Source organism: Vigna unguiculata, chromosome 8 (genome assembly GCF_037176805.1).
Source record: "Vigna unguiculata cultivar grain cowpea cultivar isolate G323 ecotype 2 chromosome 8, ASM3717680v1, whole genome shotgun sequence".
Lineage (NCBI taxonomy): Eukaryota > Viridiplantae > Streptophyta > Magnoliopsida > Fabales > Fabaceae > Vigna > Vigna unguiculata.
The window spans coordinates 4,658,585-4,802,763 of record NC_140799.1 but is presented as its reverse complement, the minus strand read 5'-3'; the positions used below and the strand labels follow the sequence as shown (position 1 = coordinate 4,802,763).

The window sequence follows — 144,179 nt, the reverse complement described above, 5'->3', positions numbered from 1 at the left end:
AAGAATTAAAAAATAAATAAAATGAAATTGAAAATAGTATAAACTCACAGGTGACATGTAAAAAACAACATTTATACCAAAAATAATTACCTAATAACATTTTTTAACAATATTAAAACTTCATTGAAAAAAAAAGTAAAAAGTAAAAATACCGAATTGAATAATTGAAATCAAAATCATAACCAAATAAGAATTTTAACAAAAAAATATTAATATATCTACTAAAAAACCTAAAACATAGATCACCATTTTAATGAAGCCTATATTCTTAATATTTTTGTATAAATAAGTTTCAAACTTAAAAAGGTGAATATTTAATTTCTCTAAAAAAATGCTGAACTACTGATAAAAGCTACATACAATAAATAATATGATATTTATGCTATTATTTTTAAAAAATAGTATTTCTATGTTAATTTCAGTAAATTTATTAGTTAAAATGTTTTCATTTTTATTCAATTAAAATATTTTTATTATTGAATAAAATATGTAATACATCAATCTTACAAACAAAACGATATAACTCATTAACTATTATTCTTAAAATTATTAATATTTATAATTTTTTTAAGTTATATTACCTATAACATTAATAAAAGGATTGTCTTTTTGCGTATACAGTTTTATTTTCTTTAATTTAAGTTTACTATTTAAATAATTATTTAATTAAAATTACAAGATTAAATATGTTTTTTTTCACCTTTTCGTAAAAATTAAAAGTAAATTTTTTCTTTTATTTTTAAAACTTTGATTCAATTTAATTTTCTAATTTAAAAAACATAAATTTTAAACTTAACAAAATTTAAATTTAGAATTGCATGAATTTTAAATTTAACAAAATTTAAATTAAAGATTCATTAAAAAAATAAAAAAATTAAATTAATCTAAAATTTCGAATACATACTCATTTTAATTTTTACTTTAAGAGATAAAACCAAATTTAACCTAAAATATAAGCATAATTTAAAAAGTAAGACACTTGAACAAATTGAAAATTATCTAAACTAGAAGCACTTACAAATGAAATTAATTAAATATCTATCAAGCATGAACACGACACAAAAAAATTAAGACATAATATATATATATATATATATATATATATATATATATATATATATATATATATATATATATATATATATATATATATATTAAAATGTGAGAGGCTGAGAAAAGAAATTCAACTAGAATAAACCCAAATTGAAAAGTGTAGTGGTGCGAGTTAATAAAGTGCAGGTGTACAAACAGTAAAACCAAAAACAAAATGAAAAACAAATTCAGCATAAAATGGTCCAACGAAAAACAAATAAAAACAAGAAAAAGCAAAAGTATCAGGAAGTCCAGTGATGCTCCATTTCCTGCAGCTGCACTCCATCTTGTCAATATTAACCACAAACTGTTCTCCTAGATTTGAAGCATGCCTCACTTCAAACAACTTCTCTATTGACCATCTGCATGTAATACAACAAAAACATAATTACTACATCTGAAATTTGTTAAGCTTGCTGACATAAATATAGTTAAGTTCTTACCTTGGTATCCAGTGTCTTGTTAAGCTTGATTCCTTCTTAAGCCTGTCAAGAATTCTGGGACACACTGAACCTTTAAAAGACTGCACCTTAGATCTGTTTTTGGCCCATCTCTTCATGATATAAACACGAATGTCCTCCAGCATACTTATTATTGGCTTTGTTCGAGTCTTCACTAGCACACTGTTGAATGCCTCGCACATATTATTAACCAAGGTGTCACACTGAGCTCTTACAGTGAATCTAGATCTGGACCAATACCTAGTATCATATAAACAGATCAGTATGTATTAATGATGCAGTAAATATGGTGTAACAATTCATGGTGGCATACCTTGGAGGAATACCAATCAAGTGTTTGAATGCCTCTTCATTGACCTCTTTAATGTCCCTCATTATCTTCTCCCAAGCATGTGGATGTGTTGCTCCTACAGCCTTCCACATGAGACGTTTAAGATTTTCTCCGGAGAATTGCTTTCTGAAATTAGCATACAAATGCCTAACACAAAATCTCTGGTCCACTCCAGGAAGAAGTTCTTGCATAACTGGGAGAAGACCCTGTGTGTATATGTGAAAAATAGTGATGTCAAAATTTGCAAACTGCATGTTGTTAAAATATAAATCAATTCAAATAATAAAGGTAATGTTTAAGGAATAACCTTTTGTTGGTCTGATATAAAAGTGCATGTTGCACAAACTGAATCCCCACCAAGATCATTAATCAGAAGCTCCAAAAACCATCTCCACGAATCCTTATTTTCTACTTCTACAACAGCATATGCAAGAGGAAGAATCTGCTCATTACCATCTCTTCCAATTGCTATTAGTAACTCGTCACCATACCTTCCTTTGAGAAAGCAGCCATCCAATCCAATGAAAGGTCTACAGCACGTGAAACTGTCTTTGCATGCCTTCAAGCATGCATAGAATCTCTTAAATATAACTTCACCTTCTGTGTTCTCAACATTAAGCTTTACAGTAGAACCTGGATTGGTTCTCAGCAGTTCGTGTGCATAATCATATATTCTCCTAAACTGTTCTGAAAAAGACCCATCCACGTGATCTCTAGCAATAGCTCTAGCCCGAAAAGCCATATTTCTAGATATACCTACATTCCATTTCCTACTGACCTTGTCACGAATGTCCATGACCTTCATACTAGGGTTTTCTCTAACTGTCTTTTCCATCTTCTTGCTTAGCCACTTTGCATTCATTAATTTTACGTTGAAATCTCTAGAACACGTATGCTGATCTATTATTTTTCTAAGTTGCCATGACTTCACTGCACCCATATAACCACAATAAGCATACCAATTGCATTCTCCATTTGCTCCCAAACATTTAACTGAAACCCTCTGATTGTCATTTTTTACAAATTTTAAACTTTTTCCATTTGCAGGTGCATAGGTTCTAATTGCTTCAGTGAATTCATGTTTCTCTGTGAAATAAGTTCATATTTCCCATTTATAGTCGTCCATGTTTTTTGGCATTGTAAATGTAGGAAATGACCCATAACCTTCAAAATCATCTTTCACCTCATCAATGTCTGAACCACTAACCAATTCATCTGATTGCCACTCGAAATCTAACCCTCCACCCTCAGTCCTTACTTCATCAGAATCTGAATCAGTCGACTCTTGTGCTGTGTACCAACCTTCTCCATCAGATGCACTTTCAACAGCACATGGCACATTACCATCCCAATCTGAATCACTATGTCCATCACTGTTAATATTTACATCAACCAAACCTTCCTCATTGAATGATTCAGGCTCACCGAAACAAAAGTCACGAGGTTCCAACTCCTCGTGACACAGCAACACCAGCACCAGGAGCCGCCGCCGCTCCCCCTCCGTCCAGCCAGAGTCGTCGCCGGCGACACCGGAGGCTTGTTCACCGCCGCCAATATGATCTTCCTCAACATTTTTCCTCTTTCTATCTTCCAATACACAGATAAGAAATCACCACGATCCCCACCACCAGCGCCATTGCGCAATCAGGAGACGCCACCTCGACGATGACGTGGTTATCGAGGGAATTTTATTACGACAAGCGTTTTCAGTTAGCTCCGAAATGCGTCCAACACGTGCACGCACTCGCTACATGTTCATGTCCATAGCACGTCAGAAGAGGGAAAACGCAACACCGTGGCGTGTCAGAACTTCATAGTTAGATAATTACTAAAAACTTGATACTAAAATTGCAATCTATTTTCTAACACTCGTCCAATTGAGAAAAAAAGCTTGAAAAGAAACTTTCTCCGTTAACCAAAAGTACATTTTGCTTACGAATTCACAGAAAATTCTAACTTTTCTATATTCTTTTGTTTAGTCTTCAGAATTGTGAAGAAAAACATTTAATTATGCTGCTAGAAGTGTGGAGAAGTTTCTCAAAACATTTTTAAGACAGTGTAAATAAGGATATGATTTCATACAAACAAAAAGGCCCCACAAAACTAGTGACAGATTTCGAAGAATTTAAGACAATACACTAGCCAGAATAATGATACAGGGACTTAAGACACAACTATAACGTCATTACATTTTTTTGCAACTTAGAGAGACCTTTTTCCTGATTCTGTGCATGCATATGAATAAAACAAGAGAATTTAACATCCTAACACTTTACACTTCACAGCAATTTCACTCTCTTTCCCTAAGAGATAGAATGCCTCCTGTGTCTCAACGATGAACCAGATGATTTGGTGTCTCCAGGGACTACAGAAGTTGGACTATTAGAACTCCCTGAAGTCTCTGAACTCCTATTCTCTCCTTGCCCTTTTCCAACAATCCATAACTTATCAAAGATTCTCCTTGATCTTGATGGCAGCAACTGCATGCCACTTCTGCTGTTTTTGCTACTCTTCTTGTTCAGCTTCCCATTCTTCTGAAACTCCTCCTCTCTCATCTTCAACTCACACATCTGGGTGTTCAGGGAATGGCAGCTCTCTCCCCCAGTTTTCACACACTCCTCATCACCATTCACGAGAGTGCTCGATGGACTGTTGCCACGTGTCCGGCCGTTGGAGGCGGTGGCGCCTCTGATCTGCTCGAAATAGAGAACCTGCACAACCACTCTAAGGGGAAGCCGCTCATTCTGTGCAGCATGCATTGATGCATCCACTGACAACTTCTTCACATCCATTAGACCACATATCTTCTTCCTCTCAGCTTTTGTCAAACCTGGGTGCTCCTGGAGATGAAAAACTCAACTCAATATTTCAATGTCATTAATTAGCTTAGCTCAGCTAAAGCTTACCAATTTCAAGATACACTTTGTTAAGCGTCAGCAATTAGAGTAACAGTAGAAAGCAGCTAGTAGTTTAGATATGTAACTAGCTAAGCATTGGTTTAGCATAACTTAATCATACAATTCATCTCTAAGGATAGAAAGGATGCAAAATCTTACCTTCAAGTAGATGTCTATAGATCTGTATAGACCATCATGATTTGGTCTAGCAAAATCTGGAATTGACTGAGACAAATCAACAAAATTAGTAGGACTGAGATTTGGATCATGTGCAACTTCTCCAAGATAGCCATCTACCAACTTGCCAACATTCAATAAAGATCTCTGTCCTAACATAGACTCGTTCACCTTATCTTTCTTCTCCTCGATCTCAGTATCACGGCTTCCCCTTACGTTAGTCATGTATAGGTTCAAAAGATCTTGCACCAGGTCAAGATCAAATTTGGTGATCTGGGGAAGCCTTGCTGGAATCAGTAAATCTTTGACAGAAGCTTCATGCAATTTTAGGCCAATGTTTTTCATCAAGTGTCCCCTTGAAGACTCATCAGCTTCTACTAATATGGCCACTTTCAATAGCTTCAGCAAGAAACTACATGAACAACCCATGCCATTATCACATGGCAATAGACAGACAATTGTTTCTACGAGAGATTTGTTCCTCCGGGCATGAGCATCGGAAACCAATGCATCAACAGAATCAGGCAACCATCTCACAGCATAGACTTTTAGTGCCTCACCAATCACAACTCCATCCATTCTTCCCTTGGATTTGATTGTAATCATAACCCGTTTATATAGATCAATGTCAAGCTCACATATATCTTCAACCCACCAATCCCTGGGAACAGGCTCAATTTTCTCATGTGGTGCTGTCTTGTCCTCAACAATTTTATCAAGTTCTGATAATTTCCGGTTGTAAGTATAAGACCAAGTAATGTTTGCTGGGTCCACAGAAGTTTTAGAGGCTATGGAATCTATGCATCTGCCAACTATCTTTAGGTCTTCAGACCATGGAAGAAGAGATTTAGTAGTTTGGAGAACAATTATAGAATCCTTCCAGCTCCGAAATATACTGGAGGTAAGAAACACCTCAATTTTAAAAACTAAGTTCCCTTTCTCAATAGCCTCAGTCATTTCAAGGTACTCAGCTGCACAACGAGCAGCCACAACATTGTAAGCATTGAGAGTAACAGTCATTCCATAGCAGAACTTTGCACATATTTCAAAGGCCTTGGAACCACCAGGAAAATCATCCAATTGAATTTCATCAGAACACTCTTCATTAGCCATTGTCAGCAACTTTTGTAACCGATTACTCTTGGACAGTAGAGGGAACTAAAATTCAAGAGAAGCCATCATTAGTAAACAAAGGGAGAAGAAGCTAAAAGTAGTGGATAAAAACCTGAAGTTATAAAAGCAAATGAAAAATTGTGCATTAACTAATGTGCAAACTTGTTTGAAATTTGAAAAATCACTTACTTCCTTACTGAATGTACAGTTCTCTCGACATTCTTTCTTATTAAAGAGTTACACATACCTACCCATTCATATGTAGGGACCATACACAAACTCCCTTGAAAATAACACAAGGGAGGTTTGTGTAATTTTCCAAACCATACAGGGTGTCAGTGCTATTATCACTAATAACAGGGGTGGTCACTCTTAATAAAATGATTGAATCAGGTTTTCTTTTTTCTTTTTACAAAAAGGTTTTCTTATTTAAGAGGGCTATAAAACAAATATACTGAGAAAAATGCATACCTTGTGCAGGTGAAACTTCACTTCACCAACAGTTATGATAATATCGGTAGCCAATTCAGATGAGATATACCTGCAAAAAATGGAAATGAATTGCTTTAGCTCAGGTGGTGAAAAACATGACTAGGAGGGCATCACTAAAGTTCAATGGGGCATGCAAGATCATATATCACATCATCACAAATTATGGCAGAAGAAAATCAGTTCAGTCAAAAACTTGCAGCCACGAGTACTAAACAAAGATGAATGATGTTCAGCACAATGTGACAAAAAAGTAGTTGTGTTTTACATCTTGAAAGCAATCAAATCGGTCCAAAACCCAGAAAGGTGTATCACATCCCCTACAGAATATCTTATACATTCATTATGATGCCAGAATTTTAAATATCTGAAATCTCTGATCTTGAGGGATTGGGAAGCATTCAATTTCATTTGTCGAACATACAAGGACAATTCCATTCACACAGCAGAAAAATCAACCACATTAAAGTCCACAGCAAAATAACTACCTGGAGACACATCAAAATTAATATCAACTGTCGAAACGTGTTTCTCACTTTTCAGTTAAATACATACATACATATACCACATGCATGACAGATGACACTTTGTTGTCGCATACGGTTCACAAACAGGCTGAAAATCCACACAGAATCCATCCACAAGTGAAGTTCTCAAACCTTATCTTCCATACACCAGGTGTTAAGAAAAGTATAAGCACAACACTGAAACCACATGCATAATAATAAATATATTAATTAAATAGTTTATGCATTATACTATGATTGAACATGCTGGGAACTCCATAAAACACTTTACCAATATTTGGACCACAAACTAATAAAAAAATTTCACAACTCGAATTCAGGACCACCTCCGATTCAATAACTTTTACTCGCTCTTCTTTATCATGCCACCAATACAGCGTGCTAACATTACTTCAGGGCGGTTATGCAGACAAAAAAATAATGGCTTTCTTTAAAGGAGAGCCATTCGGCAATGAAACTCTAACTACAAGTACACTCGAACGCTTCAATGACCAACAAAATCATCTTGGTTCATATTCAGTGCCAGAAAACAGTAACACACATTAACTTCATTCCTGACGCAAAAAAGTAAAAAAAAAAAAAAAAAACATAACAAAGAACAGAAGAACATAAAAAACACAACGAAACATAAAACCTTAAAATCGAGAAGATCATATACCAGGAAAGAAGCCAAAAAGAAGAAGAACCAACCTGATAGATTTTCCGTCAGCTTGAAGAGCATCAGGCTTCGAACCCAACTTCATGAACTTCATTTTTTCACCTTTCTAACTACTCTCCTTCAAACCCACCGCAAGAAAACACTGTATAGTATATTATAAAACAAAAAAAACACAACTTTTTTTTTCAGTTTGAGACAAAACGACAAGGCAGACCACCGTTTGGTTCGTTTCCTGCCATGCCAACAAACCCACCAAGAAGCCCGCCTGCGTGTGAAGAGTGGTACTACTACGCGATGGTGAGTGAAGGTTGTTGAGGAAGGGGAAGTTAACTAGAGTGAGTGAAGAAGGGAGAAGAAGTTGAAGTGGAAGAATGGAAGAGAAGAAGGTTGTGGAAGCGTGTTAGGGAATGGAATGAATTGAATGCGGTAATTGTTTATTGAATTTTTGTTAATTATGGTGAGAAGAGTGTGCACGGAGAAAAATGGCGTCAGAGATGGGGGGTTGTAATGGAAGAAATAAATGGTCGCCGCCTTTGGTTTAAATGAAAGCGATTCTGTGAAGATCTTGGTTGGGGCGCGAATCTCAAGAGAAGAAGAAGAAGAAGAGAAGGGTTTGTTTTTTTTTTTTTTTTGTGTTGGAACGTGAAAGAAGAGAGCGTTTTGCAGAGTGTAAGTGAGGTGCTTGGGAAGGAGGGAAAGTTAGAGAGAGAAGAAGGTTGTGTTGTGTTTGGTTGGTTTGGGTTTGAGGGTAATGTGATATAGTGTTGTTATGTAGGGAGTAGGGGACTATGGTGACAGGGTGGCTCAGAAGTACTTTATGAGGCTTTATGTTTATGTTTATGTCTATGCCCAGAAAGCACGCCATCTTTTTCTTTTTACCCTTTTCTCCCTTCTCTTTTCTTCTATTCCCTGCACTCTCCTTTCTGCTTTTTCATCCTCTTTCCCTTTCCCTCCACACACGTGCCATTCTTCCTTTCTCTCATTTCTCATCTCTCATTTTTTTTCCCTTCACTTTCCCACTCCACTCTCAATGTCTTTTATGTCTAAAAATCCTGTTTGAATCAGATGAATACATATATAATAAAGGTGAAGCTTCTGGTCCCCTTCCTTGGATCTTCTTCTGTATTTAAGTTCCTTCGCGTAAAATTATAGTTAGTACACTCAGGATTAACTTTACTTTTGTTCATACCAAGTAACTCCGCATCTCTTCTGTTGTAAAGATTAAGGTTAGTGTGTGTACTATGTAATAGCAGTGGTTAACGTTGTTGGAGTTTAAGAATATAAGTACTCTTTTAAAAAACAAAAATTGGTAGAATTTTTTCTAAATGAAATAAAATGGATAAAAATAAGATAAATTTATAATATATAAATGTGTATAAATTTTATTAAACAAATCAATTTTATAATATTATATTAGATTTAAAGTTTATTTTTTAAATAATATATAGATTATTCTTGTCGGGAGTAAACGAATTTAAGTCCTAGGTTGAACATTAGGTAAAAATGAACAAGTTGAGCACTTTATAAGAATAAAAATTTATAAACTCATTATTTTAAAGTTTTGAATTGAGAGTGATGTCAATATCTTATGAGTGGATTGAATTCATGTTTCATTGATATTGTATTTCTCATTGATCCTCTTTTGAAAGATTTATTATTGTTATCAAGTTTTACCGACAATGAATTAGGTAAATTTGTGTCCGGTTAAGAGTGGTGAAAATTTTATAAACTTGATATTACAAATAAACTGATTTTATAATATTGTGGTTGATTTAACATTCATTTCTTAAGAAAAAACATGAAGAAACTTAAATGAATTATTGTAAGTGGATTGTGGTAATAAGATTGATGAATTTATTGAGAGAATAAAGAGGGGAAAAGGTGTAGCATAGGATGCAGGAATGGATTTGTTTTGATGTGTTTATGATTATGAGTTTTCTCCCTTACCAACGAAAAAGCGTGGCACTTTTGGCATGGATGCCTTATGTACTTTCCCTTTCGTCATTCATTGAGATGCCACAAAATTCACAATACATTAGATGCCACTGCCACAAATCGTCACGGTTTCGTTTGGTTGTTAAAAGGAGTGTAATAATCCACTCTTCTCGTGCATTTCCGATTGGTTCCTCTGGGTGGTTCCTCTGCCTCAACCTACAACCATGTTTCGGATCTTATGTCACACCTCCACCTTTTCAAATCAACCCTTTTCTTTATTTCAAAATCATGAAATGCAAATTTTTAAAACTTCGTACTTTTCAGCTTACGTTTTCACATTGTTTTTATAAGATATACCTTCACAAGATGTAAATATAAATATTTGATAATAAGTTTTATAAACATTAAGATTGAACCACATTCATAAAAATTATATCAAGAGCAAAATTTGAAATTTATATATCTATTTCACATGTTGCAAAAAACGGAATGAAGATTTTAATTATTGAACATTTTCTAATAACTGATATTTGCTAACATTATCTACACATTGATTTTAATTCGTCTAAATTCCCTAGATTTGTTAATTATCAACGTATAAATGAGACGTCATTGTTTTATAAGTTTTGTTAAAAAAATAAATAAACATGATTTTATTATTTAAATTTTGACGTAAGATTAAAATTTGTTTATATTCTAAATTTTAATACAGGATGACATTGAGTTGTTTATATCGTTCTGTTAAGTTTAACCTTAAATATTAATTTGAACACCGTTTAATAAAATTAAAAAAAATTAACATCATAAGTTTGAAATGATTATACTTATTTATTTTTTAAATTTAGAGAAAAAAATATATTAAAGCTTAAATCAATAACAAATTACAAGTTAAGCTTAAATATATATTTGGTTCATATTTTTGTTTTTTTATTTAACTTAGTCATCATTTTCGTTTTGTGTTCAATTAGGTCCTCATTTTCGTCAAATTTTGGTTAATTTGGTCTTTTTTACTAACAGTATTTAAATATTTAACGTTTTTGAACAGTACATATCACGTGTCAACTCTTATTTTTTTTTAAAAATTTAAATTATTTATTTCAAAAAAATTATCCACTTGTCAAGTCACCATTGTGCCACGTGTCAATGTCAATGGCACATGTCACACTGGTTGTATTATTTATTTTTGTTCAATTTAGTTCCGATATTCGTTATTTTTGTTCAATTCAGTCCTTACATTCATTATTTTTGTTTAATTTAATCCAAATTTTTATAAAATGAAACAACTTTTTCCCTTTCAATTTGCTATCAAATTTATTTTTTTTATAAATATTATATATATATATATATATATATATATATATATTTAAAATTGAAATTATTATTAGTTATTTTTGAAATTCAATTATAAATTGAATATAATTCATATATTCAATTGTTAAATTAAATGTGACATTTTTAATTATTTTATTTTATTTAACAATTAAATATAAGAATTTAATTTAATTTATAACTAAATTTAATAACTTATAACTGAATTTCAAAAATAATTAATAAAAATGACAATTTTAGAACAAATATTAGTATAACTTTAATAAAAGATATTAAATTTGCTGTCAATTTGAAAGAAACAAAATTGATTCATTTTAACCAAAATTGGAACGAAAATGAATAAAAATAACGAATATAATGACTAAATTGAACAAAAATAATAACACAACCACAAATTGACACATGGCATTGACATTGACAAGTGACACAATTATAACTTGACACGTGGACAATTTTTTTAAAATTAAAAAATAAAATAAAAAAACATAGGAGCTAACACGTGGCATGTACTATTTGAAAACGTTAACTATTTAAACACTGTTAGTAAAAAAAACCAAATTGACCAAAATTTTACGAAAATGATAACCTAATTGAACGCAAAATGAATATGAGGACCAAATTGAATAAAAGCAACAAAAATAATGACCAAATGTATATTTAAGCCTACAATTTAATATCGAAGTTTACGGATTAAAAACATATTTAACCCTAAAAAAATAATTTAGGACTTTATCACTAAAATGTCTTTCATACTTTAAAGTATTTTTTTATTAATGTCACTACATATATTTTATATAATTCAATAAGTGTTGTTACAATAATATTTTGTCGTTAACTTTTAGTTAAAATTGAAATTAGTCTCTTTTTGACACTTTAATATAATTTAGTCCTTAAACTTTAAAATAACCTGTATTTAATCTTTGTAACCAAATTTTATTGAGTTTATTTGATGTTTCAAGATAATATTTAAGTTTGTTTATATCACTCATATATTTCAACTTAATAATAAATTCTTTCTTACTATATTTCACCGCACTAAAATTATAAGGTTACATAAATATTAATGCGATATGGATTCTAAATATGTTTAAGAATAATTATGTCTTAAATGAGCCAAACTGATAGAAAAATATTTGAAATATTAATATGAGATAAATTATAAAATGCAAGGAAGTTAAATTAAGTACTAACTTTTGAAATCTTAATACTAGAGTGAATTTATGTGTGAGAAATTAAAACTTACCAAATTCAGATAAATAATTTGTTTAAATATTTATTTATTTGAATGTTGCTTCGAATATTTTTCACTAGTCGAAGTTTAGTAAGGCAGAGAAACTAACTCACATTACAGATAAAAGAAAAACGAAATTTAATTCAAAGCGTCTCTTTAAACCAGTCTTATAAGTGACAAGGATTTCTAAAACTAGAAGAAAAAAAAGCATAACTTTTTTTTTAAATTTATAGATTTGAAAATAATTAATCAAGTGTTTTAACCTGGGGATAAAAGTACTTTTGATTATTTTTATCAACTATCATAAAACTTAAATAAACGCGATTAAGCCATTTACAAATAGATTTTGTAAATGGAAAAAAAATGTACAATATTTATCAATAAAAAAAAATATATCCTTAATGGTACAATTTTAAGGATAGGAATTATAAAACTAACTTACTTAGTTCATATATTGATTTGTGATTTGATGTGCATGTATATGAAAAGAATGCAAGTAGCAAAAATGGTGATAGAATAAAGTGTTATTATGCTTGTGATGTGGTTTTACTTAGGTTTAGGTATATATCATAATCTCATTGTCTTTTTCTTATTTAATTTATTCGTACATGCATCTCGCTATCTTTACAACTCGTATACACTGCAATTCGAAAAGGGAAGAATGAAGTGATGGAACACATTTATCCAAACAAATTTAGAAAAAACTCATTTTTTTTTTCCATTCACACACACGATACCAATGCCTCTATTAATTCCATCATATTCATCCAGCTAAAAATTATTGTTCACAATCAAATAAAGAAATTTTCACCACTATAGCACCTTTAATAAAATCCCCAAATAACATTAAATGCCATTTAGTTACACAAACAATACATATTATTATATAAAATCTAAATTAGATTGTTGGAAAGTCGAATTCTAAACTAGAATTAGGAGGAGATTGAATAAAAAACCAACCAAGATTTAATTGTTGGGAAATCGAATTATGAACTAGATTTCTATTTTTTTGGTTAAAAAAAGAAGAAGGAAGAGAGTTTTGGATGAAAAAAACTATTTGTAAAAGATAATATAATTTTGATTTTGATTTATTAGAATCATCTTAAAGAGTGAATTCTAGACTATAAAACCCGATTGTGATTTAAAATTTTCATTCACCTATGCACAATTATTTCGTCGTATCCATAATTGACGTAAGATTTTCGATCAATTGAATTATAAATATAAACTATAAATCTTATTATCATATGAAGAGAATATTAGTTATATATAAAAGAAAAAAGATTGCAATTCGGATGAAAAAAATCTCAAATAAAATAAAATTTAACACATGGTTGCATTTTTTTAAATTTTTTTTAGTTATTAATTTAGTCTATATATTTAATCACATTATTCACTTTCATTCTTATATTTTTTTTACTGAGTTTTATTATGTTTTAAATAGATGTTATTGTTATGTGTCAAAATTTAAGTTATCTTTTATTTTAGAAGTCTCTAATTTAACATGTAACACCTCTTATATTTTAACACAGAACACATCAAATTTTATAATATAAAACATTCTAAACAGAGTTAAAAAGCTAATTTAATATTTAATATAAAATAGTATGTCTAATTAAAAAAAATATTGAAATCTAATTGACTAAACAAAATATATATAAGGATCCTCAGTTATTTTTTTATTCCAAACTTTATTTTCTGCACAAAAAGAATAGCGAAAATACATATGAGGGTATAGGATTTTTTTTCTTTTTTTTTAAAACTTAATTAACTCATTTCCCAAATTTTCCATCTCTCTAGAAAGAAAACAGGGGGGAGAATGAATGTAACGTTGGAAATGGTTATCTTTGGTGACTTCGAAACTATGATACTTTTGTTTGAATCGAACAGAGGAAAGAAGAGGTTGAATTGAGGTTTCAATCAGCACATTCTCTCTTCTTCCCTTTTTGTTGTCATGGTCACAATCCTGAAATGTCATATCTCAATCACAAACCCAAGATTGATGATGCACATCGTGGGCAGCTTCAGAACAACTTGCATTCCAAGTACACAACCATCAATAAGGATTCCAATAAATTCAAATTACAAAAAACTTCTTTATCTTCCCCAAACAATGCTCATCTATTTTATTTTATTCTCAATCTACTTTTCAAATTTCACGATTAAGGATCAAGAAAAAAAATTCGTATTTACAAATATTTATGGATAAATTTTTTTTTATGTATGTCAAACAAATACTATTAATAAATACATTTGTGTAATGAGTACAAATGTTTAATTATGGATTAAATATGTTTTTCTCCTTTAACTCTTAATTATAACTCGAATTAGTCTCTCTTTAAAATTTTGATCTAAATTAGTCTATCAACTCTAAAATTGTATAAATTTAATTTTTTTAACCAAATTTTATTAAGTTTATTTGACGTTTGAAAAGTGTTCCATGATAGGTTTTTTAGTTAATGTTAAAGTTTGGATCAAATTTTCAAAAATGAACTAATTCTAATTTTCACTAAAAGTTATAACATCAAAACTATATTTAATTTTTTAATTATTCTTGTGTTAATGAGATGTATACGAATATCATAGTATAAAATTCATGTGATCAAATAAAATTAGTGAAAAATATTAAACATGGAAGAATTGTTTAAGATCTGAATTTATATATTTATATTGTTTTATTTAAATCTATGAGATTCAAGTTATTTTGTAAAAAGGTTAATTCTTTAAAGTTTATATTTCGGTATAACTCTTTTAAACTTACTTTTAGAACAATCAAATTTGTTTGCATTAATACTTTATCGATCAATTTGATTTGAATTGTACTTAAAATTAATTTTTCTATTTAAGTTTATATTTTAAAGGTTTATTTTTAAATAGTTTTATTTAAAGTTTTACAAATATAAAATATAAAAATATTTATGGATATTAACAACTATAAGTAAAATTCACGGTTAATTTTCCGCATATACATGACAAATAACAGAACATGCAACCAAAAACATTGGGTAGAGATTATCAATAGTACTCAAAATATGAACTTATCTTGTACGGATGGAATATAATTAGAGCAATATTAACATCGCTTACAAGACATGTATAATTAATGATTATTGATTTCATTATATTTATATTAAAATTTGGAATAATTAATTACATTAATTCAAATAATATAAATTCATAAATGTTATATCGTTGTTGATAATTAAATAATTTAAACTTGTTGATAGTTGGTATACTATTACTTGATTGTTTTAGACGTGTAAAATTATTTTAATCTTTTGTTTTTGCATCAAGTAAATTATTTATTACAATAAATTATCTATTACGACTGTATAATTTATAAACTTTTTTTATCTCAAAATAAAATAAAATTATATTAATAACTATTGAGATCAAAACTCATATTTAATGTCATAGTTAACTATTAAATTTTACAAAATATAATTTTTTATGAAATTTTACAGGATCCTAACATTTTACTACTTTTTTATACTAAGTTGCCCTACATTTTTTTACTGTTTAATATTATACTAATATATCTTTCAATTTAAAAATTATATGTACGATTTATTGTTTTGAAAAAATAATGCATTATAATTCACTTTATCTTTTAAATTTTAAAACAAATTACGTTTACAATTTTAATAAAATAATTTTTTATAATGTTGAAAATCTATTGTAGGGCCTCTTTGGGAGCATAGGGGAAGATAATTTTGTTAGGATTACAGAGGGAGTTTAGGCACTGATACCACTCTCCACCCAAAACCTTAAAACAATGGGTCTTTATTTTTATATAATGCTCCACTTTTTCATTTATAGCCAATGTGAGACTTAGAATCACACTTGGAACCCTTAAGGTATTCTTATATAGTGCTTCACTTTCTCATTTATAGCCAATGTGGGACTTAGAATCACACTTGGATTCCTATCCCTTCAACCACATGCTTACCTGAAACCCTTGTCAGGAAGATTTTCGATACAAGGACCATACTGCACTCGTCTGAGCCTACAGAGGGGGTTTCACTGAGGAGAACAACACCAATGAGATCTGAGCCTAACCACATAAGACACTGACACCACTCTCAACCCAAAACCTTAAGGCAAAGGGTTTATGAGTCTTTATTCTTATATAGTGTTCCACTTTCTCATTTTTAGCCAATGTGAGACTTAGACTCACACTTGAATTTCTAACAAGTTTAAAGTTACTGAATGATCATAGTTGTTTTGTAGTGTAGATATTATAAGATAGAAAGTTTTAAATGTTTTTATTATTCATTTCTCTAAAATTATAGTTTTCCTAAAAATTTAAAACCACTTACTTTTTTTTTAATTTCTGTCTAGATTTACACAATGATTATATATATATATATATATATATATATATATATATATATATGATTTTTTTAATTTATAAGGTGAACACTATAAGACAATACTTCATTAACAATCAATTTTAGTGATCAAAAGTTGTTAGTCACTATAGTGATTAACTTAGATATCAATTTGCAAAATAAAAAATTATTGATACTAAAATAATTAAAATCATGAATAAAAAATTATAATTGGTTTCTAAATACCAAGGTTTTAGTTTTAAAAGGAAATTGGTCTCTAACAATTAGTTACTATTGTTTTTGCTACCAAAAGAATTGATTTCTAAATTTTCTGTAATTAATTACTTACCAATTTAACGAACAATTATAATTTTTTATTCATAGCAATGATTATTTTAGTAACTATTTTTTTATTTTATTTTGTAAATTGATATCTAAATTGGTTACTGTAGTGATTAACAATTTTTAGTCACTAAAATTGATTGTTAAAGAGACATTTTCTTATAATAGAAGATAATGAGAATAGGTTTAACTCCACTAAAGATAACCTTGATTAGGATAACTTTTTTATTATATATAATTTTAAGTTATTATTTCTCTAATTTGCTTTCACGTGGTCGTAAAACTAGTTACATGTATGATCAATTAAGGAAAATATAAGTCTATGTAGTATGAGTTCATTACATTGTGTTTATTTATTACATTTGACTTCTAAAAAACAACCAAAAAGATTATAAATATCAACTCATTATCTTTTTCCAGAAATTGATTGATTGGAAAGTATGATATTCTCATATTAGGAAAATTAACTATGTTAGCTTTGAGAAAATTAAGTTTTTTTTTGGAATTTAATTGTTAATGGTGTAGTTATTATAGACAATGGTAGAATTGAACGAGACATTGGTTAGATTATATAGTAATTTGTTTTAGTGAATTGGATTTAAATGCGCTAGGTAAGTTTAAGAAATTTGGTACCAATTGGACAAGTTTGTTTTGTATAAAAACCCATATGAAAATGTATGAAAATTGATTTTTTTTAACATTTATCAAACTGATGATATCTATATAAATAGTTCTATAGAAAGACAAGGGATATTACAAGTAATTAAGAGATGAAGATATTTATTTGGAAAAACACATACCAAAAGAACATTTAATCAAAGATATCACTAAGGAAAGAGTGGGAGAAGAATTTCTTTGAAGACTTTATTATATTAATGACCTTCTGACATTGGAAAATTTTCATGAATATTTATGTTGAAAAGGTTTTCCTGCAAAGTTTGTTCCAGGTTTCACTAGAAGCATTGCTCTAGAATATGAAACTGACACCTTGCTGCTAATGAACCTTTCCCATGAAAAAATAAATGCTTTTGGAAAAGTCACCTTCACATGCAATTAGATTTCTAAACTTTGACACATTCAGAAAAATCTCATTTCTTTCTTTTTCTTAAAGCTGAATTCTTTTCATTTGTAGTGATTTAAAATATTTTATACAAATCACAATTTTTTTTTACAAATAGTGGAAAAATTACAGGAATAAAAATATTTTTGTAATGTCCCTGTCTGACCAAAAAGATATTAAATTAATCATCTTGTTTTTAGTGCTTATGAATGCTTCACCTAAAAAGCAGACTATATAGCAAATAACAATTAATAAGATAAGATGAGGTTATAAGGACCACGATGAAAGAAAAATGGTCCTCGCATCACATGCATTTGATAGAGACTAACTAAATGCACCATCGTTTTAACCTAAGATCACCATGTACCAAAAAGACTTAAAAGGATAAGATAAGATAAATACAATATATTTTGAATTTTTATTTTTATTATTGTGAATTAAAACACAAACCTTCTTTCCGAAGAATAGTATTGAGTGTTTCTTTATCTATTTTAACATATTGTAGAATTGACTTTAAATGGACATGTACTTCAAATATTATTCTTTACCATCACTTATTCTGTGTTCATAAACTTAAGCCGACTGCATGAGATTATTATGACCAGTCACCATCACAACTTTGACCAAGTATATTTAAAAGGGTTAAATATGTTTTTTTCTTTAATTTTTTTTTGTGAATTTTTGAATTGGAAAATGATCTTTTGACTACTAAATTTTGATAACTTTTTTTTACAACCTTAGGTGTCATCTTTTAAGTGATTTTTCATTTTTCATTTTTCTCATCCTTAATTTTCCAAAATCACTTCAAAGATGACACATCATGTTGTAAGAGAAAGTTGTCAAAATTTAGTAGTCAAAATATCATCGTCCGAATTGAAATTAGTCCAATTCAAAACTTTAGACCAATTTAGTCTTTCATATTTCGAAATACGTGGATTTAATCCTTGTAATCAAATTTTATTGACTTGATTTGACATTTCAAACACGTTTGATAATAGTATTTGACTTAACATTAAAGCAAAAATGTGTCAAACAGTATAAACTCAAATACAATCTTGAAATGCGTACGTAACATTAAATAAATCTAACAAAATTTGATTAAAATGACTAAATCCACATATTTCGAAAGATAAAGGACTAAATTGGTCCAAAGTTTCAAAATGGACTAATTCTAAAATTCACTGAAAATTAAGGGACCAAAAACATATTTAACCCTATTTAAAAATACGCGAAGATAAAAATTTTATTGTTTATTATAGCCTTGGTCACACCGACCAGAATATCTCGTTAATAATTAATTTTAGTAACAAAAAATTATTAATTATTAAAAATAATTATAAATCAATTTTTAATGATTTAATTTACGTTCATTTTAGATTTATTCAATTTAAATTTATTTTTTCAGTAGAACTAGTTTTTGATTTCTTTTTAAATTCAAATCCAAATATATTTAGATCTAAGATTTAAATTTAGATTCAAATATTTAATCATAAGACAATTAATAACTTTTATTTATTAAAATTAATTTTTAATTAAATATTATTTTTAGTGTAAAATCAAACAAAATTATGTCTATTGTAAATTTTACTAAAATAAACTATTAAAAGTTGAAACTAGTCAATTTGATTATTTCGAAAAATATAATAGTTTAAACACAAGCGTATCGTAACATCTCGTTTTAATAATTTTTATGCTATCAAACAAAACATTAAAATTCTGATAATTCAAGGGCAGATGATAGTAATAGGCCAGTATAAGGTACCAATACAGTCATCTTCAACATAACTATAAATGTACTGCCTATACACACAACTTACACTAAGAGAGGGTTACAAAACACCCATCATCCAAGCAAAACTAAGGGTGGAAGTTACTTTTTGGAAACGCTCAAACATTACGCACTCCTATCCAGGAGGGGTGTATCTTCACCTGCACTCTTAGCTGCTCACGCCAAGCGATAAGGGCGATCATTGCAAAGAGAAAGACACACAAAACAAACATATGCAAGAAGGGTAAGCTAACTTAAATAAGAAGAAATCATGCAATTTAATAGTTAAGCATCAATCAGGGTCGATCACACAATTATCAGAATTGTTCAAGTCACCACAACCATGACACACCATCACCATTCTAGACTCGATATCCGGATTATGTAAGTGACATTGGAGCTATTTGTGGCTTGCACTTGTGACGGTTCCCAAACTCTGCAGAGTTTTAGGCACAAGGGGTATTCACCCAACCACTCCCAAGGTAAGTCCCCTTCACGTCTATGACAGATCGGGTCCATAGACTAGGACCTCCTACTACTCCTCCTGACATAATCCATTATACTCTATATGAGTCTTAATGGTTATTAGGAGCGTCAGGATACCACCAATATGAGTCCTCATGTCCTTACATTCACTAAAACCATCTTCCTTAGAATTTCCCTTGAAATCCTAACTCCAACACATTCTCATACAGACCATTTTCACACAATTATCATCACACTGACTATCATGCATAAAAATCACATACAAGATAAGCCATTATCACACCAATCCACTTAACACAACTTCATTTAATCAAAAACAGGGAAACAACTCAAATTCTGTAGTGAATCTCGCTCAAGCTAGAGAATCTCGCCTGAGTTAGAGAGTTGTCTCGCTTAGGCGAATCACTTTCGCCTGGGCGAGACTCCAAACAGAGAGTAACCCCTAAATCTGAGCGAATTCTCGCTCAGGCTAAGTTGTCTCGCCTAGACGAGATTGACTCTTGCTCAGGTAAAACCAGCTCGCCTAGGCGAGACCTCGCGCAGCATCAGCGGTGAGTTTCTGGTATTTTCGCTTAGGCAAGAGCTGCTCGCCTGGGCAAAATCATCAGAATTTCAATCTGTTTTCACATGCAAACCGCACAGTTCATGCCACACTCGAAATTCATCACACACAAGTGTTCATACTCATCAAAAAACACACAATTCATGCAATTCTACCCCTAATCAACGATTCCTTGGCAAAATTAAAGTGAGAGGTTAGCTTCCCTTACCTATTTTGGTGAATGCTTTGAGTGAAAGCAACTTTAGAGAGGAGAAGCATAATTCCTTAGTTTAACTTAGCGAATTCATCATCCAGACACAGGGAAGTGAGGAATACTTGATTAAACTCAGAACAAAAACATAATTCGAGTTGAAATCTGAAATTGAACTCCAAAACGAAAATGGAGACTTACTTAGAGGGAGGGAGGCTAAGAGTGGAGGCAGCAGAAGTCTCTGTTGTGGTTACTTTCCCAGAATCTGTTTCAGGAGCAAGGAGAGATTTAATTATGGAGGAGTGAAGGTGACTGTGTAGAGAGTGATGATGAAGCAAGGAGAGAAAAAGCAAGAGTGATGTATGGCATTCAGTGCTCGAATGAGGGGAGAAGAAGTAATTAAAAGGGTTATCACATATCATCTATGCTATCTATCAATGAGGGATTATTATTTTTTTTCGTATACAATTTTATTCTCTGTAACTACTTTTCTTAATTTAAATAATTATTCAAAACAATTGTTTACTTTTATCTTTTAAATAACTACTTTTTAAAAAATTTAAATAATTACTTACAATAGAAAAAACTATTTACACAATGAAAAATATTTATAATAAAGTTATAAAAAATTATTTGTTTTTATAAAAATATAATAGGTTGGTATTAACTTTCTACTATACATGCGACTTTCAATGATTTGGATATATACTTTTAATGCATGTGAGTTATGGAAGGAGGTAGTGCAGATGCAGAAATAGAAAGTTGTGTGTTTGATGAGGCGATGTAGAAGCTGTGACATGTTTGGTCGAGATTCGTAATGATTCAAGTTTTGTGCATGTTGTTGTGTGGAGAAGCAGGATTTGTGACGTAACGGTTTGGACAATTGTTTGATAGAGAATTGAGCAAAGAAAAAAACTGGTTGAGTGGTTATAGTGGAAATGGGTTGTAGATGGTTCAGACGACCATTTCCAGTGTATGATGAAGCATGCGAAGTGATGAGCCCTTAGGTGGTGACACTTTTTTCTCAACCACTAACCATGCATGGTCCCGCAGTTATATTTCCCATTTCTTCTCTCATTCTATACCTATCCACAAACTTTATTATAAGTACTACTGTTTTTTGTCTATTAATCAGGTAATTAGGGTTTCAGTTTTATGGTGCTACTTTCACTATATAGACTATGTTATCTGCATAATATTTTTATTTAAAACATATAATTTAAAAACTTTACTATATACATGGTTACATTAATCAATCGAAATATGTATTATGTTAAAATATTATTTTTCATTAAAAAATGTCAATATAATGATTATATAAATAATAACTTTGGTCTTAATTTGGATAGGTATAATATTACTCTATTTAAAAAAAAAAAGTTGGGACTAAATTGAATCAAAGAGACTTATATAAAAACTAATCTGAATCAATGAGACATAAGTAGGAATGAAATTGAATTAAAGAGACATATGTAGAGACTAAATTAAATCAAAAAGACATATACAAAGACTAAATTGAAATCAAGAAAATAACATTTGATATTAACGTTAATAAGTGGCAATATCCTACCACTGGCCAAGTAGAGTGTCACGTGTCACACTAGGGACACGTGACAACAAAAAATTCTTGATTTTGTTTAGATTATAAGAAAAAAAAAACACATATTGACATGTGGCATGATGTTAACATAATTAGTATTTTTTTTAAAAGAACTTAATTGAGACATTTTTTAAAAGTTATGATGCAGAAATTTTTTTAAAAGTTAAAAGTGGGAACCAAATTGGCACACTCTCACCAAAGAGATAACCATATGAGTAATTAACTCAATATTAAAATACATATAAACTAATTTATTTGTGTTATAAATTTAAATCTGAATCTAAACCTCATATTATAAATGAGAAGACCGAACATCTTATAAATGTTGATTAATTTCTTATATTAGTTAGACTTTTATATATATATATATATATATATATATATATATATATATATATATATATATATATAGTCTTATTCACATGACCTAGGGTAAAAAAATTTCATAGGACTAAAATACCCATATAAGAAAATGTTCATAAGACCAAAATAGTTCCAAATATCCCACGTGTGAGGACCAACCCATGGATCAACATATGTGAGTTGGACTAAATAAAGATAGACATAGTTGAATCAAACCAAGGTTGACTTAGTGGTATCCTCGATGCAAGCTGACTTTACTCCACTTTTCAAGTATAATTGACTCTGCTGTACCTTTCGGGTCAGGATGACTCAGATCGACTCAGACCCAAGCTAATTCAGATCAATCTTCAGCTCAAGTGACTAGGTTTGACCTTTGAATTATGTCGACTTGGGTCAAACTTTGACCAGGGTTATCTCGTCTTAACCTTCGAACATGGTCTGCCCTTTTCGACCTTCAAATAAGGTTGACTCGTCTCCACCTTTGACTTGAGTCAGCTTGTCTTGATCTTTAGTTTGGGTTCAACAAAAAGTCTTAAACTTCAACCAAGATTGATCCATCTTGACCTTCATATTAAGTGATCTGTCTCGACCTTTAGCTTGTGTTGGCCTATATCCACCTTATGTTTAAGCCAACCCATCTCGATTTTCAGCCTGTGCCATCTTATTTATACCTTTAGTCCGTGCCAATCTTTCTAGACCTTTGTCTTAGGTTAGCCCAACTTGGCGTTTGGTAACCCGTCTCCACCTACGGCTTGAGTCAGCTTGTCTCGACCTTTGGGTAGGGCCGACTTGTATTCCTACTTTACTACTACTCATTTATTTCTCCACTCAATGCCTAAAACCAACATATAAGGTCTTTATTTATAAACAATTTCACCCACTCTCAGTTGCAAAGGTTTTCTTGTATGTAGGGTTTTATTATTTCTTTGTCTCCTTAAGTGCTCGATACCATTTTCTTGCAATTTAAGTTGTGCACGGTCTTGGAGTTGTTTTTTATCCGTCTTTGATTTTTCTTCTTAACCTCCTTTAATGTTTAACATCAAATTTTGGGAATCAAATACATCATCTTTTAAGTACCAAAATTATATGTCTAAATTACATAATTTAGACACTTGTCAACCATTGTATATAAATTTGTTTGTATGTATAACAAATTTACATACGAATCATAATCCATAAGTAATTTTCATAAATAAATCATAATTTTTCTACAAATCCAAATTTCTGTGTAAATATCAGTAGGTAACTAACAGATTTTTTACATAGAATCTCAATCATCTTAAGAGTATTTTAACAAAACAATGTAATTTAATAAATTTAATATTCCTCTAAATTAATCACAAGGGACTTAAGTATGCAAAGACAAAATTATGTTAATATCTTAAAAAGTAGTTTCTCCGAATGATACAATAGTTTAGGGGTTATTTGACTTAAATATCATGTATGTGTTCACTACGTGACAATTAAATTCTAAAACTCTCGCCGATATAAGAGGAAAAGTTACCATTATAATATAATTTAAAAAAAAAAATCAAAATGGACGTACTTAAAAATCAATTACGAGATTGGGTAAGTCCTACTCCGTAAACACAATTTTAACCTTTTGTTTTCTTACAACCAAAAAAGTCATATTTAGCATACAAAACTTCATTTCATACATACTTTTATTAATTTATTGAAATTGTATTTAACAAACATAACTTATGCAATATGAAATCGTTGTTTTCCTAAAACAACCTATCTAGTTTTCTATTTAATCTCAAATTTGTTTCATTCTAATAATTTCTTTTAGAAATTACAATAGAGTTGTTATAGTTTACGAGTGTAAGAAAGCATTACAACTCTTAAATTTGTAAGTGTTTATTGTCTTCACTATGAGAAATTACAATTGTAAAATTTGTAGTATAAGAAGTTATTAAAAAAGACATATATTTGTACTTGTATATATATATATTCCTTTGTCCATGATGATGATGATCCAATATTTTATTTGGCTTGAAGCATTTAAATATGAGATGACATGTATCCACAATGTGAAGCTACTACGTGGTGTTGGTGTGGTAGCATGTGTGATGAGAGTGGCTTCCACATGGGTCCACAAAATCCTCTAATCATAAGTTAGGCAAATGCTGATACTAAACCATTCACCCAACTCCAATTCCATGCTGATACTTCCCCATGCCAAAACCACACACACCTTTCTTCAACCCTAATTTAGTGTAACAACCCCTAAACTGTCGTTAATAGCTACCATAATTGCGGACAATGCTCGTTAATTATGTCCAAACCTCAGCTAAAAACTTCCAACAAAGGTGTTAAAACCACTTTCTCTTTTATTTCTTTAAGCTTTCACTCCATACTTTTTTTATTTTAATCTTTCCCTCTTAAACATCTCAAATGAATTATTAAAGCAAATGTTTTAAATCTTATATTAATTTTACAAGTTATCAATGTTAAGAACCGATCTTTAAGCTTAAAATTTAATTTTATAAAATTAGCTTATAAGGTGAAGTTTTACGTCTACTGATATATTATGTCGAGGTACATATATACATATTGAATGTGGACTAGATATTTATGAGTAATACAATAGTGGTGGTACAATAGATCTAGCAAATAACAAATTTTGTCAGAATAAACTTGTAAATGATTATGATATTATTTTAAGAAGTGAACTTTAAACTTAAATCAATCTTATAAAATTGAATTATAAAATGAATTTTACACTTGTTAATATATTTTAAATTTATTTTTATCTCTGATTGATATAAGATGTTTGAAAACTAGGTATCGATTATAATTGAATGTTTAGAGAAGGTGATTAAGTATCTAAAATAGTGTATGGTATTGACATAACCTAAGGGGTTTTTGTCTAATCATATGCGCATGTGTGGGTAAGGAGAAATGATGGGGTGAGATTAGGCGTGGGCAAAAGGCTATCACATATAAATAATGGTGGGTTTGATGGAGGGTCCCAATTTTTGATAATGGTTGGGGTGTGGAGGGCCTTTTAGTTGGCAAATTGACCCTTTTAGGGGACCATGTGCCTCCCTTTATGCCCCACTCTTCTCTCCCTTCATATTTCCTCATTTTTGGGTCAAGGTCCTGTTTGCCTTCTCTCAATCTCTTCTTCAAAACCCTATCACTTCTACTATTACAACTTCAACACCAATTAGGGTTACACAAATGCCATGTTTTTCTATCACATGCTTCCCATCATACACAAAATTATGTTACAATAACAATAATAATCATATTAATACCATTTCGTGCTTCTTCTTTTTCTTTTTCTGTTGGAGAGGACGAGAACCCATGATGATCATGGCAAGTCCTATGCATCATGATGCAAAGGCGTAAAAGCGAGCATCATTGCATTTTTGTAAATAGAAAAATATCATCATTACTTAATTACTGATTTCATATTTTTCGTTAATAGAGTAATCATTAAATAGCCCAAGAACATGATTTTTTTTTTTTTCTTTCAAAAGTTATGTTGATTCTATTTCTAAGGTCTTTTGCATTATATATTTGTTGGGGATAAAACTTAATTAATAAAGTAAGACCTTTGGTGTTGATGAATCAGTTAGAATGAGGACATTTTTACTAAAATTGAGTTTTAAGAAAAAGAGTGAGAAAAAGGCTATTTTTTTTTTATTAATACTGTGTCTTTCTATTATTTGTTTTCAACAAAATAACCTCTTAAATTGAGTTTCCATAGATTTAGAGATTTATCATTATCTTTCTTCATTTCTTCAATTTTTCTTAATAAAACTCACGTGTAAGGCTGTGTGCAAAGATTTTACTAGTGTGAAGAATCAATTTACAATATTAAGATGTAATAAAGAATCAAACTTTGAGATTTAGTCTAGAGAATTTCTTCTTGCACCGCATATTTGCTTCCTGCACCCTGTAATTTTTAAAATTTCAATTATACCCTTGTTCTAATTATAGTTTCAAATTATATAATTTGTAGAAATTTCGGATTGCACGATCTCTAATGAAAAATTATATTCTAAATTTAACAATTTGTAATACAAATTGAAAAGACAATCCAAAATGTAAATTATATTCCGAATTATACGATCTTTTAATGTAATTATCACTTTTCACATTTAGAAAAAGTGGGAAATGATAGTTGAAATTAAATTTCTTCAAATTTTGTTTGCAATTATGAGTGTTGCATTTAGGGAGGTAGGGAATGGGAGGTGGAAGAAACTATGGAGATGCGGTGGTTTAGAAGGAAGGAGCGGAAAGAATATGAGGACAAATTTGTCCTTTCAATATGTTAATGGAGGTGCAGGAAGGAAGTATGAAGGGGCAGGAAGAAATACCCTTTAGTCTATTTTTGGTAAACGTGCACGACCCAACCCACTTAAATGTTTTCAGAGAAAAATGACAATTTCTTTTAGCACCACCATATTTGTTTTCTTGAACTCTGATAGAGATTCATTTTAGATTGTGTAATTTAAAATTAAAAAAAAATTCAAATTATATAATTTATCAGAACCTATCTTTAAATTCAGGAATATATTTCATATTTTATAATCTAATTTATCAATCCAAAAAATATAAAGCAGGAACAATTTAAGTAGGAAAACAATTTAGGCTTTCTTAATGTTCCATTAGACTAGAAATCACTAATCAAGGAACAATAATAAAGGAAAAATATAGAGCCCACATTTTCGTTTTGTCCATATTGTGTTAAAGCATTAGGCTCATATGCAATTGATATCCTGTTTTTTCTTACTACACTTCTTCTTCTTTTTCCCTGCACCTCCACGATTTCTATAATTTCAATCTCGCCTTTCCTTTTTTTTTTTTTTTGCAACATATCCAAAATAGTAAAATTATAATTTCAAATTATGACTTCCAAATATTTTGAATGTAATTCCTCGTTTACAGCTATGTCAATATTGGTTATTTTTTCATAATTTCAATATATATTTATATATATAATGCAAATAAAAAAAAGGTGAGCCATTTGAAATTATTAAGTTGTTGATTACGATCATTGGGAATTATCAATGTTTACAGCCATAAATATAATATATTAAACATTTTTTTAATTATAAAATAAATAAAATATATCTATCACAAAGTTATAAAAAATATGTATATTTAATTTCATACTTATAATAATAAAAATATTTATTATCATGAAAAAATGAAGAAATATGCTTCGATGTCTTTTCTCTATATATAATGAGAATTTATAGAAATTAAATTAGATAGATTTTTAATCTTTTTATAAACTATTTCATTCAATGTTAATAAATAGTAAAATATAAAATAAAATATAATAAATATAAAATGTTAATTAATATATATTTTTAAATTTTTTCTCTTTTTACCTCTTGATTTACTTTTTTTATTTCTTTTTGCTATTTCACATATTCTATATTATTTCTAATAAAAATAAATAATTGTTCTCATTTTTTACCAGTTTTATTTCATTTTTAAGAAAAAAAAATAACAATTTTTTCTTGTCTCACTTAATACTAAAATACTATTTTCATTTTTTTATTTTACGAATCTTTTTGTATAATATTTTTTTTCATAAACACAAGAAAAAAAATCAATTATTATATATATTTTTATAACTTGATTTTTTAATTGTGACTTAATTATAATATATTTTTCTATTGATAATTTTGTCATTTAATATTTAATTATATTTTGATAGTATACTTGAGTTTTGAACTTTTTTCAAATAGATATGTTTATAAAAATAAAAGAATAAATTTAATTTTTAAAAGTGATATAAAAGATATGCTACGTGGTAAGTTAAAAACAACACAAATTTAATTTTTTTTAATTTATTCTAAAGCATGATGTTAAAGATCAATTATTTGTTTTTTTAGTGATCGATAATGAATGAATATATAAATTTTAAATGCATTATTTTGATTCCCCAAAATTATTGGTCAACATTTGTTATTGTCGTTGTTCCATCATTTCGTTAATGTTTGGTTTCAGGCTCCATATGTATATGTCTAAGTATGAGCATGAAGTCTAGATAATTAATTTAATCATGGAATGTAAATTAATTAAAAAATGATAATAATTAAAAAATTTAAATAATAAAATAATATTTTTAATTTTAAAAATAAATAAATTTAAATTAATGTTTATTAATAGTAAAAATGAAAAAATAATTATTTTAGTTTAAAATAATGGTTAAGAAAACTCCATACATAAATATACATATAAATAGTTAAATTAAATAGTAATAATGATAGTAGCTACTATGTACCTTAATGTACATATTTTTGTGATAATAACTTTTTTATGTATTACGGCATTAAGACGATAGTCATTAACTTTGAGTTTTCCTTCAAACAATACGTTCATGTCTTTTCTATTCTTTAGATAATAAAATAGTTCCCCTTATAAGATCTTTGTTTCTTTGTTGATTACATTTTTCTACTTTAAATTTAAGAATACAAAAATATTCTTCATTAATAACCAATTTTAGTGACAAAAAATTATTACGTGCTATAATAACCAATCTACAAAATAAAAAATTATTAGTTACTAAAATGATCACGATTATGTATAAAATATTATAATTGGTTTATAAAATATAATTATCAAAGTTTTGACTGTCAAAGAAATTAATTTATAAATTGGTCTCTAAAAATTAGCTACCAAGATTTTGGTTACTAAAAAATAATTTTTAAATTAGTCTATAATTAATTAGTGGTCAATTTAAAAACTAATTATAATTTTTAATTTATAATAACAAGTATTTTAATAATCAATAATTTATTATTTTTTAAATTGAATCTAATTTAGTCACTATACTAACTAACCATTTTTAGTCAATAAAATAAATTATTATTTAAAAGTTTTTGTAATATAATAATACATCTTACACACTACTATTAATAGTTACTACGGCAAAATAATTGTCAAATTAATAATATTGAAATAATGGATGTCATAACACTAGGTTTTTTCCGTAAGTCAATCATCTTGACTTAATTGTGTGTCTATTTGTCTATCAAAATTAATTTCATTTGAGGAGTTTAATGTAACGCTCTATCTCTATATAAATAATTATTATTTGAATAAAAAAATTGACTTACTTTTTTTATTGTAACAATAACGTAACTTATATATATATATATATATATATATATATGCCAATAGTTTGTATTTTTGTAATTATTTAAAAAATATTACAAAAATATGTATTTTGTATAATGTTAAAAGTTCTATATTTAAATAAAATATTATTTATATTCTTACTATCTCTTAAAGATAGAAGATCCCCAATAATTTTGGAATAACTCTTTTTGACTATGTTCTTCTACTTCTATTTATAGAACAAGTATATATGAAAGAAAAAATATGAAAAGAGTGAGGTCCTTATAAGTCTTAAATACAGGGATGTATATAGACTTGTTCCTGACCCACGTGGGCTGGGCCAAAAAAGTCCATAGAATCAAAAAAGCTCCCCACTAAAAAGCCCACATGGCCAAAAGGCCCATAAAAGCCATGTGGCCCAGGGCTAGCCCATGGGCATTTTTCTAAATATGAAAAAATTATTTATATGAAAAAAATTCAACACTTCTAGACCCTAATTAATTGTATCAGCCATGGTAAGAGAAATAAAAACACCACTCACCGAAAATTGTACATAAATCAAATAAAACTCATTCCAAAAAGAGATGTGATTTCATACAGCACATTCACAACCCTATATCATTCATTCATTCCCAATCAAGATTCACCTTATATCAATAAATGAAGGGACCACTGCCACAAAATAAAATAAAATACACTTACTCATCCTGCACCCAAAGTCCAACAAGAGCAATACCACATTTCATAAATTAAGTATTGAATTAACTTCTTTGATGTACACAAGTTCTTGAGAAGTAATCAAGTCCCAAAATGCATTCCAACTATGACTAACCTAAAATTGCATTAAAAGTTTAAAGTTTAAAGTTTAAACCTATAAAATCAGGTACTGGAACCGATGTTTCCCATTCTGAATTTTGATTTGTCCTGGAACAACAAAAGAAGATAAACTTCAGTTTGAGTATATAAGCAAGCTCGACCAAAGCAAATTATTTGAAAGGATCCGGCAAAATTTCATTGTTTGAGAGCACATGGCTCAAAAACTTTACTTTTTTCATCCAAAACTTTCATTTTTTTAAGATTTCATGTACAACTTTTTAGTGATTCCTTCATGGCTCAAATAGAAGCTAAAAGCATGTTCATGTGAACATTGGCGGACCAATGAAGGGATAGGGGGAGCCGTGGCCCCCCCAAACTTTTTTTGAAATTTTTTTAATGTTATATGAAAATTGTTTTATTTTTTATTTTTTTAATTATGTATAAGAAATTTGATTTTTTGGAATTTTTTAAATAATAAAAGTATATATTGAGAATTGATAAAAATTAAAATAGGTATCTTTTTATTTATTTTATAAAATATAACATTTAATGTTAATAAATAATAAAGCATAAAATTAAATTTAATAAAAAATAAACAAATTTATTAAGATATTTTTTATTTTTTCTCTCACTGTTTTTTGAGTTTCTCACATATTGTACCCACTTTAGACTTTTACTTGTTTTGTTTTCTTTTGTTTATGAAGAAAAAAAAAGAAACTTGAACACAAATTCATTATTTTGTGCTCTCATTTTTGTATGCTTTATTCTATTAATGAAGAAAAAAGTAATTCTTTTTTTCTCAATTGATAGTGAAATATTAGTTTAATAATTAATATTATTTTTTTTTCTTACGAGCATTTGGTATATTCAATTTTATAAATATAGAAGAAAAAGCAATGCACTAAGTGTTTTTAATAACTGATTTTTAATTGTGACTTGATTATCATATATTTTTCTTTTATTAATTACGTATCACAATTTTTATTTAGATTATGATAAATTATCTTTTAGTATTTTTTTTAAAACATAAGTATATCGATGAAGAAATAAAAGAATAAATTAATTATTTAAAAATGATAAAATGGAAGCTACCGTGAGGAAGAAAATAGACAAAATCAATCTTTGACAAAAATAGGAAGTCAATTATATCTACTTGATTGATTTTTTAATCTGTCTCGTCTTATTTTAACTCTTCTTGTTTCTACAACTATATCAGAAAGATAATTTTCTACAGTGAAAATTATCAAAATAAGATTGCAAAATAAAACGGAAGATGAATTTTTTTGCTGACGATATGATTATTTATATTAAAAACAAAATATAACTAAAAATTTTAGTATTGATTCAATTATTATTGAGTTCAATAATCTTATGGATCCATAATTAAATATATAAATTTTAAGTGTATTTTGGCACCCCCATAAATATTGAGCAAGTTTCGCCACTGCATGTGAAGTAATAATTGAACCTGTCGATCTTCAACATCTTCAAGAACTTTAGACTTATTAGTGATTCCCTCATGTCCAAAAATATCATGCACAACTTCATCCATCTCAAAAATAATTGTCAGACAATCAAATTATTAGTCTATATTTAATTATTTAATGTAAAGTAATTTTTTAAAGATTCTCAGTAAGAGATCCAAATTTGACTCTAAGGTACTAATCCCATATGCTTTATCATTGGACCACTCAATTCAAATCTATTTCCTACTTCATTTTTAGCATGCTTGGAATCCTTTTTTATATTATTCTCCTAAAAAGTCTCTTAACATGAACAAAACAAGTGTTGCCCATAAAAGAATAGGAAAAATGAGTTATCAATTGAAGGGAAAGTTTTGGATGATTGCGCCAATTTTAAGAAAGGAGAAATGACATATCAAGTTCAAGTTCAAGTTCAGTATACAAAGAATCAACATTAATTAGTTCTTAATATATACTTTTAAGCATTTACTTAAAACGTAATATCCATACCAGAAAATATAATATTCATAAGATCTATCAAAGATGAAAAACTTGTTTACCTCAAAGAGTTCAAAGAGATTGTAGTGCTCTGAATGTAATAAGTAAAACTGCAGTGCTTCCCAGAGTCACAAATATAAAGCAATAATTTGGTACATGAACTGACCCTATTGCCTTTATAGCTTTTCCTATCTGCCAAGATGATCAACAAAAGGATAATGGTACCTGTTTTGTATAAGACAATTAACTATAGTTTTACGATCACCTGTAAAAATCTTTAATTATAGACTTATAGTTTTACTTCTTCAAATGAAAGAACTATAATTATCTATGGCAGTACTGATTCAACTCAAAACACCACCAAAAAAAAAAAAAAGAATTGTTATAGTAGTAAAAGAATCTTAAAAAAACCCAATCATTTCAATGTGTTACTCTCATTCAACTATTTAAATCCATTCCGCAAAAAACTCAGAAATCCTAAAGGGTTTATATCACTCTTAAGAAACAAGAAATTCAAATATATATATATATATATATATATATATATATATATATATATATATATATATATATATATATAACAAAACTCCAATCAGAAAACAAAGAACCAGTGATGTTTATTGATAAATAGAAGGCAAAATCACAATCAAACACTAACCTCGTCGATGATTCTACTACTCAATCATCTCGTTATCACTGTTGCCTTGTACCACCATATGCGGTTCTTGAACTCTACTGGAGACGATGGTAGTTAGGGAAAATGAGGTTTAGTTTGAATTTAGGTGAAGAAAATTTAGCGAGAATAAGAACTTTTGAATTTAGGTGAAGAAAATTCAGTGAGAAGAAGAACCTTTAAACAAAGAAGAAGACACGAGCTAAAACATGTAAGTGAAAGATAACATTTAGATTCTGATGGAAGGAGAAGGGAGTTAACTCGACCCTAACCTTGTCCCACCCTTTTACCTGGGGGCTTTTGGGGTTGAGGGCTTCCAAAGCCCCCTAATGTGTGGGCCAACAAAATGGAGCCTATCTCTGTGTGGGGTCGGGGTCGGCCCTAGGGCTGATAATAAAGTTGACAACTCTAGATATGGACAGATGGGCCATGATCCCAAATTTCCAAATTTTTGTATATTTATATAATTTGAACATTTCTTTAAAAAATTTAATATATTTAATATATTTGATATTTTTGAAATATTTCAAATATCTACATTTATATATAAAAAAATTCTCTATTTTTGTCTACATATTTTTTTCTATTTTGCTTTTTAAATAATTTTCTTAAAATTAAAATAAATCTTTTAAGTTAGCATTTGTTAATTTTTTTAATTTGACTTGTTTTTTACACATAATCATAATAAGTAAAAATTAATTACATTAAAATTATAAAATTTATTTTATTTAATTTTAAAATTATAAGAATGACAATAATAAAAAAATTATCATAAAAAAATTAAATATAATGTTTTTACTTGTTTACGTAAAAATTATTTTGGGTTTAATTATTTTGAGTTTAATTACTATTTTTTGTTTCTATTTTCGTTCAAAAATATAAAGTTTCTCTTCCATTTTCTTTTTTAGTTTTAATTTGATCTTGATTTTTGAAAATGTGATACAATTTGATTAGTTTTGTTAAATTTCTTGAAATGGAATAAGGTTTTTTCATCAAAATTGAAATTATGAATAAGAATGGTTTGCTTTGTTTGTGTACTTAACATAATCTTAGTGCCAATTTTGATGAAAAATTCTTGATCTGCTTTACAATGAATATAACTAAATTGCATCAATTTTAAAAAAATTGTGACCAAATTAAGACTACAAAAACTAGAGGACCAACTTGACATTTTTAGATGAAAACAAGGACAACAAAATAATTCAACCAAAATTTTGACACCCCAAAATATTGGTTGAAGATCCATCACTGCTTAAATATCAGTTTTAATCAACTCAACAAACAATACAAACACCGGGAGCTTAAAATTGGACCTACAACCACAAGACTCAATTTCATTTTTATCATACATATGGATCCATATTCCATTTTCATGATCCATTATGAATATCAAAAAGTTACTTTTGGGGAGTGATTAGGTAGTAGAGTATTTCTCATCAAAACATTGGTATAATAATATTATTTCTTTATCGAGAATATTGGTCATTTATCGATCCATAAAAGATATATATACTCATTACTAACTTTATTGATACTGAGCATGTATTGGAAGTTTGACCTATAAATATCTGAGTTCAGGACGTTATTTTAAACTATCCAAGTATTCATCTACTCAGTAAAACTTTCTTAGATCCCACCATGATCCTTATCTTTCATCCCACAGTGTACAAAATTGTGACTTCTCAAACACAAAAACTTTGACATTATTGATTTGATCTCAACTCATTGAAACCCAACTCAACTCTTTCTTATATGACATATTCTTAGGACATTTTCAAAGATCATAAAATATGATGACTATCAAGATATGTTATTCTTGACCAATAATACATAGGTCATCTAGATAAACACAAAGAGTATACAATAACAATAAAACATATAAGTGACTTTCATTTGTTTAGTTCGCTAAATAAACAATATTTAATTTTTAAAAAAGTGATATTTATAGTAAAAAAATAAAAAATAAAATAAGAATCAAAACAAAAACATTAAATAATTAATTAAATATAAATTAGAGTGTTATAAAAAATAAATAACTAAAATATAAATTAATATAAAAAATGAAATAAAAATAAATAAGAGTAACACTAGAGATAAATTAAATTAAAATAGTATTTAATTTAATTTGTCTGCTACTCCTCTTAATTTAGAAGAAAAGGAATGGTAAAATAAGTTATATTAATTTCTATTATATTTCATCGACAGAGAAAAATAATACATATTTTATTATTACTTATCTAGATGTAACATGGTTTGGAGTGCGAGTCCAGCAATAGATGCGGCCCACAAAAAGGTAGAATATTGACAAAATTACATATACATATTTTTTTTGTCATCAACAAAAATTACATATATAATAATTAACGAGTAAATAATGCAATTAATAGCAATGTGTTCTCACAATCATTTACTAATCCACATTTCTTCGTTTGCATATATTAATTTATTCTAATAAGTATATACAGGTAAATTTTCCAACAAATCTTCATGAACACATTCAGGAGAAAAAGAAAAAAAAAGAAAAAGTGAAATACAATTTTCTACAAGTGAAAATTAACTTATATACATTAATCTATTGAAAACCTTTCACTTACGATATGTCTGAGAAAATAAAAATCTCCACAAAAGCTATTATGAGAGAAAAACAAAACAATTTTTTTTTTCTATAAACTGAACTTTGTTTAAAAGTAAATTAAAGAATGAATTTAAAAAAGTATAAAATAGCTTTTATATATTAATTTACAAACTTACTCTTAACTTCTTAATTTTTTAATTTATATATAAACTAAATTTTGTGCATAGATAATAGACTTATTTTATTTTTTTATTCTTTTTCTTAAAGTTGTTGATAGAGAAACTTTTTTTTAAAGTACAAACCGTAACCACTACGTTGTATCCAAGTTGCAACTCAGTAACTGAGCTGGAACTTTGTCGGTGGCAACCTAAGTACTTTTCTTCTTCTTACACATGCTAAACACAATTTTTTTTTTCAAGTTTAAGACAAAAATTAAGATTAATAAAAAGCTATTTTCGTTAACTAAACAAACCAATTATAACTTTTTTTGGTTATGTTTCTTTCCTCATGACTTGCTTTAACAGGAATAATGGGTAAGTTATGCATAAATGCTCATCATTTTTTGTATACGAAACTTTGTTTTCATGAGAAATGACAACCCAACCTAACATACATCTTGAGAGATTTCAAGATCTGACCACAAGTATTTAGTATAATGTAATGTATTATTTTAATTATATGATGTTTTTGTTTTTGTTCAGGGAGTGCATGAATGAACACATCGCTATTGTTTTGCCGACAGCATTGGTTTAACTTAAGGTTTTAATAATCCCATCGTTCTAATCAAACTACACTAGTTAGAATCGTTACCAAACTTCCTTCCTCATCAAGCTCTATTTTAATCAAATTATCGTCTTCAACATTTGCTTTAAGAAACTTTCAGATCTCACATTTTAATTTTGAATTTTAAAAACATTTTTTTTCTCTAATAAAATAAAAAAAAAACAAAATTTGGTTGTATATTTTATTTTCTGTGAAGTAGTGTTTACCATTCCTACAGATCTGGGTTGAAGAAGCATTGACAAGTTAATAATAATAAGTGACTTCCTAATTTTCCCTCCAATCAACAATCTCATAAAATACGAAATTCCGATCTTGCCCTCGCTTCTAGCCAAAGCAGTGACGTGGCGACATCAGTGAGGAGAATGAAGTAATAACCGTACCCATGAGTAACCGGAGAAAAAGCTTCACCTCGTTCTTCACCCCTTATTATATCACTCTCTGCTCTCAACGAACATAACAATACGAATTCGAAAGACCTCACACAGATCTATCGTTCTCTCTCTTTTTCTTTTCTCTGTCGTTTCGATCTCAAACGCCATGGCGTTTTGGAGGTCCCTGGCGTTCTCCGCGATTCTTCTTCCACTCTTCATCCATGGCGCACTCTGCTTCTACCTCCCTGGCGTTGCACCACAGGACTTCCAGAAGGTTTACTCCATTTCCATCTCCATTTCAATTTCACATTACACGCAATGTTTTATTTTTCGAAATTTATCGTCTATTCGCTTCATAACCGCTCGATCTGCGTTTGAATCTGAGATCTGAGATGAATATGACCGATGTTATATTCGTATTACATTGTTTCTTATTTTTCTTTTTAGTTAGGCTGTGATGTCTGCATTTTCTTAGTGATAGTTTGGCGACATTGCGGTGTTAGTGTATCAACGCCTTTTGTGTGTGGAAGTGTTGTTGTTGATATTGTGTTTGTTAATTTAACTTCGATCTGGTGTCGGTGAAAAGGTATAGTTGCTTCGGTGCGGTGTGTGTGACGCATTTTGATGATTTGATCAGTTATAGTCTCTGTGATGATGATAGACTCTGTTGTAGAAATGTGTTGTCGGTTGATGGAATATAAGCTCAGCTTGTAATGTAAGAAGCACGGAGACTTCTAAATGCTAGCTGTGTTGGATACGTGCTCATGTTAATTGTTAGATACTCAATGGAAGCTTCAATAACTAAATGAGTTCTAGCATTCTATTATATTATGTCTATAGTGACCTTTACTCATTTTTGAAACATGAATTCTTTACTGTGATTTAAAATTTTAATTTTATTTTAGTTTAAAGATTAAATTTACGAGTGTGTTATTTCATGGTTTTTAGAATTTGTCTTATCTCTAGCCCGTGCCCCAATTTTGTTTTTCAATTTTCCTATGTCGTATGCATGTTCCCTAACGTGTATCTAGAAGTAGCCTGTTTGAAGTGGAGTGTGTGAAGGTTTTTAAATGTGTGAAGGTTTTTAAATGTGTTCTTAGAAGATTTTTGATATAGGTCTGGTAACTTGTGTGTTTACTCTTTATGTTGTTTCACCGGTGAGTTTTACTGTCTTCTCTACTTTCATGTATTGATTAAAGAAGTAAAGATTCGAGTGGGACTTTGAAAAGAGCATAATATTGGTTTACTTGAAACAAATTTTGACTGATATCGTAAGATTAACTCCTCACATTCTCACCACACACACACGCACACTCTGTGGTACTGGTTTTGTGTTGTTTTGATAAGGAGAATATAATCAAATTTTGTCTTTTCTGAATATTGTTTCACGAATTCATGAAAATATATTCTTCTTATAGCCCGGCTAATGGCTCTACATGTTGTCCAAGGCTGATAGGTAGCTGTGTCTTGGGAATCTAAATGTGGCCTTTTGTTCTCTAGCAGATAAATATTTAGATTGTCTTATGCCTATACTCAACAACCATTTGTGGCCTACTACTATGAATGTGCTAATGATGTACTTTGTTCTTTCACTTTATTGTTTCTGGTTATTTTTCTCTTCTATTCGTTTCTTTATGGACAATTGCACATTTAAACTTAATAATTATTCTTCTTTGGGTGGTTTTTGTTGCCCCGTGTTTTCTTTTAACATATAACAACCCATCAGATGCATTGGGTGCACACAAGTATTATGTAATTAAGCTTTCGGTCTTCCTCATTTATCTTGTTAGCATTGTTTTCTACCCTTGTATTCTTGATGTCCAGTTTTACCTTTCAAATTAATAATAACGGAGATCCAGGAATGCATGGGTAGATATATTTCTATACTGACTATCTATTTATATGGTCCAGGGAGATTCATTGCAAGTAAAAGTAAACAAATTAACGTCAACAAAGACCCAGCTTCCATATACATATTATTCTCTTCCGTACTGTGCACCAGAGAAAATAGTGGATAGCGCTGAAAATCTTGGAGAAGTGCTTCGTGGTGATCGCATTGAAAATTCTCGATATGTGGTATGTTTCATATGGCATTTTTAATTCTTTCCTGGCTAATCATGTTATGGTTATCAACTTATTTACTGAGTGACATATTTGCAGTTTAAGATGCGTGAACCACAAATGTGCAATATTGTTTGTAAGCTTAAACTTGATGCCAAAACTGCAAAAGAATTCAAAGAGAAGATTGATGATGAGTATCGAGTGAACATGTATGGCGTTTAATAATTTTCATACGTTTTCATTCCACTTCTCTGCCACAATGTTGACATCTTGTAACCTGCCTTTTACTTGCAGGATCCTAGATAACCTTCCTCTAGTTGTTCCCATAAAACGGGTGGAACCGGACTCTACTGTTTATCAACTTGGTTTCCATGTTGGACTCAAAGGGCAGTATACTGGGGTATGCTCTGCATCTTTTAGAACAATGTATATTGTTGTGAGTGCCCTGTTTTTTCTTGTGCTTACTTTGTTGAAATACACAGAGCAAGGAGGAAAAGCATTTTATTCACAACCATTTGGCCTTTACTGTCAAGTATCATAGAGATACACTTACTGAATCTGCTAGAATTGTGGGCTTTGAGGTTAAGCCTTTCAGGTCAGTATTTTTGCGCTTGTTTTGTTTGGTTAAGTTATTCCATTTAGCAGTCGTGGTTTGTATGCAATATTGATTTTCCGATACGAATGTTTCTGTGCAGTGTTAAACACGAATTTGAAGGGAAGTGGGATGAACAGGCCACCCGTTTGACAACCTGTGACCCTCATGCCAAACACACAGTTGTGAATTCCAACACTCCTCAAGAGGTCGAAGAGAACAAGGAAATTATCTTCACTTATGATGTTGAATTCCAGGTGAGGTTATTTTAATTTAAACATAGTACATGCATACTTTCTTTGGTACTCAATGATGGGTATTGGTGGATTAAGCCAAGTAGTTCAAAATATTCATTTATGAAGTATGTCCTAGTAGATATTGTTCATGGCGTTAATGGGTCGTTGTCTAGTTTAATATAGCTTTTCTTTTTTCTTTTTCCTTGTCGTAGCTTAATTTCTTCATGCTTTCTTCTAACCAAGGGAAGTCATCTTACTCCCACTATTGTCATCTTTTGTCATCTTCTTAGATTGCTTTTACCTTTTTCTGCATTTAGGAGAGTGATGTGAAGTGGGCTTCAAGATGGGATGCCTATTTGCTGATGAGTGATGACCAAATTCACTGGTTCTCAATTGTGAATTCATTGATGATTGTTCTCTTTCTCTCGGGTATGGTAGCAATGATAATGCTTCGTACGCTTTACCGTGATATTTCAAAGTACAATGAGTTAGAAACCCAAGAAGAAGCACAGGAAGAGACGGGTTGGAAGCTTGTCCATGGTGATGTTTTTAGGCCACCAAACAACCCAGATTTGCTATGTGTTTATGTTGGAACTGGTGTTCAGTTTTTTGGAATGATAGTAGTAACAATGATGTTTGCTGTCCTGGGGTTTCTTTCTCCTTCAAACCGCGGTGGGCTAATGACGGTCATGCTCTTGCTTTGGGTTTTCATGGGAATTTTCGCTGGTTTTGCCTCGGCTCGCTTATATAAAATGTTCAAAGGAGCAGAGTGGAAGAAAATTGCCCTCAAAACTGCAATCATGTTCCCTGGAATCGTTTCTGCCATTTTCTTTGTATTAAATGCTCTGATATGGGGACAAAAATCGTCTGGAGCAGTGCCATTTGGAACAATGTTTGCCCTGATCTTTTTATGGTTTGGGATATCGGTTCCACTTGTTTTTGTTGGTGCCTATGTTGGATTTAAGAGGCCTGCAACTGAAAATCCTGTGAAGACAAACAAAATCCCGAGGCAGATCCCTGAGCAGGCATGGTACATGAACCCAGTCTTCTCAATTCTGATCGGAGGAATACTTCCATTTGGAGCTGTTTTCATTGAGCTTTTCTTTATCCTCACTTCAATATGGTTGAATCAGTTCTACTACATCTTCGGCTTCCTCTTCTTGGTCTTTGCCATCCTCATTGTCACTTGTGCTGAGATAACCATTGTGCTCTGCTACTTCCAGTTGTGCAGTGAGGATTACTTGTGGTGGTGGCGGTCTTACCTCACATCTGGCTCATCTGCTTTTTATCTATTTCTTTATGCAACATTCTACTTCTTCACCAAGCTTGAAATCACAAAGTTGGTATCTGGGTTATTGTACTTCGGTTACATGCTTATAGCTTCCTATGCCTTCTTCGTTGTAACTGGATCCATCGGATTTTATGCATGCTTTTGGTTCACAAGGCTCATCTATTCCTCGGTCAAGATTGATTAGTAATAGCAATCAGTGGGTTGGATTAATCTACTATACTTCTTGAAGGACGAAGACCATTTGTGTAAGGATTTTCAAATTCAGGTACCGCTGTCAAATTCAGAATCAGATGTAACCTATTCTATGCAGTTTTGAATTGTGACAACACCGTTATTCTTTTGTTTCAATATCTTTTACTTGCCTGAGTTGTCGAAGTGTAGATTTTAAGGTGTACGCTGCAGTCTTAACTTGGCTGTTTTCTGTGTTACTTTCGGAGAAGTACAAGTTGGCTCCTTGTCAGATGATTTTTTATTATTAGCGGTGTAATAAAAATGATATCCCAACAACGTAGTTCGCACTTATGAGCATCTGTTGAATTGACATTTTTTTTCACGTTTGATAAATGATTGAATGTTGCCTGTTTTAGATTGTTTGTTCTAATCGAAAATTTGCCAGGCAATAGGTGCTACCATTATATTTTTGGTATTTACATGAGCTCATTGGCCGATGATACGACAAGTCAAATGCTTTCGAGGTTTTGCATTCATACTTCCCTTCGCAAGCAATATAATAGGTTGTTGACAAGTACAGCAGGCTTGAAGAAAAGTTTATGCATTTCAAAGCAACTATTTGAGTGTCACTAAAGTGTCACGAAATTTGCTTAGCTTGCGTTCTAAGCATCAAAGGTGAAAAATAGAAAGTAAAGGAGTATCAAGTTCTAAACAACTAGTGTCAAAATAGTTGCTTAATGTTACCAAAAGAAATGCTTAGACAGCAAATAAAGTACAAAGCAAGGTAATAAAGTTCCCCGTTATCTTTAATTATACATCATACTAACAAATTCTCTGAAAAAAGTACAGGATAAAAAACGGAACTAACCTTCAAGATTTGTCGATATTTTTTTCATTTTTAAGCTTCTATACTTGGTAGCTTAACTTTGCTCTGCATTTAACTCCATTGTTAAAATTTATTTTTAATCATTGTATGACGGTCTAATATTTAGTACTCGTTTTTACAGAATTTGTAGGCATGACAATGGCAGGCAGGACTGAAAGGTAACTGAAACCCAAATGAAACATATCACGAATTGAATGTTATATTTGACAATTTCAAAGATAAAAAAGGAAAAGCGTATATACTAAATATTTTAATTTAAGATGGAAGCAAGAAATAAATCCTCTCTTACAATTGTAATCGTAAGTAATTAACAATTTATTACTATCACAAAGAAAGAACATTATGAAATGAAAAAGCCGTGTCATTAGAACTTGATATTAAGAGTTTGACAGAAGTGGTATACTAGATGGAATGTGATAAAAGTAGATGTTAACTATTTGTGAGGGTGAGTATCCTCTGGTTGTGCAACTCCAGCAGAAACCTTTGCCACATCCCTAGCACTAGCCTCAGGCTTCTTCTTCGCATATAAGACAGTGTACCCCACTGCAGCTGTAATTAGCAAACCAGCTATAGCCATTTTGGTGTAGCTGTAAGGAAGTGATTTCCTCTGATGAAGTACTTCAGTAGCACCATGACCTGGGGGTCTCTTTGAGGCCTCTGCTTGAGCTTTTTCTGGATCCATTTCTTCTTCCTCTCTCTCTTCCTCTACCAATACTCTTCTCTATTTATCTCAAATATCTCCTTATTATTACCTCTTCACCCATGTAACACTCCAACTTTGATGATGTCTCAAATAAACCATGAAATGTTCTGAAGCCACGTTAGACCCCAACTTTTATGTCTTCCCAACACGTAGCCACTACGTGTCCTTGAAGTGGCCCTCTGGAGTTCAGCAGATTTAGCATGCATGCTGCTTGACCAACACATCATGCTACCACTTTTCAATTATCTATCCACAAAAGCCTAACTTCTCCTTAAGTAGTAATGTGCTTGACATGAAGCTAACCCATGTTTCTCTCACCCTAGCCAAACACAACCTTCTGTCATGGATTCCATTTCCTTTTCTTTTTTGTGATGACAACACACACACAATTCTTCACTTCTGATAGTCTCAACCAGAAGATTTTTAAAAGATTACAAATATCATGAGTGCTTTCCATTTTATAAATTATTCCTACGCTTTCAAAGAATTTATATAATCAAATATATTTTAAAATAATGTTTATATGTTGATATTTTAATACTTAAATTTAAAAACTTTCGATTGAATCTCTCTTAATATTTCTATTAAACTTTTGCGATAAAAATATTATAATTTTCAATTCTTAACGTATATCTATTTTGTTAATCAGATGATGTGATGGTTAATTGAATGATGGACTAATTGTAATGTTCCCCTTTAGTGAAATCACATGTAATTTTATAATCTTTTAATTTTATAACATTATAATTTTATAATTCCACAATTTTAAATAGTTTATAATTTTATAATAAACCGTGATATTTTGACAATTATTTTTTTTTATAATTTAAGGTGATATTTTTTAAATGATTTTAAAATATAAAAATATGAAAAATAAAAAAAATAAAAAATCATTTAAAAGATGTTACTTCAAGAAAATTATTAAAATTTAGTTGTTAAAAAATTATTTTCTTTTTATAATTTAATTATCACTTATGTAGTATTTTTATCAAACTCAACAATTTACGATGTCTTTACATTTTTTCACGTATTTATAACAATATATAAAGATAATTCTCTCTTTTTTATTTATATTTTACATTTATTTTCTTATATATTTCACTTTATTTTCAATAAATATAATTTTATTTTATATATTAATTTAATTACATTATATTATCATTGTCTACTAATAATATCATATATATATATATATATATATATATATATATATATATATATATATAATTAAAAAATGTGTATATACAAGTATGACAAAGCTTGTATGTACGCTAGTAACATTAATAATCTTGAATTCCGCCCACAATTTCTTCATTGAAAAAAATTCCAACCACCTCTTTGTCCATGTCATCTTTGTTTGGTTCAATTATGTATAAATATATACGAATTTGAGAGGGCCAAAATACACAAAATTTAATAAAATTAAAAAATTCTTTTATTTATATATTAATTTTTCTTTGAATACAAAAAAATTGGAAGAGTCAAATCTCTCCTAATGCTTAAAGAAGTTTTTCCTTTGCTGGGATCGAACTAGAAAGCTGTTTCTCATGGTGGAAAGAAGAAATCCAAAACGTACATTCGAGAGAAACAATTCTAGATAATAAAGATAGGGTTCGACCAATGCACTTGGAGTCTAGTAATTCCAATTCTAATTCTAATTCTTATGGGCAGAAAATGAAGTGGTAATTTATGAGAAACAGTGGTATTCGTGTTTTAATAGAAGGAAATAAATTACGGGTGATGATTTATAAGATTATGCTCATTTTGGATCCATTGTGAGGAGATTTGGGAGAAAAGTTTATCATTTTATAACTCTACCCTTCTTTATTATATTAGAAAATCTCTACTACTATTGATCCTCCTTCATGGAAATACATGTCTATTATGAAGAAATAATAGAAGAGATCACTCAATTTGTATTTGATGTGCTTCTCTCCATTTACTCAGTTACATTTGTTATTAGGTTTCGATGTGCTTGAATCTTTTACCCACATCCGTCTTTGCTTTAATAATTTTTTAATATTTTATTTTTCACTTCAAATATATTATAATATTTATTTTTTTCAATTAATAAATATTATTAATATTTTTATTTATGAAGAACAAAATTCAAAATTAATTATATTATTTAATTATCATTTTATTAATTATATCACTTAAATTTTACACAAAATTTACTCTTAAGTTCAGTCTACTCTAACCTTCAAATTTCTTAAAAATAATAATTCAAATTTCACCATAAAATTCACTCAAATCAATCATTTCCTTCGAATCTTTTCACTTATAAGAATATTAAAATATATTCCTCTGATAAAAATACTGGTATTGAAAATTTATTAAGATGTGTTCTGAAACAGAATCCACCGTTTCAATCCTCCATCTTTTGTATTCAATTTCAGAAGAAGAGTGATTCGTATTCCCTTCCTCACAATTTTAGCACTCAGAAACCCTGCACCACTACCTTCCAAAATTTCAATTAATTTTGTCATATTAAACGTTTTTGACCGTTACTATTCAGAGGGCACCCAAACACGTCACAACATAAAACAAAACTCAGTGGACCCCACGCCATGCTCCACTCTGTCATCTTTACATTTTCCTGTTCCCAATGTCACTAAACGGCTAGTTTCTGCTCTCCGCACCCATAAATACGACACACTCAAAGGTTGTTCTTCTTCACTTCAACTCTCATTCCATATTCACCATCTTTCTTGTTCTCTTCCTTTCTTTCTCTCTAACTCTGAGACTCAAAGGGAATAGTAATAAGAAATTATGGCTGATTTTTCTTCAGTTTCTTCTTCTCTTTTGCTCACCTTCTTCATCCTCTTCGGCCTCTCTGTAGCTAAGGAAATACTAGTTGGAGGTAAGACTGATGCTTGGAGAATTCCAGCCTCTGAATCAGACTCACTTAACCAATGGGCAGAAAGGTCTCGTTTCCAAGTTGGCGACTTTCTTGGTAACTATTTTCTAGCTTTCGTTTCTCAAACTCTTTGCTTTTTTAGTTTTTAATGATCTTGATGCTTTTTTTTTACCTTGATATGTTTTCAGCTCATAACTTAAATTGTAAACATTTGCTGTTTGCATGTTCTTTATTCAGATCAATGATAAGGTTCCAAATATCGCAGTTTTCAATAAAAATGACCGTTTGTTTTCTTTCTTGCATTTAAAGAACGAAGAGTTTCATATTTTGAATCAAAACAGGGTATGCTTTTAGGGTTCTCATGATGAAATACAATTTAATCCGATAACTTTTGGACATGCTTGGTAATGTGGGGAATTCCTAATCTTCTGACACGTTCTTAAAAATTTGAAATTTCTGTGTTCATCAGTTTGGAAATATGATGGTGGAAAAGACTCAGTTTTGCAAGTGAGCAGAGAAGAGTATGTAAACTGCAGCACCTCAAACCCTATAAAGGTGCACAGTGATGGAACAACGAAGGTGAAGCTTGACCGTCCTGGGCCATTCTACTTCATCAGTGGGGCACAGGGTCACTGTGAGAAGGGTCAGAAGCTTGTGGTGGTGGTTTTGACTCCAAGGGGAAGATCCAGTGGCATTGTTTCTTCACCAGCACCTGCTCCTGCACCTTTTCTTGCTGAGTTTGAAGGTCCTGCTGTTGCTCCTACTAGCAGTGCCAATGCTTTGCATGGGGGCATTCTCGTGGTGGCTCTGGGTGCTATGTTGGGACTTTTTATGTGAAATGGGTTGAGTTCTTTATTTGCACGTTCTTTGGTGTTACTAAGTGCAGTGTGGGTGTATGGGATGAGACAGTCACAGTGAGGTGATTGTCAGGTGTTGTTTTTTTTTTTTTTTTAGGAAATATTATATGATTAATTTTTTAAATTTAGATTATGCGCATCCAAAATGACGTGGCTCGTACAAAATGACGTGGCACAAAAAGAGAATAGAAGTTGAAAACAAGTGAACTTTGTTAGAAAATGTTTATTTCAAAATCTGTGACAACAACAACGTGTGAAACAGCAGCACATTGGAACTGCCATGCACTAACGAAAGGTGCTTGTGATAGTCGAAATTTGAAATTTAGCATTCGTCGTCACTTGCGACTTCAGAGATTATGTTTGTGTCACCAATGAAGTCATCCAAGAGTCTCCCTCCTCCATAAACACAGCTCCTTTATTCACATAAACTGCAGAAACAAGGCAAAGTTATAAGTCATGAAAATATGCAAGTTTGAATTATTCTTATATTTTAATTTTTAATGTTTAAGCAAACTTTGTTTACAAGTTGAATTCACAGGTCATACAAGGCTAAAAAGTTTGACAACTTTGAACATAAGTGAATTTCAGTCATGCAACTTCATAATGTATTAATAACATATTCATAATGTATTAATAACATAGACCCTTAATATAATAACAACTTCATAATAAAAATGAAGAACAAAATCATGGAATGCGAGACTGTTTATAATTGCTTAAAACATTCATCATTTTCACACTTTCTAGTTTTGGTACAGATTGTTCAAATTGAGTAGAATTATGAGCAACCAAGGAGAACCTATAAAATGAAATAACCACCAATAAGCATATTTTTTTCCATGCATTTATTATTTTACTCTCATTACACGAGGATTCCATCCCCTAAAATTAACGATTTATTGATATTCTAAAAAAAACCAAGGGCCTAAAAGATGCACCTTACTAATATAAGAATGTAGAAAATGAAATACTCAAATTTCACCCCTAATGAACCATTACTTGTCATCAAAGAAATGGCTTCTATGAATTCATAAATATTTGTATTTTTACCGGAACAAGTTCACATATTTCATTTGTTGCAGTTCACTGGTATATGAATACTTGGATGACTAATGAATAAAAAAAAATACTTTCTTTTCTTCATATGCATAGACAAATAAACTATACTTAAATGTGACACACATACTAATTTGCTTCAGAATCAGCTAGGGAATGGCCTTCATATATACGTACCAGGAATCATCTTTCCATCAGTCACATTAATTACTCTAAGTTGTCAGTCACAGAATGAAATTCTAGTCGCAATTACTGAGGAAACTATTTTACCAAATCTTGCTATAAACATATGACTGGTTTGTTTCATTTAAAAATGTTGAACTTTTAGTCTGCTTCCACATTCAAATATCATACAATCTCTGATTTTGAATCCGTTGCTCTACTTCAAAAGTACAACATTATGAAATGAATCCACCTTGGACGTTGTTAATGGTTTGAGAAAATAGACGCTTTTATGTATAAATGACTCACTAACTAAAAGTTTACAATGACTCACTAACTAAAAGTTTATGATCCACTACCCTGCAACGTTGTCATGTTGGAGCCATTGAGGAAGTAAAAGGAGAAAAAAAAAACTTACCATTTGCATTTTACATTATCAGCATCAACAGTTTAACAACTATTAGATACTTTCTTATTTAGTAACATGTGTCCCACTTTGATAAAATGCCAGTCCAAGCCTACCCTTGTTCATCCAATGTCAATAACTATGACTACTAAACCTAAATATTAGCTCGGTTAGTACTATTCTGCATAAAACTTCCAATAACGTTTAAAAGTTGAACCCTACAATGCAACTTGAGAAAAAATAGACACATGTTGCATTAGTTACACTACTAACAGTTCAGACAAGATTAACATGTATTCCAACTTACCCCGTGTTTCTATGAACTGGTACGTTTTAAAATTGATATGACCAATTTTTAACTTGCAAAAAGTTTACTTATGAGAATGATCTACTCATATGAAGACATTTGAAAAACTAAATATCGAACTTCAACTATTAAATATCAGTAAAAGTATAAGGTCACTCCAATAATTAACAGCAACAAACAAATATTTCAAACTGTTGGTTAAAATAGTGTATCTAGCAGTACATCTGTGAACATCCAAAAACCCCCTAATATGTGTGTTGGATCAAAATTCCTTATTCTACTGACGGAGTAAATTCTTAACAGCCATTACAAATCACAATGCAGTTACTCCATTTAAATATATAAAATTTGGGAGACAACAAAGTTGCATAGTAAACAAGGACATCATAGAAACTACAAGAATTTGGGAAAACTAAGGTTGAAGTACCTCATCATCATCATCATCTGAAATGTCAATTACCATTGTTCCCTTAACATTTCCACTATTATAACCAAGATTTTCCTCCTTTACTTTCACCAGGGACTCCATATCATCAATTTGAATAGATGGCTCTTCAGAAGATGGATACTTCCTCTTTTGACCAGCCCGCTCCTCATAGTTCATCTCTAATTCCTCCCCTTCATTTATGTTCCTAATTTGCTCCTGTGCTGCAAGAAACAGCCAGTTCTTCACAGACAGACATGAGATTCAAAATGAAAGACACACACGCAAGGCCACATAAGGAGTGTTAAAAAAAGAGACAAAGGAAAAGTCTCCAGACTCAGAATACTAGCAAGAGTCAAATCTACATTGTCAAATGTGCAACCCTGTTTGTTTAAGTCAATTATCCCCTTGAAGTTAATACAACAAAATTCTAAAATCAGAGAACTGGAACAAAGAAAATAACCAACCTTGCTAACAAAACCTTAAAACCCCAAAAATGAAAGACAATTCTCAAATCAATGCAGCATGGACACTCATTCTCAACATGAAAACTCAACAAATGGCTAAAAACCAGTGATGTACCTTCACTCAACCGCGTAAGCCGCTCCAGTTTCTTCTGCAACACGTTTAACTTGTCCTGGAGGAAAAAAGAAAAAAGCAAAATCATAAGCCAAGCAAGACAACAGAACACAAATCAGGCCGAAACTTCAACAACAAAAGTAGCATGCAAGACAGTATAAAACATGCCCAGAAAACCAATTACAGAAAAAAAAAAAAAAAAAAAAACTCACAAGTTCGGATTTCACAGGATGATCATTTGGGTTAACCCCTCTGCACCTCAACTTCACTGAACACAAAAGAAAAAAGAGAAAAACACTGAATTGAAGAGGAATAACTAGATTAACAAAAGGGGTGCGCGATTATTGTTGAGGGAGAAAAGAGCAGACATGAGAAGAGGGTGGAAGTGAGTTTGGCGAGTGAGAAGAGTGAGTGAGCGCGTTCGAGAAATGGCAGTTGAGCGAGAAGGTCAGGGTCAGAGAGAGCGAGGAATTGGGGTAACTCAGTCTCCAGCTGTTGAAGGCTTCCAAGAGTGCGGTTCAGATTCTCCATCACTGCTTCTGGTACTTCTATGCCATCAATTTCGCTTCCTTTCATCATTTTTTTCTTTTCCTCTTCAACAATTCATCTACTGATGTAACCACAGAAGAAAAGAAAATGAGATACAAAGGTTAATCTAGTGTAGTTAACTCGTGCATATATAAAATTACTTTTTTTTTTCAAATTTGAATTTGTTTTTTCTAAGGTATAGGATAATTGCTTTCAAATACAGGGATTAGATAAGAAGACTAAGATTCGATTTAAACGTTTCAACTAAAATGTTAGTATAATAATATTAATTAATTTTTGAGGAATTCTACAAAATTAAATTTGAATTAACCAATCCGTTGTCTTGTTAGTAAAGTGAGACTTCTCAAAACAACAAGAACAGGTATTTTCTTTCTTTCTCAGAGATTACCAAACTTTTTTTTTTTAATTAAATTGTGTCCAATTGCAAATCTGAATGAATTTTTAAATCAAAAATGAAAAAAATAAAAATAGAAGAGACATAAAATAAAATTATGCATTGTTGGGCTAGATAAAAAAACTATAAAGTCCTGCTCTTCAAATGAAAAAGATAACTGAGAGCAGAATAAATGATGAAATATTATAAAGTGTTGCATTAATTTAATTTTTAAGTTATATGTTTATTAATGTTTAATATCTATTATTTTTATTTTTTATATCATAAAAAGATTTTAAAATTATAAAAGAGTAATTCTTGTTAATGTTCAGTTAAATAAAATTCAATATAGATAAGGGTTATAGTAGTCTTTCGATAAAACACAAATTGAAATCTTAATTCTAATAGTAATCAACTAAGAATTACTTCTTTAAAATGTGACAATATAAAATTATAAAATATAAGAATAAATTTGATGTTCGGTTAATCTTAAAATACTGCAAGTTTAATTATTTGACATACCTTTTTAATTAGCTCCATTACTTGCTAAGAAAGTACTGAATCTCGATTTATTACTAAATTCGCTCAAATTTTATACTTTTAAAGAAATATTTTTCAATGTCTTGATATTTGGGGAGAGAATATTATTAGAAATGGTAGTGTACGTTAAGATATTATTTTGTAATTTTGTTTCTCTTAGTTTATCATTTGGACTTATGCACTGTCAAAAACTTCGATCAGTCCAATCCCGATAAGTTAAAGATATATTTACAGAAATATAAACCATGTTTTGAACACAATTGCAGTCAGCTTTATAAATTTAATGCTTATGCTGTGAGAAACCAAAATTTAATCTTGATTTGAGTATATACGAAAGTAAATTACAACATTCCCAGTTTCAAAGCTAAAGTTGAAGTGTTTTCAAAGGATAATAAGATTCACGATTTAGTGGAGAGAGATGGATGGACTTCATAAAACTGGGCCAATTCAATACACAATGACAGTTACATCATCTCAAAACATTTTATCATGATAAAATTAAATATCAGCTCCAAAACTGCGAACTTAATGTTTCAGGATTAAACATAAAAAAGAAACTGAAAGACTGAATGCTTGAACAACTAACTGTTGGGACATAACATTATCATGGTGCAATCCTAAGTGGGTCACGAGGGAAAAGCGATGTTTTGCGAATGTTGTTCAAGCCACAGAACAGCATCACAACACGTTCCAACCCCACTCCGAAGCCGCCATGTGGCGGTGCGCCATATCTGGAAAATTATCAAAATCAAGCAATGAGTTTTTGATAAACATTTTTTTTTACATAAACTCGTAGTATGAGAAAAGAGTAAGATGAGAAAAATAATACCTGAAAGAATCAATGTATGTAGATATTGTCTTGACATCAATGCCGCAAGCTGCTGCACGTTGTTCCAAAAACTCTGGCACATGAACACGCTGAGCTCCTGAAATTATCTCCTCACCTAAGGAACAGGTAACCCATATTAATTCAAATCAGAGCAGGAACAGAAACCACAGCCATATATATAAAGAAGCATGACAATTAAACCAGACATGATATGTCTGTTGGACAAGATTGTCATGCAAATGCAATTTTTGACAAAAATAACTTCTTGCCTACCTCGAATAAAGACATCAAAGGAGTTGCTGTATGATGGATTGTCGTAGCAAGGCATTGTATAAAATGGTCTTACAGCCAAAGGATATCGATGAAGGATATAGAACTCTGTGCCATACCTACATACAGTAGCAGCAAACTAGCTTAAATAATAGGTCACATTAAAAGATAATATTTGGTTGTAAAAAAAGGCAAGAAAAGGACTTACTTCTCCAAGACTAGTTGACCCAATTTCCTTTCCGCTTCAGTATTCAAGTCACCAAAAGGTTCAATTTCTACTCCAACATCCTGCACATAGCAAAACATGCATACTGAAAACTCCTACTATTCTACAGCTTAATTCAAGTTTGGGTTGAAGTTACGTTCAACGTCACTGAAATCTAACCACCACAAATACTTTTTGGTGGATCGCACTTCTAAATCAACAGGAGTCATTAAATGGGAAGTAGGAACCGTCCAAACTAGTAATTTTCAACCAATTTTGGCAACTAGTAGATAGTGATAGAGAGGGTGTTCCTAGCAATTATCTTGAACTAAATAGAATTTCAACTAGTAATGAAAGAGTGAAAGGATGAGCTAGAACGAAAAATAGCTTAATTAGTTAGGCTTACATTACCATGGTCTCCCTGTGACATTTATTTATAATATAATTTTAGAATTTGGGTTAAACATTATTTTAATTTTCAAATATTGAATTGCATGACTTTTGAGAATTGTTTGTGTACTAATATACAGATTAAAATGTGCGAGACATACTCAGATTAGCAGTTTAAACACCCCTTCCCTTTTTCTCTAGGTGTTATGAAATAAAGATGTAAGATTCAGGCATCACCATCATCCTATCCACTTCTTTTATATACCACTTGCTAGTAAATTAATTTAGAAATTTTAAACATACCTTGAGCATCTGAATCCCTTCTTCATATGTTAGGCGTAGTGTATTCCGAAGATACTGCACATTCGCAGGGCTATTGTCAGATCAGAAACAAGTAGCACAATATCTATTTACATCTGACATTCCACACTACATAACAATCGACTACAAAAGATATTTATGATAATACAAAATAACCACCTTTAAAGGTTCAAACGGGTACTGAGACCCCACAGCTTCCAGATCTTTCTTGCAATGTTGGTTCAAACTGTCAAACATTGCAACAAATAATCTATCAACTACATCCATAACCTGCCAAGAAACTCAAATCATCAGCATATCATTCATGTCCCTCAATGATTCATCAAATGCAAGCACATAACATTTGCCAACAAGCCAAATATACCTCAAAATAATGCTTCTTAATCTCCATTTCAACATCAAGACCTGTAAACTCACACAGATGCCTGTGAGTGTAGGAATCTTCTGCTCTAAATACAGGACCAATCTCAAAAACACGGCCAAAATCTCCACATATACACATTTGCTTGTGAAGCTGAGGTGACTGGGCCAGGCATGCGGGTTGGCCTTTGTAGTCAAGTCTGAAAACAGAAGCTCCACCCTCACTAGATCCAGCAATCAACTTTGGAGTGTGGATTTCACAGAAACCTTCAGATAATAAGAACTGTCTAAATGCCTGCACAATTAAGCAATTAAAAGTTAATCAAACCATTCAGCTCAGAGTCCAACTACAATTGCATAGCTTAAGTAAGAGTCTCAGTAATCAGCATGCAATTTTTATTTTAATAAACATAAAATTGAAGTAAGCCCAATAATAGGTAAAATATAAAGTCTCCAGAATATCATCGGAGATACAAAAAATAAATTAATACATTGGCAACGTGAGACTGAACACGGAAAATTCCTTGATTAGCTGGTGTTCGCACGTCAAGCACTCTGAAGTTCAATCGCGTGTCCTGATTAACCCGAACAAGTTGCTCACCAGCCTGCAGCCATTAACAAAAGCAAGATTGTAACAATGACAGCACATTCCTCAGACAAATGCAGAGACAAATAAACAAGAAACATCTTTACTAAAGAGAACCTGAAGAGCCTTCTCAATTTCAACCTCACTCCGAGCAGCATCCTCAAGATTAATCGGCAGAGTAGGCACAGCCCTACTGACACAATACAACTTCCTCACTTGAATTTCCACCTGCACGAACAAACCAAGCCATAAACACCACAAACTCCAAATTCAACCACTAATTCTATACCTACAAAAAAAGCAAACATGAAAATACGTATCTTCAAGTAAACCATACAATATCCTTTATATAGAACACAATTCAATACTTATAGTTTTTACAGTATTCTGATTTCCAATGCATTAAAAAAAACGTTTCATAAAAGTCAGCGCGACTCCATTCCATGGAAGAGACAGCATACTAACAATATATTCAATTGGCAATCACAATCTTCAAATCTAACCACTAATCTTTAATCTACCAAATCTTCAATTAAACAAAATTATAACATTATACACCGAAAAACACTATTCAATATTTTTCATACTAAAAAAGAGCATGTCATCAGAGACTCTGCACAACTGCCACTACAGAGAGCATTGAATCGAAGAGGAACCAACCATAACCTACAGACTTCACAAACCCTAATAACTGAAAACATACAAACCTGCTGCGTGGCGCCTTTGATGGGAGCGGCGGGGATCGAAACAACGCCTTCGACATCGACAATGGATTCGCGGTTGAGCGCGGCGGCGAACTTCACCATCTGCGGGCTCACCGTATCGGGCTGCGCCTGCACCAGACATTGAACCGTGTAGCCGTGCTCTCTTATGACCAAGAACGCCATCTTCTTCCCGACCGGTCGAATCGTCTGCGCCCTCCCTCGGATCAGTACCGTCTTGTTCTCGAGCGAAGAGCCGAGCGCCTCCACGCGGGTCCACTCACTAACATCGGTGGGCGTCTTGGACTGCAGGTCGATGAGCGGCACATCGCCGTAGTTGGCTGCGAGGGGGTCAGCCTCGTCGACGGAGAGATTTGCAGTGGCGGCGGACGCGGCGGCGATTTCCTGGCGGCGACGGAGCTTGTCCTGCTTGGCGGCCTCCTTCTTGGCTGCCTTTTTGCTAATCTGGGCCTCCGATGCAGCGGCCGGGTCTTGGGACTCAGAAGACGACATCGTCTTGGTGTGCGATATTCGGGTTTTGGGTTTACTAAAAACTTAGAAGATTAAAATGTTGAGGCACTGAAATAAAATTGATAGGGTTGTGTATTTTTTAACTGAGGAAGAGAATATATATATATATATATATATATATATATATATATATATATATATATATATATATATATATATATATATACTACGAAAGAGGTTATCCAATTTGAAAATGGAAATGCAAATCCATGGTATTGGCTTTGGCACGCAGGGTTCATACTTTACTTCGTCTTTCTAACAGTTTATAAAACAATGTCTCGCTCAATTATTATTTTTTTTAAATTAAGTTTTTAGTCAATCCCTGTTGGCTATGTTTTTCTTTTACCAAAATCTAATTAATAAAACCTAACCACAACCTGAAAATTTGAATGAAAGTTAAAACTTTGTAGTCAGTGTAAAAAAATTATGTTAAGTCGATTTTTTTTAACCCAACTACTAGTACGAATTATTTGTTTCCTTTCTAAGGATTATGTAAACAAAAAAAAAAATGTTGAAAAACTATCAATTTAATTCTTTTAAGTACTTTATTTTATTTTTTATTTTTGTTATAATAACTGAATTGTAAAGTTATAATTGATATTGAGATGAATTAAGTACAGGGAAATATAAGGAATAAAAAATAATTAAATAATAGAGTATTGTTTTTTAAGGAATTTTTCACATTACATGTAATAACAATTAGTCTGTATATTTTATTGATAAAATAAAATAAAGATAAAATAAAAACAAACTTGATGGACTGTTAGTTTATAAAAAGGATTAGGGTTTCTCTTACCATAAAGTTCTTTCACAATAAGTTATCAAGAACGTATGAAAGGAGAAAGAAAAACAAAAAGATAAATTGAAAAACAACGGTGATAGTTGGATAATAGACAAATTGAAGAACACATTCTCGTAGGATCTTTTATTGATCAAGATTAATGGTGTATTGTGTTTTTATTGTATAAGAATCTTAAATCTTAAAATTCTAAAGTAGATTTCTATAATGAATATGATCTTATGAAAACTACAAATATTTTTACAACCAAACCCAATACTTTTAAAAGTATAAGGATCAAACAACTTCAAAGTTTCAAACACGGACTATTTCTAATTTTCCGTAATACGTTTGTTTTTTGTCCATCATTTTTTAGTGAAAAATGAAATTAGTCTGGCTTCAAGATAGTTTATTAGCTAACATTGAAACAAAAATGTATCAAAATGTATAAACAACTCAAATGCCATCATGAAACACGTTTGAGATTTTAAATAAAATTAACAAAATTTGGTTAAAATGACTAAATCCACATATTTCTAGAATTAAAAGAATAAATTATATCAAAATTTCAAAAATGAACTAATTTCAATTTTTACAAAAAATAAAATATCAAAAACATATTTAACATAAAAAAAATATTTATTTATTTATTTTTCATTTTCTTAAATTTATCACCTAATCCACACATACATAATTATACACAATCACCGTTTCATCCCATGACACTTTCTTTTTACTCTTTTTTTCATTGATCGAGAAGTTCATAGGGAGTGATTTTTCCACCGCTTCCTCCTCCCTATCATTGCTTTCTTGCTGCAAGTCGGTCTGCATCAAAGAGTTCAAAATCAATTGATTTTATTTTTTTCATTCAAATAAACTAACCACAATTATATTATTTGTTGAAGATGAATATTAGTTTGTTACATAGAAAAATATTAATAATACACATTGAATAAAAAATTATTAGAAAGTATAAATTAAATTTTCCCACTGTCATTTTTCATTGTATAACATTTTCCACTTAATACTTGTTCATAAAGTTTAATCAAAAGTAAAAAACATTTTATATTGTAATGTACACATGTCCAATCAATATATGTCTAAATATTCAATAATAACAAAACATAGTGAAATCCATATAAAAAAATTAGTATCACCTTTACTAAAAAAAACTAATAAATTTATAGATATTACCTTTTATAAAACCTTTAACTTTCTCGTTTATAAATAATATAAGAGTTAAAATAATTTTTTAGTTTTAAACTTAAACATAAATTTGAAATTTGTCTTTGATCCAAATTTTGTTGTTTTTTGATTTTTTAAGCTTGAAAAATAATGAGTTTTTTTTAATCTAATAACATCAACCTTTTTTTTTTCTACATGTTACAAAATGTTCCAGAATACAATACAATTAAGTTTGAACAGGTTAATTATGTAAATACTGTTGGTTAGTTTAGAAGATATTTTATTTTATGCAGTTACTGTTCTGTTTCTGTGATCAAATAAATTTATTTTAATATGCTATTTATTAGGGATAGTGGTTTGAAGTCTAAGTCAGCACGCACCCATGAATTTAGCATGAAATTGTGGGAGTGGAGTTAAAATCTGTAACTGCTGTGTATGGCTTTAAAAGCCAATCTTTCCCGATTAATAAGATGTGAGTTGACAGTACATACAAATATATTTCTCTATTCTGCTGTGTTTAACAATTGGTATCAGAGCTCCTACCTAGGGGCCTGATCCAATATTTCCTTGAGTGTGTGAGAGAAACAATCGGTGAGGAAGTGTGTAGAAAGAGTGTTGTGAGTATATTGAAGAGAGTGAGATACAGAATGACAGACAACAACACCGACAAGTATGTGCAACCTGCGATTCCAAAATATGATGGTCATTATGACCATTGGGCGAAATTAATGGAAAATTTTTTACGTTCCAAACAATATTGGAATTTGGTGGAACAAGGGATCACTAAAGTAGCGGATGGAGCTGTATTTTCTGCAGAAGACGCTAAAGTGCTAGAGGAGCAGAAACTGAAAGATTTGAAGATAAAAAATTATCTTTATCAGGCGATTGATTGTGAGATTCTGGATACTATTCTTAATGACGAGACCTCTAAGGATATTTGGGATTCAATGAAACAAAAATTCGAAGGTTCTACAAGGGTTAAAAGAGCACAACTGCAAGCATTACGCAGAGAATTTGAAATGTTGCAGATGAAGGAAGGAGAAACCGTCAACTCCTATTTTGCTCACACTCTCAAGATCGCTAAAAGTATGAAGGCGTGTGGTGAGAATATAGGTGAAAACAGTATTACTGCAAAAATCTTAAGGTCCATGATCTCTAAATTTAATTATGTAGTTTGCTCAATTGAGGAGTCCAACAATTTAGAGATTATGACAATAGATGAGTTACAAAGCAGTCTTCTTGTTCATGAGCAACGAATGAACAGTCAAGAAGAAGAAGAAAATGTGTTACAAGTTACCAATGAAGATAAAGGATGGAGAGGAAGAGGAAGGGGACGTGGAAGAAATTCCAGCAGAAGTGGTCAAGGGAGAGGAAGAGGCAGACAATTCTTCAACAAAGCTGAAATTCAATGCTTTAAATGTCACAAGATGGGACACTTTCAATATGAATGTCCCACTTGGCAAAAGAAAGTCAATTATGCTGAAGTACATGATGAAGATGAAAAGGAAACGGAAGATGAGATCTTATTAATGGCCTATGTTGATCTGAAACAAGGCACGAAAGAAGAATGGTTTCTTGACTCTGGATGCAGTAATCACATGAGTGGAAATAAGGATTGGTTTGCTGACATAGATGAAAGCTTTAGACACACGGTAAAGCTCGGTAATAATACCAGAATGCCTGTGATGGGGAAAGGGAATGTTCGGCTGAATGTTAATGGCATTACAAATGTGATCTCAAATGTCTACTATGTTCTTGATCTTAAGAACAATCTCTTAAGTTTAGGGCAACTTCAAGAGAAAGGACTCACCATTTTAATTGAGAATGGGAGGTGTAGAGTTCATCATCCTGAACGTGGTCAAATTATGGAAATCAAGATGAGTAGCAATAGGATGTTCTCAGTGATTGCTACTTTGATGCCTAGAAATTCTACATGTCTTCAAGTAGAATCAACAGATGAATCCCACCTTTGGCATCACCGATTTGGTCATTTCAACTATAATGGCTTGAAACTACTCTCCTCCAAAAAGATGGTCAATGGGCTACCTTCTATATCAACTCCAAAGGAACTTTGTGTACAATGCTTAGAAGGAAAGCAACATCGAAACTCTATTCCAAAGAAAAGTAGGTGGCGCGCATCAAGCAAACTTCAACTTGTGCATGCAGATATATGTGGGCCTATCAAACCCACTTCAATCAGTAACAAAAGGTACATTTTAAGCTTTATTGATGATTTCTCTCGTAAGACTTGGATTTATCTCTTACATGAAAAGTCAGAAGCATTCTCTATGTTTAAAAATTTCAAAGTTTGTGTTGAAAAAGAAACTGGAATGTATATCACTTGTTTAAGGACAGATAGAGGTGGTGAATTCACCTCCAATGAATTTAGAGAATTCTGCAGGATTCATGGCATAAAACGGCAGTTGACAGCAGCTTACACCCCTCAGCAAAATGGAGTGGCTGAGAGAAAAAACAGAACAATAATGAATATGGTGAGATCCATATTGATTGAGAAACAACTTCCAAAGATATTTTGGGCAGAGGCTGCCAGGTGGTGTGTACATGTTCTCAACCGGTGTCCTACTGCAGCAGTACCAGATAAAACCCCTGAGGAGACATGGAGTGGAGTCAAACCTACAGTGGAATATTTTCGAGTCTTTGGATGCGTAGCACATGTTCACATACCAGATCAACACAGAATCAAATTAGACAACAAAAGCAAAAGGTGTGTCCTGTTGGGAGTAAGTGATGAATCCAAAGCCTATCGCTTGTTTGATCCAATCTCCAAAAAAATCATCATCAACACAGATGTAATTTTTGAAGAACAAAAGCATTGGAATTGGGAGAAAAACGAAGAGGCTACAACACAAGATGCTTTAGATGTGGAGGCTGAAACTGAGGAAGAAGCTGCTGAAAATAATGATATTGATGACACCATGCAGGCTGTTACACATCCTGGTGATTCCAACAGAGTTGATACAAGTATTGATGAACCACAAGCCCATGACAATCCAATTGAAGGGAGGGTTGGAAGAAATAGACGAGAACCCAACTGGATGCTTGATTATGAAAGTGGTGAAGGCTTGTCTGATGAAGATACTTTAAATGTTATGATGACAGTAACTGATACTGATCCACTGTCATTTGAAGAAGCCGCTAGAAGCAAGAAATGGCGAAATGCAATGATGAAAGAAATGGAATCAATAGAAAAAAATAAAACCTGGGAATTGGTTGATGCACCAAATGGAGTAAAGCCCATTGGAGTTAAATGGATTTTCAAGACAAAGTTCAAAGAAAATGGTGAAGTAGATAAATTTAAAGCAAGATTAGTGGCGAAAGGATATGCTCAAGAATATGGAGTTGACTACACAGAGGTATTTGCCCCTGTGGCCAGACTTGATACCATTCGCATTATACTTGCTATGGCAGCCCACTATAATTGGTAAGTTTATCAGTTAGATGTGAAGAGTGTCTTCCTTCATGGAGAACTTAAAGAAGATATTTATGTACAACAACCCACTGGTTTTTTGAAGAAAGGGAAAGAAGACAAAGTTTATAAATTAAAAAAGGCGTTGTATGGCCTTAAACAGGCTCCAAGAGCATGGTACAGCATGATAGAGAGCTATTTCTCTCGTAAAGGTTTTGAAAGGTGTGTATGTGAGCACACTCTCTTCACAAAATCAAAGGAAGGAGGTAAAATTTTAATTGTAAGTCTTTATGTTGATGACTTGATTTATACTGGAAATGATTGGAGCATGTGTGATGAATTTAAAGAATCAATGATGTTAGAATTTGACATGACCGATTTAGGCAGAATGAGATATTTTCTTGGAATAGAAGTTATGCAGAATTCAGATGGTATTTTCATTTGTCAAAGAAAATATATTCGTGAGATTCTAACAAGGTTTGGCATGGAGAATAGTAATGCAGTAAAAAATCCTATTGTCACGGGTACAAAACTATCAAAGAATGATGGAGGAGCCACAATTGATTCAACTGTGTTCAAGCAACTCGTTGGAAGTCTTTTGTACTTGACTGCAACCCGTCCAGATATTATGTATGCAGTTAGTTTAATTAGTAGATTCATGTCTTGTCCTTATGAATCTCATTGGCTGGCAGCAAAACGCATATTAAGATACCTAAAAGGTACTACTGAAATAGGCATCTTCTACAAGAAAGGTGGTGGAAGCACTGATGTTGTAGCTTATTCTGACAGTGACTTTGCTGGAGACTTAGATGATCGAAGAAGTACTTCTGGATATGTGTTTTTCTTTGGTTTTGGAGCAGTTTCATGGGCCTCGAAAAAACAGCCTATAGTTGCATTATCTACAACTGAGGCTGAGTATATAGCAGCTGCGTTTTGTGCTTGTCAATGTGTGTGGATTAAAAGAGTATTGGAGAAACTTGATCCTAAGGAACAGAAGAGCACGTTAATCTTGTGTGACAACAACTCAACCATACAATTATCCAAAAATCCTGTTTTTCATGGAAAAAGCAAACATATTGATATAAGGTTCCATTTTTTAAGAGACTTGGTGAAGGATGGAGTTGTCAAATTGAGTTACTGCAAATCAGAAGTTCAAATTGCAGACATTATGACTAAGCCCCTGAAGCTGGATCAATTCGAAAGGCTTCAATGTATGCTAGGCATGACTGACGCTTCAAATATAAACTATATATCATAACGTGTATAGTTTAAGGGAGGGAATGTTGGTTAGTTTAGAAGATATTTTATTTTATGCAGTTACTGTTCTGTTTAGGGTTTAGGGTTTAGGGATAGTGGTTTGAAGTCTAAGTCAGCACGCACCCATGAATTTAGCATGAAATTGTGGGAGTGGAGTTAAAATCTGTAACTGCTGTGTATGGCTTTAAAAGCCAATCTTTCCCGATTAATAAGATGTGAGTTGACAGTACATACAAATATATTTCTCTATTCTGCTGTGTTTAACAAATACTTCAAAAATATATATGAAATATTTTTAACATATTAAAAAAGTTTCACACAATTATATTAAAAATAATATATTTATTCTTTTTTAAAGTTTAAAAAATTAAATTACATATCAAAATTTAGGGTAATAACAAATTCTAAATTTTTCTTAAGAAATTACAAATATATTTAATCACGATATAAATAATATAAAATTTAAACTTAAACTTAAATTTTCGAACTCATTAAAAACAATAAATTAATATTTTAAGCAAAGACCATACCCCGATAGCAACACAATTCATCTTCTTCTCGATGAGCACATCATGAATATATTCTTCTTCGTTTTGGGTATTCCTAGCTGTTGGTGTTTCGGTAAAATGCTTGTACTTTTGTCTCAAAAATCTGAAATCAGAAAACATAACATTATTCGATAAAATATAAGAGATAACAACAACAAAAGATGCTATCTTCGAATGATTCATACCGAACTTCTTGCACAAGTTTATCTCTCTTACGCTTTTCTGCTTGCAGTTTCCTTTTCTTAGAAACATACTCCTGTAATATTTTCATAACTTTATTAGCAAAAACATGATTTGAATTTAATATTTTCTAATTGTATAAGAGAAAAATATTCAATGCCATTCAAACATGACTTATGTATTCATATTTTCCATGTAAACAAGTTAGCTTTTTTTTTAATTAAAATGTTAAACTTTTAACTTCGCACATAAGTCAAAGATAAATTTTAAACAAAGTCCACAAAACTCATTTGAATAGTGTTGAATGACAGTTTACAAAAAAAAATTAAAATCAATTGATAAAAAAATAACTCATTCAAAATCAATATGTTAATATTTTAATCATTTTTTTTATAATTTAAATTATAGTATAGCAGGTACGAGTATCCACGGGTACGGATACTATAATACCCGTACCCGCCCCATTAGCATGCAGATATTAAAAATGCATGTACCCGTTACCCGCAGGTATCCATTTACAATATTCATTTTCTACCCATTGCAGGTTTTATCCGTGGATACTCACGGATATGAATTTTTTTGACATCCCTATATGATAATAGTTAAATTAATAGGAATGAAAAAACAATTCTAACCTTTTGTATCTGTAAATAATCTTCCAATAGAAAATTGTATTTAAGATTTTTCTTCTCATCTTCAATGGAGTCACTAGCTTGACGACCCTTTTTCATATTTGCACCTTCAATTGTGAGTTTTCAATTCAAGAGGAATGAACTTTCTATGAAAAAAAAATCACAACCTTCTGCACTTCCTTTTTGCTGAAAATGATCTGCATTGATAAGGTTTGAAACACAATAATTAAAATTTGAATTGAGAAAAAGAAGGGATTAAAAAAAAAAAAAAACATGAACAGTACAATGATCATAACCCTAGACGAAGAAGAAGAGAGTCCTTCTGTGCTACTTACTTAAAATGAAGAACAATTTTGTGTTGTTTTTGATGAGAGTAAAAGACTTAAATCGATACTTGAAATCATTTTGAAGATAAGAGATAAAAAAAAGATAACGAGAAAAAGTAATTGAAGGAAGTAAAAAACTAAATTATCATCACATCTTCTATCTTCTACTATGTATTTAATATATATGATTCTTGTGTTTCTTTCAATTAATAAAATAAGTTTAGTGTAATTTTGAAAGTTTGTAATTAATTGTAGAGAGCGAATGCAAAAAAGGAAAGGGAAAAAGAGGTATATCTATATCATGTCATATCTTCTAATAAATTCTTTTTTATAGATATATTTCAATAACCTTGATTGAAAATTACATTATTGAGAGGAAAATTAAGGTCATAAACGGTTAAAAATGTTGATGGTGGTGAGCTTTTTTAATTTTAATGAAGTTTTTATTTAAATTTTAAACATGTGCTACATATTCGGAAATATTTTTTTATTTTATTGTGTGATATCTATGTAACTAAATTTACATAAGATTGTTCGGTGTTAATATATACAGGAGATTTTCATAAAAATAAACGTTTTTTAAATTTAAATGTTTCATTTATTTAATTTTTATTTTAAATTAATTATTAAATTAAAATAAATATTTTTAATAAAGAAAATTATTTATAATATTTACAGTAAAATTTTAAAAATTATTTATATTTAATTTTAAAATTAAAAAAAGTGAAGTGCATAACGCATATATTTTCTTTAGTATTTATTAATATACATATATGATGTAAATTATGTAAATTTTTCATATCTTTTTGTTCACTTGTTTTTCCTTAATGTTGTTATTATATACACAATAAAATAATAACTGTAATTTTAAGATGAAGGTAATCGTGTTAGATTAAATGTATCCATTAGAAAGCGTCGTCGATTTTAAGTAAAAATAATTATTTTCTTAACCACAATATTGGGTAGAAATTGGAAATAATAACTTACATGATGAAGAAGTAGACGTACGTGACTTGATATTTTTTTTCCTGTATATAACTAAAATTGATTTTCTACCAATATTTAAAATGACCTTTTGCTTTTTCTAAAATTTAATTTATATATATATATATATATATATATATATATATATATATATATATATATATATATACCAAACCTAATTAATAAACAAATTACATTTCTTTCTCGGCGATTCAGAAACATTAGTCATAGGTATAAAGAAGAAATAATCTTTTGAGAATTGTTTAACACCATATGCAAAGAAAGTAAATTATTTTGTATTAGATTTAACCAATGATTTATAAAAGTTGAAGAAAGAAAAATACTAATTTTATAAGAAAGACAAATATTTTTAGTTTAATAAATTAATACGTACATAAGCTGGACAATGGGTGTAAGGCCCAATTATTTCTGCCACTTTAATTTTAAGGGCTGCCCTGCAGCAGTGGGTCTAAAGGCTGGTCCATGATATAAGAACCCTTCGTGTTGCTCTAATTCCACATTTTCGTTCACTTTCAGAAAACTAGCCGTCTTTTCCCCTTGCACTGACATGATGCTCTGCTAAGGTTCCTCCCCAAGCCTTCTCGAACTAGCTCCGAATCAGTTTCTACTCCACGTAAGTGCCCTCTCTAGATCGTCTGAGTTCCATTTGCTTTTCCTTTGCATTTCACAGCTAGGGTTTAGTATTAATCCGCCCTTTGTCTTGTGTACCTTCTGTTTTCAGCTCTTTAGTGCGTTCTAGAGCTGCTGTGCTCCTTGGTTGTGCGTCGAACGTCCTGTACGAACCCATTCCAGGTAGGGAAGCTATGGCTTAAACTTATATTCCGCTCCCTTCCATGTTGTTGACTGTCATTTTGAGTTTATGTTGATTGGTGTGAGATTTTGTTAATTGTGGACGCATGGTATGTTGGGTTGAGTAAGTGTGAGTGGCTGTTACAGGAGAACAGTGGCGAGGCCTGATAATCTCGCCCAAGCGAGCCAGTCTCGCCTAGGCGGGACAAACAGGGACTCGCCCAAACCCTTTTGCACGAAAGGTCGCCTAGGCGACCTGCTTAACTTTTGAGCGAGCGAACATCTCGCCCAGGCGAGAAGGGACTCGCCTAAGCGAGATCTTGTGTTGGCTCCTGGTTCCTCCTTCGAGCCCTCGCCTAGGCGAAGGGGTCCCGCCTGAGCGAGAACGTCTCGCCTGAGCGAGGGGTTGGGCGAGACAGGGCGCTGTTTGGTTGTTTGATTGCTCTTGGATGATTGGAATTTGTTTGGGTATGATTGTTGTGATGAGATACACGTCCGTATGTATGTATATATGCACAATGGATTGCTAAGTATGTATGATATGATTCATGAATGGTGAATGACGGATATTGTGGAACCTTGGCATGTGAAATGAATGAGTGGACTGGAATTAAAGTAACATGGTATTGATATGAGAAGAGGTCCTAGACTCATGGGATGGTGATGATCAGTAGCATGGATCCAAAATGTGATAAGTATGAGGAATTGACCTCAGGGGTTGGTATGAAATTTCAAACGTGATTTAACGTTCTAATATTGTTAATTTATGATTGATTGGTCCGCGTCAGCATATAATTCCTTGGGGTCTCTAGGTGAGACCTTCGGGGTTGCGCTTCAGTGGTCGGGACATAATTCCATGGCCCCTGTTAGTGGGTGTCCATGGTGGTGCCCCATCTGTATAACTAGGTAAGGATTCAAGGTAAGGATTGCATTCTGACACTCTAAGGGGTCAGTTAGTCTCACTTAGAGCGGACTAACCCCTGTGGTGAGAGTAACAGGAGGCCTGAAACTCATTAAGGGCTAACCTTGTGGTGAGGGAAATCGATTCATTGCAACACTTGTAACACTTAGCTCGGGGGTGAGCAGCTCGGGGGTGAGCAGAGGTATCCACCACAAGTGCAAGCATCCACTGAATTCGACCAAGTTATATGTATCCGGATGAGTCGAGTCGAGTTGTAATGTATTGTTTGAAAGGTCGTAACATGCTTGTGTGACGTACGTATGATGGACTGCGAATATGTATCTGACTTCATTGATGATGTGATTTTATGCACGAGCTTACACTACTTTTGTTGTTGTGTGTTCCTGTTGTGTGGTACTCTTATTTGCGATGATCATCAACTTGTTGGTGTGAACAGAGACGAGGAACACCCGTGGACAACAGGGAGGTGGTAATTCCGCTGCATAGTCCGCGTGGATTGGGCTTTAGTTTCCTTTGGACTTTTATTTAGGGCTATGGCCACTGTATTCTTCGTTATTGGAATTGTAAACTTTGAGTCAAACCGTTATCCTGTTTTTGGTGGCATCGTGGTGTGTCTTAGTTGTAAGGTCTTATGTTTAAATTCCTGAACTGCGCTATTATATTATAATCATGTGACGTTTTTTTTTTTAATTACGCTCATTAATTAATTGGGACTTTACGATGTGAATCTCACTATTAATATTATTTTCTCATTTTCTTTGAAAGTGTATTTTCCACCATTATAATAATTACTAAGAATATATTATTTGAAAATTTTCAAACTATCTTTCTTTATTCTTTTCTTTTTATATATTTTCTTTATTCTTTTCTTTTTATATATGCATATTTTTTTTAACTGGTTATATTTTTCATTCTACCATCTTTCTATATTTAACTCTAAACTGAATATCAATACTTTTTAATAAATAACCATTTAAACTGTTTACTATAAATCCAAAATATAATTGACATGTTTGAAGATATTTTCCTGTTATAAATTGTAGTTACAGCATAATTTAAATATTAAAATAACTTCAAATATTTTAATGTGTACAAATAAATAATTGTCCGATACAATGTACAAACTAAATCACCGGTTTAAAATAAAATAGATTGATAGAAACTTTTTCTTAACATTTTCTTGCCTTCTTCAATAATTTATTTATATAAATTAGAATAACCATCTTGAATAGATAACCTTTTCGAGCAGTTCTTCACCGAAAACTATTTTAGAAAATTTTCTTCAATCACATTCTCAATGTTTTTTCTTAGTCTCTACTCTTTCTTTCTATTAATTTTAGTTCTAAATTTAATTTAATATTTCTTAAAAAATAAAAGAAAAAAATAGGTTAGATTATTATTTTTTATTTCTAATGTTTATTTACAAAACTCACTTCGATCTTTCGTTTTACAAAAAAATAAAGACAAATTAATAAAAATAATGCATATGTATACATATTTCTGTTAGGTAATCAAAAATAGTTATCAAAACAAAATAACGGTTAAAAAGCATTATCTTAACTCAAAAGATAACATTGTAAAAAGAAATACATATAAAAAATAGTTATCAAATTGTTATCTTTTTATATATTAGTATAGTTAAAAAAAATGACATATCCTTATACAATTAACAACGATATTAACAAACTTTTTTAATTTAATTATTAAAACATTCAGAATAAAAGGTATAAAAATAAAAAAGTACATTAGATAGGAGTATTTTACCATAAATATGTAATAGTTAATTTTTTTTAATAGGTTCACACTAAACTAAAAATGCTATAATTTTGAAACAGAAAGTAAGTTTTAATTATGTAAAATAAATATTTATTTTATATCGTAATTAGTGATTTAAAAAAATGAGTAAATACCAGCAATTATTTTTGAAACTAAAGGGGTTATGATCCCTCCTTAAGCCCGAACATATTCCTGTTTTTCTTCCCTTCATCCCATCAGGAGAACTCTACGGTTGGAAGATCATATATTTAATAAACCCTATTTTCAATGATCAATCCAGGTGCGTTTTTGTATAATGCATTTTCATAGGATATTGGAATTGCTCCATTAATTAAGAGGATTAATTGTTCATTTATTAATATGTATTTGGGTATTGAGTTTTGTTCCCAAATTAGCACGAAGCCTATATTTGTTTTTTCCCCCAATTTGTAAACCCTATTGTGAGATTTAAGTATTTCTCTATAATATTTATAAACCCTAATTTTTTAGATTTAGGTTTTTTTTGTTCGTTTATGCTACCTATGACGAAATTGAATGTTTAATCCAATGCATTGTCGTTTTCCGCTGTCATCGTTATGTTTAATTTCAATTGAAATTGGATTGAAAACAATTAGTATGATTGGAAAGACATTTTATCCTGTTTTGCGAATGGTTTCAATTGAGAATTGAAATGTTGCGTGGCTTTGTTTTGAATGGATTGAATTGAATCGTTGGATTTCAACACTGCATGTCCCAGTATTTTGTCATATTGTGTACACAATACGTTTCACCGGATGCAAAGCAAGTATGATGAATTCAATGTATATATAAATTATGATTTCAAATTACATTAGTTTGAATTTCATTTTCAAGTCGAATTCAATTAGGGGAATGCGTTTTGAATGTTAATGTTGATATTGATGTATATTAAGTGTCGAGTGGTCAATTGAGTGGTTTGATTGAAAAATCAAAACCCACTTTTACGAGAATGTAAATTGAATAAGAAATCCATTTTATTATTATAAATGTATTTTAGTTTTGGTATAAATTAATATTCAAATTTTATTCATTGTTTATAATTTTAAACGAGCTATTTAAATTAAGAAATCATCAGAATTAATCTTCTTTGTTCACGTAGTTCATAGGAAAATTTAAATGTTTATTTTTATGTATATTCACGTGAGTATTGATCGATCCAAAAGAATATTAATATTTAGTCGAATTGCATTCATATATTTAATGTAGACGTGTGATAGTTTTAAGGTTTTGTTTATCAAAGATAAATCAATCAAAAGTTAGATTTATTGTTGGACTTTACTTTCAGTGTTTGATCATCATAACAAGATGCCTATAGTAATTAATATTATTGTCTAAAAACTTGATACTGATGGTGCATTAGGTGTTTTGAGATAGGTTAGACATTATTTGAATATATTTATAATTATTAATTTTATTATGTGAGCTTAATTCATTTATTTCTCTTTATCTAAATACAATTACAGTTGCTTCTATATTTCCTAATCTAAATTCGGTTTCAGTCTTCAATGGAACAAATTTTAAGGATTGGAAAGAGAACATGGAGATAGTTCTTGGCTGCATGGATCTTGACCTTGCATTAAGGATTGAGAAACCCCCTTCTCCTACGGATTCAAGTACCTCTGAAGAGAGGAAAGATTATGAGAAATGGGACCGCTCAAATCGCATTAGTCTGATGATCATTAAACGCGACATTCCAGAGGTCTTTATGGGTGCTAGATCTGAGGAAATAATAAGTGCTAAAGATTTTCTTGTTGAGATTGAAAAGCATTTTGCGAGAAGTGATAAGACAGAAACAAGTGCACTTCTCCAGAGCTTGATTTCTATGAAGTACGATGGCAAAGGAAATGTGAGAGAATACATCATGAGCATGTTAAACATTGCTTCAAAACTTAAGGCATTGAAACTTGAGATGTCAGAAGACTTACTCATACACTTAATTTTGATTTCTCTTCCCTTACAGTTCGAACAATTTAAGGTATCTTATAACCGTAAAAAAGAGAAATGGTCTCTTTATGAGCTCATTTCATATTGTGCACAAGAAGAGGAGAGACTGAAGCAAGAAAAGATTGAAAGTGCTCACTCAGCAAGTACCTCTAAAGACAAGGGCAAAAGGAAGAAAACTGACAATTTCAAGAATGAAATTGGTAAGGGCCCACTACAAAAGAAACAAAAACAAGATGATAAATGTTTCTTTTGTAATAAGGTTGGACATGTAAAGAAGAACTGTACAAAGTATCACGCTTGGTGTGCAAAGAAAGGTACAATGATTGTTTTGGTATGTTCTAAGGTCAATTTATCTTAAATACCAAGAAACACTGGTGGTTAGATTCAGGTGCCACTACTAACATCAGTGTTTCCATGCAGGGTTGTCTTAAGCTACTGGAAGCCAATTGATTATGAAAGATGAATATATGTTGGAGATGACAAATCAGTGGAGGTGAAAGTTATAGAGCCTTTTGAATTATTATTGTGTACCGATTTTTATTTGGATTTGAATAACACTTTTGTTATTGTACCATCTTTTAGGCATAATTTGATTTTAGTTTCTTATTTGGACAAATTAGAAATCTGTGTTTGTTTGTTTGGAAACAATGAATTTAGATTGTCTTTTAATTCAAATGTTGTTGGAATTAGTTTACTTTTGGTTCATTAATGTATGTCATTTTACTCTTTATTTATTGATCTAACATTATTTTCTAAACTAATTATTATATTTATAAATCAAGCATTTAGAATATTTTAATAAAAACATAGCATAATTCAATTTTACTAAATTTATTGCATTTTTCATGATTTTAGCAATGCATATATTTTTTTTTAGGAGAAAGGTAATCTAAGATTATTTAACATGAGCCAAATTGATGAAAATCAATGCCCAATCTTGTACAGTCCGTTGTTGGAGATGTGGATGACCAACAATTCAATGAGTCAACTTATGAAAATTATGATTCAATCAAATTAATCGGAAGTAAATTGAGCTAAATTAAAGATTGCGGCCAGAAAAATTTAATAATTAAATGCAATATATTTAGGGAATCATTCAAAATAGGAAAAAGTTAAATTGCTCCAATAAATTTTATTTCATTATAATTAATTCTATATTTGTTTCTGTAATAATGTTCTTAATCCGTCTCTATAAATAAAAATTTGGAAATAAAGCACAAGACACATTGGATCAGTGCAAAAAAATCTTCCTTCTTTCTCCCTTATTTTATTAGAATTGAGTTGTATTGTTGCTTTGAGTCAAATAACAAAGAGTCCCTGTAACTTTTTTCCGGTAAGTTCTCATATTAAATCCTTTTTTTTTTTCTTGTGAGAGTGATTTTTGAGATTTTCTTGAAATGAGATTAACTATTCTAAAATTTAGCTCAATTAGAGATATAACCAAATTACAATATCATATTTATTAAAAATATTATTGCTTCAATTTTTTCGTTTATTTTACATGATTTTAAATATTTCCATTTTATCTTTCCAACAGTTTCATGGATGGATAAAGCATAATTAGATCAAGTTTGTATTTAACACTTTTGTGATAAACAGAGGTAAAATAAATAATATAGGAGAAATTTGAATTTATATCAGGCAATGATACTACAAATGTATGAGAAATTAAGTTAAAATTAATTTTCTTAAGTAATAGGAAGAATTCATGAAAAAGTGAAAGTGGCAGATGCAAGTGCTATTTGATTTTGTTCCCTTGAAAAGGAGAAAGAAAATGCAGTGGAGAAAGGAAACAGTGAAACAATGAAGCTCTCACAATAGGAATCAGATTCTACCAACAATTTTGAAAAGCCAATGAATAAATCTCTGCAGCTACCTCCTTAGAGCCAACATATTCCCAATTGGTACCAAATATTTTAAATCTTGAAAGTAACTGAAAAATCTCTACAAAGGATAACTCATATTCACAATTAATCCTAAAAATTCATAACAAAAATTACAGTATAACTCAAAGGAGATCAAAGAGACATTTAGTTCGTGCAGCTATTGTCCTTCAACACCAGATTTCAAGCAAGTAATGAGTTATTCATTTGGTTTTATTATTTGAGTCAATTTTTCTTTTATCCTAAGTTATATTTGTTGTTTTTAAAATTGTCTTTAAATGGTATTTGATAATTCATTTTTGTTTACATCTATCGATGTCATTTAAAGACAATCTTGAAAGCAATAAATAAAACTCAAGATAAAAAGAATGAAAATAGACTCAAATGAATAACACATTACTTATTTGAAATCTAATAATCCATTATTGAAATTATAAGAAAATCAACCCCAAAGTTTTAGTATTTCATGAAGACGTTACAAAATATGATGTAAAATGAAAATAGCATACATATAGAAGAAACGAGTGAATGAGGTGTTAGAGGATGGTGGCTACATGAACTACATGAGAAAATGAACCACCTAAATGCTCCCTTAGGACTCCTTTTATAGACAGTGGCGGATCTTAACCAAAAGCGTCGAAGGGGTCAAAATAATATAATTTTGAGATCATTAGATTCAATCATTAGTATAATGCTTCAAAAAATGACTTCTTTAATTGAACATTTTTTATCATTAGTATAATGCTTCAAAATATGTGAAGAAGTAGAATCTATCTTGTTTTAGTCAATAATTTCATTTTCATCACTCTTAAACGATTAATTTATTTTTTCATTATTTATCAATATACCTTTTTTGTAAATAATACTAAAAAATAATTGATCATAATCTAATAAGAAATTAAGACATGTAAAAATATATTCATTATTATTAATACATAATACACTATTTTTTTCTATATTCATAAAAAAAATATACAAAAAACTCATGAAATAAAAAAAAAATAATGTTTTCATTATCAAGTAAGACAAGAGACGGGAAAGGAAGCGGATAAATGAGAAATATAATGAGTTTATGTCTAACTTTTTTTCTTTAAAAACAAAAAGAAGACATATGAGAGTGAGAGATTATTACAATATGTGAAAAACTAAAAAGACATTTAAAAGGAAAATAAAAATTATGTTAATAAATATTTGGTTTAATTACTCTTTTGATTCATGTTTTGGTTTAAAAATGTTAAGTTGGTCCTCCAATTTTTTTAGTCTCAATTTGATTCCGATTTTTGAAAAAATTGATGTAATTCGATCTTTTATGATAAATTTTGTTAAATTCTTCGAAATAGATCAATGATCTTTTCATTAAATTTGAGACTCTTAATATGGATAATTTACTTTGTTGGTGTAATTAACCTAATCCTAGTGTCAATTTTTAAATAAAAACAGGGACCAAAAGAAAAATTAAACCTAAATATTTTTATCTTTTATTATATTTAATTTTATATTTTATTTTGTATTTACATTAAATGTTATGTTTAAATAAAAGAAATAAAAAATAAAAAATATAATTTTTATTAATTTCTAATATATATTGCCTACAATTTTAAAAATTTAATATATTTTAAATATATTTTTTATATTTTATATATATATATATATATATATATATATATATATATATATATATATATATATATATATATATATATATATATATATAAAATCAAAATTTTGGGGGCCAAGGCCCCTCCCTGCCCCCAAAAAGCTTCGCCCCTGTTTATAGAGTTGGGTTAGGAACTTGTTTGGAAAGCACCATCTTTACTTCTAAGAATCCTATTAATAGAGAAATAAATAAGCATGAGAATACACAACCAATATAATGTGGAAATTCTACATCTGGAGAAAAATCACAATCGTTTTCTAAAGATAACAAAAAAATAGCATTATTAGAAAACTTGTATAACACATGGACAACACTATCAAACCTTTTGACACCAAGTACATCCACACTGTCCAGAGAAGGAATTTACTATACCTCACAACACTTTACTACAAAAGTATAAGAAAAATTAAATACTAACTCAAAATGTCTTAAACTTGGGGCGACTAAAATCATGAACCTAAAGTTCATTATATAGTCACCAACACACTCATTCTCTTGCTTATGCTCTTATCCTATGTGATATGAGACTTTACAAGATATATAATTTTCAATCTTATTGAACAACATCTATTTGCAGTTTTTATTATTTAAAATTTTTAAGCTTAGTTTTTAATTTGAGTTTTGTAAATGAAATATTTGAAGATAACCTCTAAATATTTAGAATATATTCAAATATTTTTTCGTTACTTTGAATATTTGCCTAAATTTAAAAAATTTGATAAATTGTGTCTGTTTATATATATTTTTTGAAATAAATAAATATTTTATATATTATTTTTAACACTTTTTATATTTTTAATCTCAATTAACTATCGTAGAATAAATTCCGTTAAAAAGAACATTTGAAAGGATAAAATTCAAATAAAAAAATTAAATTTAAAAGTTAAATGAGAGAATAAATATGCACCTAACATGATTTTAAGCAAACTCATCTTTGAGCTACCTTACTTAACAAGCAGATAATAGATTATTTAATGAAACTATATCTTCAAATACTAATGTTACAAGGAAAAAAACATTTTATAGAAAATTTAAAAAAATTGAAATTACCTTTTTATATAACTGAATGGACGATTTACTATATCTTTCAAATTTTAAATAACATGCCTAAAACGATAAATGCTAGGTAAAAAAATAAAATAACTTTTATAATAATAATAATAATAGATTTAATATTCTTTCAAATTCTTAAAGATGCATGTTATTTTTTAGTGTATCCTTTAAAACGTCAAAATTAAAAGTTATAAATATCCTATAGAACTGATCTTTCGCATTTGTCATTTGTAAGAAATTTAATTTATACCAACTTTAAATTTTTAAAGTCATCTCTAATACAATGGTCTTCCTATCATATTTTATTTTACTTTAAGAAAATGATGGTTTAACAACTTTTTTTCGACGTACACCCAATCGACAGCATTTCGTAATAATTTAACAGTAGGATCATTTAAATTAATCAGTAATAAAGTAATTAAATAAATAATTGTCAAGTTGTTATATAAATAATTCTGGTTGTCAATACATTATCAGTCTCTACTTTATGTCATTTTATTACATTAAATACTTTTAATATTTTATTGCAACTTTTGTTTTGATCCAATAATCTTATTAGACTTAAGCTTTAATTTTTTTTCAAGACTTTTACTTTTCAAAACTTTAAAAGTAAGATTATTTTTATAATAAAATTTTTATATGTCTTAAATTTCACTGAGTATAATATAAGTCGCTTTCATATTGTATCTTGATTAATTTCTCTCGGCTCTTTCATATAAAAATGATTCTGCTTTTTAATTGAAAAATTTGAAAATATTTTTGAAAGTGAAAAAAAGAACTTTTAATGTAATCCAAAAATTAAAAATAATCTCTTTTTAAAAACGAACTTTTAAATTATATAAATTTTTGGAGTATCTAATTCAATGCACTTAGATTGATTTGAGAAAAGGGTAAAAAATATATTTCAATGAATTAGAGGATGAAGTTTCTATGGTTTATATTAAGGAATGTAGAAGTGAAAGTAACTGAATTTAGAAGTAGAATTTCTAAAAGTTTATGGTGATAGATTAAAAATTAAGTTTAATTGAAATAAAAATAAAAATATTAAATTATCCTTAATGAAAGTAATTTAAAATTATATTTATGAGTTATATTTGTTCTATAAAAAAAATTTAACGAATAAATTAAAAAAAATAATTATTTTAATGAAAATATAATAAAATACAATATATTCACGTATTGAGATTGTTTTTGGTGAATAATTTAGAAATTTTGATTATTAATTATTATTGTAAGCATAATTTTAAAAGTCATTTTTTAACATTATTATTATAATTATGCAATATTATTAATGATTATTTGTGTCATTAATTTACATAAATTAAGAAAACATGCACGGGAATCAACTTAAATTAAGAAGAAAACAATGAAAAGCATTACGATAATCTTATACAGATCACTTTCAAATCTTTACATATAAAAAAGAATGGAAAAATTATGAAATCCCTCAATTCTTTCATTTTTCTTTCTTTTAAATTCTTACAAATAAACACCTCAATCATTTTCAAATCATTCCAAATCATTCGTGTCTCATTCTTCCAAATAGTAAATATCCTCGATTAACATAGTATAAATAAATTACAAATTGTGCAATTTGAAACCTATTTTTTATTAACTCTTTTCAACTTTTGAAAGTCAACTTTTTACTTTCCAACTGTACACACTTTACAAATCATTTTTGACTTTGGATTCACACAATTTAAAGTACTAGAAATGAAAAGGCCAGTTCTAATGAGAAGTTTTTAATGAAGTCTTACTCTTTTACTTCTGCATTAAAAATGCTATCTTTATCTCAATTTGTTTATATTCCTAAATACAAATGCATTTTAATGATATTTTGTAAATTTTAAAAAAGGAGCGATGCAACCCCTCTTTCTTTAATGGTAAAACAAATCCATAAGTCAATTTCAGAATCAGTAGCAAAACATTCTCATAAGATCATTTAGTGAGATATATAACATTTGGAGCCGCTTATTGAAGAAGCAAAACAAACTCTAGGAGTAAGCAAAGTAAACACAAAAAATTGAAAATGAATGCTACTTAAAGTGAGCAGAAAGGAGTAGTCCACACTATATATACAGTACAAGTGTGTAGTGTTGGTTTTTTGTCCAAAACCTACTAAATTTCAGTGCTCTCAATTCTTAGTTCATTTGAAGATCATTGTTCTTATGTTGGTGCACTGGACTGGTTCAGTTTTTTGAACTGCACTAAAATCATGGTCATGTTATCACATCCATCACCAATAGCTATTGTTGGTGCCAAACATCGATCCAGCACTCTTTCACAAACTGCAGAAAGTTTTGTTTCCTGTGCACAGAAATGGTGTAATGTCAATATTATGATTAAAACACCAGAACAATAGGTGTCAATGAAGGGTCCATAGCTCAGTGGTAGAGCATTTGACTGCAGATCAAGAGGTCACCGGTTCGAACCCGGTTGGGCCCTTTATTTCTTTTCTAAATTTTTGTTTAATAACAGGTATAAACAACAATTAATATCCATGACAGGAAACTCACAATGAGAAGTTGTTGGCGTACGAAATCAACCAATTGTTGGCTTGACAAGCAATCCCTGAAGCAACAGGAGCCAAAAATTATTACATGGTTCGGACCACCATATGTTTATTATTGTCTTGGCTAATCTTAACGTCACACATAATTGAGTTTTTGAATTATAAACTCGATTTAAGTGTGATGTAGAGATTGATCAAGAACTATAAATTCTGAAGAACATATAATTTTCCCCCATATAAATAATAGAGAACATTCAGAACTGAAACGGGGACAGAGACAGAAAAGGATAATAGAATAAGAAGCATACCATATGCCATCACAGGCAAGCACTATAAATTCATCTTCATCACAAAGTTCAATCTGTGATAAAATGTAAAAAATGATTAATACTGAGTCAAAAGTTGAAAACTTAAGATGGTAGTAAATACTTGGAATCTTAAGTTTTATCCAAGCATTTCATTTTTGGTTCTTCCATGTTGCAATCATGAAACTGTGGTAGAGTTAATCGATTTAATGTATCACACATGAACAAACTTACAGTATTTATGTCTGGATTGGCTGTCACCATTTGTTTTTCAGCAGGAAGGAATCTATTCTGCTTAAACTCCATGTCACCTGCAGAATATTGAAGCATAATGAATGGGAACCATATAAACCATGACTAATATACACCATTACCAAAAACCCTGTCGTAATCCTACATTCACTAGAGATAAGACTAATTTGTAGTATAAAACAGGTGCAAACCTCATCTTACAAGCAGGTTTGTAAGGTTGAGTTAGACTTAAAGTCCAGTTCTTAGTATGATATCAAAGCCATGTGTTAAAGTCTATCCTAACGAAATTTGTTATTTGTTAGGTTTTTGTTGAGTGTGTTAGAATCTAACATTGATTAGAGATAAGACAAATTTACAATATAAAGTGGGTGCAAATCTATCCTTACAAACTAAAATTGGAAGAAACTTAAATAAACATTTATAAGAGTTCACTTGGTAGTAGGTAAAGTACCTATAGCTCTTGCAAGGCTTAAACTCCCATTAACTCTTCCTGCATGAATAAAACCACCAGCTTTTATGATTCTATCCTTCTCAGAATCAAGATCAGGTTTATGATCTATTGACAAATCATACGCCTGCACATAAACCGAACAATAGTCAGAAAATTTTTGTAATAATTGTAGACGAAATCTGTGTTATTTTGAAGATGAGAATTTCCATCTTGATGTTACCTGACCCTTCCTACATATTACACAACGTGAATCACCAGCATTTGCTACAAAAAGTTGGTTGTTTCTTATAACTGCAACACACGCAGTGCTTCCTGAAGTTGGTCCACCAAAATTAGAATGAGGACCCTGCTCACAATACATAAGACATATTACTGAATGCAACAAAAAGAGACACCACAAAAGAAAAATGGAGGTGCAGAGAAATTATAATTTAGCACACACACAAAACCAACACACTTGGAGAAACAACACTCAAAGGACCTTCAAAATGTCATACCTACCTCCTCAAAGGCCCAACTATCCTCTTGAGCCTTCTTATATTCTCTGCTTCTTGGAGACCAAATCAATCCTTCTATCTTACCATTGAACTTGTTTATCTTATCACCCAAACTTGCCAATTCCCTCCAGCCCCTTTGACCTCGCATCATCTCATCCATCCTGCAATTATTACAAAAATGCTATTTCATTACTCATTTTGTTTAATTTCATTTTATTTTGGTGTTTTTGTTGCAGGATTAGAAGAAAACAATGAATGCACATGGAACCACTGAACACATCTTTTTTGCCTATATAGGGCTTTAGTCCCTGAACTTGGATCTGAAATTAGAATCTGTTATGTTATATTTTGGTCCCCAAACTTTAAAAATGAATGGATATAATTTTTTAACCTAGTGACATTAATTTTGTGGACTTGTTAAAATGGTGTTTTCAGGCTAACATTTGAGTTGTAACCTATCAAAAGGGTATAAACAACTCAAAAAGGTCATCCTAAAACGTATTTGACACGTCAAAAAAATTTAAAACAGTTGGGTAACAGGATTATATCCATTCATTTTTAATGTTTGGGAACCAAAATGTATCAAATTTTAGGACATGGACGAAATTGGGATTAAAAACATATTTAATCCCAAATTTTAATGCATACTTCATATGTGATCTTCACTTCTATAATTTTAATGAAATGCAGTAAATTGAACGTATGTTATACTATACAGTGAAAATATAAAACCAGCATCAGTCTCTATATTCAGAAGAATCACTTTCAGTAATTAGAAATGAAGTTCACTCTTTTTCCTCTAACCTGAAAAATGATTCCCGAAGAGAGGTTCCTATATCTCCAGCTGTGTATGCTTCACTCTTGACCACCTGTTGGTGAAGATACTTAGCACAAAACTTGGCAACCACTTTACCTGGAAAATTTTGGGCTTAATTCAGCATCCATAACATATTTCTGATTCCAAAATAAGACATTTTGTTCAAGTCTTTACCTCCATGACCATCATAAACTCCAAAAAAGGAAGTGGATTCATCCAGATCAAGATGTGCAGCATGCTAGCAGAAGAAAAGAGAATGAAGAAACTTAAACAGCTGAGTAATGTTCAACTAAAGCAATCTATGCAACAAAGATAAATCAAAGCAAGTTGCAAACTACAATATTAAAAGCATAATTAATGGTATATACATTCATTCCAGAAAACATAATTGACCAGACCAAAATCTCATTGTCCTTAAAACATGAGACAGAAGATAAAATTGCATCTTTTCTAATCCCCAACAACCTCAAATTTGTTGAAAACTGAACATTCTAATGAAGATCTTTTTTTGTGCAGACAAAATTCAGTATTTCTCACTGACAAGATTATCAATTTAACAAACTAAGTATCAACTTTTCCAGCGAAAACTCACTGCATCTTCCATTGATGCACGCCAGCCTTGCATTGATGATAAACCATATCTAAGATGATCATTTTCTCCATCATCGGAAGACTTTTCAGTTTTGGGAGTGCTGAGATTTGTCCCCATTCTTTCTGATCAAAACAAATAAGCATTAGTTTTATTTCTTCAAGCATGAAAAATTAAAGAAAACAACACCAAAATAAAACATTGAAAACAAATTTGGATATCATTCTACAATAACTCTTACATTAAAAATCTAATGTCTACATTAAAAATTAAGAATGAGCTGTTTCCAAAGAGGAAAGTAGAAAGAGTGAAAGAAAATTTCAACTGAAAGACACTTCAGTGGGGAGAACAGTGTGAAGCATAACTTTTGCAATTCTAGTACATGGCAGAAGAAAGATAATGATGAAGGAATGATTTTCAAGCATGGAAGAGGAACTAAGAAGAAGACTCCAGTCAACGAAAGGGTCATAAAAACTGCTTTTTTCTTTTTACCCTTTTCTCAGTCGCAGGGTTAGAAAAAGAAAACTGACACTGAATACAGAATACAGAATGATCTAAAACTAAAGCCATCCAACACAAGAAGGAACAGAAAATTTCAACCCAAAATAAAATATATGGAGACAGAGCAAACAGAATTCAAGCTATAAGTAATGAAAGCTGAATAGACAAGAACTAGTGCTTAATATGGAAAGATGATCACAAGAAAAATTGGAAATTCTTGAAGTCTTAGTTGTGTTGAGAAAATGTACAAAAAGTAATGAAGATCAAGATTAATCAACAGTTAAGAGAAAAGCAAAGAAGCAATAATCAGAGAGCAATAGAGGGTAGAATCCATAATCAAGGAATACCCAGATGATAATATGAACAATAAATTAACAGTAACAGTTCACAACTCATAATTCTGTCTTTTCTAACTTGAAAGTTAAAAAAATATATATCTATATATCTAATGAGCAACAGTTCATAAGACTTTACTTTTAATTCTTTCTTCCTTTTTCTGAGAAGTATGAACAAAGTAATAATGGGAAGATTGAAGAGTGCTACTAACAGGTCAGAAGTATATGAAGAGAGTGAAGTGTTGAGTTTGGAGTTTAGACAGAAAGGTAAAGGAAAGAGAGTGAAGAAGAGAACACAGAAACAAGAACAATTACTACCGCTACTATTATAAAGAAAGAAAAGAAAAAGAAAAAGAAAAAAGACTTTGTGGCAAAGATCGATATTTGTTTATTCTGGTTTAGAGCCTCTGAATTTGTCAGACACTGTTCATCCACCGAACAATTTTTACACAATTTCAATGTATTCTTACAGGCTAAACATATGTTCGAAGAAAAATATTTCATCATGCATGCTTTTAGAAAATGTCTCAACCAATTTACTCAAATCTCTTGGTTAATATTTTATGCAGATAATAGAATGTGACTGAAACAGAAATTTCACCGAAAAAAAAAGAGTTGATTGATATATTATAAATTAAAGACATATATTAAAAAGTAAAATTGTAAGTAAAAGAGTTTTGGTGTCTCTGTTGTTTTGGTCTTATTTTGTTTTCCTTAAAAACAGACTCACACAGTCAAGATCAGACAAAGTAACCTTCATTTCAATGAAATTAATAATTGCTGCAGAATTTAGAAAGAAGTTTTTGACGAGGAAAAAAAATCTGCACAAGACAGTGACACGTAACAATATGTAAATATATTTATTATGCAGAGAGAAAGATAATAGATATTTTAATGGGTGGAGAAAGATAGAGATAATGCAGAAGTGAAGAATAGAATTTGAAATAAACATAAGAAAATTGAAAATTGAAAATTGTGGGTAGCATAGTAAAGGATGTGTGGTATGAGTAGTTGATATGGTGTCATTGTTGTTAATGAAGGACAAAGACTTCTCTAAGTCAAAGTCTTCACCATAACATCCATCACAATTTTTAATCATTTTCCGAGTAAAAATCATTTCTTTTCTTTGCTAGTATTGAATAAATGCATGACCACCATGCTGACTCAAATTTAATAGATTTATGTATAATACTTTTTAATGGGGTTATAATTTTTAAAATTGGTTTTTGGATTGAGAAACAATTTTCATCTAAATTAATGTTTCGGAAATAATTTCACGTTACCTAAAAGTCGTATATATTTCTCAAAATGTACTAAAGATAAATGACTTCACGATCTTATTGTTGTTGTTCAGTTTTAATACAAATTAATATGAATAATTGTAACGTCATGTTTTCGGTGTGTTAACTGTGTGAGATAATTTAAAGATGGTAATTAAATTTGTATTATGTTTAATCTTTGATTTGTTTAATGTAGCGTAAATGGGTGGTGTAACTAGTATATGGTTTAATGAATGGTGGGGTTTGGTATAGGTTTTGATTGGTTTGAAAATAAGAAAAGTTAATAAATAAAAGAAAGTAAAAGTTGAATTGCATAATGAATAGAATGAGTGTTTGAATGAAATAACTGCATAATGGTTAATGTGAACTTTTTTTTTTCTTTCATGGTTAATGAAGACAAGGACTTGTAGAATTGAATTTTCGGTGATATTAGTTTTTTTTTTTAAGTTGTAAAAACAATTTACTCTTTTGGTTTAAAACGTGAGGATTAGAGAAATTTGATTTGATTGGATGAAGTATTACCTGTTAAAACTTTGGTTTTTTAGAAGTTGTTGTATTGTATTTTATTTATTTGTTTGGAAGTTAAAAAAATGAGTAATTTTATGTTTTATTTGTTATTTGTGTACTAATAATGTTGAATGTTTATCACATGTTTTCTTTCATTGTTTTATTGCTACATGGTTAAGGAAAGCTTTTTAGGATTTGTAGTTTTCTTATTTGAATTTGGTTGTTCAGTTTATAAAATTTTATTGAGTTAGTACGTATGATTATAAATAAATCTAAAAATCATATGAGTAATATTGTCTATGACTTTTAGGTGTTGAAATGTGTCAATATTCAAACTAGAGAAGGTATGGTGATTTCATTTATGGACATAATATGACTAGTTTCATTTAAAAATTGGCTTAAGATGAATATGTGGGTAGTTTTTAAACTTTTTATAGGAGTACATACTTCTATTTATACTGAGTTTATGGGGTCATTTATGCTTGAATTGAGGACTTTCAAAGATTTTGATTAGAGAATAATTATTTTTTTAGCCTCTCATGATTTTTTGGATCAATGAATGATTTTTTAAAGTTTTAGAGAAAAATAATGTGTTGCTTGATTTTTGTAAGTACATGCAATTCAAAACATATATTTTTTAAGTTTAATGTTTTACTTAAAGGTACTAAAATATAAATTTAAAAAATTCATCAACGAACAACAATCCAAAACAAGATGTCCAAGTTATTACATCAATGAGAAACTACGCAACATTCACTAAAGCAACATCTTCATTATATCCTCCAACTTCATTTTGCTCATTTCAAAGCTTATCCATAAACTAAATCAAAAATTTATCAGTTTTATAGTTTTGAAAAGAAAAATTTAACTTGTTGTTATAAACATTTTATTTTATAATGATAATTTTTATTATAAAATATTTTAGAATAAATAAACAGTCAAAAATTAACTTTAGATTTTACATTCTGAATGTATTTTGAAATCCTCGTTTCAAAAAATATTTCTATTGGGAATGTTATTCCGGATAATAAATTTTTGAAAAATATAAAAATTTCAAAGATGAATGTCTATTGATTATCCTTATTACCGAAAGAGGGTGGAAGAAACAAATATAAAGTGTAAAAAGTAAAAACTCATTGAATGTCTCTGCAAAACAATAAACATGCTAATTGGGTTCAATGATTGTGACAAACCTTCATGAAAAGGGGCTTCTCCCTGCACCTCCAAACTTTCTCCTGTATGTTCAATAATTACCTTTTTGACCTTAATTAAAAGTATGATTTCGTTTCATAAATTTTCATGTTTTTTTATGAAACGGATTTTAGAATCTATTTCAGAAAAGTATGAAACGGATTTCAAAATTCGTTTTTAGAAAAAACGAATTTTGAAAAAACCTTTTTGACCTTAATCAAAAGTATGATTTCGTTTCATAAATTTTCATGTTTTTTTATGAAACGGATTTTAGAATCCATTTCAGAAAAGTATGAAACGGATTTCAAAATTCGTTTTTAGAAAAAAAAATTAAAATTTATGAAACGGATTTCGGAATCCGTTTCAGAAAAGTATGAAACGGATTCCGAAATCCGTTTCTAGAAAATAAAATAAAATTTGTGAAACGGATTTCGGAATCCATTTCAGAAATGTATGAAACGGATTTCGAAATCCGTTTCACAAAAACAAAATTAAAATTTGTGAAACGGATTTTAGAATCTGTTTCATACTTTTCTGAAACGGATTCTGAATTTCGTTTCACAAAAAAATTAAAATTTGTGAAACGGATATCAGAATCCGGTTCAGAAAAGTATGAAACGAATTCCGAAATTCGTTTCTAGAAAAAAAATTAAAATTAAAAACGTGGTTGTCGTTAATGTCGCTGAGGGAGGGGTCAAAGGTAGTGTCGAACTCGACGGCGAAGGAGGTTGAGCTGGGGGAGGGTTGGGGGAGGCCCATGGAGAGGGCAGAGAAGTGGGTGGAGGAGGCGATGAGAAAGGCGAGACCTTCGTCGAAGGGGCAGGAGGGAGAGGAGAGGATAGAGAAGGAGAAGCGGGAGGAGAAGGAGGCGGTGGAGTTGGTTTGGGAGTCAAGAAAACAGAGGGTCAAAAAAGTAATTATTGGGGATACAAGAGAAGGTTTGGGGGTGCAGGGAGAAGCCCCTCATGAAAAACAATGAGCTTGCATAGGCCCACATTTACATGGGATAACTTTCACTAAGTAGTGGTCCATAAAATAGAAACCACAAACTACATTTTTAGGTTTTTGTCACATTGTGTTTTTATTAACTCGTATGGAAGATAATGCACTATACTACTGTTATGGTGGAACAAAAAAGTTGGATGTGGTGTACAAGGTTGAGATTTTGGATTGTTGTTTATGTGTGAGTAGTGACTTTTTGTCACATAGTAAAAGAATGGAGTTCTAACTTTAAATTGTTACTTATTGAATTTTTTTTATTCTTTTAATCTCTTAAGAGTTTATTATTAAAATGGTGTAGACTTGATTGCATTTTACACACACACACATATATATATATATATATTACAAAAATAGGTAAGTTGTATAGCCTATGACGACTTTGATATCAAAATCGTCAACTCACATGAATTGTTCATTTTTAAATATTTTTCAAATCAATTTGTTTATATAAAATACAATAAATCTGTACGATTTTTGTAAATAGTTATTTTAACCTTTTTCAATGCTATTTATTAAATTTGTAAATTCATTTTTTGTTATTTTGTCCTTCTAATAATATATTTAATTTTTATTTTATTTATTTTATTACTTATTTAACATGTGACTAACATGACACATTAAAAATATAAGCATGCTAAATAAATTGTTGATATGATAATGTTAACTTGTCCTGAAATTCATACTTTTCCAAACATACGTTAATGTGAGTAAGTCAATTTATGCAAATTTATGTTTGGACATATTACACGTTTTTACATAATATTTTTGGGGTTAATGTGACTATAATTAGTAATTAAAGATTACCATAAAATCACAATTAATTGCATCGGATTAAAGTCCTCTTAAACTACACTTTAAGGTGCATTTTTTTTTTCCTTATAAACACGTAGAGTAGTATATTGTTTTTACGTAGGCATTACCAAAGATCATGGAAGAATCCATAGAGATGGTGTCTTATAAATCACGTGTTAGAAAAAGGAAAAAGGAAAAAGAAAAGAAAAAGGGAAATTTTTTTATGTATAATAAAATTATACGATTTTAGAATAATAGTGGAAAACCTATGATATAGTAGGTGCACCTTAGCCTCCTTGAGTTATTAAATATGTTCAGTGTTTATATTTAATTATACTATTCAAAATTTTCAAACATTTAATAGTTAATTAATTCTAACCTTAGGTCTCTTTCCATTAACTATTAAGATCTCTGCGTTCATATTCTTGTGAACGTTAAATTTAAAATCATAATATGTATTATTTAATAAAACTAAAAATGAAAATGTGTCATTTGGCTAAATTTATTAAAATATTATATTTGCAAGGAAAGCTACCACTCATAATATATGAATATTTATCTTATTTTTAACTACGAAAATATGAGATAATTTGCGATGGATGAAAAGAGTTTGAAAACTCATACCATATTTTACCTCAGGTTTTTCTTCTTGCAGCCCATAATTTCTATTTATATTTTTATAGTTTTCAAAACGATTATTTTTCAATTTGTAAAATTGACTTCTATTATATTATACAAATATTTTGAAACAATTTTTATTATTTTTTGAAATACGATTCTTGAACAATATTTTTGAAATAGAATTTCCAGAACATATAATATATTCTGGAACAATTTTTTTTAAAATATATAATATTTTTTTGAAATTAAATTTTCAGAATATATATAATCTTTTTCAAAATTGATTTTTTTTTTCAAAATTAGCTCTCTCTATCCTTCCTAAATACGCAATAATAACGATAAAGCAGCAACAACGCGGTGATGATGAAATGATGGAGTAAAAGAGGATATTTTAGGTTTTTTAATCTTACCGTAGGGGTACAATTAGTAATAGTAGGGTACACAAATAAATAAGCCCAATAAAAATTTATTAAAGTTCTTTAAAAATTGCTATAAACACATAAATATAAACATGATCGTTGATTTTTTTTAGTAAGAAAGCCAGATGTCTTTATTTTATTTTTAAATGGGGAGAGTAAACTTGTAAAAAGAATAAAAATAGAAAAAATGTGTTTAGACAAGAAGAAAAATGATTTTTTGACTACTAAATTTTGACAACTTTTTCTTATAACTTAGGTGTCATTTTTTAATTGATTTTTATTTTTTTATTTTCTATTTCTCAATATTTTAAAATCACTTAAGAGATGATATTTCATATTTGTAAGAGAAAGTTGTTAAAATTTAGTATTTAAAATATTATTGTCCTTAAAATAATAGTAAGTTGAAGATAGGTAAGAAAATAATATTTGTTTATAAGAGTGAAGGATAAGGACTTAAGAGAAGAAATGAAGAGAAAGAAGAGTGTGTGGTGAGTGATGAAAACAAGTGTTCCAAATCTAGACTTGAGGTTCCAAATCTTCCACCTGCATTACACCTCACACATAATAACAACTTCATTATCCTAACGTTTTCACATTTAGATAAAGAGAAAAGTAGGACATACAAAAGAAAAAAGACGAAAAGAGGTGTGTAGAGGCCATAAAAAAACAGAATTAGGTTGAATTTCATGTTTTATCAATTCAAAATTACTATTCAATTGTTTGTTTGTGAAAATTAAATAGTATTTTGATAAAATCATATGTCATTATATTTTTTTGTAACGAATGTTAAGTGTATTACTTGATTAAAAAATAAATTATAAGTGGCCACTGTTTCGATATAGATCCAATTTAATGGAAGAAAAGGTTATGATATGCTGATTTTTATTATAATAATTTAATATTTAAGATATAAAAAATAAATTACAAGCTCTATTTTTTTTTATAAGCAGATGTATATAACATGTCTAATATTTAAGCCAATATCTATCTCTTTTTAGTATTTAATAACCACAAACGATATTCATGTTTATTTAACTAATTGATTTGATAATTTTTTTATTATGAATTAAAACTTATTATCTGCTAAGTAAAACAATTATATATATATATATATATATATATATATATTAATTTTAGATGATTAATGTTAAATTGTAAAACTGTCAACAGTGTTAATTATTGTTTTCAATGATAAATAATCATTTAGTTTAACTTAATTTTATTTTTATCTTTATATTTTTTTTTCTCAAAATATACTAATTTAAAACCATTAGTCAATTAAATTTATTTCCTCTTTAAGTTCCAATTTAGACTTGTTTATTATTTACATGCTGAGAATCTAGCTCTTCCGAAAGGTGGATAGTATCACAAAATTATATCTTTTTTTAAAATTTTCAAAATTAAATTGAAAATATCAGAATAGAATTTAGTTCTCCAAGATGTATGTTTTTCACATAAATGTATGAATGACTTTAGAATTTGTACAATTATAACATTTAAGATGTGTTTCTAGAACTGCAAAAGTTTCCCTTAGTAGTAATTCTTAATATAATGACATAAAAATATACTTTCGAAAATAAAATAAAATCTAAATTAAGAAATTCAAATAGTTATCATGTGTGTTTCAATTTTAGAACATACTGTTATTTTTTTTTTTCCTTTGAGAATGTTTATGTGTAACTTCCCAATCTACAGAAATCTCGATTCTCTGAAACACAAGATATTTCCCATATTCCAATTAAAGAAAGGACCAAACTTGAGAAATCTCTTGAGTTCCCAACCACCAAAAATGTCATCCATGGCTTTCTCCACCACCTTCTTCACACCCATCCATGATTTCAACCATGCCAGAACACCCTCTTTTCCTTTCATCAAATCCTCCTTTGCTTCCTCCAACTCAACCTTTTTTCATCCTTCCCTTTCCCTACAAACCTCATCAACTTTTCCCAGGCTCTTCATAAAGCCTAGGTCTTTCTCAGTTCATGCAAGAGCTGCCACAGAAAAGACCATTTATGATTTTACTGTCAAGGTACCGTGTTTAATTTCAATTTCCGCAACCCTTTTTCTTGAAAAGAATTGGGTCGAACTTGGAAATTGAATTTGAGAAGTGGGGTGCTCATAATTTTTTTTTTTTTTTTAATTTTTATGGATAGTTTTACTGGATGGGGATACCTTTCTGAGATTTAGATAAGAGAGGTTTTATATTTTATTATTTTTACTTGTTATGTGCTCAGGGTATATATATTATATTTATACTATATTTTATGATGCAGGATATTGACAGAAAGGATGTCCCTCTCAACAAATTTAAGGGGAAGGTTCTATTGATTGTCAATGTTGCTTCACGATGGTATGAGTTATGCATTCTTCAAGGAAGATATGTTGCTCAATATGTCTGATGAAGCCTTAGTTTTCCTCATTAGTTTTTCTTACAATTTCCTATAACCAAATTGGTTATAGCCACAGTTGTGTCAAACTTTGTTGTCTCTTATGATATCGTTTAATAAATTCCCTTCCTATGGCAGTGGTTTGACGTCATCGAATTACTCGGAGCTGTCTCGTTTGTATGAAAAGTATAAGGATCAAGGTATGTTTCGACAAGATGATTGTTATTTGTTATATTTCTGAGAATGACAGTTGGTCATGTTTTACTTGGTGTTTGCTAATGTATCTTCTTGGGTATGAATCTATCTACTTGTGCAAATCATTCTATTTTTGTTGGGTACTGTATAAAACTAGGAGAGAAGTGTGTCCCTCCTTTGTGACTTCGGGCACAATTTTTTGGTACCTTTAATTTGAATACTGATGTAAATGAAGTTTACTAGCTAGGGTCTGTTTATCACATGTTAACTCTATTCTCCTACGCAGTTCTATTGATATGGTCATTAAAATTTGATTATGGTTTTACAATGCATATTGACTTCCCTGTGTGATACATTATGCAAAGTCTGCTGACAAACTATCTTGCTGTTTTTCCCTGTTTAATGGATTGTTTATGATAGAAAATACTGCAGAACCTGTTAACTCGTGCCGCAGTTTGTTCCACTTTGATTGTTATTTTGGATTTAATGAAGTATGAGAACCATCTATGGCTGACAAAGAAAAAGATACTTGTTTTAATGAATTACTTATTCGACAATATGTTTTGAAAGTAATGACAAACATTATGTAGAATTTTAAGCATTATTTTTCTTCTTCTTCATATGATGAAGATCAAAGTATCTCTTGCAGTAGAAGGGTAGAATCCAGAAATAAAGACTCCATTCTTTGTAGCTAAATTAAGGGTACCTTGTGTGCATGTCAGGAAAGATGGAAATTTGAAGAGTTGGGTAGGGAATTGAAAATGAATAAGTTCTCATTTTCCTATGTTTTGTTTGGACTATATATTGCATTTCATTCTAAATTGGGGTGAATGATTAGGTATGGGGGTGAAAGTGACTTTTTTTTTCTCTTTTCTTTGTTTTGTTTGGACTGTATGTTGTATTTCATTCCAAGTTGATGTGGAAAAAAAATTACAAAATGCTAGAATGCCTAATGTAGCTGCTCCATTTTTGTTTCGATCTGTCATTCTTTTATCTCTGTCTACTAAGCACACCTTAAGTTTCTTACTAAAATGGGTAGAATGACAATGTTGATCTATGGTGGAACATCAGTCAGCGTTGGCCTTGTAATTTCTGGTCTCTTCATACTTGGAAGAACTTTGCTGATTTGTTTTTGGAAAATTAAAATACTTCCAATGGGTAGATTCAAAAAGTGATTTTTATTCAATTTTATATTTTATTGTTTTTATGAATATGATTCTAAGCTTTTCAATTTTAAATTAATATTTTTCTCAGCTACATACATCTATAGTGTCCTTAAGCTGCTCCTTTTCAGGTTTGGAGGTTCTGGCTTTCCCCTGCAATCAATTTGGTATGCAGGAACCTGGATCGAATGAAGAAATTAAGCAGTTTGCTTGCACTCGATACAAAGCAGAATTTCCGATTTTTGACAAGGTTTGATAATTTTTCTTCAGTCAGGAGTTCATAACAGTTTAGAGTACAAGTAAACAAAGTAATTAAGTTCTATAAAACAGGTGGATGTCAATGGACCATTTACGGCTCCAGTGTATCAGTTTCTGAAATCTAGTGCTGGAGGCTTTCTGGGGGATCTTATAAAGTGGAATTTTGAGAAATTCTTGGTTGATAAAAATGGTAAAGTTATTGAAAGATACCCACCAACAACGTCACCTTTCCAAATTGAGGTATGTTAAGCTTCCACCTAAAAGGAACTGTCTAGGTTCTAATTGTTACTATAGCAGTGAAGCTTCTATTCATTGTTGTTAGAATTGCTCAATTTGATGAGATTTGTTAGGCCAATGATTCATTTGATGTGATGAATCACATATGGCTTTGAGTTGTGTTATACATCTTGAATCGGCATGATTCTGTATCACTAAAAATGCTACAAGGCTTTCAAGAGCAGCAGAAAAGAGTTTTTTACTTGGTGGCTATAACTGTTAGTTTTAGTATTAGATTTTCTTATAGCTTCTTCTAATTGCTAAACAATGGGCTGCATCCGTTGAAGATATTATGAATTACAGTTAAAAGAAAACTATATATTTGTTTTTACGTGTATATATAAGAAGTTGCACTTGTATGTTTGAGAATGGATACTGAAGCTATATAAAAGATTGTATCATTAAACTTTTTCCTGATTTACTTTTTCAGAAGGATATTCAGAGGTTACTTGCTGCATGAGGTTTGCATTTCGGAACACAAACAAGAACTGTATGTAGGAGCATAAAGCGAGCGATCTTGCACAAGGAGTTAATACTTAAGACTGATGATGAGCTATAAATATAGCCATGTTAATTACTTTGGTGTCCATACTAAAGAAATTACCAGTTTAGTGAAGAGAAATTATACTTCGTTTGCCCAAAATGATTCATATCAGTATCTGTTCGTTCTGTTTTTTGTGGGAAAATTCTCTGGCCATTTATATTATCCGAGTAATATGCTGTCATTATAACTTGAAAGAAGGTTAAATATAAATTATTTGTCAACTCTATTTCTTTTCGTTAAAAAAATTATTGAAGAGCGACAGGGGGATGCAGGTGATACATTGTCATCTGGTGTCATCGGAGAGAAAAATGCAAATTATTGTTCCCAGGTCAAGTTCAAAGTCAATTACTAAGTTGTTAAATGGTTCACATCACATGTGAGGTTTTTGCGGTTGAAACATTTGACAGTAGCTTCATGAGAGGACAAAACATTTAGAAGTTGATTGTGACTGCTTTAGATAAAAATTCTCTTCAGGGCCAACAAAGTTTTCTCTATTGCAAGGATCAACATGTCGATATCTTCTCTATTATAAGGTCTTTAAATATCTTAAATATGCAATAAGTTAGAATCTTGTAAAATTGGCATACTCCAAATAGAATGAAAGTATTCAGGTGTTACAGATGTTGTATTATTTGCAATAAATTTTCCCAATTTCCGATAATTTTGGCAGATTCTTTTCCCTGATATCTGGGGATTGGTTTTGTTAATCTGGTATACAATACAAATATTGTATACACCATTCCCTTTTCACACACTCGAATTTCTGATGAATAAAAGAAGAATAAACTGAAAGGGGCATATACCATGAAAAAGAAAACCACACCATAAAGTGGGACAGAAAAAATATATGGATGAATGAACAAGTTAAAAATTAACAATGAAGAAGTTCCTATATAAAAATGATCACATAAATAGGACTAATCCATACACCAAATATTTTGGAATCATTGCAATGAATTAGTTCACAGATCTTTCCATTATTCTACCATTCTTACGTTTCCCTATAGTATAGTAACGGAATGCATACGAATTTTCTTTTTTTTTTTCTTCTATATTTTGATCTTTCTCAGTCAAGAACAGCTGTTTCAACTTGCAGTATTTTAATAGTAAACTAGTTTGAGACGGGTCGTTGCGTTTGTTTTCATATTTTTTATTATTATAATATTGAATGTAATAATTATTATATTGGTTTGAAATATTTTTTTTATATAGTAATATTTTGATTAAAATTTGAATAAAATATTAAAAGGAATTTATAATATCAAAATACAGATAGGATCTTAGTAATGTTAATATGTTGAATTTTGAATATAAGTAAATTCAATAAAATATAATAATATATATAATGAAATGGATATATTTATTGAAATTTTCATATTCAGAGTATAGAACTTATACATACATATATATATATATATATATATATATATATATATATATATATATATATATATAGAAATTGAATTAATATAATAAATGTAGGCTAATAAATGTAGTTAATAATAGTGTAATAAATATATACAGTTTGACATATTACCTTTAATACATTTCAGAAATAATTAGACAGTTAACATGGTTAGTAATGGTTGGAATATGAAGTTTTGTTTGATATATTAGGGGTGGTAACAGTAATAGCTGGGGTGCATACAGAAAAGTCCATATATTTATATTTTAGGTTGCAGGTAATTAAAATTTATTGCAGAGTATCAAAATACCATTGACTGATAGTTATGGATGCTGGAAGAGGAAGGTTGTGGAGGATGCACGAGGAGAAGTTACTACTGGATGGTAAATCCAACAGAAAGAGGTTCGTTTCTGTTTTGAAAGTTTTATGTCTCTATGCCAGTTTAACTATATAATAAAGTGAATGGTGGAATTTGTTGGTGGTGCTGTTAACTATATATTATGTTAATTTTCAAAGTTGATCTGTAACTGAATGTTAACCCATTCAACATAGTAATAGAAGTAGATTAATAGAAGTAAGATATGTTTGATATAGTTTGCTGGAATTGAAAAATACATAACATTGGTCGGTACAGATTATCAGATCTATTTGCATACTTGTTACAGAGGAAAACTTCTTTGAACATCACGCGTTGATTGTAGAAGTCAAAGGTTTCTTTTTACTGTCATGAATTAGAATCTTTAATCTACCTTTACTTTAAACTCTAGAAACCACGACATATAGCTACTCGTAGCTGAAAATTAGGGTTGGAAAATGTAATCCTACTCATGCTAGGAATTGACCTTAAGATTTATTTATTATCATTGCATAAGATAACCTGGAAATTACCTTCTAATAAACTTAAAAGGCCATGGTGTTTGTGAAGGTAACATAGACATTCAACTTGCAGTATTTTAATAGTAAACACCCATCTCAATCTTTCTTGGTCAATGGCATGTTGTCGAAAAGAGTCTGAACACATCACATTAATTGTATAAACAAAATTCAATTAAATTGTTATTTTAGTTTAATTTTTTTTAAAAATGATCTCGTCCAGTGTATTGAATATTGAAATATGTCCTAATCTTTATTAGTTTTTCCAATCATATATTTCACCAAATTATTATTAAAATGAGAATATGCTGCATAATTTGACCCAACCTTCACGTCATTTAATTTAACGCTCCGTTCCACACTGAATCACATCACAGATCCTCTTCTTCTTCTGCTTCTTCTTCTTGTTGACGTTGTTGCAGTGTTGAAGTCAAACCAAATCCAAATCTCGCATCTCATCAATCCATGAAACACAAACCCAACGCATTTGAACCCACCCAACAACCACGCAATGGGTGAGAACACTGACGTTACCGTCACCACCAAAGCCAAAACCAAAACCCTTCTCTCTCTTCTAACAGAACCAATCCAATGGCTGCAAATGCTCTCCTCAAAGCTAAACCCTACCTTCGTGATCGGCGTCTTCCTCATCTACGGTGTAGGGCAAGGGCTCTCGGGCTCACTCTTCAAGGTAGTGGCAGACTACTACTGGAAAGACGTGCAGAAGCTTCAACCCTCCACCGTTCAACTCTTCGTAGGTGTTTACTTCATCCCCTGGGTTCTCAAACCTCTTTGGGGAATCCTCACCGACGCCTTCCCCATCAGAGGATACCGCCGCCGACCCTACTTCATCATCTCCGGTGTCATCGGCACCATCTCCGCCGCCACTGTCGCGTTCACCGGGAACCTCGCCGCCACCGCCGCGCTCATGTGCTTCCTCGGCGTGTCGGCGTCGCTCGCGATCGCGGATGTCACAATTGATGCGTGTATTGCGAGGAACAGCATCGAGGTCAGGGAGCTGGCGCCGGACTTGCAGAGCCTCTGCGGGTTCTGCTCCGGCACCGGCGCCCTCGTCGGATACCTCGCGAGCGGGTTCTTCGTGCACCGCCTCGGACCACAGGTACGAACACAGAACCTCGAGATTTCATGAACTCTGTGAACAGTTCCCCAGATTTCAACGGTGCCATGGTTTTTCGTTTGAACTTAATAGGTTAACAATTACTTACAAATTATACTTATATTTAACAAAATAATATGTAGTAAAATAACTTTTAAATTCTTTTTGTATTTGAAATGTTGTATTTTTTTCTTTTAATTTCTGAAATTTGAAGTGTTCTGACTTTGGCCTTTTAGATTCAATTATTATAGTTTTTGAAAATTTTAAAAAATATGCAATTTCAGTTTTTCAAATGTACTGTTCAACAATTAAAAACAATTTGAAAACTTTATTGTTTCAAATGTAATGTTTACGTATTTAGTGCAATTCGAGACACTTTTTTTAGCAATTTAAAAGATTAAAAGTGGATTTGTTTTAACCCTGTATGAACTAGAATAGAAACATAACATAATTAATTTAGTATAAATATAACTTTTTTTCATATTAAACCAATTAAAAATTATTATTATTAATATATTTTAAAAATAATTATTATAAAAGTTGACTCATTGATGATTGATTGACACTGTTAATTGGATTTTGTAGGAGTCGCTTGGTCTCTTGGCGCTTTCTCCTGCTTTGACGATTGTGCTGGGTTTTGTGATTTATGAACACAGAACTTCGCATATTGAAAAGAAACAGGTTTCATTACTTTTTGCCTTACACTGCTTTTTCTTAGAAGGAACTTACACTACTTCAATATATCTTGATCCTTAACTCTTAAAATTGTCATTCTGTGTTCCTTATTCATCTTTCATGCCCCTTTTCTTACTTTGATTGCTTTATCTTCTCTTTCACACGTCCCATCTTAGTCTGCTATGTATTTCAAGATACACTGTTTTAGAAACGATAGACCAAAAACTACTAATTTTCCTATTTTGGAATATCTACGTTTGTATGTTTGTCACCTACATTATCTAACAAGACACATAAGATTTCACAGGCAGTGATGGAGAGTGTAGGAAGCACTATCAGAAGCATGTTGAAGACAATTAGGTATCCTCAAGTGTGGAAGCCTTCTCTGTTCATGTTCCTTTCCCTGGCTTTGAATGTAACCACCCACGAAGGCCATTTTTATTGGTATACGGATCCAAAACTTGGCCCTGCGTTCTCTCAGGTACCCCTCATGTTAATAAATTTGTATTTTAACGTACTTATACCAATTACTACTTAAAAAATCATACTTGTAATAAATAACTTATACCATAACTTAATTCTGTCCCCCCTGTGTTGCATTCATTGCAGGAGTTTGTAGGGGTGATCTATGCAATCGGTGCAGTGGCATCATTGGTAGGGGTTTTAATTTACCACAAACGTCTCAAAGACTACGCATTCAGAGACCTGGTATTCTATGCACAACTCCTATATGGGGTATCTGGTGTGCTGGATCTGATCTTCATCCTCCGTTGGAACTTGATCATCGGAATCCCAGACTACTTCTTTGTTGTGATTGAAGAAAGTGCTACAAGAATTACTGGGAAAATCAGATGGATGCCCATGATGGTGCTGAGTACCCAGTTGTGCCCTTTAGGCATTGAGGGCACATTTTTTGCTCTGTTAATGTGCATTGATAGCATGGGTGCTCTCTTATCCAGGTGGGGTGGAGGGTTGCTGCTTCGTCTTCTCCACGTTACCAGAACTGACTTCACAAACCTCTGGTTGGCTGTTCTCATAAGGGACATTCTCAGGTTTTCAATACTTGCTTTGGTTTTTCTTGTCCCTAGAACAGGTCAATATGACCAACTGCTTCCTTCTGTTGTTTCAGAAAATAACACAACTCATGAGCTAGATGAAGAGAATTTGGAACTTGTCCCTATCAATGGAAAGACTGAACTTTAGATCAAATTTGTTGCAATTATACACACATTTTAACCACTGCAATTCCTTAATCACAGATTCTTAGATGCATATATATATATATATATATATATATATATATATATATATATATATATATATATATAGAGAGAGAGAGAGAGAGAGAGAGAGAGAGAGAGAGAGAGATTCTTCTTAGGTACACTGATATTAGCACCAACAATGTAAGCATTCAAATGGAGGATTGAAGGCATCTTTACAAATTATTGAATACATGTTACAGTCTTTTCAAAAACAGTTACGCAAAGTTGACCCATCAGATAAAATGAATACAAAATACTAACAAACTGAAAAAAAAAAGTATTTTTATTAAATTTTTGTAGCATCTGAAACGAAAAAAAAATACCAACCCAGTAGGTCAACCCAACCTGTCTGATGTCAGGTTTTACAAGGTTCGATAGTATGGATTGAAAATTTGAATCCCCCAATATTTTTGCACACATTTTAGTGGTTAACTGGGGGTGATCTATTGGATTCAAATTATTTTAACACTTAAGCACATGTATCCAACATTATTTTAGCATCAGGAAAATTCATTCACAAATAAAAATAGAGAACTTGTTTATTTTGCTTCAAGTAAACGTTAAGGGCAAATCTTTTTATCACTAACAAAGTTGGTGCATATTTCTTAACAACTTTTATTTACTTTATTTAACTATGAAAATTATGGTGGTGTATATTTCATAACAACATCTGCTTACTTTATTTAACCATGGAAATTATCTACTACGACAACAACATTAATAAATTATTTACTTTGATTTTTCATTGTTAGAAAAAATAGAATTGCAGCTGGACTTCCAACAAGGAGTTTGAGAATGTAACGTCCTAGGTGGATATTATTATATAAAGCATGTATCATATAGTTTTTTTTGGAATTTAAAATAATATATAAAGTTTCCAAGCACGGGAAAATTTAATACTTCTCTCGCTGCACTTCAATTACACTACTCCATCTTTATAATAAGTTCATAGTAGAGAAAACATCATAAAGTTTATTACAAAATGCCTTAATTAAAACATTGTGAAAAATCCTCCATAGCCTGCCCTGCTTTGTCTCTATGCATCAGCATGCTCACCTGAGTTCACATTTGCTCCCACGTGATAAGTCACGCGATCATCGTCAAACACAAACAGAAGGGGTAAGCTGAGAAAGAAAATAACACAATAAATAAATAATAGATTTAACCCTCACCCAATCCCTCTCATTCATTTTTAATTCATCAATTACTTCCCACATTCTACCCCAATCTCATAACCCATATGAAAAAGATCCATTGGCCACCTTGGTCTTTAGGGATTATCATGCTCCCACGAACCTACCCACTCGTGGTCCAACTCTACGGACCTTCTCGCCGGTAGTCCAACTCTACGAACCTGTCCGCCCGTAGTCCAACATGCGTGAACACCTACTATGAACCTCCCCGCTCATAGTAGCCTTAAGTGTGAGCACGAAACATACGAACATCCCCGCTCGTATCCTCACACAAGAGTACAATGGATACTGTGACACCCCGACTACTATACTAAATAATTATTATTGGATAAAAAGATATGGAATTAATTTTTTTTCCATACGATTATCCTTCAGAGAACATTAATGATAACATAACTTCATATTCATATATATAGTTTGCATCTCTGTAATTGTTCATGAAATATTACAAAAATATATATTTGTAAAATATTAAGAGTTCTACATTAGAAAAGAAGATTTATCTATATTTTTAATATCTCCTAAAGATATTAATAGAAATTATCCATGAGTTAATCTTCAGAAGATCCACCAACAATATCCCGAATAACTCTCACTGAGTAGGTTCATCTTCTGTTCATGCAACAGGTACATATGAAAGAAAAATATGAAAGGAGTGAGGTCTTTATAAGCCTTAAATATCAATCTTAATAAACTCAACAAACAATACAGACACCGAGGACCTAGATTTGGACCTACAACCACAAAACTTGATCTTGTTTTACCAGACATATGGATCCATATTCCACTTTTGTTGATCCAATATGAACATCAAAAGTTACTTTGGGAAGTGATTAGGTAGTTGAGTATTTCTCATAAAATATTGGTACAATCATAATTATTTCTTTCTCCAGAATATTAGCCATTCATCGGCTCACAAAAGAGATATATACTCACTATCTAACCTTGGCGATGCCGAGCAGGTATCGGATAGTCCCAAGTTTGGCCTATGAATATCCTAGTCCAGGGCGCTATTTTGAACTATCCAGATATTCACCTACTTTGTAAAACTTTCTTAGACCCCACCATGGTCCCTGCCTTTCATCCCGCAGTGTACCAAACTGTGACTTCCCAAATACAAACACTTTGACACTAGTTTAATCTCGACTTATTGAAACCAGACTTAACTCTTACTCATTTGACATACTCTTGAATATTTTCAAAGGTCATAAAATGTGATGACTATCAAATCATGTCATTGTATAAACTATACACAAAGAACATAAAATAAAATAAAATGTACATGTAATTTTCTTATATTCAAGCTCACTGAATAAAATAATATTTACTTTCACTTCACATTTTTTTTATCATAAAATAATGATAAAATAAGAATCAAAGCAAGAACTTTAAATAAATAATTAGATAAGGATTATAACATTATAAATAAATAAAATAACAAAAATATAAATTAAACGGGACCAATGCGTAACTGGAGATATATTAATTGAAATAAATAAATGGGACCAGTGCATAACTGGAGATAAATAAAATAAAATAAAATAAATAGGACCAGTGCGTAACTGGAGATAAATAAAATAAAATAAATAAATAGGACCAGTGCGTAACTGGAGATAAATTAAATAAAATAAATAAATAGGACCAGTGCATAACTGGAGATAAATAAAATAAAATAAAATAAATAAGACCAGTGCGTAACTAAAGATTAAATAAAATAAATAAAGAGGATCAATACATATTTGGAGATTAAATAAAATAAATAAATAAACAGGATCAGTGTATAATTGGAGATTAAATAAAATAAATATAAGAGGATAATAAATGAAAATAAGTTAAATGAAAGTAAATAGAACAATATATGAGTCAAAATAAATAAAAGATTAATATAAAACCATGAGCTTATCAAGATTAATATATAAAAGCTTAACCTCACTCCCCCTTACCTTATTGAATGAAGAACACACTAATAATAATTGTAGAATACTAAGATCTCTTTGAATCTTTGCTCTAAACTTTCTTTCCTATTTTTCTCTTTCCTTTTCTTCTTTCTCTTTCTCTTTCTCTCTCTTCTTTCTCCTTTCTTTCTCTTTATCCTTTTCTTTCTCCTTTCTTTCTCTCTCTCCTTCCTTTCTTTCTTTCTTTCTCACTTTCTCACCTCCCGTAACCTTCATCTCTCTCTCTCTCTCTCTCTCTATATATATATATATATATATATATATATATATATATATATATATATATATATATAAAAGCAAGCTACACATGCTTATCCTTTTCCAAATTATCATTACCATCATTACCTACATGAAGAGATAATCTTTATCTTTTCATCTTATCTTCTTCTTTTTTTTTTCTTTTTTTTTATCTTTTCGTCCTATCTTCTTATCCTTTCTTCTTTTCTTCTTATCTTTTCTTTTTCTTTTCTATATATATATATATATATATATATATATATATATATATATATATATATATATATATATATATATATATTTATCTCTTTTAGAAAATTCTTCATATTTTTTTTTCACACACCTATTTAATTAAAATATATTTTTTTCCTAATATATATATATATTATTTGTTTTGTTTTGTTCTTATTGTTATTTTCAATAAGTAAAAATTACATCATGATAAAATATATTTTTAATGTTTAAACTACATCATAATAAAATACAAAACATTAGTAAAAAGAAATAGAATTTTTCTAAATGTTTTGTTTAAAATAAATAATACAGTTTATTAAAAAAAAGGGATGTTACATATACGAACCTCCCCGCCCGCATCAATCACACATATCAAATCTTCGTTACGAACTTCCCCGCTCGTAACTAATCCACATATCCCTGACCAAGCAATTAAGCCCATCCATGCTAATATGGACCCCCGCCCGGACACTATCGCCTGACGTTGCCTAAACGTCATCAAACAAAATTGAGCTACAGACCGCCTAGTCCACAGTACCTAAATCACCTTCGCCTCACTCTAATAGCGCCCACGTGATTAATCAATAATAATTTTAATAGCAGCAACTTATAGCATAAAAAAATGAAGTTCCATAATAAACACCTCTTCCGATGTGTACACAATACCACCAGAAATTTAATCTATATATGCATATGAATATTCTCATTAATGAGTTCCAAATAGGCCCCACAATTCAATTCCATACACAGGATTTTTATATGAAGCCGCGGGTCCATGCATACACCTTTCAACCATATTTCCAAAACCAATATTATATTATAACCCTTCTAGTAGTTTAAACAAAAGAACAACAAAAGAATCTTATATGAATGTGGTCTCACGTATTCAAACTAATAAAATAAAAAAAAATAAAGAAACCCAACAAATAAAGAAGAAAATAAAGTGATATGTGTCGAATGAAATAAAATCACTTACTGCACCAAAATCATGAACAAAAGAATACAACCTATGCATGCACGAAAAACATGAATAAAAGAATACACCTATGCATGCACCACAAACATGAATCTGCACCAAAAGTTTTAAAGAATGGAAGCAAAATACATGTGATAGTAATTTACATGAATGCGGCCCCCACCTATCCAAAATAGAAAAGCATTAAGTTATGTAACCATGCATAGTCACGTCCCATCAAAACCACCTATTTGTGATACATATTAGATGTCTAACCAAACACTTTTGACATGTACTATATTTGATTGGGGAATACTGTGAATCTCCACCACTACACCACCAACGAACTAAAAGAAGCCAAGCATATGAATTTTTCTTAAATGCCATGTTAAAAGCTGTAGGAATGAGTACATGCGTGGTCGTCCCAAGAGACAAATGTTGTTTTAAATACAATAAAAGAAACCACTCAAGAGTATCCTAGATTTGCACCCTAACAAGGTATAAAATTTCCAATGGAAGAAAAAAAAAATAACACATCGATCGACCGTGGCTTCCTTGCCAAAACAACATCACAGATATATAAAATAATATACTAATAAAACATGCACTGCACCACACATAATTCAAAATAAATGGTATAGCATAATGAAAACCAAAACTACAGTATAAGATTTCGAACACGAATAACAATGATGGTAATCAACATCCATCGATTGGCTCACAAATTAGAGAATGACACTCAACATAACCACATGCGAAAGTGCATCATGAACCGATGCCCAACCTCAAAATTTCATACATAATTCAACCAAAAAAACAAAAAAAAAACAATCAAGATTCAGCTTCATTCCTCAAGAAACAATAAAATAAGAAAAGGCTTCCCCTATCTGGTTTCCTTATTCCTAGTGTACTCACAGTGATCTTTCCTCGTCCCCAACACTTTAACCTTTGTTCTTACTATGAAAATTCCTTTCCAGCACTCCTTTTTCTCTCCCACAATTATAATTTCGTTTCTCTCTCTTGCTGGCACACTCACGCACCTCTGTATTCCCACTCAACCTCTCCTTTTCCCAAAATTTTCCAATCCAAATTAATAAAAAACTCATTAAACGAAATTAATTAACACTATAAGCATCAATGACCATTTAAATGGTGTCTTTACTGTCTTGAATGGATTCCAAGTTACCCTTCTGGTTTCTCCAGAGAATATCTAGAGTTTCTATATTTTCCTTTTATACATATAAAAAAATACCAAAACAAAAAAAGCAACTCTCATATATATAATTCACGTTTAATTCACACATACATATCATGTTAAGTATTACTTCCGCATTCAAAATATATTTGTAAAAGAAAACATAATTAAATAGACATATTTTTCACAACACACATAAGACTTGAACCTAAGTTCTTTCCACATAATTAAGTATTCTCAACCACTTGAACTAGCACTATTGCTTACCTAAAGATTATCAAGGAACTCTTTTAAGATATTTCCAACTCGCCATTACTTTTACTTTATTAATTATTATTTATATGAATTTTCTAGGTCTTAAAGAATAAGACACCAAAATATATATATATATATATATATATATATATATATATATATATATATATATATATATATAAAAGTGACTTTACATCATACATTGGCTAAAAAGATATCGATTTAAAATTTGAAAATTTTATAAATTTTGTATACACTTTTAACATTGACTTCTAAAATAATGTAAAAATAGATAATACCTTAGGTTGTAGTAGAGAAAATGATGTTAAAGTTATACTATCCGATCATGAGGTAATCTTGTATTAACGATTTCTGTTACAATAATTTAGGTAATTTTTAATTTTTATCACATTCAATTTTAGTAAACTAGCATATTTGTTTCTAAATCATGTTTATGAGAACGTGTTAAAACTAAACAATTTGATTGTGAGATAATACGGTCTATGTTATCTTAAACATTTATGTAATGGAAGTATAGATAATGATTATAACGAATAATCTTTAGTTTTAGCTAAACTTATATATTTGTTTTTAAAGTAAGTTGATTAAGAAAATCTAAAAGGTTTATATTATCGTTCTCCTAAAATTCATACAAGAGAATCTATAACGATATATAAAGATGATTCCTTCTTTTATATCCACATTTCAAAATTTTAATTTTATCTTTTAAAATATAATTATTTATTAAATTTTTGAAAATTGACTGTTATTTTTACAAACTTTTTATCAAATCGTCTATATATGTTTCTTCTTTTTTTTCCTATTTATCAATCATTATTTTCTCTTTTTTATGATATATTTCACTTTATTTTTACTAAATATAATTTTATGTTATATATTAACTTAATAACATGACAATATCATTACTTACTAATAATATAATATCACGCATGTTTAAAAATACATATATATATATATATATATATATATATATATATATATATATATATGTGCACGATAGTGCATGTGTTTACGCTAACATATAGAAAACAATATTATTTCATAATATACGGTTATGGAAATTTAGTTACAATATTAATTATAGAAAACAAAATTTACTAAGGTAGAACTTGTATGAATTTAGTTACATTGTCCAAGGATGCCATGCCATCTAATTATAATCAAAAGTGGTTGAAAAAAAAGTAAACAAACTTTATTTTAAAAACACATTCCACCAATTCCGTTTATCATCACTGATGTAAAAAATATCATCATACATAAGATATCAACCATTAATTTATAGATCTAACTTATACAAAATTAACTTTGTACTATCCTTTTAAATAATATATATTATTACGTTGATCGATTAGACACTTCACACAATAGTTGTGTTTTTGTTCAGAATTCATATTGAAAATTATTACATTTTACATAAGTAATATCTTTACTAGTCCTACAAGTAAAATAAACAAAAATAAATCATATAGAAACATTTTACCCTAATAGTAAAAAAAAAAAATCATTAACTATATAGTTTAATATTTATTAAATTTATATTATCAATAGGAAACTCAATATTGACAACTCACTTGTCAAGTGATTTAACGACATGATCACTTCTATTATCAACAAGTATTATTGTATTTATGATATTTTTACTTTTGTAGTTTTTACATTATAATATATAAATTATATAAATCAGATTGTTTCAGGTGTAGGGACCAAGCACCTATTGTTAACACTCAAATTATTCCTCTTTCTCCTCTATGCGGTCTTCTCAAGTAATCTACTGTATCCTCCGCTCTACACAATCTTCCTTCTTCCTCGGTCGGTCGGACGGGCGATCGGTGTACCTGTCTAAAAGGCTCCGATGCTTAAGTCAGTTTTAAGGTCGATTGGTTGATAATTATAACTGCTGTAATAAATGCGAATTAAAGATCCCCACCAACCTACCTTGAGACCCTATTTATAGTTTCCGGTGTGGGCCTGTGATTAGGGCTCCTTAATCGCGGCCCAATGGCATTTTAATTATGATTACTGACTTGCTTTATTTTAATTAATTTGGCTGATTGGTCCAGTTTTCCATTTGGCCGGCCGACCGAAGGTCGCGTGGCCTGGCGGGTTATCTTTGAAAGGTGAGAAGTAGTTTTAAACGGAGATTAAAGTAGGTGTTTAACTTGTCTGACTGATGGCCCGGTCGCCCCGGGGTCTGCTACAAGGTACATCCGTAGCGGGCAACATGTGACCGCTTGAGTTTGGTCTGTTAGGCCGATCCACCGATAGGCCGTACAATACACATATGATTAAAAATATCAACTTTTGTTATTACCGAATCAAGATTCATTCTTTGATATTTGGTAAATTATTTTTTGGTCCTTATATTTTAAAAAAGTATCAAATTGGTCTTTCAGATTATTTTTCTCTCAATTTGGTCATGATTTTTTTAAAAGTGATTCAATTTGGTCATTGTCGTTAGTTTTTCATAAACGGTGTTAAATTCAAAAAATCCACAAATTGACACATGACACTGACTTTAACACTGTTTGTGAAAAACTAACTATAGATACCAAATTAAATCAATTTTAAAGAATCAAGACCAAATTGAAACAAAAAAAACTCGAGACTTGACAAAAATAAGGACAAAAAGAATAATTTAGCCTTGATTTTTTTATGAATACTAACACTACATTCATTTACATTAAATGGTTAAGTATGTTTTTTTCCATATACTTACATGCCAAATTGGAAATCATCCCTCTCTCAAAGTTCATATAAAAATGATTCCTAAACTTTCGAAATGATAGGAAAAATCCTCCATTTAACACGACGTTAAATTTGTGCTGAGTTTGGAAAACAAATATATGACATGGCCTATATTTTATTTCATAGTTGTGATTATTTAGATTTTAAAAAACATGTATTTTTAATTTGTTTTTTTAAACTACAATATTGAAGCTAAGAAGAAATAGTAAAGATGGTGTGCGATTGTGAGGGTGGTGTGCGACTGTGAGGGTGGTATGCATATTTGATTTTGATCTCTTCTTCTTTTGTTCATACACACCAGCTAGTGTGATGGTGGTGTGCCGTTGTGAATGTGACTGCGAGAATGGAGGCAATGATATATATAGGATTTTCATTTGTGGAATTAAATATGTTTTTTATGGTTCTTTGATTTTTTGAAGAATAAATTGGGGATTAATTGATGTTATTGGAGTTAGTCAGAATTGGTTTTCATATTTGAGTCACATGAATGAAATTGTTTGAAACCTATTTGAATCAATTTTTGACATTGTAGGAAATGGGGTTCTTTGTAATAATTCACCATATGGGTAAATTTGTGAGGGCCAAGAAGTTGCGTTACATGGTGAGGAGAAACATAGGATACATAATGTTGATCCAAATATTGTGGTCCTATTTTAAAGTTTTAGCTATTGTAAGGGAGTTTAAACATGTTCGTGATTTCAAGTTATGGTGGAAGCCTAATAAGGGAAGCATGGACAACAATTTGAAACTCCTTATTTTGAAAGGATGTCATGGAGTTAGTCAATTATGTAGAGCAAAGAAGAGATGAAGTAGATATTTATGTTGAAAATATAATTAATGAAACATTAAACATTGAGTTTGTAGAGTTCATTGAAGGTGGTACAAGTAATGGGGTTGAAGGTGAGGGTGTTGAGATTGAAGAGGAAGGTGAGGTTGGTGTGGAAGGTGAAGGCGTTGAGATTGATGAGGGTGATGCTGGTGTGGAAGGTAAGAGTGTTGAGTTTCATAAAGAGGTTGGTGTTGATGTGGAAAGTGAGGATGATCTTGGTGAGCGTGGGGAGCATGGAGAGGTTGGTGAGGGTGCTAATATTGATTATCAAGGGTAGTTGAAGATATGGGTTTGGATGGTAGTGATGCAAAACTATGCCAAGATAGAGATGATGATTTTGGGATGGCTGATAGACCTCGTAGAAAGATTGATGAAGTTCTAAGCAAATAAAAGCTTTAGGGAGCATGGAATAGATGAGGAATACAACAATGAAGATTTGGGTAGTGATATTGAATGGAATGACAACTTCTCAAAGTACAAAAGTGATGATATGTGTAAAAACTTTAAGTTTAAATTTGAAATGAAATTTTGTTCATTAAAAGAGGCTAAATAAGCAATTAAAGAGCATGCCGTTTTAAATGATAAACAAGTTGAATTTGTGAAAAAATGATAGAGTTTGAATGAGTTGTTTGAAAAACAAAAGATGTGGGTTTATCATTTTGGTTAGTAAAGTTGGTTCATGTCATAATTTTAGTTAAAATATTGGTTGATGTACATCAATGTGCAAGAGTTGTTAACAACAAGAATGGCAACATAAAGACTGTATCCAAAGTGATGATGGATAAATTTAGAAATGTGGGAAATATGTTAGCAAACCAGATAATGGATGACATTAAGAAGTCTCACAACACTGGAATCAGTCCATGGACAGCTTTGCAAGCCAAGCACAAAGAATTGGAAAAAAAGGAGATGGAGCTAAACAATATTCATCGCCATTTGATTACATGGCAAAATTGAAGAAAGTTGGGAGTGGAACATCTTGTAAGACTAAATTAAGTGAACCTATTCCCAACTTTCAACCAAAATTTAAAAGCGTTTACATGTGCCTTGATGGTTGCAAGAAGGGCTTCTTGGGTGGTTGTAGGCCTTTTATTTCTGTTGATGAGTGTTAATCATTGGTTGTTGTAGGACGAGATCATAATGACCAATACTTTTCCCTTGCTTTTGTGGTGGTTGAAAATGAGGGTAAAGAAACATTGGGGTGGTTCCTAACTCTCCTATTGGATGATATTAGTGTTATGCAGACAAATAAATGGGTTTTCATTCTTGATCAACAAAAGGTATAAGTTTTATGTCTAATGAAACTTAATGATTTTTGTTGTATGAGTTATAACTAATTTGACTTGACTAATTGGCAGGGTTTGATGCCTATTTTTTATCAAATATTAGAAGGTGTTGAGCCTAAATTTTGTCTGCATCTCTCTACAATAACTACAAAAAAAAGTTTGAAGGAATGGTTTTTGATGATGGCAACTGCAAAAGCTACCTATTACCAAGCACGAGAGGCTAAAATGGAAAAGTCGAAAAAGATTAATCCAGATGCACATAACTGGTTAGTAAGTATTTCCACAAAATGTTGGCGCAAGAATGCATTTAGCTCACATCCTAAGTGTGATGTACTTATGAATAATCTTCCAGAATCATTTAATAACATTATATTGTTAGCTAGAGATAAACCTATTTTAACAATGATGAAGTGGATAAGAACTTATTTAATGAGCAAAAGAACCATGAGTGAGACTGATGAAACCGTGAGTCATTCCAAAATCAGCAAGTATCGGATAGTCATTCATCGGCTCACAAAAGAGATATATACTCACTACCTAACCTTGGCGATGCCGAGCAGGTATCGGATAGTCCCAAGTTTGGCCTATGAATATCCTAGTCTAGTGCGCTATTCTGAACTATCCAGATATTCACCTACTTGGTAAAACTTCCTTAGACCCCACCAAGGTCCCTACCTTTCATCCCGTAGTGTACCAAACTGTGACTTCCCAAATACAACCACTCTGACACTGGTTTAATCCAAACTTATTGAAACCAGACTTAACTCTTACTTAACTGACATACTCTTGGATATTTTTGAAGTTCATAAAATGTGATGACTATCAATTCATGTCATTGTATAAACTATACACAAAGAATATAAAACAACGATAAAATGTACATGCAATTTTCTTCTATCCAAGCTCACCGAATAAAATAATATTTACTTTCACTTCACATTTATTTATTTTTAATTATAAAATAATGATAAAATAATAATCAAAGCAAGAACTTTAAATAAATAATTAGATAAGGATTAGAACGTTATAAATAAATATAATAACAAAATATAAATTAAACAGGACCAGTGCATAACTGGAGATAAAAATAAAATAAAATAAATAAATAGGACCAGTGCGTAACTGGAGATAAATAAAAAATAAAATAAATAAATAGGACCAGTGCGTAATTGGAGATAAAAATAAAATAAAATAAATAAATAGGACCAATGCGTAACTGGAGATAAAAATAAAATAAAATAAATAAATAGGACCAGTGCGTAACTGGAGATAAATAAAAATAAAATAAACAAATAGGACCAGTGCGTAACTGGAGATAAATAAAAAATAAAATAAAAACATAGGATCAGTGCGTAACTGGAGATAAATAAAAAATAAAATAAAATAAAATAAAATAAATAAATAGGACTAGTGCGCAACTGGGGATAAATTAAATAAATAAATAGGACCAATGCGTAACTGAAGATAAATTAAATAAACTAAATAAATAGGACCAGTGCATAACTGGAGATAAATTAAATAAATTAAATAAACAGGATCAATACATAATTGGAGATTAAATTAAATAAATAAATAAACATGATCAGTGCATAATTGAAGATTAAATAAAATAAATATAAAAGGATAATAAATGAAAATAAGTTAAATGAGAGTAAATAGAATAATATATAAGTCAAAATAAATAAAAGTTTAATATAAAACCCATGAGTTTATCAAGATTAATATAAAAAGAGTTTAACCTCACTCCCCCTTACCTTATTGATTGAACAACACACTAATAATATTTGAAGAGGACTAGATCTCTTTGAATCTTTGTTTTAAACTTTCTTTCCCTATTTTTCTCTTTCTCTTCTTCTTTCTCTTTCTCTCTCTTCTTTCTCTTTCTCTCTCTCCTTTCTTTCTCTTTCTCTTTTTCTTTCTCCTTCTTTCTCCAAGTGTGAGTCAAAAGTCACACATTGGATAGAAAAGACAAAGTTAAACATTATATAAGAATAAAGACCCATAACAACATTGCCTTAAGGTTTTGGTGTAAAAGTGGTGTCTAAGGTCTTATATGTGTAAGACTAATGTCATATAACCATATAGAACCACAATCTACTCACCCTTGAGGGGGGGAGATTGTTGGGAAAAGTCCAAGTGTGAGTCAAAAAGTCCCACATTGGATAGAAAAGACAAAGTTAAACATTATATAAGAATAAAGACCCATAACAACATTGCCTTAAGGTTTTGGTGTAAAAGTGGTGTCTAAGGTCTTATATGTGTAAGACTAATGTCATATAACCATATAGAACCACAATCTCTCAATAACCATGACTATAACTCATATATGAAAGAATATATAACCAACAACTTTCACGTAACCTCACTCCATACATACATATATATATATATATATATATATATATATATATATATATATATATATATATATAAGCCAAGTCATGTGCATGTGGTTGTTTTTATCCAAAACTCCTGACTTTCATTAATTAAGAGATAATGTTTATCTCTTTTTTTTTCTTTCCTTCTTATCTTTTCTCATAATCTTCTTATCTTCTTCTTATCTCATTCATTTTTTTTACACACACCTATTAATAATATTTTAATTTATATTATATATATATATATATATATATATATTTTTTTTTTACCTAATTTTTTTAATATATATATACACATATTTTATTAGTTTTGTTTTCTTCTTATAATTATTTTTAATAAGTAAAAAGTATATCATGATAAAATATATTTTTAATGTTTAAACTACATCTTAATAAAATATAAAACATTAGTAAAAATAGAAGATTTTCTAATTGTTTTATTTAAAATAAATAATACAGTTTATTAAAAAAATAGGGATGTTACATTTCTCCCCTCCTTTTAGGAATTTCGTCCTCGAAATTCACGTGGTTGTAAAAAGATGGGGATACATCTCTCACATATTACTTTCTAATTCCCAAGTTGCATCACCTTCATCTTGTTGATTCCACAATACCTTTACCAAAGGTATGTCCTTTCCTCGAAGTTGTTTAATCCTTCGATCTCCAATCCTTACAGGAAGCACATCATAAGTAAGGTTTTCTCGTATTTGTACTACATCAGGTTCTATCACATGAAAAGGGTCATGAATATATTTACGAAGTTGAGACACATGAAAAACATTATGAAGTTTTGAAAGGTTTGGAGGTAAAGCAATTTGGTATGCGACTGAACCAGTTCTTTTAAGGATTTGATAATGTCAACACCCAATTTTGTCCAGATTATAATATATATATATATATATATATATATATATATTCCTTTTATTATTATTATTTTTACTTATTTATTTATTTATTTATTTATTATTATTATTATTTTATTTATTTTTATTTTATTTTATTTTATCTTTTCTTTTTTTTCTTTCTTCTTTCTTTGTTTTCAATTTTCTTCATATTTATTTTATTTTATTACTATCTATTAATTTAAAAACGGATTAAAAAAAAAAAGTGAAAAGAAAAACAGATCTGAAAAAAAAAAAAGAAAGAAAAAGAGCAAAACGAAAAACAATAGAACAAAGATTTGAAAAAGGAAGGCATAGGCATTTAATTTCTCTGCAGTTAGTAGACCAGCCCTTTCCTAATTTGATACCCTGGAATGCGATGCTGCAAGTTACCATACAAATAAGGGATGCAATGGTGACTGATCGGAGAGGCATGGATTGATTGAAGTGGCTCTGCTGGATATTGGGCAAGAGAAGAAAGCAACCGCCACTTCCCACCTTACCATGAACAAACAGAGAGGATCACATAAATAAAAGAAAAAAGAACATTCTGAGAGGATCACATAAATAAAAGAAAAAAGAACATTCTGAGAGGAGGAGAGAACACAGTTTCACAATATCACGGAGAGCAAAAAGGGGAACAAAAAAACGGAACAGAAGAGAATTGGAAGAATGGGAACGGGAGGAGAGACAGGAAGATAAGAGTGATATTGGGACAAGCAGCTGCAAGAGGTAAGCACCCAATCTTGAATAAATGAACGTGTGAGCATAATGTGTTCGTGTGTTGGACTCGATACATTGGTATGTTTCATCCTCAATGTCTATCTGTGAATATGCATGATCTGAGTATGTTTATTGGGTTTCATCTCTCTGAGTCAAATATATTGTGCTCTTTGTTGTTGTTTTGAGTCTGGAAAACAAGATATGCTTCATCAAAAATGCGAGCATCACCGTTCTCGTACAATTATCATGGCTATCATAATCCTTTCCATCTTCCAACCTGCACAAAATAATTAAAACAAGAGAACCACCATTCATAACAATCCTTGACCCCCACATTGATTAACCTCCGATTCCAACCTGCACTCAGAAAATCAAGTACACGCACTTCACCACTGAACCAGCACCACACGCGTCTCTCACACCCAGGCCAGAAAATCCACCAAACCACCATCCCCATCTTCTACGAGATCCAGATATACACACGTTACCATTATCCTCCCCGCTTCACCATTGTTCACAAACAATCCACCGATAGCGCATATTCACACACAGTACGAACTTCGTTCTTGATCTCACCAACCTGTAACCCACACCCTCTTCGTATTCTATACACTCCTGGACACTAAAATCATCATCACTATCCCCCGCACTCTTCCATCTGTTATCATCTTTATCATTCAATCAAAGAACAGAAAATCTCCATTCAAACCAAACCGAAACCCCATTCCATTCTGGCACCAAAGACTCTCGTTTTAATCTTCCCCAATCACAGACTTTCAATCAAAAACAGAGGAGAAAGAGAGTGGGGCTCGGTTGGGGGCGCTGTAGTGGGGCTCGGTGATGCGGATTCCAAACCTTGGTGACTCGCGCAAGAAGAAGAATGAAAGGCTTGGGGAGCAGCGGTGGCGATCTGGGTCGCGAAGGCCAGGGGTTGGGCTTCCATGGTGCTCGCTTGTCCCCAATCGCGCCGGTACGGTGGCGGCGAGTCATGGTTGGCTACAGAGGTGCGACGAAGGAACCTCGCGTGCGGGAGAAGAAACGAGAAAGGAGACGATTCGCGGAGTTGGGTTCTCGCCGGCGATGCTTCCGTTGGTGGCTGGTGTAGACAGCGGCGTGTCTCGCCGGCCGTGGGACTTGCGGCAGCGGCATCTTCATCCTTTTATTTATTTATCTTCTTTTTTATTTATTTTTATTTTAAAAAAAACAAATATATTTGAAAATTATAAAAAATTTGCAAAAAATAGAAAATCAAAAAAATAAAAACGTTCTCTTTCACTTCATTGTGTCCGTCCGGTCGCTCGCACCGTGTGACACTTATTTTCAAAAATACCAAAATTATTTTCTTTCTCTTTTAGTGTCTGTCCGACCGTTCGCGTCGTGTGACACGTATTTTCAACTAAAAAATACAAAAAAATATAAAATTTCAAAACTATAAAAATATCAATATTTTCAAACAACTAAATATATTTTTAAGAACTACATGATCCTTGATTCTCCATTGTGAGATACGTAGGAACAAGACTGGTCCTTGTCAGGTTCACCTCCAAAAAATCAAATTATTTTCTCAATTGTTTTTCATCTTTTAAAGAACTACGTAACCTTGATTTCTCATTTTGAAAGAGAATACGTAAGACCAAGGTCAATCCTTGTCGGGCCCAAAAAATTAAAAAAAATATTTTGTTTCTTTTAGCATTTTTGTCTTATTAATTTTGGGGAAAATTAATATTTTGAAAACCACATCAACTTTGCATTTTTAATTAAAGGTACCGCCCTCGGGCGGGCGCAGTAGGGTGCTAACACCTTCCCTACGCGTAACCGACTTCCGGATCCAAAATCTGGTTTTTCGCAGACTTGTTTTATTTTTATGGTTTTCCATAGTTTTCCATAATAACTATGGTGGCGACTCCAAATCTCTTTTTCGAACCCGTTTTCTTTTTTGGTTCGTCGTCCGTCGCGATCCCGGTTGCGACAGATAAGGACCTCTGAATTTTGGTGTAAGTTTTCTAGATTTGAGAGCTCTACCAACCCCAGTTACAGGTGTAACTTTGAAGAAAACATGATCTCCTTCTTCAAACTTCATGAGTTTCCTTCGTTTGTCATAGTAACTTTTCTGCCTATCTTTAGAAGTTTTCATCTTTTCCCTGATCATTTTAATCTTCTCAGTTGCTTGTTGAATTACCTCTAGACCCAAAATTAAGGAATTTCCATTCTCATACCAACACAACGGGGTTCTACATCTTCTCCCATATAGAGCCTCATATGGAGCCATTCCTATGCTTGAGTGGAAACTGATGAACGTTTGGCAAGTGAACCAATCGTTAACGTAGTAATAAAATATCGTCCTCTGGGATTGATTTGTTGAATGATTCCTAATTTACATAATTTTGAGCAAATGTGAATCAATGTACTTGCAAGCATAAAAGTTATAACAAAAACTTGAATCAAGAGAAGAATCGTTAGAGGATTGATTTCGTACTTTTTCCTATAAAATTCTACTCCTTTTCCATTGATGCAAGTAATGTAATCATCCACTTGAGTTTACTGAGAGCTGTTTTACCCCTAATCCCTTAGTAGGTAAAATCTATTTATTGAATTTGAACCCCCAATTCCTTAGGTCAGTTTACAAAAATTCAATAAAATCATGAAAAAATCAATAATAATCTCTATTGCAAACTAATTAGATATGCCCAATTTCCCAATTGTGACATAATCTAACCTGTCTTGTTTATAATCGCAAGCAATCCCCAATTTCCCAATTGTGAAATTGCTCATAAATAAACGATAAAACCATAAACAGAGCACTGAGATGAAGAACATTAATAAAACATCAAATGTAAAGAGTAAAACCTATAATCCAAAGTCTTATATCAATCCTCCAACAAAATGAAATTAGTTCTGCATACTGAAAATAAAATCTCTATACGGTAGCCAAAACAGATGAAAAACAAGAGGAAGAAGAAGATGTTTCTTTTCCGTGAACGCTTCCCTTTATATTTCCTCCACGTTCCTCTTTGTTGAGATCACTTTCTCTCTCCTCCAACCGTTTCCCCATATCGCTCCTCTTTATATTTTCTTTTTCTTTTAAATCTTTTTGAGTCCACGTAATCTTTAATTTTCTCGCTAGAAAATCCACAGGTTGTGAAAAAATCCACAGGTCACCTATGGAACACTCCGTTTTGCGCATGATCTTCTAAAGTCAAAATCACAGGTCGTGGAAAAATCCACCAGACACCTATGGAACAAACTGTTTTGAAACTTGCATCTTCTGAACTCACATCCACAAGTCGTGGAAGACTCCACCAGGCACTTGTGGAACATACTGTTTTGCGTCTAACTTACTCCTTTCAGACCTGTTTACACAAACAACACACAAATCCAAATGTATGATCCGAAACTAGATAATGCATGATGAAATGAGTCAAATAATGCACAAATGAATAAAAATGTCCTAAACTAATGCATGAATATATCTATATATGATATGCTCATCAGAAACTGTTGTTATAAGTGAACTCTATAAGTGGTAGAAATTGATCCCAACTTTCTGTTTGTTCTAAAACACAGGCTCTCAACAAGTCTTCTAAAGATTGGATAGTCCTTTCCGATTGTCCATCAGTTTGAGGGTGATAAGCTGAACTGAGCCTAACTTTTGTTCCCAAGGCTTTTTGTAAGCTATCCAAAAATCTAGAGGTGAAACGAGGGTCTCTATCAGAAATTATACTAGAAGGTACTCCATGTAGTTTGATAATTTCTTTTATGTACAAATGAGTTAACTTTTCTAAAGAAAATCTAATATTAATAGGTAGAAAGTGAGCAGATTTTGTTAACCTATCCACAATGACCCAAATTGCATCATGACCAGACACAGTCTTTGGTAAACCTGTCACAAAATCCATGGATATGCTTTCCCATTTCCATTCTGGGACATCTAAGGATTGTAGTTCCCCATAAGGCTTTCTATGTTCAACTTTTGTTTTCTGACACACTAGACAACGTGCGACGAACTCCACCACTGCTTTCTTCATCCCAGACCACCAAAACATTTTCTTCAAGTCTTGATACATCTTTGTAGCACCTGGATGAATACTTAAGCTACTTTTATGAGCTTCCTCCATTATCAACTTTCTCAACTCCTCTTATGCAGGTATGCAAATTCTATCTCTAAACTTGATGATTCCATTTGAATCCTTGTGGAATTCAGATTCTTTTCCTTCAACTTTTGCTATCAACTTTTCTTGCAAAAATTGATCTCTTTCTTGAGCTCTCTTTATTTCTTCTAAGAATTCACTTGATATTTTTAACATTCCTGAGCATATGCTATTGGGTCTAAGCTTTACAGCTAAGTTCAAGTCTCTGAATGATTCTATCAGATCCAATTCCTTCACCATCATTATGGATGCATGTATAGACTTTCGACTCAAAGCATCTGCAACAACATTTGCTTTCCCAGGGTGATATTGCAACTCAAAGTCGTAATCCTTAAGAAATTCCATCCATCTACGTTGTCTCATGTTTAACTCTTTTTGATCAAAAAGGTATTTCAAACTTTTATGGTCATTGAAAACTTCAAACCTTGCTCCATACAAGTAATGTCTCCATATTTTCAATGCAAACACCACTGCAGCTAATTCCAAATCATGTGTAGGATAATTAAGCTCATGTTGCTTGAATTGTCATGAAGCATAAGCTGCAACTTTTCTTTCTTGCATCAACACACATCCTAATCCTTGTCCGCATGCATCACAATGTACCTCAAAATTTTTTGTAGGATCAGGGAGGATTAAAACAGGTGCAGATGTTAATTTTTTCTTCAACTCTTGAAAACTAAACTCACATGCTTCATTCCATTCGAAAGGTTGTCCTTTACGTGTTAACTTAGTCAAAGGCAATGCTAATTTATAAAATCCTTCAATGAATTTTCTATAGTAGCCTGTTAATCCTAAGAAACTACGTATTTCTGTGATATTCTTTGGTTGTTCCCAAAACAATACCACTTGAACCTTTGAGGGGTCAACTGCAATGCCATTTTGTGATATCACATGACCCAAAAATTGAACTTCTCTCAACCAGAATTCACACTTTGACCATTTTCCATACAATTGTCTCTCTCTTAGAATTTGTAACACAATCCTCAAATGTCTCTCATGTTCTTCATGATTTTTGGAATAAATTAAAATGTCGTCAATGAAAACAACCACAAATTTATCCAAAAATTCATGTAAAATACGGTTCATATAATCCATGAAAATGGCAGGAGCATTGGTCACACCAAAAGGCATTACCAAGTACTCATAATGACCGTATCTTGTCCTAAATGCTATCTTTTGAATATCTTCCGCCTTGACTCGAATATGATGATATCCAGATTTTAAGTCAATTTTGGAATATACCACAACTCCTCTCAATTGATCCATCAAATCATCAATCCTTGGTAGAGGGTATTTGTTCTTAATGGTGATTTTGTTAAGCTGACGATAATCCACACACAACCTCATAGTGTCATCCTTTTTCTTGACTAATAATACTAGCACACCCCAAGGAGAAACACTAGGTCTGATGAATTGTTTATCCAACAACTCTTCTATTTGTTTTTTCAACTCTGCTAACTCTACAGGTGACATCCTATAAGGGGCTATAGACACAGGTCTTGATCCTGGTACCAAGTCTATAGTGAATTCTATTTCTCTTTGTGGAGGTAACCCAGGGACATCTTCAGGGAAAACATCAAGATACTCACAAACAACAGGAAACTTATTAATGTCTGGAATTTCCTTGACTTTTGAAAGAAGTTAAGATCATGTATACTTGAGATCCTTTTGGGATTTCATTGTGGTTGGTAATACTCTGTTTTAATTCTTTTGAGTAAAAAACTTCACCTATGTGTGATTCAAAAATTAGAGTCTTATCGTGACAGTTTAGGAGAACATGGTTGGAAGATAACCAGTCCATTCCAAGAACAATATTCAAATGAGACAATGGTAGACATATAAGATTTATAGAAAATTTTCTATTCCCTATAGAAATATGACAATTTGTGCATGTAAGTGAAGTGGTGACTGGAACATTGGTAGGAGTAGATACAGTTAAGTCATATGGCAATAAAGAGACAAGTAACTTTAAATGTTTGACACACATGTGATATGAAAGAATGAGTAGCACCTTGTCAACACCCAATTTTGTCCCGGTTATAATGTATTTTGTTTTTTCTTTTCATCTTATTTTACTTTTATTTTATTTTTTTATTTTTATTATTATTATTATTTTTTGTTTTATATTTATATTTTATTTTGTTTTGTTTTTTTATTTTATTTTATTTTTTATTAATTTTTTTTTTCGTTTTAATCTTATTTTATTTATTTTTATTTTATTTACAATTTTCTTTATTTTCTTTTTTCACCTTTTATTATTTAAAAAAAATGAAATGAAAAAAAAAAGAGAAGACGAAGAGGTTAACGTAAGGTGTCTAATGGCTAGCTGACCATGGTCATGATGACTGAAGAAGGAGGGAGCAGGAAGCAACATCTACTTTCAGCCTTATCCCACGTCTCGAGGTGGGAAAGGAAGAGGGCAGAGGCACAACAAATATCACCAGAGTCCCTTCATTCATGGATTCACCTTCTTCACTCAAGGGGGCTCTTTCTCATCCTGTTCCTTGCAAAACAAAAAAACAACACCTTCATCCTCAAGATTTCAACAAAAACACCATAATCCATTGACGTCCCCTTGATTCACTCAACAGATTCTCCTCCTCCCATTCCTTCCATTTATCCCTGCCTTCTCCATCCCAATCTCGCAGCATTCCCATTCACCTCAACATCACAATACCATCTCAACCTGCAAACAAAATACACAAGCAAAAAATCAGAATCACAACTCAATCCCTGCAATACATCATCACACCGGGTCAGAATCCCATTCCTGCACAAAGCTCTCACGTTTCATCTTTCGCAATCGTTTACACCCAGCGTAGAACAGTGAAACAGAGGAAAGGATAAAGACTTTCGCCGGCGATTTGGGGTTTAGGACACGAACCTGTGCACGAATTGGGTTTATGTTTGAGTGACTTGCGTCTCCGGTAGTGATCTCGGCAAGCAGTGATGGCGCCGCGGTGGCAGTCCAGATCGTGACTGTCTAGGTTGGCAAACGCGAACGCGAGCGTGGAGTGGTGACAGGAGCGGCGGCAGCTCCGCCGACGATGGCCGTCGTCGTCGCTGGCGTTTAAGGTGGAGCAGATACGCGTCCCATGGGCTAGAGCGGCGTGGTGAGCGACGATGGGGCTCGGAGATTTGGCCTATCCCGCGCGCATTGGAGAAAAAGGGAGAAAGAGACGCGCCGTCGATTAAGCTCCTGGCGGTGGTCGACGTTGTCGATAGGGCCCCTCGCCGACCGGAACGGGTGCAACGTAGGTGGGTTCATTTTTTTGGTGCTGTGAGGCAGTGAAGTGGTCTGGCCGTGATTGAGGGTTGGTGTGAAGGAGAAGAAACTCTCTTTAGGGTTTTGCTTTCTATGTTTAAGAGTTATTTTTGGGTTTAGGTTTAAATCTGCTCCCATTAACTTCCTGCACCACCATTTTTAATATTCTCACCCTTCTGTGTATTGTTTCAGGTCTTACTCTGTGCACCCCCTTTTTCCTTTATCTTGCACCCCTGTTTTAATTTTTGCTGCGAGTACCCCTGATATTTACTAACCTCGCACCCCTGCCACACTTGTTTCATACTTTACTCTGCACACCCCCTTTTTCCTTTACCTCACACCCCTGTTTTAATTTTATCTGCGAGTACCCCCTGATATTTACTAACCTCGCACCCCTGCCACCCTTGTTTCATGTTTTACTTCGTACACCACCATAATTGATAACCTTACACCCTTGTTTATGTTTATCTTGTTTTAGGCCTATGTTTTATGTTTACTTCATGCACCTCACATGTTACTCATGCACTCTATTATTATTATTATTATTATTTTTCTCACTTTTGTCCTTTTTGTTATTAAATTTTCTTTTATCCTTTTTTTGTTATTTATCTATTATTTATTTTTCCTTCTAAAAAAAAAGAGAAAACAAAAATGTTTTATATTATAAAAATTACAAAAAAAGAGAAAAAATCTAAAAAATAAAAATATTCTCTTTTGTTTTATTGTGTCTGTCCGGTCGCCCGCACCGTGTGACACTTATTTTCCAAAAAATACCAAAAATAATTTTCTTTCCCTTTTAGTGTTTGTCCGACCGCTAGCTTCGTGTGACACATATTTTCAAGTAATTCAAAAATACCAAAAAAAATACAAAATTTTCAAAATACAAAAATATCAACATTTTCAAGTAAAAAGTATTTTTTAAGAAGTACGTGATCCTTGATTCTCCACCGTGAGATACGTAGGAGTAAGGCCAATCCTTGTCAGGTTCACATCCCAAAAAATCAAATTATTTTCTCAATTGTTTTTTTCCAAATATCTTTTCAAGAACTATGTAACCATGATTTCTCATCTTTAATGAGAATACGTATGACCAAGGTCAATCCTTGTCGGACCCAAAAAATTAAAAAATATTTTTTTTTTGTTTCTTTTTAGCATTTTTGTCTTATTATTTTTGGGGAAAATTAATATTTTGAAAATCACATCAACTTTACATATTTAATTAAAGGTACCGTCCTCGGGCGGGCGCGGTAGGGTGTTAACACCTTCCCTACGCGTAACCGACTCCCGGATCCAAAATCTGGTTTTTCGCAGACTTGTTTTATTTTTATGGTTTTCTATAGTTTTCCAAAATAACTATGGTGGCGACTCCAAATCTCTTTTTAAACCCGTTTTATTTTTTCGGTTCGCCTTCCCGTCGCGATTTCGGTTGCGACAACTGGCGACTCCACTGGGGAAGCTAGAGAGTCAAACCATTTAATTAGATATGCAAACTTGATGTGGTTTTTCCTTATGTTTTCTTTCCTCTTTCTTTTTATTTGTTTATTATTGTCTTTATTTGCATGTGTATGTATTTGTCTCTTGGAATAATTGTTTGTGAATTGTTTTGCTTATTCGTTACATATTTATCTGGGAAATTTTTTTTGTGTGGCTATTTTGCATTTGGGGTTATGGTATGCATCACTCTCTCTCCACACACACATTGTGCATATCATGAGTGAGGCCTTATACCCGGGTCTGTGTAACTTAGAATTAGAGGGGATTGTGTAGCGATGTCACAGTGGATGAACTTCCCAAGTGGTCATTGTGAGAACCCCAGCTAGAGTTTGCTTGTTTCCTAGGTACTCTCACTCCTTGTTGTATACCAACTGTTATGGGAAATATCATGAAATGGGCCATAGCATTAGTGACCTAGATCTTTAAGTTTAGGGAACCATCCCAGTGAGCGCATGTACTTTACCTTAGATCCATTAGGCGCTAAACCCCTGTTAAGGCATAAAGGGAGATTGCTTGCTTTAATCCTCACCTTTTGTGTGCATAATGTACATATGAATAAGTGCCTATTGAGGCACAATCATGCATAGCATTTTTATATCATACATCACATCTTATGAAAATAAGCGCCTCTTGACGCATAAACATGCATTTCATTATATCTCTCTGCATTCATGCATTTCATTATGTCACTTTGCATATCATGCATGATGTTTCCAAATAATTGTATCACATTTCATCATCATATCATGGGAATAAATGCCTCTTAAGGCGCATGCATTACATCTCATGTAGGTTTTTGTTTTTAATTAATTGCATATCATGCATGGTGCTCTTTAATCGCATCAACATACAAGTGAGTAGGTGTCTCTTGGGCACAAACTTGCGTTGCAATTGTTGTTTTTAGTCATAGTGGCATTTACATAGTTTTTTTAATCCATATCATGCATCTCACCTCATATGAATAAACAGACTCTGCAAAAGAGAGGAAGGAAATAAAAAAGGTTGTTACATTTTGAGTCACTTGTTTTTCTCGCAAATCATCAAATTCACTTCTTGAAAAAAAAATAATGGGTTGTCACGCTTTTTTGGAGTCAAATGTTTAATCAAGAATAACGACTTGACTTTTTCTTTTGAGACGTTTTCTTTTGAGACGTTCGTATGTGCATGGTTTGAAACAGTCCATCCTTCGGCTTCCCTACAGTGAAGGATTTGCCCTATCAACATTGACATTACCCAAGTTGATAAACATAAACCCTTAGAGTTGGTAGATTTTGTAAGTTTATCCTTGTCTACACTTGTGGGGTGGTCCTTGAATCCATTGAGACAAAAAAAATTCATTAAAAAAAAGGAAAATGAAAAAAAAAAAGTTCGCTAGACTGAAAACCAAAAAAAGCAGTTTTGGCAAAAAAAAAAACATGCTTTGGTCAAATCAGTAGGTTGAATGAATATATAATGTTTGATATCATATCTTTTGAAGCATTTGTCTAATATGCATAACATGAGATTTTCAAACTATCCTTTTTTCATTACATTTCCACCATAAAACCTACATTTTGAATTTCATAGAGGATCAACATAAAATGGGCACACTGGCCTGGATAAACTGCGAGCAAATCTCTTAGCATGAAAATAAAAAATAAAAAATGTCTGCTAGACTGAAGACCTGAAAGGGTGGTTTAGGCAAAAAAAAGACAAGAATAAAAGTAAGGGACAACCTATAACATGAACCAATTTTCTTCATGAGTTGAAACTTCTTGAAAGAGAAAATAATCATGTTTTGGAAATGATGTGTGGCCATGTTTCTTTATCATAAAACACAAAATGTGATCCTTTGTTACCCCTTTGAGACTTAAAAAAGCAATTTTTTTTTCTTTCAAATTACCTTGAACAAAGGTCACCTCACATTGATGGTTTGCACTTTTGTTTGATAGACTCACCAATAAAAAAATCCATGAGAATCAAAAAGTTTGAAAAAGACCAAAGAAAAATGATGATTTGGTTACATCAAAAAGAAAAAGAAGGAGAATCGATGTTTAGAAAAAAGGAAATGGTGAACACATAAGAGGCAAATGAATTTATGATGCAGCATTATTCAAAGATCATTCTTCCAAGATACCATCACATCTTTTTGAGTTTTTACTATCCACATTTGCTTTCATACCCTTAGCCTTGACCACGATACAAGCATAATAAAGCCCACATAGATCCAAGACTGATTGTCGGTACCTTTCAAAAAGTTTAATTCATGGAAATCATATTGACGTGCTGAAAGGTTTGTCCAAAATTCAAAAAAAAGGGGAAAAATAAAAATTGAAAATATGTTTTGAGATTTGCTTTCAGTGATTCAGACAGTTTTTCATTCACATGTGCCTAAAAGCTCCTTAAAATAAGCCTGGTTAATCAATTAGATAAGGGGCATCCTCCTTCGTTGTTTCATTCTCACCCTCTTCATGGATTTCATCTTCATATCATACCATATCCTTTACTCTCAGCCCAAACTCGTCCAACAATTTCATACAATTGTCCAACCTTTTTCTCTAAAATCCGAACTAGACAGTTGCTTCATTTCACCATTCATATGACTTGTCATTTATCCCAAGATAGGGCAATTTCACCATAACCATCATGGTTACACTAGGGGCAACGTCTAGAGTCCCTACCACATTTCAACCTCTTCATGCCTTACTATAACTGGGGCAGATCAAACACAATTTGTGTGTCAATCCAGGTCCTCAAATCAGAGAAATATTTGAAGTTTTCTGAATTTGTCTAACCCTTTCATCAATAAATGGGGAAGTCAAACACATTTTGTACCATGAGGCCAATCCATACTCTCACACTGGGTCAACTTTTGAAGTCCATATCATTTTCTTCATGACATCAATAGCTGGGGCAAGCCCAAACATACTTGGTGCCCTCAGACTAAATCAAACTGAGTCAGCTCCCTAGTCGGTCCTCGTCATCTCATCCAACCCCTTCTAAGCTATCAAAAATTTCATACATGTTGTTTAGATAATGCTTCAAAAGAAATAAAATAAAAAGTTTTTCAATAAATTGATCAGACCAAAGAGTTGATTTCAAAAGTGAAGAAAAAGTGAAAGAAAAATAATGTCTCATGAAGAAGGGAACACCCTATTATCGGACCGAAGGCAAGTGAAAAAAAAATAAACCAACTGGGGCAATCCTTTTCACCCAATCCTTCATTTCCACTACCCCTTTTGAAACAACATCCCTCGTTCATTCAAATTCTTCTCCAAACACCAAAATTGGGGCAGTTTCGTGGGTTTCACATGAATATCTCACCCTGACATTCATTGATCAATATCCTTATACCCTTTTTCTCACACACCATAACTTGGGCAATTTTTGGGATTCTTGTGTTTTTCAACCAGATATTCACATATTGCTTCTCCTTTGAAGGGTGTGTGGAGACGACGTGCCCGCACGACTACCTCAGTCTCCTTCAAACTCTTCCCAAACATTTCTAGCTTCCACTCACTTGTGAATTCAAACATGCGTGCACTAATATCATAAAAAGAGAAAGTCAAAGATATACTTATTTCAGATGTTAGACCTCAATAAATGTGACATTCCTCATTTTCATGAAACATTGAAAATAAATATGAGTTTAATGATTGCAAATGAAACAGTTGGCTCATACTTGCATAGAATAATCAAAGGACAAAACACAACTAACATTGTTTTCATCAGGCATTCAACTTTTGATGCATATCGGGGTTACGACACCCTGATCCCTGCACCAAGGTTACGACACCTTGTTTCTCATGCATATCGGGGTTACGACACCTTGATCCCTACACCAAGGTTACAACACCTTGTTTCTCATGCATATCGGGGTTACAACACCTTGATCTCTACACCAAGGTTTTGACACCTTGTTTCTCACGCATATCGGGGTTACGACACCCTGATCTCCGCGTCAAGGTTACGATACCTTGTTTCTCTTGCATATTGGGGTTATGACACCTTGATCTCTGCACCAAGGTTTTAAGACCTTGTTTCTCGTGCATATCGGGGTTACGACACCTTGATCCCTGCACCAAGGTTACGACACCTTGTTTGTCATGCATATCGGGGTTACGACACCTTGTTTGTCATGCATATCGGGGTTACGACACCCTGATCTCTGGGCCAAGGTTTTGACACCTTGTTTCTCCTACATATCGGGGTTACAACATCCTAATCATTGCACCAAGGTTTTGACACCTTGTCTCTCTTGTTTAAGTCAGGGTTTTTATGCTCCGCCAAGGTTCTACACCTTGTTTTCTTCTTATTAAGTTGGGGTTTCAACATTCTGTCAAGGTTTCAACACATTGTTTCTTCTCTTTGAAAACATGGCTACCAATGTTTGAACGCCTTGTTAACTATCTCTTGCAATCATTACTCAATTTCAAAATAGGTTGATTTTCATCCTACATATCTCCACAACAATGAGTTTGATGATTGAAAAGAGAATAATTGACTCTAGCAAATATTTTCAAAAGGTAGAGCATAACAAGTTTTTTATCATGCATTCATGCATTTCATGATCTTGATCTCTACAATAATGTTTTGATCCCTTATGCTTAAAAATAAGAAAACATGCTTTCTATCATGCATAACCATTTGCACGTCATATCATCATGCCGTGTGTTGACACAAGATTTGAAAAGCAAAAACCTTGACATCCTGAATAAGCGAACATTTTCATGCAACATACATCTTCAACCATTGTTTCTTCTGAAGGAATCAATCTACAAAAATCATCTTGAGTTTTCTCAAATTAAGGATCATCTTCAAAGACCTATATATCCTCTAAGCCCAGTTTCGTACTGGCCACCAAGCCCAGTTTCGTACTGGCTCACCAAGCCCAGTTTCGTACTGGCCAATCAAGCCCAGTTTTGTTTTGCCCACCAAGCCCAGTTTTGTTTTGCCCACCAAGCCCAGTTTCGTACTGGTCCACCAAGCCTAGTTTCGTACTGGTCCACCAAGCCCAAATTCGTATTGCTCCACCAAGTCCAGTTTCGTATTGGCCCCCAATCCTAGCTTAATCTGGCCCACAAAGCCCATCTCACTTGGCCCGCTAAGCCTATCTTGCGACCCTCTCCTTAGGAATGATCAACTCTTGTGTTCTCCTTTCGGACAACGACCCTCTCCTTGGGATTGGTCAAGTCCAGATCCTCCTTACATCAAGGCCCTCTCCGATGGAATGGTCATTGATTTTCTTATGTTTACATCAAGGCCCTCTCCGATGGAATGGTCATTGATTTTCTTATGTTTACATCAAGGCCCTCTCCGATGGAATGGTCATTTTTTCTTTCTTCACATCAAGGCCCTCTCCGATGGAATGGTCATTGATTTTCTTATGTTTACATCAAGGCCCTCTCTAATGGAATGGTCATTGATTTCTTTGTCACATTAATTTCTTTGTCACATTAAGACCCTCTCCAATGGAATGGTCATTAATTTCTTTGTCACTTTAAGGCCCTCTCCAATGGAATGGTTGTTGATTTTTGTCACGTTAAGACCCTCTCCTATGGAGTGGTTGAGTCTTGTTTTTACTTGCCATATCATGATCCTCTTCAGGGAATTGGTCGTCAGATCCGTGTGAATCGATTCTTACTCATCTTTTTCCTTTTGAAAATCCGGACAAAATTAGTGTCTTTATCTTTACTTATCTTTTACTGCGATAATTAGAAAATGTCACATTTTCATATAATCTAATAAAATATAAGTAAAGAGGGGCAACTGTCAACACCCAATTTTGTCCGGGTTATAATGTATTTTGTTTTTTCTTTTCATCTTATTTTACTTTTATTTTTTTATTTTATTTTGTTTTATATTTATATTTTAATTTAATTTATTTTATTTTTTATTAATTTTTTTTTCGTTTTAATCTTATTTTATTTATTTTTATTTTATTTACAGTTTTCTTTATTTTCTTTTTTTTACTTTTTATTATTTAAGAAAAAAAATGAAATGAAAAAAAAAAAAGAGAAGACCAAGAGGTTAACGTAAGGTCTCTAAGGGCTAGCTGACCATGGTCATGATGACTGAAGAAGGAGGGAGCAGGAAGCAACATCTGCTTTCAGCCTTATCCCACGTCTCGAGGTGGGAAAGGAAGAGGGCAGAGGCACAACAAATATCACCAGAGTCCCTTCATTCATGGATTCACCTTCTTCACTCAAGGGGGCTCTTTCTCATCATGTTCCCTGCAAAACAAAAAAATAACACCTTCATCCTCAAGATTCCAACAAAAACACCATAATCCATTGACGCCCCCTTGATTCACTCAACAGATTCTCCTCCTCCCATTCCCTCCATTTATCCCTGCCTTCTCCATCCCAATCTCGCAACATTCCCATTCACCTCAACATCACAATACCATCTCAACCTGCAAACAAAATACACAAGCAAAAAATCAGAATCACAACTCCATCCCCGCAATACATCATCACACCGGGTCAGAATCCCATTCCTGCACAAAGCTCTCACGTTTCATCTTTCGCAATCGTTTACACCCAGCGCAGAATAGTGAAACAGAGGAAAGGATAAAGACTTTCGCCGGCGATTTGGGGTTTAGGACACGAACCTGTGCACGAATTGGGTTTATGTTTGAGTGACTAGCGTCTCTGGCAGTATTCTCGGCAAGCAGTGATGGCGCCGCAGTGGCAGTCCAGATCGTGACTGTCTAGGTTGGCAAACGCGAATGCGAGGGAGGAGCGGTGACAGGAGCGGCGGCAGCTCCGTCGATGATGGTCGTCGTCGTCGCTGGCGTTTAAGGTGGAGCAGATGTGCGTCCCAGGGGCTAGAGCGGCGTGGTGAGCGACGATGGGGCTCGGAGATTTGGCCTATCCCGCGCATGTTGGAGAAAAAGGGAGAAAGAGACGCGCCGCCGATTAAGCTCCTGGCGGTGGTCGACGTTGTCGCTAGGGCCCCTCGCCGACCGGAACGGCTGCAACGTAGGTGGGTTCGTTTTTTTGGTGCTGTGAGGCAGTGAAGTGGTCTGGCCGTGAGTGAGGGTTGGTGTGAAGGAGAAGAAACTCTCTTTAGGGTTTTGCTTTCTATGTTTAAGAGTTATTTTTGGGTTTAGGTTTAAATCTGCTCCCATTAACTTCCTGCACCACCATTTTTAATATTCTCACCATTTTGTGTATTGTTTCAGGTCTTACTCTGTGCACCCCCTTTTTCCTTTATCTTGCACCCCTGTTTTAATTTTTGCTGCGAGTATCCCTGATATTTACTAACCTCGCACCCCTGCCACACTTGTTTCATACTTTACTCTGCACACCCCCTTTTTCCTTTACCTCACACCCCTGTTTTAATTTTATCTGCGAGTACCCCCTGATATTTACTAACCTCGCACCCCTGCCACCCTTGTTTCATGTTTTACTTCGTACACCACCATAATTGATAACCTTGCACCCTTGTTTATGTTTATCTTGTTTTAGGCCTATGTTTTATGTTTACTTCATGCACCTCACATGTTACTCATGCACTCTATTATTATTATTATTATTTTTTCTCACTTTTGTCCTTTTTGTTATTAAATTTTCTTTGATCCTTTTTTTGTTATTTATCTATTATTATTTTTTTTCATTCTCAAAAAAAAAAAGAGAAAACAAAAATGTTTTAAATTATAAAAATTACAAAAAAAGAGAAAAAATCTAAAAAATAAAAATATTCTCTTTTGTTTTGTTGTGTCTGTCCAGTTGCCCGCAACGTGTGACACTTATTTTCCAAAAAATACCAAAAATAATTTTCTTTCTCTTTTAGTGTTTGTCCGACCGCTAGCTTCGTGTGACACATATTTTCAAGTAATTCAAAAATACCAAAAAAAAAAATACAAAATTTTCAAAATACAAAAATATCAACATTTTCAAGTAAAAAGTATTTTTTAAGAACTACGTGATCCTTGATTCTCCACCGTGAGATACGTAGGAGCAAGGCCAGTCCTTGTCAGGTTCACCTCTCAAAAAATCAAATTATTTTCTCAATTGTTTTTTTCCAAATATCTTTTCAAGAACTACGTAAGCATGATTTCTCATCTTTAATGAGAATATGTAGGACCAAGGTCAATCCTTGTCGGGCCCAAAAAATTAAAAAATATTTTTTTTTGTTTCTTTTTAGTATTTTTGTCTTATTATTTTTGGGGAAAATTAATATTTTGAAAATCACATCAACTTTACATTTTTAATTAAAGGTACCGCCCTCGGGCGGGTGCGGTAGGGTGTTAACACCTTCCCTACGCGTAACCGACTCCCGGATCCAAAATCTGGTTTTTCGCAGACTTGTTAAATTGATTTGATTTAAGTCCCAATTTTTTTTAAAAAATTTCAATTTTAGGTACTCCAAATTTAGACCAAATTTTACTTTTATATAATGTGATGATTATTTTTATTAAAATTGATATTTTTATTAAATATTTTAATAATATTAATTATATTTAATATTAAAATTTTAAATATATTTATTTTAATTTTTTATAAAATTATTTTAAAATTTTACATTTGAATTTATAAAATTGTTATTTTTAAGCCAACTCTAAAATATTGTTGATATTGAATATTATACAAATATTCCGAATATAAATTTATTAATCTATATATTTATAATTTTAAAATAAAATTTAAATAAAGTTTAATGTAAAATATAAATTTAAATAAATTAAATGTTGTTAAAATATGTAATAGAAATATCACTTGTAATAAAAGTATCATCATTATATTTATAAAAAAATTAAATTTGTTCTAAATTTTGAGCACATGAAATTAAAATTATTTTAAAAAAATTTGGGACTGAAATCAAATCAAATTAACAAATATGAGGACCAAATTGAGATTCATACAATAATTTGACACGTGTCACCATATCAGATTGACACGTGGCACACTACAAACTTGACATGTGGCATAAATATTTTTTTTTTAAAAAATATTAATTTTTTTTTAAAAAAAATAAAAATTAAATAAAAAATTCAAAAAAAATTCAAAAAATTCAAAAAAACGAGAAGCTGACACATGGCACCCACTTAACGGTGTTACTTCTCTACTAACGGAAAGGACCTAATTGATACTAATTTACAAAAATGAGGACCTTATTGAGACTAATAAAAATACGAGGACCAAATTGAGATTCTGCAACAAAAACGAGGACCAACGGAGTATTTTAACCTTTTATTTTTATGGTTTTCCATAGTTTTCCAGAATAACTATGGTGGTGACTCCAAATCTCTTTTTAAACCCGTTTTATTTTTTCGGTTCGCCTTCCCGTCGCGATTTCGGTTGCGACACACCTATATCATATAATACATTAACGAGGTGACCATTTATGATGCATTTACCTTGGATTAGATTTTCAGATTGAACAGCTTCAGTACCATTCATCGTGAAGACTCTCCCGGTTGTCTTTGGTCTTCCAAGTTGATTATTTCCTTTGTTACTGCTTCCCCCACTTCCTTGCTCCTTAATTAACTCTTTGCATTCATTACGATAATGACCCAACTTCCCACAATTGAAGCAAGTTATAGTCCTTGTGGTGCAATTTCTTGACAGATGAGGTCCTCCACAGTGGAAACATTTGATAGGGTTGGTTATGCCTGAATTATTGGCAATATAGGAATTTCTCTCCCTTCATCCTCCAATTGTTGTTTTGTAAATCTCCACCAGTTTTCAGCTTCTTCAACGAGCATAAATGTAGCAAATGTAACTCTATTTGCATCCGCACACGTCATTGCGATGAAAATTTTCTCAATTTCTGCTATCCATGATTGAGCACCTTCAGGATTAAATCCTCCTTTAAATTTTTGTGGATTGTTCCTGCGAAAGGTTTCTAATCCTTGATTTTCCATGGGTTCAACATTTTGTTTTCGGCTCATATTTTCCAGGACAATTGTCATTCTTTCCAAAAACTCATTGGTAATGTTTTGTCCATTATCCATCTTTTCCTGAAAGAATGAACAATTTCCTTAGTTTTCTTTAGAATTTTTTTTTTTAACTATTGTTAAAAATTATCCTTACTACAAGTATTAATTGTTGTTATTACTTACTTTTATTAGTCTACTTATCTTGCATTTCTCTTTTACAAGAAAAATGTAAGAACAAATAACTTGCACCTCTCCTTACTAGTAGAGACTACAAACATGGAAGACACCATACCCAAGGTCTTGACAGAAGGAACTGCTCTGATACCACTAAATGTGACACCCCGACTACTATACTAAATAATTATTATTGGATAAAAAGATATGGAATTAATTTTTTTTCCATACGATTATCCTTGAGAGAACATTAATGATAACATAACTTCATATTCATATATATAGTTTACATCTCTGTAATTGTTCATGAAATATTACGAAAATATATATTTGTAAAATATTAAGAGTTCTACATTAGAATAGAAGATTTATCTATATTTTTAATATCTCCTAAAGATATTAATAGAAATTATCCATGAGTCAATCTTCAGAAGATCCACCAATAATATCCCGAATAACTCTCACTGAGCCGGTTCATCTTCTGTTCATGCAACAGGTACATATGAAAGAAAAATATGAAAGGAGTGAGGTCTTTATAAGCCTTAAATATCAATCTTAATAAACTCAACAAACAATAAAGACACCAAGGGCCTAGATTTGGACCTACAACCACAAAACTTGATCTTGTTTTACCAGACATATGAATCCATATTCCCCTTCTGATGATCCAATCTGAACATCAAAAGTTACTTTGGGAAGTGATTAGGTAGTTGAGTATTTCTCATAAAACATTGGTACAATCATAATTATTTCTTTCTCGAGAATATTAGCCATTCATCGGCTCACAAAAGAGATATATACTCACTACCTAACCTTGGCGATGCCAAGCAAGTATCGGATAGTCCCAAGTTTGGCCTATGAATATCCTAGTCCGGTGCGCTATTCTGAACTATCCAGATATTCACCTACTTGGTAAAACTTCCTTAGACCCCACCATGGTCCCTGCCTTTCATCCCGCAGTGTACCAAACTGTGACTTCCCAAATACAACCACTCTGACACTGGTTTAATCCAAACTTATTGAAACCAGACTTAACTCTTACTTAACTGACATACTCTTGGATATTTTCGAAGTTCATAAAATGTGATGACTATCAATTCATGTCATTGTATAAACTATACACAAAGAATATAAAACAACGATAAAATATACATGCAATTTTCTTCCATCCAAGCTCACCGAATAAAATAATATTTACTTTCACTTCACATTTATTTATTTTTAATTATAAAATAATGATAAAATAAGAATCAAAGCAATAACTTTAAATAAATAATTAGATAAGGATTAGAACGTTATAAATAAATATAATAACAAAATATAAATTAAACAGGACCAGTGCGTAACTGGAGATAAAAATAAAATAAAATAAATAAATAAGACCAGTGCGTAACTGGAGATAAATAAAAAATAAAATAAATAAATAGCAGTGCGTAACTGGAGATAAAAATAAAATAAAATAAATAAATAGGACCAGTGCGTAACTGAAGATAAATAAAAATAAAATAAATAAATAGGACCAGTGCGTAACTGGAGATAAATACAAAATAAAATAAAAAAAATAGGATCAGTGCGTAACTGGAGATAAATAAAAAATAAAATAAAATAAAATAAATAAATAGGACCAGTGCGTAACTCGAGATAAATTAAATAAATAAATAAATTGGACCAATGCGTAACATGAGATAAATTAAATAAACTAAATAAATAGGACCAGTGCATAACTGGAGATAAATTAAATAAAATAAATAAACAGGATCAATACATAATTGGAGATTAAATTAAATAAATAAATAAACAGGATCAGTGCATAATTGAAGATTAAATAAAATAAATATAAAAGGATAATAAATGAAAATAAGTTAAATGAAAGTAAATAGAATAATATATAAGTCAAAATAAATAAAAGTTTAATATAAAACCCATGAGTTTATCAAGATTAATATAAAGATCGATGACCATTGCCTCGCAGAGGGCCCCGATGTGACAAAGGAATCAATGACCATTGCCTTGCAGAGGGTCTTGATGTATAAAAGGAGAACCTGAATTTTGCTTTTGAATTGTCGACAAACACCAAGTGAATGCCTAACGTTTTTGAGACTTAAACAAAAAATATCATTGCTGACTTTTTCTTTTTTTTGAAATGATTTTCAATGATTTTATGGAGTATGATGGATGATTTGATGATGCATGTACATGATGCATGATGATTAAGACATGTTATGATTTTCTTTTTAAAACTATATGATATGCTTGCATGGATGCGTAAATGCATGAGTGGAATTTGCTTTTTTTTTCATTTTTTCATTTTTTCATAAATCTAAGAAATGTTGGAGGAGTTATGCATATGCACACATTATGAATCATTAATGATGTATGACATACTATGATTTTCTTTTTAAACCTAGATGATGATGCATGCATGGATGCATGGATGGATGGGTGAAATTTGCTTTATTCAAAAAGATGAATTACTCATGTATGCATAACTTGGTATGATGTATGAATTTTTCTCTTGCATTTTTTTGAAAACAAATTCGAATTGATTCCCATTTCATTGTTATTTTTAATTCATAAAATCATTCTACTTTGATTTTTTTTCTTTTTTAAATCATTTCTTTGGTCTAATCAATTTACTAACAAACACTTTTTTAATCATTTCTTTTGAAATACTATTTGAATGACATGCAAGAAATTGCCAAGGGCTTTGAAAGGTTTGGATGAGGTTATGAAGATTAACTAAGGAGTTGTCCCAATTTGAATTGGTCTCGGGGCACAAAATATGTTTGGGCTTTCCCAGTTATTGATGGTATGAAGAAAATGATGGGGACTTCAAAAATTTGCCTTAGTATGAGAGACTAGGATGGTCTTAGGGTGCAAAAGTATGTTTGACTTTTCCCAAATGAGGAGATTTAAAAAAATGACGGGGTTTTCACAAGTTGCCCCTAATGTGATTACAATCTTCAATGTAAATAAATGCCCCAATTCAAAATGAATGATGAGAATATATGAATCACAAACAAAGTGACTGCCCCAGCTTGGGTTTGGGATTGATAAAGATGGACTATGTTAAGGTTGGTCAAGGTTTATGCTTAGAGCGGAGGATATTGTATGAGCAAAAATGGAATTTCATGAAGAATGAATTGAAAGGGACAACCGAAGTTTAGCTTAATTGCTTGATTGCCCATGCTAATTTTGGAGTTTTGAAAACATGTCAACCATACATAATCTGCCCCAGTGTTTAAAAGAAAATCTCTGAACACACTTTTTCAATCTTTTTTTTTTTACCTTTTTTATAGAACAAACCTGTTAGCAAATCAAATTTTTCTTCTAAATTAAAACCTTCGAAAGATAACAACCAATCTTTGATCTGTGTGAACTTTATTAGGCTTGTATCGTGGACAAGGCTAGGGGTATGGAAGTGAATGATAGTAAAGGCCCAAACAAGTGATGTGAGGGTTGTTTTAAACAAGGATCTTTGAATAATGTTCCATTCAATATTTATTTGACTTCATTTTGTTCACCTTTTTTTTGCTTTCTATATTTTGACATTTTATTCTCATTCTTTAAACTTTTGCTTTATATATATATATATATATATATATATATATATATAACCATATCATTACTTTCTTTTTTTTTGTGATATTTTTGTATTAGTGAACTACAAGTCGGATGAAACAAATACAAACATTATGTCAACCAGGGGTGGGAGGGTGATCCTTGTTTAGGGTAATTTGAAAGAAATTTTTTGGAAGGCTCAATTTGGGTAGCAAAGGATAATTACTTTTATTTTATTTTTTTTTTGGATAAAGAAACATGACCACACATCATTTCAAAACATGATTGTTTTTTCTAAAAAAAATAATAATAATTCACAGGAAAATAATTGATTTCATCTTACAAATGCCACTTGTTTGGTTCTCTTTTTTCACTTTTTTTTTGTCTTATTTTTTGCCTAGACTGTCCTTCAAAGTTGTTAGTCTAGCGAACTTTTCTTCCCTTTGTATTTTTTTTATGTTCAAAGAGTTTCTTGTAATCATTTTTAAGGCATGTGTCCCCTTTATGATATTCTCCATGAAAAAGAAAACAAGATTTATGGTGGAAGAGAGATGGAAAGGAATATAGATTTGAGCAATTTCATGCATGCAAGATTAGATGGGTATTTCAAAAGAAATGATAACAAATAATATTTTATTTCTTTATTAAATCCACTTATTTGACCAAAGAATGTTTTATTATTTACTCATTTTTTATAAGAAATATTCCAATAAATCATTGACAAGCAAAATGCGAAACAATTTGAATTTATTTTAGTGCAATTTTTTTTTTAAATTATGCATATGCATATTGAAACTATGAACATGGTACAATGGATGGCCACTTAATGGAATGCAATGATGTTTATGCCTCGTAGGGCACTTATTCACATGATATGCAAGATTGTGATGAATTTATTATTATATACAAGGAAAGGTGAGGGTAAATGACGCAAATAGTCTCCCTTTAGTGCCTTTATTTAACATGGGTTTGATGCTTAAAGTTCTAAGGGAAAGTATATGTGCTCACAAGGATAGTTTCCTAATACCTAAATATCAAGGTCACTAGAGTTATGGCCCACTTCATGGCATTTCCCACGACAGTTGGTTAAACAACAAGAAGTGGGAGTACCAATGAAACAAACAAACTCTAGCTGGGGTTCTCACAATGACCACTTGGGAAGTACATCCACTGTGACACTGCTACACAATCCCCTCTAATTCTAAGCAACTCAGACCCGGGTATAGGGCCCCACTCATGTAATGAATAAAATGTGTGTGTGTGTGAAGGGAGAACACAATGTATACCTACACCCACACCTGATATTTATTCCAAATACAAAAATAAAGAATATACAAATACAATTATTCTAAATAAAAAAGATAAAAAACACATACCAAAAAAAATGAGAAAGAAAAAATATGAAGAAAAACCACATCAATTTTGCACATCCAAATAAATGGTCTGACTCTCTAGCGTCCCCAGTGGAGTCGCCATCTGTCGCAACCGAAATCACGACGGGATGATGAACCAAAATTTAAAATTTGTAAAAACAGAGAGTTTGGAGTCGCCACCATAGTTATTATAGGAAACTATGGAAAACCATAAAAAGAAAAAACAAGGTCTGCAAAAATCCAGAATTTGGGTCCGGGAGTCGATTACGCGTGGGGAAGGTATTAACACCCCACAACGCCCGTCCTAAGACGGTACCTTTAGTTAAATGTGCAAAAGTTATGTGGTTTTTTCAAAATATTTAATTTTCCCCAAAATTAGTAATAAAAGAATGTACAAAAAACACTAAAATATTTTTTTGAATTTTTGGGTCCGACGAGGATTAATCCACGCTCCTACGTATCTCCATGTGAATGGAGAATCAAGGTTACATAGTTTTTTTTTGAAAAATCTATTTGGAAAACTATTTGAAAAATGATTTATTTTGTTTTATAATTTTGAAAACCTTTTTATTTGAATTTTAGTATTATTTTAAAATTGGTGTCACGCGACACGAGTGGCTGGACACACACTTTAAATAAATTCTCATTTTTTTCTAATCTTTGATTTTTTTTATCTTTTTAATCTTTTATAATTTTTCATATTTGTTTTAGTTATTTAAGAGTGGATGTGGATGTCAGTGCGACGTGAGCAACTACATAGATATTAAAAACTAAACAAAGAAGACTATTTTTTATTCTTAGATTGATATATATTTTTAGAAAAAACAAAAGTCTAAATTCGATGTCATGCGACGCGAGCGGTCGGACACACACTAAAAAAAGGGGAAAAAATATTTTTTATAATTTAAAAAAAATGAGAATGAAAAAACTAAATCAAAAGATGAAAGAACTGAAAGTGACATAACTTTTCTCTTTTCTTATTTTTGGCTTCCTTTTCTAATATTTTTGTGTTTGTTTTTCCAATAGAGATAAAAATGAGAGGTGTTGATGTGGGTGGTAATGAGAGAAAGAAAGAGTGTAAAAAATGTTTTCTTTTTTTTCTACCTCCTTCAATAGTTTTTTTTTTTAAAAGAGAGATAAAAAAGGAGGTGTGTATGTGGGAGTGGTGATGGGAAAGAATTAGATAAGTACCTCGAGAATTTTTTTTCGGTCATGACAGAGTGCGTATTTATACTCGCACCTTCCAATATCAATACAATCTCAGCCTTAATTGTAATGAAGAATATAAGGAAGAAATTGGTTATGATAGCAACACATGATGGGAATTAAATCATAGTAAATCAGAGCACAAAATCAATCCCAGATTAGTAATATTGATTCTAACCATTAACAAATCAGAGAACAAAATCAATCTCAATTAGTAATATTGATTATAACCATTTGAATAAATATTTCTTCTAATTATTAGAATCATATCACTAATTTCTCTTCCAAGAACAAGGGTAGAAAGCAAGTAGGTTGAGTTGTTGGGCTCATGATGAGGAGTGCGATAATTAATAACAAATTGGGTTTTTTCCTCTTTATTTCTTTTTATTTCTTTTTTTTCTCTAAAATTAAAGTTTTAAAATCTTTGAAGAAAATAATGTTTCACATTTTTTTTATTTTTTTATTTTTTTTTGAAAATAAATTTATTTACCCGGATGAAATTGGATGTTGACAAATTGTAAATGCCCAAGCTACAAAAAAAACTTCATCTTTCCCTTTGTCATGTCTGTCTCTAATTTCAACTTCAACTTCACATTCTTCCTAACTATTTATATAAGAAATTTGTCATCAATAACTTCCATTTCGTTTTCTTCTTACTGTATTTCTAGTTTTTCTAGCACTACAACTTCTTTAGCTTCATCAACTCATTCAAAGTAGTTATAGTTATCGTCACTCTATAGTCAAAACCAATACCTATTAAGAAAATCAATTATAACAAAATTTACTAACAAAAACAAAATTCATTGCTTACTCTGTAGTTCCTACATTTTCAAAAATCCTACATTTGTTTTTCATCATGTTTGCTTGTAGAAGCATTACTCTTTCTCCACAACCACATAATTCCCCTCTTAGGCCGAAAAACAATGTTGATGCACCAACCCTTTTCATTCCACAACTTTTGTGAATATACGTCGAGCTTTCGCCATCACATTTCATCATCAAAACCTGACTTAACAATGATTTATCAATAATCCCAAAAGAAAACAACTTTACCCACTAAAACACTAAACATATAAAACCCAAATCAAACCCACTTCCTAAGTTTTCACCGCTACCTAACTCGAAGTCCAAATTGTGCTTCAAAGATGAATTTCCCAAGCTTGTGTAAACCTTTCTTAGTGCGAAGCAACAATGAACAACCAATAATGGCAACACCAAATTTTCACAAACAAAAAACCCTAACCAACATAACCCTATTCAAATCTCTCAAATAAAACACCCACGTGACAAATAAAATGTCATCTAAAGTGTCAATAACACGTGACCTCATAAAAATGTATAGGTCATTTCCACCGTTACACATGCCAACACATATTTAACACCGTTTAAATTGGAAGATGTTTTCCAATCATTTTGAAAGTGTAAGTATCGTTTTTATATGAAGTTTGAAAGAAGAACTATCTCTAATTTGATATGTAAATACATGAACGAAAAAAAAAATACTTAGCCCTACTTTAAAATAACAAAAAGTGATTATTTTAACATTTTTGATATTAAATGTTTTAAACAATGATCATTTTATTTACTATTAGTAAATATATATTTTTTTACCAAGAACATGTAAATACTAAGATATCTTTATCATTACATATTGATCAATATCATCTAAATAGAACAATCAATTGGTGACAACTTTTTGTTTTATTTATTTTTAAATTAAGATATAGAAGTTCTTCTTATGTCCAATAAAAATTAAGCTCTCAGAATCATTAAATGCATATGATAGACTGAGAACTAATTTGAGTGAGTTAAAACTTAACATTTTAAAGTAAGTACTTCATTTAAATATTTCAATTAGTTTATTTAAATTAACTCGGATAAAAAGAAGATGTATTTTATTAATAAACCAAAGATTCTCTCTTTTAGAAATGTCAATTCTATTTAAATACTTGAAAAAGTATATACAAGATGAATTCCTAGCCAAATATTTATTTACTAAATTTAATAAGAAGAATGACCGTAGATACTAGTGTTATATATATTACAAACGTATTAAAATATCTCTTATATAATATGTTGAAAAAATAACCCATAGTAAATATTATAATATGATAGCTTTGAAGTCATTTTTGAAACTAAGTATATGGTAAAAAATTGTAAAGAAATCTAAATTAATTTATATACATTATTATTGTAGCATATTTCAATTTCGTACACACAACTATGTACACTTTAGAGAAAATCAAATTAGATGTATAACTTTTTTTTATCAAATATTATATCATTAATGATTTCTGTATAAAATAAATTTATATTTATAGTTATATGGAATTTTATATCATAATGTTTTAGTGTTTGAAAACTATATATTACATCAATACTAATTCATGTAAATAAAATATTAAATAATTTTATATTAGCATTTTTTAATAAATATTATTTATGTCTATTACCAAATTCTATCTAATTAGAAAAATACCAAACACAAATTATAATGACGTAGCTTCATCATTTTCTATATATATATATATATATATATATATAATTTCATATATAAAAAAAATCATCCTTTATAAATCTTATTATAGTTGAACATCTTAGGAATATTTTAGTTTTACTATTAAATAAATTTCACAAAAATATAAAATCAATGATAATAATATTTAAATAGAAAAATAAATCTCATAACAAGAGTGCAGTTAAAATAAAATACATTATCTTATATAATTTACTGTTACTAGATTGAAATTTCACTTTTCAATAAAGGAGGCTAACACGGGTACCCATGGAATGTCGAAATTGCCCAAAGCGTGCCTGGGAGTTGATGTTGACTGACTAAGCATATTTTGATTTTGATTTGAAAGGAAGTGCAAATTGGAGTTTCCCAATAACACTGCTGTGCCCTGTGGTCCGTTGCTGCAGCAAAACGCGCAAAGTCATAACAGGTTGCGATAATTGTATTCGGTTTCACGGTTTCACTCCCTTCTTCTTCTTCCTCTTCCTTCGATGGTAAGGTTTTCCTTCAACTCATGCAACCATTTCTATCCCTATCCCTATTGTATTCCCTTTTCTCGAACAATTAGGGCAATTTCTCCTTGCGTTAACCACCGATTATTTGATGCTCACGCGTTTTCTATTTCACTCGATTTATTCACTCACAGGTGCTTTTGTTTTCGTGAATTTTGCAGGCTAATCGGCACACCATTATTCTAATGCAGACATCTCAAAATAGAGCCACAAGGACGTTCATGGATTATGAATCCATCACTCAGGCCATGGATGGTATTGATTTAACTAGTATTTATTGTGCACTGTAACTGTGCCCTTTTATTGCTGTTTTTCATTTTTTCACCTTTTCTTGACTTCACTTTAGATAGATGCTTGTGGTTTGCCGTGCTTATATGAATTTGTGTGGAGATGTAATTTCTTCAATTGAAAATAATAGTGTAACTCTGGTGTTGGGTTTTATTCTTAAGTTGTTTTGTTAGATTAAATTCGGTGTTGGGTTTTATTCTTAAGTTGTTTTGTTAAATTAAATTCTGTTGGTGGCCAACTTTTTTGTGGTATGTCAAGGGTCCATATCTGATAGACTTATTATTCGTGTTGGGTTTTATTCTTAAGTTGTTTTGTTAAATTAAATTCAGTTGATGTTGGTGGCCAACGTTTTTTGTAGTATGTCAAGGCTCCATATCTCATAGACTTATTATTCGTGTTTGACTCTGTCCTCTGTTTTCCAAAATTTCTGCTTTTAGTTTTCTGTTGTTTAAAATTTCAGATGCACATTGTTCCGTGTTTTCTTTATTACACTTGTAGTGCTAATTTCATTCTTTTTCACTTATAGTACAATTTCAAGTACTCGAGTTCAATTTCCTTTTTAAGTCTTCTGATGTTTTTTTAGATTTAGTGTATGATTCTGTCATTATCAAGTTATTTTTGATGTTTTAATTCTTAGTTTTCAAAGAGAGTAGATTAGATGGAGGTTAGCTGTATTGTTGGAGGGAGGGGATGTAGAGAAAAACTATTAGAAAAACCAGAAATAAAGATTTAGAGGTTAACAGTTTGTCTACAGCAATGATTAACCAGAAGATTATCATGTCGGTTGGTTTGTGTAACATTTCTCCCTGTTTTCTTTTTTGTTCTTGGGTTGTTATATTCTGGATGGGATATGCATGCAAGGCTCACTAGTGTTGAGAAAAAAACTCTCCAAGATGAATACATGTTTGTATTTTTGTTTAGTTTTAATTTTGAATTTGATGTATTCTTCCACAACTTTGTTTAAGCTTTTAGGATTGTTTGATATCAGTTTACGTGAAATTAGTTGTATTGAAAATATTTATTTTCTTTCGGAAGACAAGGGTCTGGCTGTTGTTGGGTTCCAATTTGTTTTCTGTAGCTTAGATGCTCAGATTCTTATTTTGTTGTTTAAGAATTATTTCTAAATTTTTGTGAAATTAGTTGTATTGAAAATCCTATTGTAATGTGCTGATGATCATAGACAAATCCTTGTGTATGATGTCTAGGTTACTCCTTTTAACCTGACTTAGTTTTATACGCTGATGAATTTTTTTTACCTTTACAAACAGTAATTTTTTCTCATCCCATTAAAATTCTAACTTGAGTTTGATTTAGACCCCATCGAATGCAAGTATTGTTCTTAGCACCCAGACAGGCACAAAAATTCTAACCCTTTAACCCTTTTTTATCTTCTGGACTTGGAAATACTCCTTCCCATAACATACATAACAAATTGTCCTCAGTCAACTGCTTTAAATTAAACCTAATGCTGACCCATTATTAAAATCTTAGCCCATTCGTTTCCTAAATAAATGGTGTTTATCTTATAACATGAGAACAAAATGTCATACTTATATAATTAAGTCATTCACAGTATTTGCTTTCCTTTTTCCTTTTAATCTTTTTCGGGAGCTGAATTTTTATATATTGGGATTAAATCTTGTCTTGTTCTTATAGAATAAATAAATTTAGATCCTTGGTTTTCTCAGTGTTAAAAGTATCTGATGTTTTGTTGGACTATTTGGTGAAGTCTCATCTAGCCAAAAGACCAAGTTCATGGCCTTTTGGAAATCCATAATTTTTGGGTGCCTTTTGTTGAGCATGGACTGTGGTCCAATCAATAACTGTCTTCCAAAAACCATGAAATTGAAACTGTTTAGGCCTCTCTCCCATTTTGTTTAAAGCTAGAATCTCGATCAAGTATACTACTTGAACTATGTAAGAAAATAGAGAATTATTTTATTTATAAAAGTTATACTACTTACATTTTCATCAACTTATTTTGTAATGATCAAATTCTTTAAAATAAGGAAAGAAAAATATGCTGAAATGAATAGGAAGATTCTAATATATATTTTTCTAATCACTATAGAGATATTAAGGATATTTTTATCCTTAATAATATAAGCTATTTACAATACTTCCCTTCAAGTTGGTAAATAAATATCAATCATTCCTAATTTGCTTACAAGATTGTTGGAATCTGTTATGAGGAAGTTATTTAGTGAAAATGTTTTTAATCTGAAGTCTTACAGGGGCATGAGTTGTGACCACAAGTCCTTCGTCAAGATTATCTTTGATGTAACTATTAATATGTTTGGTCATATCATGTTTGTATTAGATTATGGGCAATGCTCAGGACTGACTTGTTTCATAGTACAATTGCATGGGGATGTCAACCTTTATTTTAAGGTCTTTGGGTATGATTTTCATCCAAAAGTCCTTCTCACGTACCTTGAGCAAAGACTCAGATTTGACTTCTGCACTAGAATGGGATATTCTATTCTTTTTACGTTTGGTTCTCTAAGTTACCAGACTTTTTCAAAGAAATACGTGGTACCCAAAGGTAGATTTTCTTTTAGTAAAAGAGCCTTATATTCTAGATCAATATATATCTTCAAGGTCTAGGTGTTTTTTACCTTGAAGAACAAACAACCCTTTTCATGAGCTTGACTTCAAGCATCGAAGCATTTTGTCAACTGCTTGCATGTGTCTTCTTTGCGATAGAGAAATAAGTTCTTTTCTTACCAATCTCTGAGAGTGGGTTTTTCTTTAGAGAACTTTCTTCACTTCCGATTTTTGATTGTATTCAATAAGAATAGTTGAAGTTTTACATCTCAACTTAGTTGTTTCTTTGAGGAGATCAAGTGCATATTTTCTTTGGGAAATTAAAGTCTCCTTTTTGGAATAAGGAACCTCTATTCCAACTAGATATTTCATTTCAAATTAATGCGCCAATTTTTCCTTCCAAGCCAATTTTTTTATTCATCTTCTCTCACTATAGTTATATCATCCATATATTCAACAATATAGCGACTTTACCTATAACTAAGTGTTTTATGAATAAAGTATGATCTCCTTGACTTTGCTTGTATCCAAAGGAAACCATTGCTTTTGTAAATCTTCCAAACCATGCTTTTGGAGATTGTTTAAGACCATAGAAGACCAGGCATACATTATTCCTTTCACTATGGTTTCAAGTCATTGAGGGATGTCCATGTGCACTTCTTCCTCTAAAGCTTCATGAAGGAAGACATCATTCACAACCAAGTGCTAGAACTCCCAACCAAAATAAGCTGTCAAAGCAGTAACAACTCAAACTGTATTTATCTTTGATACAAGAGAAGATGTCCCGCACAATCAATTCCATAGCCTGAGTATATCCCTTTGCAACCAATTTGGCTTTATAGTTGTCTGTTATATCATCTGCATTATATTTTATTGTAAATATCCATCTGCACTCTTTAACCAATTGTCTCTTGGGTTATTCTACAATCTGCCATGTTGAGCTTCTTTCTAGTGCATTAATTTCCTCTATCATCACTTGAGTTCAATGTTCACTTTCATGGCTTCTTGGACCCCATAACCCTTTTTGTCTCTTGGTTTGTCTACAATCTACCATGTTGAGTTTCTTTCCAACGTATTCATCTTCTCTCTCATGTCTAATGTTCAATTTTCATGGCTTCTTGGACCCCGCAACTCTTTCGTCTATTGGTTTGTCAACAATCTTTCATGTTGATTTTCTTTCTAATTCAGTCATCTCCTCTCTCATGGTATGAGTCCAAATTCCAATGTTCATTTTTCATGCTTTGTTGGATTGAGGTGGGAATTTTTGTATCATCAGTAGCAA

General features: G+C 31.3%; 12 protein-coding genes and 1 non-coding gene across 15 annotated transcripts in view; 7 read left to right on the top strand and 6 right to left on the bottom strand.

The window, feature by feature from the left end:
- Positions 1-1,225: 1,225 nt before the first annotated feature.
- LOC114194255 (uncharacterized) lies at positions 1,226-4,117 on the bottom strand. Its single transcript, XM_085665633.1, has 7 exons — positions 4,097-4,117; positions 3,580-3,631; positions 3,049-3,471; positions 2,192-2,970; positions 1,867-2,090; positions 1,536-1,793; positions 1,226-1,454 (listed from the first exon to the last, which is right to left on the bottom strand). Exons 1-7 carry the CDS (start codon positions 4,115-4,117, stop codon positions 1,226-1,228), a joined length of 1,986 nt encoding a protein of 661 aa, XP_085521759.1.
- Positions 3,976-8,597, bottom strand: LOC114194715 (phototropic-responsive NPH3 family protein NPY1). The gene is made up of 4 exons (XM_028085088.2): positions 7,778-8,597; positions 6,543-6,612; positions 4,941-6,116; positions 3,976-4,724 (listed from the first exon to the last, which is right to left on the bottom strand). The coding sequence occupies exons 1-4, from the start codon at positions 7,837-7,839 to the stop codon at positions 4,188-4,190; spliced, it is 1,845 nt and encodes a 614-aa protein (XP_027940889.1). The 5' UTR covers positions 7,840-8,597; the 3' UTR covers positions 3,976-4,187.
- A 28,631-nt stretch (positions 8,598-37,228) lies between these two features.
- On the top strand, positions 37,229-41,918 carry LOC114194277 (transmembrane 9 superfamily member 8-like). Its single transcript, XM_028084403.2, has 7 exons — positions 37,229-37,484; positions 39,122-39,286; positions 39,371-39,480; positions 39,566-39,671; positions 39,754-39,866; positions 39,967-40,120; positions 40,417-41,918. The coding sequence occupies exons 1-7, from the start codon at positions 37,377-37,379 to the stop codon at positions 41,572-41,574; spliced, it is 1,914 nt and encodes a 637-aa protein (XP_027940204.1). The 5' UTR covers positions 37,229-37,376; the 3' UTR covers positions 41,575-41,918.
- Positions 41,919-42,684: 766 nt separating this feature from the next.
- On the bottom strand, positions 42,685-43,204 carry LOC114194278 (uncharacterized). The gene has a single exon (XM_028084404.2). It carries the CDS (start codon positions 43,127-43,129, stop codon positions 42,881-42,883), a length of 249 nt encoding a protein of 82 aa, XP_027940205.1. The 5' UTR covers positions 43,130-43,204; the 3' UTR covers positions 42,685-42,880.
- Positions 43,205-45,818: 2,614 nt separating this feature from the next.
- Positions 45,819-47,087, top strand: LOC114195425 (early nodulin-like protein 15). The gene is made up of 2 exons (XM_028085899.2): positions 45,819-46,106; positions 46,480-47,087. Exons 1-2 carry the CDS (start codon positions 45,923-45,925, stop codon positions 46,845-46,847), a joined length of 552 nt encoding a protein of 183 aa, XP_027941700.1. The 5' UTR covers positions 45,819-45,922; the 3' UTR covers positions 46,848-47,087.
- On the bottom strand, positions 47,060-50,464 carry LOC114195426 (uncharacterized). Of its 2 annotated transcripts, XM_028085900.2 has the most exons (5): positions 50,170-50,460; positions 50,014-50,069; positions 49,805-49,859; positions 49,226-49,446; positions 47,060-47,295 (listed from the first exon to the last, which is right to left on the bottom strand). In XM_028085900.2, exons 1-5 carry the CDS (start codon positions 50,378-50,380, stop codon positions 47,287-47,289), a joined length of 552 nt encoding a protein of 183 aa, XP_027941701.1. In that variant the 5' UTR covers positions 50,381-50,460; the 3' UTR covers positions 47,060-47,286. The 2 variants fall into 2 exon arrangements, with proteins under 2 accessions (XP_027941701.1, XP_085521947.1); XM_085665821.1 differs by lacking the exon at positions 47,060-47,295 and having other exon boundaries at positions 49,110-49,446; positions 50,170-50,464.
- A 1,203-nt stretch (positions 50,465-51,667) lies between these two features.
- Positions 51,668-55,542, bottom strand: LOC114194689 (aspartate--tRNA ligase 2, cytoplasmic). Its single transcript, XM_028085055.2, has 10 exons — positions 54,932-55,542; positions 54,342-54,452; positions 54,130-54,243; positions 53,643-53,933; positions 53,438-53,548; positions 53,261-53,314; positions 52,571-52,650; positions 52,366-52,481; positions 52,093-52,207; positions 51,668-51,994 (listed from the first exon to the last, which is right to left on the bottom strand). Exons 1-10 carry the CDS (start codon positions 55,436-55,438, stop codon positions 51,868-51,870), a joined length of 1,626 nt encoding a protein of 541 aa, XP_027940856.1. The 5' UTR covers positions 55,439-55,542; the 3' UTR covers positions 51,668-51,867.
- A 12,892-nt stretch (positions 55,543-68,434) lies between these two features.
- On the top strand, positions 68,435-70,880 carry LOC114193038 (uncharacterized). The gene is made up of 3 exons (XM_028082731.2): positions 68,435-68,561; positions 69,799-70,557; positions 70,664-70,880. The coding sequence occupies exons 1-3, from the start codon at positions 68,549-68,551 to the stop codon at positions 70,672-70,674; spliced, it is 783 nt and encodes a 260-aa protein (XP_027938532.1). The 5' UTR covers positions 68,435-68,548; the 3' UTR covers positions 70,675-70,880.
- Positions 70,881-76,741: 5,861 nt separating this feature from the next.
- On the bottom strand, positions 76,742-81,534 carry LOC114193296 (putative protein phosphatase 2C 60). The gene is made up of 11 exons (XM_085666032.1): positions 81,235-81,534; positions 80,263-80,384; positions 79,845-79,908; positions 79,658-79,766; positions 78,858-79,014; positions 78,577-78,702; positions 78,357-78,480; positions 77,888-77,964; positions 77,657-77,709; positions 77,353-77,407; positions 76,742-77,143 (listed from the first exon to the last, which is right to left on the bottom strand). The coding sequence occupies exons 2-11, from the start codon at positions 80,377-80,379 to the stop codon at positions 77,003-77,005; spliced, it is 1,023 nt and encodes a 340-aa protein (XP_085522158.1). The 5' UTR covers positions 80,380-80,384; positions 81,235-81,534; the 3' UTR covers positions 76,742-77,002.
- Positions 77,210-77,281, top strand: TRNAC-GCA (transfer RNA cysteine (anticodon GCA)). The gene has a single exon. It is a non-coding gene; the product is annotated as a tRNA-Cys (tRNA).
- A 7,040-nt stretch (positions 81,535-88,574) lies between the features above and the next one.
- Positions 88,575-91,951, top strand: LOC114195346 (phospholipid hydroperoxide glutathione peroxidase, chloroplastic-like). Its single transcript, XM_028085774.2, has 6 exons — positions 88,575-88,936; positions 89,181-89,257; positions 89,433-89,494; positions 90,784-90,902; positions 90,983-91,150; positions 91,617-91,951. Exons 1-6 carry the CDS (start codon positions 88,580-88,582, stop codon positions 91,644-91,646), a joined length of 813 nt encoding a protein of 270 aa, XP_027941575.2. The 5' UTR covers positions 88,575-88,579; the 3' UTR covers positions 91,647-91,951.
- A 1,507-nt stretch (positions 91,952-93,458) lies between these two features.
- On the top strand, positions 93,459-97,009 carry LOC114193220 (Major facilitator superfamily protein). 2 transcript variants are annotated; one of them, XM_028082939.2, is made up of 5 exons: positions 93,459-93,537; positions 94,386-95,128; positions 95,711-95,806; positions 96,108-96,281; positions 96,410-97,009. In XM_028082939.2, the coding sequence occupies exons 2-5, from the start codon at positions 94,520-94,522 to the stop codon at positions 97,001-97,003; spliced, it is 1,473 nt and encodes a 490-aa protein (XP_027938740.1). In that variant the 5' UTR covers positions 93,459-93,537; positions 94,386-94,519; the 3' UTR covers positions 97,004-97,009. The 2 variants fall into 2 exon arrangements, with proteins under 2 accessions (XP_027938740.1, XP_027938739.1); XM_028082938.2 differs by lacking the exon at positions 93,459-93,537 and having other exon boundaries at positions 94,320-95,128.
- A 42,874-nt stretch (positions 97,010-139,883) lies between these two features.
- Positions 139,884-144,179, top strand: part of ER (enhancer of rudimentary protein) — a 7,077-nt gene continuing 2,781 nt past the window's right edge. The window contains exons 1-2 of the mRNA XM_028084278.2: positions 139,884-140,044; positions 140,224-140,317. Of these exons, the coding sequence (XP_027940079.1) occupies positions 140,042-140,044; positions 140,224-140,317 (97 nt within the window). The 5' untranslated portion in view covers positions 139,884-140,041. The remainder of the gene's footprint in view (positions 140,045-140,223; positions 140,318-144,179) is intronic.

What these genes read in the sequence shown, in the direction of transcription:
- LOC114194715 (XM_028085088.2), bottom strand. Translation starts at nt 7,839, where the DNA reads ATGAAGTTCATGAAGTTGGGTTCGAAGCCTGATGCTCTTCAAGCTGAC. An exon ending in GCTGACGGAAAATCTATCAG is followed by an intron (nt 6,613 to 7,777) that starts GTTGGTTCTTCT and finishes CATTTTTTGCAG; the next exon opens with GTATATCTCATCTGAATTGG. An exon ending in TGAAGTTTCACCTGCACAAG is followed by an intron (nt 6,117 to 6,542) that starts GTATGCATTTTT and finishes CTTGAATTTTAG; the next exon opens with TTCCCTCTACTGTCCAAGAG.
- LOC114195346 (XM_028085774.2), top strand. Translation starts at nt 88,580, where the DNA reads ATGTGTAACTTCCCAATCTACAGAAATCTCGATTCTCTGAAACACAAG. An exon ending in TGAAAAGTATAAGGATCAAG is followed by an intron (nt 89,495 to 90,783) that starts GTATGTTTCGAC and finishes GCTCCTTTTCAG; the next exon opens with GTTTGGAGGTTCTGGCTTTC. An exon ending in CGTCACCTTTCCAAATTGAG is followed by an intron (nt 91,151 to 91,616) that starts GTATGTTAAGCT and finishes TTACTTTTTCAG; the next exon opens with AAGGATATTCAGAGGTTACT.
- LOC114195426 (XM_085665821.1), bottom strand. Translation starts at nt 50,380, where the DNA reads ATGATGAAAGGAAGCGAAATTGATGGCATAGAAGTACCAGAAGCAGTG. An exon ending in CACTTCCACCCTCTTCTCAT is followed by an intron (nt 50,070 to 50,169) that starts GTCTGCTCTTTT and finishes TTTTGTGTTCAG; the next exon opens with TGAAGTTGAGGTGCAGAGGG. An exon ending in GCTTACGCGGTTGAGTGAAG is followed by an intron (nt 49,447 to 49,804) that starts GTACATCACTGG and finishes TGTTTCTTGCAG; the next exon opens with CACAGGAGCAAATTAGGAAC.
- LOC114193220 (XM_028082939.2), top strand. Translation starts at nt 94,520, where the DNA reads ATGGGTGAGAACACTGACGTTACCGTCACCACCAAAGCCAAAACCAAA. An exon ending in TGCACCGCCTCGGACCACAG is followed by an intron (nt 95,129 to 95,710) that starts GTACGAACACAG and finishes TGGATTTTGTAG; the next exon opens with GAGTCGCTTGGTCTCTTGGC. An exon ending in CGCATATTGAAAAGAAACAG is followed by an intron (nt 95,807 to 96,107) that starts GTTTCATTACTT and finishes AAGATTTCACAG; the next exon opens with GCAGTGATGGAGAGTGTAGG.
- LOC114193296 (XM_085666032.1), bottom strand. Translation starts at nt 80,379, where the DNA reads ATGGGGACAAATCTCAGCACTCCCAAAACTGAAAAGTCTTCCGATGAT. An exon ending in TAATATGTAGGAAGGGTCAG is followed by an intron (nt 78,481 to 78,576) that starts GTAACATCAAGA and finishes GTTTATGTGCAG; the next exon opens with GCGTATGATTTGTCAATAGA. An exon ending in AAGCCTTGCAAGAGCTATAG is followed by an intron (nt 77,965 to 78,356) that starts GTACTTTACCTA and finishes AATATTCTGCAG; the next exon opens with GTGACATGGAGTTTAAGCAG.
- LOC114194689 (XM_028085055.2), bottom strand. Translation starts at nt 55,438, where the DNA reads ATGTCGTCTTCTGAGTCCCAAGACCCGGCCGCTGCATCGGAGGCCCAG. An exon ending in TTAAGAAGCATTATTTTGAG is followed by an intron (nt 53,549 to 53,642) that starts GTATATTTGGCT and finishes GTTTCTTGGCAG; the next exon opens with GTTATGGATGTAGTTGATAG. An exon ending in CTTTGATGTCTTTATTCGAG is followed by an intron (nt 52,208 to 52,365) that starts GTAGGCAAGAAG and finishes CCTGTTCCTTAG; the next exon opens with GTGAGGAGATAATTTCAGGA.
- LOC114194255 (XM_085665633.1), bottom strand. Translation starts at nt 4,117, where the DNA reads ATGCACAGAATCAGGAAAAAG. An exon ending in TGCACAGAATCAGGAAAAAG is followed by an intron (nt 3,632 to 4,096) that starts GTCTCTCTAAGT and finishes ATGAACATGTAG; the next exon opens with CGAGTGCGTGCACGTGTTGG. An exon ending in TTGATTGGTATTCCTCCAAG is followed by an intron (nt 1,794 to 1,866) that starts GTATGCCACCAT and finishes ATATGATACTAG; the next exon opens with GTATTGGTCCAGATCTAGAT.
- LOC114195425 (XM_028085899.2), top strand. Translation starts at nt 45,923, where the DNA reads ATGGCTGATTTTTCTTCAGTTTCTTCTTCTCTTTTGCTCACCTTCTTC. An exon ending in CCAAGTTGGCGACTTTCTTG is followed by an intron (nt 46,107 to 46,479) that starts GTAACTATTTTC and finishes TGTGTTCATCAG; the next exon opens with TTTGGAAATATGATGGTGGA.
- LOC114194277 (XM_028084403.2), top strand. Translation starts at nt 37,377, where the DNA reads ATGGCGTTTTGGAGGTCCCTGGCGTTCTCCGCGATTCTTCTTCCACTC. An exon ending in CACCACAGGACTTCCAGAAG is followed by an intron (nt 37,485 to 39,121) that starts GTTTACTCCATT and finishes TATATGGTCCAG; the next exon opens with GGAGATTCATTGCAAGTAAA. An exon ending in TCAAAGGGCAGTATACTGGG is followed by an intron (nt 39,672 to 39,753) that starts GTATGCTCTGCA and finishes TGAAATACACAG; the next exon opens with AGCAAGGAGGAAAAGCATTT.
- LOC114194278 (XM_028084404.2), bottom strand. Translation starts at nt 43,129, where the DNA reads ATGGATCCAGAAAAAGCTCAAGCAGAGGCCTCAAAGAGACCCCCAGGT.